This window comes from Leucopleurus acutus (assembly GCF_964270905.1).
Source record: "Leucopleurus acutus genome assembly, chromosome: 19".
Lineage (NCBI taxonomy): Eukaryota > Metazoa > Chordata > Mammalia > Artiodactyla > Delphinidae > Leucopleurus > Leucopleurus acutus.
In genome coordinates this window covers 59,164,761-59,287,830 of record NC_139161.1, presented here as the reverse complement: position 1 = coordinate 59,287,830, position 123,070 = coordinate 59,164,761, and the positions used below count along the sequence as shown (strand labels likewise).

Below are 123,070 nucleotides of genomic sequence, written 5' to 3'. Positions count from 1 at the left end.
AGTCTATGGAAAGCACTCAGGCCTGCACCAGGCACCCACTACATGTTGGCATAAGTTCATCTGGAGCTGCAAACTCTTTGAGGGCAGGGGCCATGATTTCAGGGAAAGTTCTGCTCTCCTGCAGACCCAGGAAGGTCTAGCAGAGAGCTGGGGCTCACAAGAAGGGTTGGACTGGTAGAGGGGCTTCTCCGGGATGGGGGTGGACCAAGTTCAAAATGGGGAGCTCAGGTTCCTGCCTCAAGGCAGGCACGTAGGGCTTAATTCACTGTCCTGGTGGAGAAGGAGCACAGAGCATTGGGATGGGGCAGCAGACTGCAGGAAGGGGTTTCTAGCCTTTAGAGCTACCAGCGTTGGACTTTTCAAAGGAATAATGGCCATGGGTTTGCACATGTGTTAGTGTCTCTCTCTCAATCTCCCCTCTCCTGTCCCCTTTCCTCTCTCCTTCCCCCCATCTTCTCTCCCTGTTACTTGTTGCCAGAGAAGGGAAGTCTAGATCCCAGCTTGGAGAACAGAGGATGCCTTCCTGCATCTGGCTCCCTCACAGGAAGCAGGAACACGAGGCTTAGAGAAGTGCAGTGACTTGCCTTAGGTGTCTTTGTAAGTGAGGGCAGAGCGGGACTTCTGGAAACAGCTTCCCTGAAACAGGCCCTCCTTGGAACACAGGCCACAGGGATGGTGCTGTCTACCAACCTAGCAAGCCCTGATCTGTCCCCAGACCCTGCTGTGAGGGGGTCTCTGCTGACCCCACCCTGACTGGAGCAGGTTGGGCAGCTGTGAGGTCCTGGGCACCTCTCCAGCGTCTGCCCCTCCTCCAGCATGGTGCTCGGGACACAGGAGGTGTCTTGTGGACACTGGTTGAACCAAAGGGAACAGGTGGATCCTGTGTGAGAGCCCAAGGCCCTGTGAAGGGGTGAGCCTGAATCAGGGGGTCTATAAGCCCCTAACGGGAGGATGGTGACCGTAGAGCCCCACCTTTTTAGTGCCACAACCCCTTTAGCAGTCTAGCAAAGCCTGTGCACCATCCTCAGAATAATTTTTGAGTGTGTTTTATTGAAGTAGAACACGTACATTAAAGTGACACATTTAAAGTGTACATCAGTGAATTTTCACAAAGGGAACACACTTATCCCAGCACCCAGCGCCCCGGCAGCCCCCGCTCGTCCAGCTCCACCTCCTGGACCTGGTGATGCTTACAAGTGCACACTGCAAGGGGAAGCGTGTTTTAGCTCAGGCTGGGGGCTCTGTGCGTGTGTGGGGGGTGGAGAGGGTGTGTGGAGCTGTGAGATGTGCCTGAGGCGTGGGGAGATTTGTGGGGTCTGAGTGAAGTTTGCCGTGTGCGAGGGTTCGGGTATGAATTTGCCAGGGTTTGTGTGGTGGTTTGGGGTCGTTGGGACGCGTGTGTGGGGTTTGGGGGTTGTAGAGTACTGGGGCGTAGGCTGTGGGGCGCGGTGGGAGGGCTGGGTAGTCTGCGTGGGGTCGTGGGGTGGAGGCCCTGGGGTCGGGGAACGACGGGTCTGGGCTGGCTGGGCCGGGGTGGGATGCCAGCAGGCGCGGGGCGGGGCCAGAGGGCACCTGGCGGGGCCTTGCGTGGCCTGGGCTGGACGGAGGGGCGGGGCCTCGGGGACACGGGGCGGGGCCTGGACTGGCGGAGGGGCGGGGCGGGCGGGCGCGCGCACGCAGTCGGCGCGCCCCCTCCCGGCCGCCATGTTGGCTGGTGTGTGGGTGTCAAACGGAGCTGGAAGCGCCGGCGTCTCCGGTGGCTCCCCTCGCTCCCGCCTCCCCAACGCTACTGGCGGCCGCAGCCGCGCATCCGGGTCGGCCCGGAGGAGCGCAGGTGAGCTGGGGCCACGGGGCTCGGGGGCCGGAGCGGGCCCAGGTCGCGGACCCTGCCCCTTCACGGGCGGACGCCCCCAGAGCGCTGCCCCCCCAGCCGTCCGCCAGAGCATGCACCCCCGCAGTCCCAGCCGGGTCTCCACCTCAGGCGGGACCCCTTCTTACCCGCCCCACGAGGTGGAGAACGGCCCCCTCCCCATCTGGGTCCCTCGTTCCGCTGCAGAGACCCCCCCATTTCCCCTCGGGGAGCTTTTCCTTTCGTATCCTCGGAGCCTGGGGCTCCCCCTCCTCCCACCCGAGATCCGGGAGCCCCTCCAGGCCTCACCGTTTACCTTTAAGCCTAGAACAACCCCGCGCCTCCTCCCCGGGGCACTTTGCTCCCCTCCCCGGGCCAGGCGGCCCTTCCCTCCGGGAGTCGGGGGAGGGATCCCCCGTCCAGGATGCCGGCCGTCCCTCTCTGGGCTGCCGCGGGTCCCCTCCCTTCCCCAGGGACCTGGTTCTCCCTCCCCGCCCCCGCCCCACAGCCCAGCGGGATCGGGGGCGGCAGAGCCAGGCTCCAGCTGCCTTTTGTTCCGCGTGGGATGGCAGAGACCCCGCCCGGCGATTCTGCCGGCCTGGTCGGGTGGGTGACTGGGTGCGCGGGGCCGCGTCTTCCAGGAGACCCTTCCTCTCTCTCCCCGTGGGGCGGCTCCCCAGGAGCCCAGCGCCTTGGGAGAGGCCGGCCCTTCCTAGAGGAGTCCGTGCCAACAGGTTTTTGTTTGCGATCGGAGTTGGTCCGGTGGCTTGGCGGGGGGGGGGGGGCGGGGGGCGGGGGAGGTGCAGCTTGCTCCCCCAGAAACCCCGGTAGGGGCCTGTGGAAACCCATTCCTCCGTCTGGGGCCCTTCACTGTTTTGCTGCCCTGCGGACGCATCTGAGTCTGTGCTGCAAGGAGGTTGGGGCTTAACCATCGTGAGGGTTCAGATGGGGGAAACTGAGGCCCAGAGAGATTGGCCCAAGGTCATGCAGCAATACAGTGTCAGTGCCAGAACTCGATGCTTGGGTTCCAGGGCACTCTCCAGGATGTTTCAGAATTTTTTTTAGAGAGATGTTTAGGGTTATCCCCTTCCACTTTTCAACGTTCACGTAAGAAAATGGACAGGAAAAGATGAGAAGTGTGAGTTCTTCCTTTCCACCTCAGGAAATGCCCTGTGAAAGAAGGGATTGGAACAGGAGGTTAAAATGATTGAAAAGGTGAATTTTAGTTTTTAATTGTCCATGCGCTCCCCCAGTTATGTAGGATAATGAAGATTTGGCAGAAAACTTGTGTCTCTTGTAGCTCTAGATATGGATGGTAGGTGCTGACCAATCATATACCCAGTCCCTCACAGCAGTGATTGAATTTGCACTGATAATTAAGTTTTCATCTGTATTTAAATGAACATCCAAAGGGCCTGCAAGTTTCTGAATGGTACTTGTTCCAGCAGTTATCTTTGGGACAGGTGATTGTGTCGGAGAAGTTGCCAAGATCTTCTCATATTTATCTGTGTATATTATTTAATATCTGTATTTTTATTTATTTATTTATTTATTTATTTATTTTGTGGTACGCGGGCCTCTCACTGTTGTGGCCTCTCCCGCTGCGCAGCACAGGCTCCGGACGGACGCGCAGGCTCAGCGGCCATGGCTCACAGGCCTAGCCACTCCGCTGGCTGTGGGATCTTCCCGGACCGGGGCACGAACCCGTGTCCCCTGCATCGGCAGGCGGACTCTCAACCACTGCGCCACCAGGGAAGCCCAATATCTGTATTTTTATTTTACATTTTTAAAGCTTATTTGCTTCTTGAGGTTTTTTTTAAAAATTAATTTATTTATTTTTGGCTGCATTGGGTGTTCGTTGCTGCGCATGGGCTTTCTGTAGTTGCGGCGAGCGGGGGCTACTCTTTGTTGTGGCGCGCGGGCTTCTCATGGCGGTGGCTTCTCTTGTTGCAGAGCACGGGCTCTGTGCACGCGGGCTTCGGTAGTTGTGGCTCGTGAGCCCTAGAGCGCAGGCTCAGTAGTTGTGGCACACGGGCTTATCCTCTCCGTGGCATGTGGGATCTTCCCAGACCAGGGCTCAAACCCGTGTCCCCTGCATTGGCAGGCGGATTCTTAACCACTGCGCCACCAGGGAAGCCCCCATTGCCATACTCTTGTGAAGTGTGTTAAAGTTTTCAAAGCTTTCTGAGAGCTGTTCTCACTGTTCCCCAGAATCTTCCTGTTGGATTGGTGGGGTGTGGATGAATGTGGTTGTTGGCATTTTATGGCATGAGGACCTGTTGACCCTGAGCCTTGGAGAAATCAAAGGGCTTGGATTTGGGGGAGTGAAGTCTGGGAGAATATGAGGAGTTATCTAGTCCTACTCCCCCATTTGTCTGCTGGGCTTTCCACTCAAGCATTCTGTTTAAACAGATCTTCTGTCCAGCCTTCGCCAGCCAGCTCCCCCAGCGTCTGGGCCCCTCCAGCTCTGCTCCCTGAGCCTCACCACCCCAGGCTTTCTTTTGGAGCGCTTAGCACGCTGTCTGTGTATCTGGGGCTCTTGTGACACTGTGACGTCTTTGAGGCCGGTGATCACCCTGCCTTTGCTTCCCCAGCACCAGCTCAGTCTCTGGTGTGTGGCAGGTACTTGCTGAAGATGTGAGGTGTGCAAGGAGTCCTGGGGATGGGCAGGGAACACACTTACCCATCCCTGCTGTAGGCGCCATTGTTCTGTCTTGCTCTTGCAAAAACTGCTGCTGGTGGTCCAGCAGTCCTATGTCAGTCACGTGGGTATTATCTCCTTTCTACAGGTGAGGAAACTGAGGCCCAGGAGCATCAGTCCTGTGCTCAAGGTCACACAGCCAGTAGGTGATGGGGCTGGGATTCACCTATTGGCTGTTGGATCCCCAAATATTATGATACCTGTTACCTCATCTGAGAAACTGAGTACTGGGGTGAAGAGACGCACTCTAAGCCCAGCTGTGAGCTGGAGGAGGACGGAGTCCTGTGGGGTGACCTGATTAAGATTGCTGAGGTGGGAGAGAGCAGGTTTTGCTTTTGTCAGATGCATTGTGAAATGACCATTTATCCCCATCTGTTGAGTTTTTGAAAATTGACAAGCTTTCTGATAAGTTTGTCAATGGAATTTTCTTTGGTCTTAGTTAGCTTGTTCAAGGTGTCTAAAAATAGAAACTTAGAAAAACAAACACAGTGAAGTAAGTGTCTGTGAAGCGGAGAGGGTGTGTTGAGTAGCATCTGTCCACGGGCTGTTTGACCACACCTATCTTCCAGGTTTTTGATGTCTTAAAATACAAAGCTGTTTGAGCAGACTTTGTTGCTGCTGTTGAACATAATTTCATTTTGTCTTTACATCCATGTGTAACACAGGGATTGTCACCCATCCATGAATGGAAAAACTGAGGCCCAGAGAGGTTCGGTAACCTTTGAGGAACTGACCCAGCCAGGAGTCAAACTCAGGCCTGTGTGATTACCAAACCTGGGTCCCTGCTACTCCACCAGCCACTGCAGAAAGCAGTGATGATGAGTACTCACTTAAGCTGAAGGATAAGCTTGTGATCTGAAAGTCATCAAGTTTATTTAGAAGGTTGGGAGTTGTGAACGAGGAGATGTCTGTCTTTTTCCTAACTTTAGGATCTGTGAAGGTGCTGAGGTTCGAATATCAAGAGTTTCGTGGACTGCTTGATCGAGGCGAAATTTAGGGTTTGGTTTTAAAAATTGGCCTGGCTCCTTTGAAGCAGATCTGTGGCACTGTTATAATACCCCTTGCATGTGCCGGATTCCTTCTGGTGACTCAGCCCCGGCCCACCCAGGTGCTGGGGCCGCTTTGTGCCTTCCTGTTAGTCCTGGTCTGGGCCGAATGCGCCAGCCCTCTAGAGACAGGGAGGGTAGCTTCTTACTCTTTCTGGTCAAAGCAGTGGTAGAAATTGGGGTGCAGAGGTCAGTGGAGGGACCCCTGTGTCCTCTTCATGGCACCCAGCTAACAAGTGGAGCAGGGAGAAGCAGGCTCGCCCTGCGGGGCAGCTGACCATCCAGGGCTGATGCATGATGTGGGTTTAAAAGCATCTATAATTCATCACTTCTGAGCGCAGGCTTCGTCCCACCTCTCACTCCCACCCTTCCCTCTTAAGGAAGTGTCATCGTCACACCTCGGTGGCTCTGTAGCTGAGGACACCAAATGGTACAGATAGTTTGGCTACTAAGGCCATGTGACAAGTAGCTTTGGAATCAGATGTGGGCACAAATTGGCCTCCTGGCTGGATGGCTTTGGGCACTTTAATCACTAAGCTTTGGTTTCCTTGCTTCTAAAGAGGGCCAATAATAACCACTTTGCAGATAGACTAGTGGTCTTTGTCAGACGCTGGTGCACATCGGCATTGCTCAGAGCGCTGGCCCCTCCCCCAGAGTTTCTGATTCAGTGGGTCTGGAGTGAGGCCTGAAAATGGGCATTTTCAGCCAGTTACTGGGTGTTACTGATGCTGCTGGTTCTGGGGCCAGATTTGGGAACCGTGGCCCAGAGGACAGAGTGGAAAGGCGTGTGGGGAGCCTGTGAGGGCCAGCTGTGCCGGAGGCTCACCAACAGCGGCTCCCTTCTGCCCCCCAGGTGCTTCTGTATGTCGCTCAGATGATGGCATGACCCTTGCGAAGGGAATTTGGTTTCTCAAAGCGATGTTTTCACTTGTTCTGCCCCCCAGGTGCTTCTGTATATCGCTCAGATGATGGCACGACCCTTGCGAAGGGAATTTGGTTTTCTCAAAGCGATGTTTTCACTTGTTCTTATGTGATTGTAATTGGGCTGTGGTCACAGGCGTCGTGACCCTGTGGGTTAGTTGGGATGTTTTCCTTCATGAAGGGAACGTAAGATGTCAGTGCCTTTCAAAGAGGCAGTAAATCCAGGATCCTGTTTGAGAAGCTGGTTCTTCATTCCCACACATCAAGCGAGATGTTCACTGTCAAGGCCCTTTAGAAATGCAGCTGGGAAAGGGCAGGGGGTGTGGCGTTGGGCACGGAGCAGACTCCCACGGGGCCACTGGGGCGGCCACTGGTGTTAATGGAAGTCACTCCTCCCTCCAACAATTCCGAGTGATTTCATATTCTTTGGTGTTTAGAGTTTGGAAAAAAAATTATTTTCCTCCAGTAGGTAATTATCAGCTTGTCCATCAAAACCAAACACGTGGGTGTGTGTGAGCCCTGATGGTCTTTGAGTGTCTCCTTTGTGCCAGGCCCTGTGTGACTCCTTTTATGCCCAGTAGTTAATTTTCATTGTGATCCTCCAAGACCTGTCACCACTGCTCTTTTTGCCTGTGCAAAAACTAGGTCTCAGAGAGGCTCAGCAGCCTGCCTCAGGCCACACAGCCAGCCAGCGCCCCAGCTGGCATTTGCTGCCGCCAGTGTCAGATTGAAAACCACACTATTTCCATGGCCTCGGCCCGCAGCCGTGTTAGGTGCTCCCACTACCTCACTGTACGCTTACGGCAAACCCGCAGGCATTTCGCAGGAGAGCAGAGCTGGGGCTCGGAGGGGTCGGACTTGTTCACATGCACCCACCCAGTGCCCGGCAGGACCTGAATTCAGTTCCATGCGTGCCTGAGCTTGGAGCGCAGGAAGCTGTTTCTATGGCAACACCTCCCCTCCCTGCCCAGGGCCGCCGAAGTCAGTTCTAAGACCCGAAGCTGCCTGGGTGTGTAGAGCACGGCCCTGGGGGAGCCCCAGCTGGGCTTGCGGGAGGAAGTCTTTGTGGCTGGTAAGGGTTTCTGTGTCTGCAGAGCCGTGTTAAAATCATTGCCCAAATCGCTCTTTGAGAGAAGGGGCTCTTGCTTTTTGCTCTGTAATCGTGAAGCTCTGCACATTTGTTCTGTAAACATGACACGTGGGAATTTAGGACTAAAGAATGGTCTGGTAATATGTGATCAGATTCATGCTGAAGAACTCGGTAGTTTTAAAACGTCACGTGTAAGTAAAAACGTGAAGCATCTCCTTCCTCAGCAGGCAGTTCATGTGTGACTTCTAGCAAATGGGTCATTTTTCTGGTCATACCAAGGGTGAGGAGGCTGGGGTGTGCTCACTTTCCCAAGGTTTGAAGATTGCCTGCAGCTCCCAAGCAAGGGGTGATAGACAGCTATGTGTCAGTACGTGCCCTGCCCTCTTGGGAGGCCCGGGAGGTTTGGACTCGAATTTGTTGTTCTGTAACCTTTTTAAGACTCTGAGGTGACTAAATCATGAGACTGAAAAGTTGCTATCCAGAGTCTGTCCGCTTCTCTGTGTCCCCCTCCCCCAAAGTCATGGCAATAAAGGAATACTGACGGGCTGAGAAGTCACATTTTTATTTGAAAGTACGTCCTCCCTGAGTACCCGGTTTTTTCGTTTTGTTTTGTTTTTTGCGGTACGCGGGCCTCTCACTATTGTGGCCTCTCCCATTGCGGAGCACAGGCTCCGGACGCGCAGGCTCAGAGGCCATGGCTCATGGGCCCAGCCGCTCTGCGGCACGCGGGATCCTCCCGGACCGGGGCACGAACCTGCGTCCCCTGCATCGGCAGGCAGACTCTCAACCACTGCACCACCTGGGAAGCCCTGAGTGCCCGTTTGATACCCAGAGCTGTCATGGGGTATAATGAGTGTACTTTGGATCCAAAAATTTGGGAAATGGATGGTCAGAGAAATAATTTTTGGGCCACTTTATGAGAGGCAGTTGGTTGATGTAGAAGTATGGGCCTCAAATCAAGGGCAGTTCCTTGACGGTAGGGCTGACATTTGAGATCAGCGTCAGCCTTGGGGTTATGCGGCACGTAGTCTCTAGGGTCAGAGTGCTGGGTGTTCGAGAGGCGCCATGGCTCTCGCCAGCAGGAGCTCAGTCTAACTGAGAAGACAGTTAACGTCAGTGACACAGAAGTTGGTGGTTTGTTGAGTTGTGGTTTTGATTCTTGGTCAGGAAGTCAGGAATGGAGAAAAGTCTGGAAGAGTCAGGGAGAAGGTAGGATTAAAGCTGGACCTGGCAGGACAGGGAGCTGCGTCCAGGAGAAGGCGGCAGAGGGCGCGGGCGTGGGTGGGTGCCTGGGGGGGGGGGCGGGGGGGGGCGGTGCAGGCTCCGGAAGCAGCTCTGCTGGGCCGATGCCTGCTGAGAGCAGCGAGCACCGAGGTGGCCAGGCGGCCACTGGCTGTGATGAGGCCGCGGCCTTGGGACTGGGGGCTGCGGCAGTAGGGACCCGAGTGAGGGGGCCTCTGGCGGGGCCTGCTGCGTGGCATAGCTCCCGTGGGTGAGGGCCTGGCCAGGCTGGCTTCCTGGGGCTGCATGGGCCCCAGCCGCGGAGCCAGCCCCAGGGTGTGTGTCAGAGCGAGTGGGGGAGGCAAGGACCTCGGGGCCTTCCTGCCGGCCGGGAAGGTGGCTGCGACGCCTCGCAAGCCTGCGGGGTCGTATCCTTGGCCGCACCTGCAGATCGCATGGCCTGGAAAGCTTTTTCAGAATGCCTGTGATGCGGCCCCACCCCAGACCGCGGAGTGGGAGCCAGTGGTTTGTTAGAAGCGCTTCAGCTGATTCAGATGCTTTGTGTGGGCTGAGAGGCTGAACTGTGTGCTCAGGGAGCTTCTGGGAGTGTCAGGGGTTAGGAGGTGGGAGGAGGCTGGAGCCAGAGAGAGCAGGAGGCCTTTGTAGTCGTGAGGTGTGTGTGGGGTGCTGGGGCCCTGAGCTACTGTTGCGCTGCCGCAGAGGGCAGGGGAGGGCAGGGGGCAGGTTAGGTGGAATGTGCCAGAGGAGGAGGGGCAGGATGACCAGGTTTGCCTTTGAGCCACCTTGGGAAGGCGGGGCTGGGTTAGCAGAGTGCCAGCAAGGTGAGGGCAGAAGAGACGGTGGCCCACCAGTCTGGTGGCCTCCATGAGCCTGGCTCTTAGCCACGTCTGTGGAGCAGGCGCCACCGGTCCTTAGCTGCCTGTCCAGCCTGGGGGCCAGGTTCCTTCCTGCACCCCTGATTGTAGTGACTGCAACAGACACTACTTGTGAAATGTAAAACTACATTTCTTTAAAGTAACTGCAGTAAAGATAGTTGTAATTTAAGGCTCCTAATTCAGGTAGATTCACTTTATTGATTAAAGATCAGAAGTGAGGTTTTACCTGGTGTATTTAACACATACCACAATATCATCATTTATGGTATTTCCAGAAAAGATTAGTTTACAGTCCAGTTCATTCAGTCTTTATTCAATGTTTATTGAACACATATATGTTATGCACTATACGTTGGGAATACATACAAGATGTAAGTACCTGGGAGGGATAAATTAGGAGTTTGGGATTAACATATACACACGACTATATATAAAATAAATAACTAACAAGGACCTACTCTGTAGCACAGGGAACTATACTCAATATATTGTAATAACCTATAAGGGAAAATAATCTGAAAAAGTACATACACACACACACACACACACACCTGAATCACTGTGCTGTCCACCTGAAACTAACATGATACTGTAAATCAACTATACTTCAATTTAAAAACAAAGTAAGTTCCTGCCTTCATGTAGCTGATGGTCCGCAGAGAGTGGCTCCTGACGTGGGACAAGTAGCGTCAGCCCCGAGAGAGACGCTTAGAAAGTGGTGCAGACACTGAGAATGCACCTGGGTGTCAGAGAGGAAATGGTACATAAGTAGAGTCCTGAAAGAAGAGCGGGCGTTCTGGGGGACAGGGGGCCCCCGGCGGCGGGAGTGGGCTGGGAGCCCGCCGTGCTTCTCACACAGTCTTGGCAGTGAGCGGCCGGGCCGTGGGTGCTCAGAGCAGCTCTGCTGTCCGCGCCTGGGGAGCTGAAAAGGCTCCTATGAGAGGAGGTCCTCTGTGGTTTGAGACAAGCGAAGATGATGTCATTGCTGTGGTGCCGGGGCGGGCCGGGTACCCGAAACATCCACACTCCTTTCTTTTGCCGCAGCAGGTGGGGTTGGAGAGGGTTCTCAGCCACCCCACCTGTACTGGAGGCTGGTTCCTCAGGTCCCAGGGCGGGGGGCGGGGGGACGGCCGAGGCAGCGCCCTCACGCGTGGTGAGCAGGTCCCCTGGGCAAAGGCCTCCTGACAGCCAAGCAGCTCTGTTTTCCAGAAACCCCTGGACACCTTTGTGACCAGATTGTCAAGGTGAGGGACCCCGGCCGTACCTTGGGGTGCATGTGAGAGGCTTGGTGCTGGGTACCCAGGGACGGCCCGGCCCTCAGCCCTCCCCGTGTGCCCTGGGCTCCATGCAGCCCACCGATGCTTTCCGTCTGGGTCGTACTGTGCCTCTTGGTAAAAATTAACTTGGTTGCTGTATTGGTTTCCTATGGCTGCTGTAACAAACTACCACACACGCAGTGGCTTAAGGCAACACGGTTGTATGCGTCAGAAGTCCACACGGCTCTTAGGGAGCTAAAGTCACGGTGTAGGCAGGGCTAGCTGCTTCTGGAGGCTCTAGGGGAGCCCTGTTCCCCCGCCTTTTCCAGCTCCCTAGGCCGTCTGTGCCTCGTGGTCCCTTCTCTCTTCAAAGCCAGCGGCAGCCAGTCCTGTCCCTCTCACACCACGTCCCTCTGACACGGGCTCTTCTGCCTCCCACTTGTACTTTAAGGTCCCTTGTGGTTACACTGTGCCCCCGGATCATCCAGGATCCTCCCCCTGTTTTAAGGTCAGCTGATTAGAAACCTTAATCGCATCTGCTCCTGTAACTCCCGTTTGCCATGTAACTGGGATCAAGATTGGGCATCTTGGGAGGCCATTATTCTGTCTACCCCGATGCTAACGTGAAAATCAGGAGATCTTACATAGCAGTCCAGACTTGCGGCTTCACTGACAAATCAGAACACTTGGCAGCCGAGGGCCTGCACTGTTGCCTGGCAACACTGGGTCAGTGCCAGGGTCGGCGCCATCTCTGGATGGGGTTGCGAGCGCCAGCTCTTTGCAGCCCCCACCCCTCCCGTCGTGCCCACTCGTCTCCCTTCATTGCCTGGGCCCTGCTCTGGGGACCCAAGGCCTCACACAGAGTCCCGTCATGGCAGGCCCGTGCTCAGGGTGGTGGAGCTTCCTACCTCCCTCTGCCGTGTCCTCTTCCTTGTCCCTGCGAGACTCCCCTCCCCCACCTCCATACCCTGTCCCGCACCCTCCTCTGCCCGGCACACCCCCCTCCGTCCTCTCCACCCCCACCCCCACCCCCACCCCCAGGCTCTACATTCCAGAGCATCTCTGGTGCTATTTTAGGTGGTATTGTTTGTACCATAACTCCTCATCTCCTGTACCCTGCTTTTCTGGCGCCCAACGCTGATACATCCTGGTGCCTTCCATCCTATCTCTTGCATCAGCATTTGTGAAAAGCAGGTCTTTCCAGTGCACCTTCAGAGCCGTATCCATCGAGTCAGGACGACACAGCAGCATTTAGTTGAACATCTGCCATGTGCCACGTGCTTTCCTAGACACTGGGAATATGATGCGGGATGAGGTGGAGGGAGATACCTGCCTTGCCTCTCCTGCAGACCTAGTTCTAGAAGAAGGAGAAAGAGAGACAAGTATCGACCTCCTCCTGCGTCTCGGGAGGGAGGTCTGGCAGCATCCTGCTACTCGGGCCCTGGCCTGGAGGCGAGCTCTGTCCGCAGTGCTGCGAGGTGCTGGGGCTCTGGCAAAGGCATTTCAGTGGAAGCTCCCCGTGTTTGCAGGCGTCGCCTGGACCCCAGCTGACAGCTGAATTGGGGCAGGCATTTCGGGGCCCAGATGGCATGTTGGGTGGCAGTGTGAAGGACCAGAACGGACGCCTCTGTGTGCTGCTGCTCGGTGGTCTGACCTGGGGCTCTGGTTGTTTTCGGGGAGCCCTTTGTGTGGCCTCTTGTGGCCAGGCCTGCCCCCAGGTGACCCCGTGCTGTGGGGCCCAGGTGGAGGGTGCTGGGTTGAGCCCCTGGGGTTTGACAGCTTAGGGGCATCTAGTTCTTTTGTCTACACAGAATATGATCCAGCAGGTCAGAGATCTTTGGAAATTTGCTTGAAAACAAAGCAAGCCTTATTGTTATGGAGGATTTCCAACTTACAAAAATAGAATAGTTCAGTGAACCCCCATCACTCAGCTTTGACTGTTGTAAGTAGGCTCTTCCCCCTCTCCGCCGCCCCCAGATTATTTCAAAGCAAATCCCAGACTTGACTTCATTGATAAGTGCCTCAATGTGTATCGCTCACAGATGTGGACTCTTTGGAAACTTATTTTTATGTGAGGACTGACCACCAGCAGTCCTAATTCTGATGTTCATACCCTGTGAGTTTGAAGCTGTTTTTTTTGGTTGTAGAATAACGATCATATTTATACAAAATCTGGATGTGGGTTGAATTTTTTTTTTTTTTTTGAGGTTTCCCTTTTCCTTTTTTTTAGATGTTGGGGGTAGGAGTTTATTAATTAATTAATTTATTTTTGCTGTGTTGGGTCTTGGTTTCTATGCGAGGGCTTTCTCTAGTTGTGTCGATCGGGGGCCACTCTGCATCGCTGTGCGCGGGCCTCTCACTATCGCGGCCTCTCTTGTTGCGGAGCACAGGCTCCAGACGCGCAGGCTCAGTAGTTGTGGCTTACGGGCCTAGTTGCTCCGCGGCATGTGGGATCTTCCCGGACCGGGGCACGAACCCGTGTCCCCTGCATCGGCAGGCGGACTCTCAACCACTGCGCCACCAGGGAAGCCCCTGATCTACTTTTTATGGCTGGATGATATTCCATCGTGTGGATAGACCACGATTTGTTTATCTGTTCATCTGTCGATGGACGCTTGGTTTGTTTCCACCTTTGGCAGTTGTGAATAGTTAGCTTGTCAGTACTTAATTTGAAATGTGGTGATGTGGTGTGTGGATCAAAAAGAAAATGGCATCTATGAGTGGGCAGGAGGGTGACTTACTCTTGACTTCATTGATTTTAACACACACATTTAAAGGAGCTCACTGCTGAGCGTGACACACGGATCGGGGAAGCGCACCGCACACAGCGTCGTGCTCGGGGCGCCCAGGCCCGCGTGGCCGACTTCTGCTTCCGGTGGCCTCGAGGCCCGCTCAGAAGGCTGCCGTCCGAGGACAGGCCCTGCCCCTCCCGACCTGAGTGGCCACAGCCGCGGGTCTGGGGGTGGACGGTGGCCTCTCTGAGCACGGCGGTGAGGGGAGTGCTGGGCAGGCGTGGGACTTGCCCCCCGAGTGACGGGGACAGACTGGGTGTTCTCACGAGAGCCACTGGCACGGGGGTCGGCGCCTTTCCTCATGTTCCTCAGTGAGATGGTCAGAGTCGGTGCCCTTGCGTCTTCGTGACCACGTGCTGAGCTCAGGATGGCTGGTTACGTACCTGGCAGTAGGCTGCACAATGCAGTGATTCGGTAGCATGGTGTATATGTGGGCGCTGATTCCTGGTAGGAGGTTATTTCCGGCGAGCAGTCAGTGGGCAGCCCAGCTGCTGAGTGTGGGTCAAGGGCTGCTGTGTTGGGGGCAGAGGGACCCTTGGCCGCTTCATAGGTGGTTCCAGTCCTGGTGTTGGGAGCACGCCTTCATCTCCTTCATGCTGTGTGTCTGCTTTTGGAGGACGTGAGGGAGGTGTTCATCTCAGGTCCCAGGACAAGGAGAAGCTTCTCCTGTGAATCTGGTTTCTTTCTGTCTTGTGGGCAGTGTGAATCACTTTTGCTCTGTCCACCAGGAAGCTCAGCGCAGAGCCAGTCATCTGTCCCAGCTCTGGTGTGGTCTCTGCACTTTGGGTTCTGACCTTGCCTTCCGGCCCAGCTTTCTTTTCCTCCCCTTCTATTTCCCTATTGCCTGGGTTTCTTCATTTACTCACTTTCACTATGTTCCCTGGCTTTCTCTCAGCCAGTAATTCTCAAATGCTGGATCCGCACCGCCTTCTGTTTTAACTGTGCTGGATGGGGCCTGAGCATGAGTGTGTTTCCAAAGCTCCCCAGAGATTCAAGCATGTGGCTGGGCTTGGGGGCCACCGCTGTTGTCCGTTTCACATCTTTTTAGCAACAAGGCAGGATAAATAGACAAAAAGGATGGAGTCGGGGAGGAGAGCCGACCCAGAGGTGGTGGTCTGAGCTCAGAGAAGCCGAGTCAAGTGGATTATGTCGTTCTCTTGCCCGTGGAACCAGGGGGAAGCTCTCCTCGGCCAGCGCTGCAGAAGCCTCAGCTCCTGGACAGGCTGGGGATGAGCGACTGGAGATCTTGCTTTGAGGACCTTGGGCCTGACTGGTGGGAGCACGGCTTTGTGACAACGTCTACGGGCCATTCAGGACACAAGCCCGTGCGTGGGACCCAGTCATGCTTAATACCATTTGCTATAGAATGTAGTTCTAGAAAAGACCCGGTGTATAAGGAGAGCATTTAGAACATGGTCTTCGCAACTAATCTGATCCCATCTGTGCGTTAGAGGGGCACTGTTCCTGCTTTAAAGAGAAACAAGAAATTATGAAAGAAAATACATTCGTTCTTGATTTAAAAAATATACTTTATTGGCAGAAGAAAAGAATAAAGTAAGTAGTACAAGAAATCACTATCTAACCTAACTGCAAGATGTTAGTAGGTTTTAACATTTGAAGGAAGAGAAACAAATGTTTCTTTAAACAAACCAAACCAAACCTTTTATTATTTCTTCCCCCTCCCTCCAGAAAATCCCAGGTTTTTTTCATTTAGTTCTTTTAACTTTGAACAAAAATCTTGGTAACTTTTTTTCCTCTTTACCATCTGATTATCAGTAGTTTCCAAAGACTAAAGTGAGCTCTACCGAAATAGATGATACAATATAGGATTTCCAATATAGGATTTCCAAGTGGGGTGTCTCTTCTGTACCAAGTCTCAGGGGGAATGTTTAGGACGCCTGTTTTAATGGTCATGGAATAAAATTTGGAAAGTTCGTATGAGTAGGAAGGACCAAACTAGAACTAGCCTTGTCACTGTGATCGCTATTAATATTTTGGTTTATTTTCTCTGAGTCGCTGTTTGTTTAGTGCCCAGGGGTCTCTGTGGCCTGTGTGACCGTCACGGGGTGGCACAGAGCTTACCCTCGAATGGCCATGCTGGGAAGAGGCCAGCTGCCCCCTGTGGTTTGTCCCCTCCTCCCTTGCTGTGGGTGGTGGGGTCTGGAGGGCGGGAGGAGAGGCTGTGGGGAACGAGGGGCTTATTCAGCAGTCGGATGTTGGGGCGAAGAGGGCACCCTGATGGGGAGGGAGGGAGGGATGGGGCGTGTAGGCCGGCGGCCCCCTGGGCAGTCACCTGCTGCTCTCTGGGCCCAGGTTCCCCTTTATGACGTAGACCAGAGAGTGGGACTGTGTGACCTCCAGGGCCTCCCAGGCCCGGAATGCCAGGGTGCTGTGTCTTTGAGAGCAACTTCCGGGCCGCCGTGGTTCTGGTGTTTCTGAATGAACCTGCTCATGCATCTCCTTTGGGGAGTCTCCAGGGGAGAAAACAGGCCAGTTCCTCAGGAATGTGTTTGCCCGAGGCTCATGGGCTCCCCCTGCTCCAGCCCAGGCTGTGTGTCCACGGGTCACTTCAGGGTGACCCAGGACAAGTCAGTGCCGAGTGAGCGCCCTCTGGGGCCCTTGGCATGGACGCAGCTGGTGCCCAGCCAGAGGCCCTGTGAGCAGCTCTGCCGCGCTGGGGAGAGGTCCCCGCTTCCCTGCCCGCCTGGCTGGTCACAGAGTCACCACAGGAAGGAGATGTCAGCCTGCCCCCGAGGCCGCCCGTCCTGGGAGGGCGGCGGGCCTGCCGCGTGAGGGCCAGCACAGCGCCGGGCGGGGGGAGGCCTGGTGCGCTTGTCACAGGGAGGTGTGCGTCGATTTGAGTGCTGCATTGCTCTGCCAGCCGGTGGATGGTGAAGAAATCTTTGCAGTAGAAATTTAAAGGCCTCTGCAAGGGAAGAAAAAGAAAATTGGTTTCAAACTAGGAAGAGGGAAGCAAATACTGTCTTCTTTTAAAAAAAACCCACTTCTTTAGCACACTGCTTCTGAATCAAGCTCTCAGAAATGAGATTTAAAAGAAGAAACTGCCCCGAGAGGCTCATAGAATGTAATCTGGCGTTGGGCACCCTGAGGTGTCTCTCCTCGCCGGAGGTGATGTGGAAGGAGCACGGCACCCCTTGATCTGGCGTCTTCTGAGCATCAGGTCGCTTCAGAGGGAAGTTCCCAGACCAGTGCTGTCATCCTCTGAGGGCCCTCCTTCTCCCCGCAGCTCTGTGTCTCTCTCAGTTTCACTGAGGCCGAGGGAGGGCCCCATGGGAGGGTGCAGTTCTGTCGCTGGCCTCCAGGGCCGACCCTGAGTGCCCCTCTCTGTGCTTGCGGGCTGTGGTCACAGCTGTCCTGCTGGGAGCGGGCTCCACCCGCACGCCGCCCCTGCCTGGCCCGGAGGCTCCTGCCCGGGGCGCCATCCACCTGTGTCCACGCGGGCACTCTGCAGCCAGGGGCTGCATCTGGTGGCGCGGAGGACACAGGTGCCGCACCTGGTGGTGGGTGAGGCCAGACTGGGCCACGCTGGGGAGGGTGGGGAGAAGGGCCACTCCAACCAGCCAGACGGGGCGGGGGGAGCGGGTCAGGTGGGCTTGTGGATGCTGAGGGTGCGAAGGGGGAGACGCGAGCCCGTGCGGCCTCCAGCTGCCCCGGCTGGCGGTGGAGCGCTGACAGCTCACGGGGGAGGATGCAGCCCTGGCGGATGCCTGCGCTGGTGCTGTCCCAGCACTGGCCAAGGGACCTGTTGGCCAAATGAGGATGGGGCTTATTTTTCTTAAATATATGAGCTTTTGAATAGGCGATACATCCACATAGTTCTGCACTGAGAAGGTGTTAAAGTACATTCTGAGCAATCCCACCCTTTACCTCTGACCTCCCCCGCCCCACCCCCTTCTCCCTAATAGCAACCCCTTTTAGTATCTGAATAGCCTTCCAGTGTTCTTTATGCAAATAAAGCAAAAGCAAATTTATATTCTTATTTCTCCCTTTTTGTTAAATCAAAGATAGCACCCTGCACACATTCTACCCCTTGCTTTTTTGCTTGCAGCGTAGCCTAGAGACTTTCCGTGTCACTACTTGGAGAGCCATGTCCTCTCTGTGAGCGTAGTGCTGTGATGCTCTCCTCCTGTACTGTTTTTTTGGGGTTTTTTTGCGTTACGTGGGCCTCTCACTGCTGTGGCCTCTCCCGTTGCGGAGCACAGGCTCCGGACGCGCGGGCTCAGCGGCCATGGCTCACGGGCCCAGCCGCTCCGCGGCATGTGGGATCTTCCCGGACCGGGGCACAAACCCGTGTCCCCTGCATTAGCAGGTGGACTCTCAACCACTGCGCCACCAGGGAAGCCCTCCTGTACTGTTTTAAATCCCATCCCCTGTACGGCAGCTTCCAGCTGTTCCTCACGTGCTGTTACATAACATTCCTGAGAGTATCGATCTTACCTACGTGTCCTTCCCCACGTAAGCAGGTGGATCTGCAGGTAGCATTCCCCAGGGACAGTGCTGGGTCCAAGGGTAATACACAGTTTGTCATTTTGATAGATTTTGCCAAAGCCGTCCACAGGGGTTATCACACCCTGCCCTCCCACCAGCCCGTTTCCCCCTCAGCCTCACCAGCAGAAGGTAGAATCAAACCTTTGGATTTTTGCCAACCTGACGGATGTAAAGAGTATCTCAATGTACTTTTCTTTTTTTTTCTTTGATTTATTTATTTTGATGTATTTATTTTTGGCTGCATTGGGTCTTTGTTGCTGTGCGCAGGCTTTCTCTAGTTGCAGCGAGCGGGGGCTACTCTTCGTTGTGGTGCGTGGGCTTCTCATTGCGGTGGTTTCTCTTGTTGCAGAGCACAGGCTCTAGGCACTCCGGTTTCAGTAGTTGTGGCCCGTGGACTCAGTAGTTGTGGCTCGCGGGCTCTAGAGCACAGGCTTAGTAGTTGTGGGACATGAGCTTAGTTGCTCTGCAGCATGTGGGATCTTCCCGGACCAGGGCTCGAACCTGTGTCCCCTGCATTGGCAGGTGGATTCTTAACCCCTGCGCCGCCAGGGAAGCCCTCGAGGTAGCTTTAATTTGCATTTTTCTGAAACGTGAGCTGATCATTTCATATGCTTAGGGACCACTTACATTTTTTTGTGGACAGTTCTTGTCCCATTTTTCTCTTGAGTTATTGGTTGCTTACTTCTCAATTTCTGTGAGTTCTTTATATTTTTGGAAGGTTGGTTCGTTGTGTAATGAGCTGTAAATATTTTTTTAAATTTTATTATTTATTTTTGGCTGCGTTGGGTCTTAGTTGCGGCATGCAGGGTCTTTCATTGCGGCGCGCAGCCTCTTTGTTGGGGCACTTGGGCTTCTCTCTAGCTGTGGCGTGCAGGTTTTTCTCTTCTCTGGTTGTGGCACACAGGCTCCAGGGCACGTGGGCTCTGTAGTTGTGGCGCGCGGGTTCTTTACCACTGGACCACCAGGGAAGTCCATGTAAATATTTTTTCAGGCTAGGAATTATTCTAATCTAGCCAGATTCTTTTAAGTACCCCTCCCCCCATCTCCTCTTAAAGATTCAGACTGTGGCTTTGGGATGGAGTCTGGTCCTATTGGGACAGAACCGTGACCTTGGCTTCCTTCCAGGACTTTAAGTTAATTGGCCACAGACAGGTTTTCAGCATGAGCATACAGTGGTGTGGATGTGTTTGCATCTGTGCAGAGGCTGCGTGTCCAGGGTGTGTGGTCACTGTCATCATTCGTGGAGCAGGCTGATGGAAGGCCATTGTTTTTTTTTTGGTTGTTATTCACAGCCTTATGGATAGGTGATTTAGTACCACACAATAAGGTTCACTCATTTGAAATATATAGTGCAAAAGCTTTTAGCGTTGTGCAGCCATCCGTGTAATCTTACTTTAGAATATTTCATCACCCCCAAAAGAAACCCCGCACCCGTTAAGCAGTCACCCCCTTCCCCCTCGTCCCCCAGCCTCTGGCCGCTGTCGGTCTGCTTTCTGTCTCTGGACTTGCCTGTTCTGGACGACTTGTAGAAATGGAGCAGTGTGTGGCCTTGTGTGTGTGCTTCCCTCGGCGTGTTTTCACAGTTCACTGTGTGGAAGCAGGTGCCTGCACCTCCTTACGTGTTCAGGCTGAATGCTGTTCTGCTGTATGGATATACCACGTTTTATTATTCTAGTTACCCATTCATCTGTTGAAGGGAAGCTTTTTCCACTTTCTGGCTGTTACGAGCGATGCTGCTGTGAGCTCTGTGGGCACCGTGTCCTTTCTCTTGGGTAGAGACACAGGCCTGCACCACCCCCACGCTGGGGAAGGAACGTGGAGAACTGCACACTGGCCTCTAAAGTGCTGGACACAAAGCGACACACGTCACTTCTGCCACATTTTACTGGCCAGGGCCCTGGCTGACCCAGAAGGGGGGTGGGGAATGCAGTTCTGCCCAGGCCCTGGAAGCCGTGGACTAGAAATGTTTGATGCACAGAACTAATGACTGCAGAGGGGCGGAGCGGGCATCCGGGGGCCCAGGGGAAGGATCCTGTCTGGAGGGGTCACTAGCAAGGCGGAGCTTCAGGGTGAGAGTTACCTGCCACTGATGGGTCCTCCTTGAAAGCTGGTTGGTGGAGAGACCTTGAGTCTTGCAAGGAGCAGCTTAGAAGTGTGTGGTGGTCTTGGAGAGGACAAGGGCAGCCTCATGGAAGGAACGTTAGGCTCCCGGGCTGAGGACCGGGCTCCCTGAGCTTTCCCGGCAGGCGCTGGGGCTCAGCAGGGGCAGCGCAGAGCTCACCCACCCTCTCTTCTCGCCTGTAAAATGCCTCCTTTGCGGGATGTGGCACACAGTGGGCTGTTATGAAAGGCAGCTGTCACCTTGGTGAGTTTGGCCAGCAGCAGTGGAGCCTGTGGTCACTGAGTGCATGGGCCCGGCCTCCCCGGGTCTTGGTCCATCCTCGCTGGGAAGCACGGATGTGCCGAAGGACCGCCCTGCCCTCCCCCTAGTGACCCCAGGCTGGCTGAGGGAGGAGGAGGCTGGTGGCCAGTGAGTATTCTGGGGCAAGTAGACAACTCTCCCCTAAAATGCAGTGTTTTCTGGACAGACCTGCGTATGCGCCGTCGTCAGTGCTGGAAGCGCACCCTTTATTATTATTTTTCTAAACAAAGTAGCACAAAGGCAATGTAAACATTGTTTGAACAAAAGCATTTGGCTAATGGAGATAAAACCGAAAGGAAAATAACAACTTTAGTTTCTTTTTGGCTTTTGTGTTTTGACATTTAGCAGTGTACTTCTCATCTTTTAAGAATTTGAAAAAATCATACGGTATGGAAACCGCGGTTTGTTTCTGCTTGTTCACTTAGTGTGAAACGGACTCGGTGCCGCCTTGCCTGACCTTGGCCTCTCCTGGAGGGTGTGACGGGGGACCGCGGGGCCAAGGAGGGTCCGGCAGAGGCGCGCTGCGGACCCGTAGGAGGGGCGGAGGGTTCCACCTCTGTCCGCGCAGCTTTTTCAGGTCGTCATCTGTGGGGCCTCGAAGGCCTCCACTGCGCTTCCCGGAGGAGGTGACCACCCGTGACGCTGGGGCCAGCCATCTTTCCGCTCCGACCAGCTGTTGTTTTTAAACTGCAGCAGTATCGTAGGACGTGTGTCCTGCTCCGCAAGACGTCTGTGGGTCCTGGACTTGGGCATCAGGTGAGGGTGGGGAGAGCTGCTGAGATCGGGGGCGGCGTGTGAGCAGGTGGGGTCGAGTCGTTCCTTCCCGCAGCAGATGTGTGCCCGGCTCCGCGCCAGGCCCTGTGAGGCAGCCAAGTGTGCAGACAGTCGGGGCCTCTGTCCCCCGAGAGCCCGCAGTCCAGAGGTCTGGGGGAGGAAGGAGGGAGAGGCGGGGGAGGGCCGGAAGCCGGCCGCGCGGGCGAGGGGCGCTCAGGGAGGGGAGGTGGTGGCGCCGGGCTCAGTGTCCTGCCACGGGGGCCTGGGCCTCCACGCAGCAGGCCTGGGCGGGCCGTGCGCTCCCACACAAGGGTGTCTGAGCTGTTGGTCGGCGTAACTAGGACGCGTGCAGCTCTCCCAGCCTGAGGCTGGCTTCTTGCCACATCCTCTGGACTCCCTGCGTCCCTGTCAGTTAGCACCGCTCCCTGAGACCCTCAGCTCTCGCCTCCCCTGCACTGGATGGTTCTCCTGTGTCTCTGCCCCGCTCCTGGCCCTTCTTGGACTTCACTGATGGCCACTCACCTCCTCTGACTTGCGCCCTCATCCCTGCTCTCCTGGGCTCCTCCAGCGCCCCGCCCAGCCCTCAGCACTAGCTGCTCCTTGGCCGTCTCCATCCTCTGTGCCTGTCCTGCCAGCACCTCCAGCTACGTTCCTCTGAAATGAAACTGCTTGCTCTGCCTCTTACCTTCTCCTGAAACCGGCTCACCCTCCGCACCTTGACATCCTGTTAAAGGTGCCTCTGTGTCCCTGCCATACCCGCCGGCCTCTGCTGTGGGCGTCCTGTGCTGCCGCCCCCGCCCCGCCGACCGCCTGCTGCGGCTCCATCAGTACTGCAGAAGCCCCGCCTCCGCGGCGCCACCTCTCTGCCCCCGGACACGCAAACCCACTCCAGTAGCTTTGACTGCAGCAGTGTATCTTAAAATAATTTTAAGTGGTAGCAGTTGAACATTACTCATCTTAATAGTTTTTTATCTATAAAATGCCATGGTGCCTTTGGCGGTTCCTCAGAAAGTTAAACAGAGAGCTACCACGTGACCCAGCAGCCCTGCTCCTTGGTATCTGCCCGGGAGAACTGAACACACGCGTCCACACAAAAACTTGTACGCAAAGTTCACAGCAGCGTTATACATAACGGCCAAGAAATGGAAACAACCCAGGTGTCCTCCAGCTGACAAGTGGGTAAATAAAATGTGGTCTATCCATACGATGGAAAATTACTCCTCCATAAAAAAGAATGAAGTACTGATGGATAGTGCAGTGTAAATGAACCTTGAAAATATGCTAAGTGATGGGGCTTCCCTGGTGGCGCAGTGGTTGAGAGTCCACCTGCCGATGCAGGGCACACGGGCTCGTGCCCCAGTCCGGGAAGATCCCACATGCCGCGGAGAGGCTGGGCCCGTGAGCCATGGCCGCTGAGCCTGCGCGTCCGGAGCCTGTGCTCCGCAACGGGAGAGGCCACAATAGTGAGAGGCCCGCATATCGGGAAAAAAAAAAAAAAATATATATATATATATATACGCTAAGTGAAAGGGCCACATACTGTGTGATTTCATGTATGTGAAATGTCCAGAATAGGTGAGTCCACAGAGACAGAAAGCAGGCTGCTGGTCGCCTGCCGGGGGCCGGGTGGAAGGAGTGGGTGGTGACTGCCGACATGCAGGGTCTCCTTGGAGGGATGAGAACGCCCACCACGGCCACGGTTATCCAACACAGTGAGGGTGCTAAATTGAGTGTGAATTGTACACTTTAAAATGGTGAATTTTATATCTATAAAAACAAATAGAAATATAAAACCAAAACAGTAGAAAAACAACCCCTCCCCCAAATGCCGTAACAGTGATACCTGATTTCATGTACGTTATTACTTAATGCAGGTATTTGAGTTTAAAAGGAAATTGATTTAGGGACTTCCCTGGCAGTCCAGTGGTTAGGACCCAGCACTTTCACTGCCGAGGGCCTGGGTTCGATCCCTGGTCCGGGAGCTAAGATCCCACAAGCTGTAAGGCATGACCAAAAAAAAGCAAATTGATTTGAAGAAAAATATTAAGCAAACAATGGTGCAGCTTGGAGAGAATTCCTAAGCAAGCACCTGGCACATTGGAGACGCCCTGTGAGTGTTAACCATTATTACTGTTACTTGGAGGGTTTGGCAGGAATCTGGAAGGTGAGTGACCGAGGTCGGCAGGTCCGGATTCCTTAGCGCGCCGAGCGAGGCCCGCAGACGTCCCCGCGCCTCATCACCGCCTCCCTCATGCCCTGTGGTCCCCCCATCCTCCCGCGCCTCTGCCTTGGTTGCGTGGGTGTCCCAACCCAGACGAGGAGCCGCGTCGTGTGTGTGTTTCCCTGTGAGCACCATTCTTTAAGCATCGAGTGTGTGAAAAGTGCTTGTTGAATCTAGTATCAGCTAAACTGTTCATCTCTCTTTGTGCTGTGATGATGAAATGATGTTATAAGAGCAAAAGCATTTTCAAAACACAGTTCAGAGGACACTCGTACACCCTGTGGAGTAGTTCTAATCCCAGGAACGTGGTCTAGAACACTGGGTGCACGAGTCCCAGGGGACACATGCGCACACCAGCACTGTTCACGATGGCGAAAAGGTGAGCTCGGTCTAGGTGTCCACGGACAGGAGCGTGAGTGGGGAGACTGTTACACGTGAGCACAGGCAGCTGCCATACAGCAGGGACGCGGATGAGCCGCCCCAGACCCGCAGCCACACGTGTGGACGAGTCTCAGACACGTAGTGTCGACGCCGGAGCAGGTTGTGGCAGTGGTACATGTGTGGTAAGATCATTTTCTTTTTTAAAAGCAAGGGACAGAGGAACTCAGCACCCGAGCTGTTTGCTGGGGTGGGGGAGGGGGAAGGGGCCTGGGTGACAGGAGTGCCTCGTCTGGGCCCCACATGCGGTTGGTGCTTCTGCTTTTGTATATGCCCAACAGCATGTCACAAACACTTAAGAGGACAGAGGAGCGGCAGGAAGAGCTTCGGGCGGGTGTGCCTTTTCTGGGCCGACCGTGACATTTGAGAGCCTGGTGAGTGTTGCAGAGTAACACCCTGGGCAGGTCTCCAGCAGAGGGGAAGGAGGGAAGTTGCACTTTTATTCTGAACCAAAAGAGGAAGCTTACCTTTCATCACCGAGACCCGGTTTTTCCTGGTGGTGTTTCAAATGGCGGCTGTTTTAAAGGAATAATCCGCGTTCTCGGGTTGTTACAGCCCGTGTGGCTGATTTAGCAGAAGACACGGTTGTAGCCAAAGAGGTACCATTTCTTAAGGGTGTGAGTTCTGAAGGGCTAATTTTTTTTTTAATAAATTTATTTATTTTTGGCTGTGTTGGGTCTTCATTGCTGCGCGTGGGGTTTCTCTAGTTGCGTTGAGCGGGGGCTGCTCTTTGTTGAGGTGTGCAGGCTTCTCATTGCAGAGCACAGGCTCTAGGCGTGCGGGCTTCAGTAGTTGTGGCACACGGGCTTCAGTAGTTGTGGCACGCAGGCTCAGTAGTTGTGGCGCATGGGCTTAGCTGCTCTGCGGCATGTGGGATCTTCCCACACTAGGACTCGAACCCATGACTCCTGCATTGGCAGGTGGATTCCTAACCACTGTGCCACCAGGGAATTCCTCCAGAAGGGCTAATTTTTAAATCGTTTTGGAGTCTCTGGTACCTGAGGCTCCTACCCTGCCGGATTTCGTCGTGTTGCCGTCTGTGGGACCTGACATGTCCCAGGGTGAAGCTTTCTTGGAGAGCGTTAAAGGCCCCCTTCTTTGTAGGCTGCACTGGAAGGAGCTGGGAACACCAGGGTCCGATCCCAGGACAGCACCACACCGCTCAGAACTAGCGTCCGCACGCGGGCAGGGGCTGGGCCCCTTCAAGTTCCAGCATCTTTGCTCTTGCCCTCTTCGTTTGGTGATCTGGACAGGATGTCCTGTGGCCAGCTGAACAGGGGGTAGGAAAACAGTTGCTTCTCTGCCATCTTTTGGCCTTTTCAGCACCTAGACAGGAGGGGCCCTTCTAGGCCTCCGGATTCAGTGAGTAAAAATTCATTGTTCTCATGACTTTGAGCGTTGGATTTGTCTGAAGCTAAACAGAATAAGAATAGAGATTAAGAGGGTGGGACCAGAAGCCAGAGGTCTGGGATCAGATCCTGGTCCTACCAGTTGCTGGCCTGTAGCTTAGGCCAGTTACTTAACCTCTCTGTGCCTCCACTTCCTCACCCATGGAATGAGGGTAAGAAGAATAATTACTCCCTGTAGAATTCTTACAAGGTTCAGGGAGTAGGTGCGCCTGGCATACAGCCAGGGCTCAGTCAGGATTCTCCAGTTTCTGTTTAGAGAGCCTCTTCTATTTTCGGTTTCTATTCTAAGCCTGTTCTCTTACGATGACTGCTAGTATCAGAGAGTTAGCACATCTGAGACCTTGCTTGGAAATGCCAGCCACACAGGAGAGGAGCTGGAGCCGGTGCCCGTGTTTAAAGGTTGTGCGTGTGGTCAGGCACCTCCTGCCCAGCGCGTTCTCCCTGGGCCCTTGTTGCTTCTGTAGGCTTATTCCCCCGCCGTGGACGCTGTCTCCTGGCTGTCCTCGGGGGGCTGCTGAGAAGCACCCTCAGAGCCACACCCAGCTTGGCACAGCCGGGAGCAAGCAGGTGTCTGGACCCCTGTCACGCAGCGCTGAGTAGCGGCCGTCCTCACTGCGTCCCCTGGCCTCCGGTCACCGCTGGAAAGGCAGGCTGTAGGTCCCTGTGGCCAGACAGGAGATGTCCGTCCTCGCCTCGCACGCCGCCCAGGCTGCTGCTCCTGAGCCCAGGCTGGCGGGGCTTCGGGGCCTCCACTCCCCTCGGGGTGTGCTCGGTGCACGCTTGTCTGTCCCTGTCCTCGGGCCTGGCATCGTGAACTTTTAACCACGTAGTTTGGTTTTGCGTGTTTGCTGAGCAGAGCAGCTGTTCTGCCCCAAGTGACAGAGACCCCGAGGGAGACTGAGCCCCGGTGTCCGCGTAGGGGAGGCGGGGGTGCTGTTCTCCTTTCTTTCCCTCTGTGTTCATTCACTCAGCGCACGTCAGCGCTCCCGGGGTCGGGCTGCGTCCTCGGCGCCAAGGACACAGCGGTGAAGAGGGGCAGGGCCCGGCGCTTGCGGGCGGAGCAGACAAACGGGGCATAAGCAGGAAGCTGTCCAACAGAGGGGGGGGCTCCGCCGCACGTGGAAGGTGGTGACTTGAGAGAGTGGCGCGCGGTCCCGAGGAGCGGGGTCTAAGCTGACAAGAAAGAGCCGGTGTAGCGGCAGTGCCGGGAGGCGGCAGGTGGAGGCAGGTCATTCCAGCGACCAGGGACCTGACGGGGAAGAGGGCGCAGCACGTGGGTGGCACGTGAAGAGCTCACCTTCCCAGTGCGCCCGTCTTCTGGTCTCTGGGGCTCTGGTTCACCCCCCGCACGGCCTGGGCTGGGCCTGTGAGGACGCGTGGACATCAGCCGTCACTCCCCGAAGCCGTGGGAGCCCCGTTCCTGCACGGCCGCGTGGGGAGAGTCGGACGTGACCTCCCGGCCCTGCTGGTTTAAGGGCCGAGGTGAGCAACTGCCCCTTCTTCTCACGGCCTTGGTTTGCACTTACACAGCGTGCAGGCACCTGTTCCTTACCCGCGCGGGCTTCCTCTGGGCGAGCATCTTGAGCTCCTTTTGAGAACAGTGTCAGGTCGCTGCTGAGCCTGAAACCAGGATTCTGGCTGCAGGGTCCACAGCCCCCCCTTTGGCTTCCGCTCTCCCGCGGGCTCCTCAGGACATGGCGACAGCCCAGCACTTAGCGCCGCCACAGAGACCGGCCAGGCCTAAATTAAGCATGAAATCATGGGAATTCTAAATTTTCCCATGTAGCTCTTCTTTTTTCCCAAATGGCTCAAGCTGGAAGATTCTACTGATCGGACTGTAATCCATCGCTGGGCCTGCCCCGTGGGGTGGGTCTGAAGCCGTCGGTTGCCCCCCCCAGTCTCTGGGTGGCATTGCCACCTACCATTAGTGGGTATTTCTGGTAGCAGAGTCACAGCATGTTAGAATGGAGACTCTGGCCCGGGGGTCACACGTGTGCAAGCTGCCTTCCTTGGAGGGGGGCCGTGTTGTGAGGGCTGCCCTTCATACTCCACGGTCCCCAGGAAGCCGCACAGGCCAAAGAAACGTCCACCGCTAGGCTTCTTGCCGGAACTCTAGCCTCTCTGTGGCTGACCTGGGGCAGGGGCCGCCCGTGACACCACGGAGATGGCAGGGAATTGAGCCACTTGTCAGAAAGAGGGCCTGGGGACGGGAGGGTGGGCAGCTCGGCTGGTCTGGTCTGCCCCGTCACTTCAGGGGCGGGAGGCTGGGCCTGGCCTGATCCCCGCTTTCCCGGCTCCTGGTTCTGTGTGCTCTACCGCTCCACGCTGTTCGCTTTCTGGCTGGATTTTTTTTTTTTTTCTCCTCAGCTCAAGTTTAATAAAACTACAAAAGACCAAAAGTGATACCCTACTACTATACACATCAGTTTGCCTGCCCCATAATACTGCTCGGGCCATTCCCTCCAGAGGAAGAAAGGCTGGCCTCCCCAACCCCTGCCGGAAAGGCCTGTCCTGTCCCACACCACATCAGGGCTGAGTGGAAGGTCTTGTGTTTTAAGCATGACAGTAGTACAAAAGAGGTTTTGTTCTCATGGCCACCTACTGCAGCCTGGCCCTAAAATGGCCCAGCGCTCACTTCTGCTTAGAGAAATATTCTTTGCTCTTCGGGACATCAGGCTCGATGGTATCGCTGCCAGGCTTCCAGCCAGCTGGGCACACTTCCCCATGTTTGTCAGTAAACTGGAAGGCCTGAACTAGTCTCAGTGTCTCCTCCAACAGGAAGGTCATTTATGGTGATCTGCCGAAGGATACCTTTATCATCAATAATAAAAAGGCCCCTGAATGAGATGCCTTCATCGGCCTTTAAGACCCCGTGGTCCTGAGCAGTGGTGCGCTTGGGGCCTGACACCAAGGGAGTGTTCATGGGTCCCAGTCCTCCTTGTTTCTTGGGCGTGTTGATCCATGCCAGGTGACAGAAGTGAGAATCCACAGAAGCACCAGTCACTTGGCAGTTGAGTTTCTCAAGTTCCTCTGGCCGTCACTGAAAGCAGTGATCTCCGTGGGGCACACAAAGGTGAAGTCAGGAGGGCAAAAGAAGAACACAACGTATTTTCCTTTGTAGTCAGATGGGCTGATATCTTCGAACTGGGGGGCACGGTGCCCGATTTCGGCATTTCCTGAAGACTTATTGCTATCAGCAGGTCTCACGGACAAGCCACAGAGGACAGTCAGGAAGGAGACGCGCTGGCCGGAGTTTTTAAGAATGTTGTCTGTGGTTGGTCATTTGCAAAGCTACTCTGAGGAGTGGCAGAGGTGGGACTCTGTCCTCTGTGGCACGTTTGTGCATCCACGTGGTCCAGCCGTCAGGGTGTTTGATCCTCGGCCCTGTGAGGGCAGTGCAGCTTGTCACATCCCCATTTCTAAGTGACTGCGTTGTCGGATGGCCAGAACCATGTCTCCCAACCCCGGTCCTTGCTTCACATCATCCTTTAAAATGACCACGTTTCAACACCTGTGTAATCTGCGCCCAGGGCTGCTCTTCCCAGAGACTGAATGATTGGCCATGTTGATAAAGAAAAACAAAATTCCTCATGTGTGTTTTCAGTACTGATTTCTACTTTTAGAAAAATCGAGAACAGGTGAAGTCCACAGGAGGATGTCTGACATTGAATTTTCCTCTGCTTGTTCCGCGACTGTCGTGTCTTGGGAGAAGCCCCAGGTGGCTCTTTAGGGGGGTGGTTAGAGGGGGCAGGGGTCATCCAGCATGGGGGCAGGGCCATCAGGCCCCACTACAGCCAGTTCACTGGCACCCCGGGGCTCTTCCTGTGTGGGCGGTTTCACTGTACCTGCTTTATCATCTGGAAGTTAAGTGTCATGTTCGTTTTTGCAATTCTTTCAGTACATGAATGCAAAGTTTTCTTTAAGCCCGCTTTTGGGATAGAGATATAAAATTTGATTTCTCTACCCAGCGACGTTTCCTTTTCTGGCTGGCCCTCTGCTCCGCCCCCCCCCCCCCCCGCCCCACCCCGTGGGTGTGAAGGCTGTCACCTGCCTTGAGGAAGTCGCAGGAGGCTGCCAGATGCAGATGGTGTGAGCTGCCGTCTGGGGGACATTCATTCAGCGGGATCTACTGCTCGTGACTGGCCTGGCCTGTGACTGTTAGGTTTGGGGAGGCGAGAGGCGTTTGCTGCCTTTCCCTCATAGCTGGTCCTGGTCCCTGATAATGATCCCTGATCCCTGAAAAGCCCCCGAAATCTCCGTGGGGGTTTGGTGGAAACCCCGACCGACTGCATCTTCTCCGCGCCTGGCCAGCCACGTCCCATCACAGAAGCACGATAGCCGAGGCACACGTGGGCTTTGAGCAGGGACCCACCTGGGCTGCGGGACCACGGAGAGCTTCTCCCTCCCACGGTTGGTCCGGGACTCCAGATTTGGAAGGAATTTCCCCACCCAGCTCTGCAGGCCCTTGGAGCGTGTTTTTATGGAATTCTTCCTGCCTCCAGGGGCATCACTCTAGCCTTGGAATTTTTTGTTTGTTGTTTTTAGTTTTGTTCTATTTGCTGTTTTATTCAGTCTATTTCTAGTCTCCACTGTCAGTCGAATTCTGGTCGTGTTTTCAGATATGCCAGAATTTTTCTGCCCTAGCCTGTCCTCGGCAAATGTGATCCAGTGGTTACTTTACGGTCACCATTATAAGCTGCTCTCGGAAAAGAGTGATGATCCCAGAGTTTGGCTGGGGTGCCTGCATGTCGAGGACTAAGGGATGCAGCTCTTCGGTCGGCCTGGGCTGTGGGTCAGCCGTGGCTGGGGACCTGGTTGGAGTCCCCGCACCTGTCCTGGAGGCTCCGAGTGTGCTCTTTGGCTGTTGCCCAGGACGGAGCGCACAGGCTGCCGGTTACACGTGGCCGCGAGGACTCCTGCAGCTGTGAAGTGCAGGGTACGGGGCTTCGGGCCCAGGTGGGCCCGCAGGTTCAGGCAGTGTCCTGTCCTGTCCGGCTCCATCCTTGGCTCCTGCCTGCTGCTCTGCAGGCTCAGCAAGCTGGGAGGGAAGGCAAATCGAGGGGGAAGGTTTGGAGAGTGGGGCCTGCAAGCTGTTCAGAAAAGAGCAAGGAGAGAACAGAGCTCAGGGCTGGGTGTGCACTTGGGGAGTGTCGGGGCTTTAAGGGCAGCCCCGGCGGGTGTCTGCTGGCAGGAAGATGTCTGGGCGTTTACAGGCAATCCTGGGGCGGAGGGGGGAGGTTTTAAAATGGGAAAACGAGGTCTGAGGTCTGCGGGGCGAGTGGGATGGACCCACAGTGCCCGCATCCTCCACTGAGGGCCCAGGAGGCCCCTCACAGCGTCAGAGACTCACCTGCAGTCTCAGGTGAGGCAGGCGCGGAGCAGGTGGGCCCTGAGGATGGTTCCTCGGAGGCGCCTTTGGGGCCCCTTCCCCTTCAGGAATTGCTTACCTCCATCTCGCCCTTTCTGTAGCTTTAGGAAAACAGCACGCAGCTGTGCACAGTACATTCCTGTGCTTTCTCTGACTGTAACAAGTATTTCATTAGCTTTTCCCCTCTCAAAGCCGAAGTATTTCAGAGAGACTGCTAACAGGTGTCCTTGCAAGCTGGGCCGTAGCCCCTCTTTCTCAGCTGTCCGGGTTCCTTTCCCAGCCTGGGTCCGGGAGGGCAGAGGCACCCAGCCCTCGCTCGCGGGAACGGCTGCCTTTCCTCTGCCACCAAAGGCCTGGGAGGCTCGGGGGGTGCCCTGGCTGGGCCTCGCAGCCTACCCTGGGAGGGCACCAGACTGGAGGATGGGCAGCAGAGCCTGGCGCAGCATCCCCCCAGGGCGTGGCTTCTTTTCATTACATCTTTAACCGTTTGAGGCCTGTTTGCCAGGGCCGTTGCTCTCGCGCCTCCTCGGAGTGCCTCCTGACCCGGAGGAAGGTGGCCGGCGTCTCTCCAGCCCCCCTGCTTCTCCGAGGAGCAGGGCGCTCGTGCCTGCCGAGCCCCCCGTGGGTGATAGATAAAGCGCCAGGTGGGCCCGGGCCCTGGGGACTTCGGGTGACTGGTGTGACGTTGGCAAGCGTTTGCTCTGGGACGTCAGAGCCCTTCCCCTTGGAGGCCCGTCCTCTCGCCGGCGTGGACGGCCAGCCTGGTCACATCACGCACGCGGGTCCCCATCAGAGCGCCTGGCCCTGGTCCTGGGACACACGGTAGAGGGCTTGTGAGAGCCGGTTGGTCAGTGAGGGGGCAGGCTGTGCCCACCCACGCGGAAGCCCGTACGCTCTGTGGCTTCAGAAGGAAGCAGGCTTCCTGGCCTGCTGAGGGACACGTGTGCGACTGTCACTAGGGTGGGCTTCTGTGCTCCCCCTGTCGGCTGGCTCCCTGTGCGGACTGGGCATTTCCCGCGGCTTCCCCTCCCGACACTTCTGTTCCCTCACTTCTGAGGCTGTGGATGGGGCCGGTGGGGGCCGTCCGTCGTCCCTCTGGCAGGAGCAGCCCAGCATAGGGGCCGCGGCGAAGCAGCGGATCCTCTCTGGGGGCCCAGGCTCCCCGTCTGCACCAGGGCTGGAACGATCCTTACCTGGAAGGCTTTTTGTGGACAGCCGGGCCTGAGGCCACCCGCCTCCTTCCCAGGCCAGAGGCCCAGAGGCGGCTGGGGTGGGGTGGAGTGTGGGGCAGCTGCTGGCTTTGTCCCCGCCCGGCTGCACTGCTCTGTCCTTGGCGGCCCCTGTGGGCTCTGGGCCTGGCTCCTCCTTCTGGAGGAGAGGAATCACCCAGCAGCCACTCCCCTGCCGCCTCCCGGAAGTCTCCCCCTTTGAAGACCTCCCTGCAGGTCACTTGTGCGGAAAGTGCTCTCCGTGCCCGCCTGTGCGGCCCCCAGCAGCCGGCTGAGCTGTTCTGGATTTGCATCCTCAGATGCCTTGTGCTCACCTCTGTCCCCTGCCAGACTGTGCCTTCCTGAGGGAAGGGACACTGTTTCTAATCTGTTTCACAAATCTATCAGCAGTGTTTATTACCCACGTCAGGCACAGTGCTGGGCGCTCACTGGTGACCAAGCCAGCTGGGATCCCCACACTCTGGACCAGAGCCCGTGGCCAGAGGCGTGGCCCTCACTCCAGCTCCGCAGAAGTTTCTTCCCTGGAGAGGTGTGTTTGTGGCAAAGGGCTGGGTGTCCTGTGAATGTGTAGCCGTCAGTTTTCTCCTCTGTGAAGTGAGGAAATTGGGGTAGAACCAGATTATTTGTAAGGTTGTACTGCACAGCTCGGGCCAGATGCCCGAGGCTTTTGAAAGCCCGGTGGAGGGCGCGAGCCCTGCCCTAGAAGGGGAGTTGGGAGCCTTTATAAGAAGTCAGAAGAGGTGGTCACGGAGAATCCCCCGCAGTTAGAAGCGTGGTGCCCAAGCCAGTGTAGACAGGCCATTAGATTGTTCTAGCTGGCTTTTGCCTGGCGGTGGAAGAAAAATACAATCAAAATACAATCGGGGACTTTCCTGAGAAGCCACCGCAATGAGAAGCCCACGCACTGCAACGAAGAGTAGCCCGCCCTCTCCACAACTAGAGAAAGCCCGCACGCAGCAACGAAGACCCAACGCAGCCAAAAATAAATCAAATCAATAAATAAATTTATAAGAAAAACACAATCGCAGCAGAGCCGATCCAGTGGAAGTGTTTTGAAAATAGAACAGTAGTTACGGTGTTACTGCTTTCCTTCCAGAGGCTTAAACTTGAGTTTAAACTTTATTCCTTTTTTTTTTTTAAAGTTAACCATTTTTTAAATTTATTTATTTTTGCTGTGTTGGGTCTTCGTTGCATGTGGGCTTTCTCTAGTTGCGGCGAGCAGGGGCTACTCTTCATTGAGGCGCGCGGGCTTCAGTAGTTGTGGCACAAAGGATCAGTAGTTGTGGCTCGCGGGCTCTAGAGCGCAGGCTCAGTGGTTGTGGTGCACGGGCTCAGTTGCTCCACAGCATGTGGATCTTCCCGGACCAGGGCTCGAACCCATGTCCCCTGCATTGGCAGGCGGGTTCTTAACCACTGCGCCACCAGGGAGGTCCCAAACTCTATTCATTTTTAACTTGTAATATCGATCTCATCTTAGTTTTGAAGGGAAGATGGCATCTCTTTTGTCCTTGGGGGCTGGAGGACGTCCACTCACCGCCCCAGCTGACCAGTGCCTGCTGTTTGCAAAATGCTTGCTGTCCCGGGGGTGGGGGGCTCGTGCACAGTAACGTTTGTCTTCTTTCTCTAGGTCATGGCTTCCAGCTTCTCGGACCTGAGGCTCCAACAGAGGAAATGACCATCAGGGACCCTGCTCCAGACCCATTACGGAGACTGAACCTTCACGGGGTGCGAACCTGCCTGGGACAGGGAAGCTTCTCTCTTTGAAGGGCTTTACATTTGTCACAGAGAAAGTAAAGATGACGACTTCGTCTATCAGACGGCAGATGAAAAACATCGTGAACAATTACTCAGAAGCCGAAATAAAAGTCCGGGAAGCCACCTCCAACGACCCGTGGGGCCCGTCCAGCTCCCTGATGACGGAGATCGCGGACCTGACCTACAACGTGGTGGCCTTCTCGGAGATCATGAGCATGGTGTGGAAGCGGCTCAACGACCACGGCAAGAACTGGCGGCACGTGTACAAGGCGCTGACGCTGCTCGACTACCTCATCAAGACGGGCTCGGAGCGCGTGGCCCAGCAGTGCCGTGAGAACATCTTCGCCATCCAGACCCTGAAGGACTTCCAGTACGTCGACCGCGACGGCAAGGACCAGGGCGTCAACGTGCGCGAGAAGGCCAAGCAGCTGGTGGCCCTGCTGAAGGACGAGGAGCGGCTGAAGGCCGAGCGGGCCCAGGCGCTCAAGACCAAGGAACGCATGGCCCAGGTGGCCACCGGCATGGGCAGCAGCCAGCTCACCTTCGGCCGGGGCTCCAGCCAGCCCAACCTGTCCACCAGCTACTCGGAGCAGGAGTACGGCAAGGCCGGGGGGTCGCCGGCCTCCTACCACGGCTGTGAGTAGTGGCCGAGAGCTGGGCACCGGGGCTGAGCCAGAGCTCGCGGCCCCTCCGTTCTCGCTGCTGGCAGCCGACGGCAGCGCCCTCAGTCCGCCTGGAGTTGCGGTCCCAGAGGCGCTTTGGGCCCCTGGGCTGCTCTGGCTCGGGGGTCCTGAGAGCCTCTGCTGCTCTGAGCTCTGACTCTGTTTGCGTGGGCAGGGCTGGCCCGGGGTGGTGGGGGGCAGGCGGGCGTGGAGGCCGAGTCGCCTGCTTCCTCCTGGGGCAGGTCTGCAGCGAAGAGCCTGGCCTGCTCCTGCTGCCTAGCAACGGGGGTTGGCTGTCCTGGATCACCTGCTTGCCTTAACCTCACGTTCAGTGTCTTCCTAATGACTGGGCTGTGGGGCTCCCGACTGGCTCAGTGTCTGTTCTGCTTGAGCATCTTGGGGTGAGGTGGCGTGTGTCTGCCTCACTTGGAGAGGGAGAGGGCGGAAGCCTCTGCAGTAGCCGGCGTGGGCGAGGCCTTCCCTGCCTGTGATCGAGAGTCGTTCGGTCGCACGGCTGGGTCCATGCTGGCAGGGGCTGCTCTGTTTTCTCGCTTTGCATGTCGATGACTCTGGGTCTTTGCCCAGCGTTTGGAGGAGACCTCAAAAAATAGAAGTGGGGTTCAGGACCTGACGGAAGCTGGTCCGGGAGCCACGTTGGCATCCTTGTCATTCGCCGACGTGGTCCCTGGAATGGCACCTCTCTGCTTTCGCAGTGTGGTGGCGAGGCGGGGGTCCGGGCGGCCTGCGGGCTGGGGGATGCAGAAACTGTCTCTTCCTGCTGTGAAAACAAAAGTGCAGGTCACCACACCCTTTGTTTTTGGAATAAGTAACACTGTCAGCGTAAAACTTTTTTTTTTAAGGCAGTTGTTTGCAGTTTGACAAACCGCTGTGGACCTTGCTTAGTTCAGCAGGTTTCAGTAGCGTCTTGAGAAGTGTCAAATAGGAGATTTGCATAGTAAGGTCAGACTCCCTGCCTCTAAGAATTCTCAGTGATTGTCAAGCTCAGAGAGGTCAGCGTTTCTTGTCCCACTTCTGGTTCCTGTCGTTTTCCCACTTAGTTTGAACGGCTCTGCTTAGGCAAAGTCTGTGACCTTCGTGAAACCCCTTGAAAGAAATGGAGCCTGCACCCCAGGGGCTCTAGGGGCTGCCCTTGCGCTAGGTTGCACCATAAAAGGAAGATTGCCCTTAAGAAGCGAAGTTGTGTGTTACCCTCAGGGAACCCCTCTCCACCCGAGAAAGGCCCCTGCAGGTGGGCTGAGTCCCGGGCCCCAGGCCTCCTCTTGGGGCAGTGGCCGCGCTTGGGCTGTATGGGCGCTGGGGGCTGCTCCTCTGGCCTGCCTTTTGCGGTCATTGTCGTCTAGGTGAGGCGGCGGCCCGTCCATCGGTCCGAGGGTGTTCCGGGGCAGGGAGGAGTGGGTGGGGCCTCAGGTCCGGTCCTACCGGCCTTGGCCTCCCCGGCCCATCCCGGCGCTGCTGTGGTCCTGGCTCATCCCCTGAGACCCTGAGCTCGAGCTGCATGTTCAGGGTCCATTCGCTGGGCCCGGCCTCTGCCGCTGCCTGTCCCTCTAACGGCCTGTCACTGTGTGTGTGTGTGTCTGTGACCCACAGCACTGGAGGCCTTGCTGTGTCCCCAGCACCGCACAGAGGCCCCGCAGGGTCAGAGCAAGGAGCCGCTGCTACTGAGCCAGCGCCCGCCCTTCCTGCCCTGCCCGCCGTCCCGGGGCTGCCCTCCCGCTGCGCTGGAGTCCTGGCCCAGCCCTGCCTCACTTGGGCCCATGGCCTGGCTTGCGGCTGTGTGCGCTCAGGGCCTTGGGGTGGGGGGTGCTGTTCACCTAAGGCCTGGGGACCGCTGGGCTCTCCCTGCGTCCCGCTCCCTGAGGAATTGGAGGGGGTCATGCTGGCCGCAGACCCGGGCGTGGGAAAGACCGGACCGCCTAGCCGCAGTGCGTGGTTCCAGCCTCGCCCCGCCAGGCACTCCCGGGCCTCGGCGCCGGTGGCCGGGAGCCATCTCTGCAGTGCAGGGACACGTGCCGGGTGGAGGACAAAATGGGATGGTTTTTGCTTCTCGGCGAACTGCCGTCCTTCCTGAGATCCCCGTGACCGTGGGGAACAGAGTTCGCTCTGCTGCGATTCTAGGTCATGGTGTTTGAAGGTCCCTAACTCAATGGGTAACGAAAATGAGGCTTCTCTTTGGATTGATTACTGGTGTATCCCGGACAGCCTACAGCTGGTGCAGGTTAAACTGAAAACAGTTCTCAGCGTTGCCCACAAGGAAATGCTCTCGGTCTGATCTGCCTTCAGTCCCCAGGGGCCCCACCTCAGAGAAGAAAGTCTTCCCTTCTCTTCTGCTCTTACCGGAAGGGGCGCCAGCGAGGCGCCTCTGTGCCGCTTCCCGACGACCTGGAAACGGTTTCCGCTCATCGTGCCTCACACACATCGCCCCCCACCCCTGCCCCCAGGTGCCCGTGTGATCGCCTTGTTGAGCTCTGGGATGTTTCCTTCGCGCCTGTGCTCCCCTCACGGCCTGGACTGGACTCCCCTCACGGCCTGGACTGGACTCCGCAGGGAGAACCGGCTTTGCACTGTTGGGAGACGGGCAGGCGTGTTTCAAAGGCTCCCCAGAAGGCTCGCTGATGCGCCTGCAGGTTCCCAGTGCCCCCAGGGCCTACCCGTTGAGTAACTGGGGGGGGGTCTGTTTGTGTCCCCCTGGCCCCCAGCTCTCCTGGGACGCTTGCACGTGAAGCCCAGGCCCGGGCCGCCCCGCGCCTGGGCCCGTGGGTCCCCCACTCGGCACCCGCACATACGCACATCGGCAAGTTGCTCGGCCCGCAGCCCACACGGAGTTCTCTTTTCCTTCAGCTCTTGAGAAATTGAGGGTAAAATGGGTGAGCGACTTTGTTTTTAGGCAGTTTCTCAAACCCTGAATGAGTTTTAGGCCAACGCGTGCTACGTGGTGTCACCCTTTTGAGTGCTTTCCTCTCCGTATCTCACACCCTCCCCGTTGCGGGGCTGCCGGGGGCTGTCCCGTGACTCCTTGCTGAGCCCTCACCTGAGTGCCACGCATAAGGTGGGGGCTTGACGTGGGCACACGGAGCCTCTGCTTTGAACACACTGGCTTGGAATCCAGCACGGAGAGTCCCACTGACCCGGCTGTCGGAAACTGGTCTCATGAAATGTGGGCTGTGATTCAGGGCAGACTTTCGTGAGGGGCCCAGGTCGGACCCCAGGCCCCACAGGGGAGGCCTGCTGGGCGTGGTGCCGACTCCTGGCCTCAGCTGCTGCTCTGCCCACCGTGATCGTGTTTGAGGAGGGCCTTCTGTCCTGAGCTGTGCCCGTCGGATCCTCTCCGGGTCTCCCGCACACAGCTGTAGAGTTCTTTCCTTCCCCTGCAGCGCATGGCTGCAGTTCAGTGCCCGCTTTCAGATTGCTTTCCTTGCTCTTAGCCTCCCCCTGCTTACCCACCCCCCTCTTAGAAACGATGCCCTGATCCCGGCTCACGGAGAGCGCCCTTCCGTCCCAGGGGTCCCTGTAGGGTCCAGCCCAGAGCCCTGGACGCACAGACAGCTCCCCCTGCCGGCTTAACCATGCTGCTGCCGGCCTTGGGGCACCCACAGCCCCTCATTCCCTCAGCAAAGGGCGTTTTGAGCTCCCACCGTGTGCCTCTGTCGTGTGCCCCCATCCCACTAACGGGGAGAGAGATGGTGAATGGTCAGCGCTATACTGCACGCTGCACATGAATGCTCTGGAAACCCCAAACCCAGCACAGCCCAGCGTGTGAGGAGTGGGGAGGGTGGTCCGAGTGCTGGGAAGGCCCAGAACAAGCCTGGACTGGAGGAGGGCTGGGCTGTGCAAGGTCTGGAAGGGCATCCTAGGCAGGTGGAGGGCGGAGGGCTGGAGCAGTGGCAAGGCTGGGCCTGAGGGACGGGGAGCGGCCACACGTTGGTAGATGGGTGGAGGGCCTCCGGGTCATCGAAAGCCCTTTGCCTTTTACTCAGTTAGCTGGGAGCAGGGGAGGGTTTGGAACCGAGGAGGGACTGGACCCTGCTGAAGGGTGAGAAGGTTCATGAGGACCCTCTGGCTGTGTGGGGGGCCAGGCGGGCCCAGGGAGGCTGGTGGGAGACCCCTGCCTCTCCCCAAGTGGGGCTGGACCTGATGGGGCTGAGGATGCCCGGGCACACTTTAAAGGAACGGGGTGGGTGCGCCCAGGGCTGAGAGGTGGTGGCTGCCCGCCAGTGGTCCCCGGTATCGGGAAGGCAGGGCCAGCCAGCTGGCGGGGAGTGTGCCCAGACCTCCGGGGCCTTCCACCTGGCTTTGGGCCCCATGTCAGCTGATTGCTCCCAAAGGGGTTGGGCGAGGAATTTGGCGGGAGATGGGACTCACTCAGGAGCCCGTCTCGCCGGAGCCGGTGTGTTCTGCACGTCGCGGGAGCCCGGATCTTCGGTGGCAGCGTGTGTCCGGCAGAGGCCGGCGCTGGCTGTCACGTCTTCAGGTGGGAAATCGAATCAAGAGGGGGCTGCTTGGTAGCGCCAGCAGACCCTCGGAGGTGGCAGTTGTAGTGACACGTCTGTCCAGGCGGCAGAGGTCAAAGGTGTTCGTTCTTGCCTCTTGGGCTTGGGCCCCCAGCAGGGTCTGAATGTGCCGTGGAGAGGCCTCCGCATGTCTGGGCTGCTCCGGGCTGCAGTGCCTGCAACAGCCGGAGGCTGACGGTCCCCGTTCACTTCCTGTAGGAGGCGGCGGGGCGGGGGTCATTGGCAAGGACACTGAGATGGACTCGCCCCCCCAGATCCACTCAGTCGTAGCAGTGAGGCCAGGATCTGAACCCAGAGCCCTGGCAATTTTACGGTTGTGTGGTCCACCTCGTGTAATGCTGGTTACCCCACGGGGCCCTCTGATTGTCAGAGGGTGAGGTTGAAACACCTGTCAGAGCTGCGGATGGGGGTCGGTTGTCAGTTAGGCTATTGATGTTGCCGTGTGCCAGGGAAGATGGAAGGTGTGGCTGCAATAGCTACACCTGTCCCTTTGTCTTTAAAGCATCCTTCATAAAAGTGTAGGTACACAAAGTGTCGTTTCATAGACTGTCAGTAGTGGATGTGAAAAAAACAAAGCGGGGGTTGAGTCAGGCCCAGTAAGAGTTACACAGCAGGGCCATGTCTGATTCATGGCTGCGTGGTGGCCAGATTGCAATGGCCAGCTTGAAGGAAGGGGGCATTTAAAATTATAGTATAAATAAAAATAAGAGGGAAGGTCTAAGGTTAATTTTTCTTTGTGTTGGAAAGTAGATCCCATAATTTATGGATAATCTCTGTATATCGCGTATTCTGTGTTTGTCTTCAGAGTATGTTTCTCTTTTATCTTTTGTCTCCTCGCACTGACAGAGCAGGAGCCTGTGCTCAGGGCCGAGTGCCTGACCCACGAGGTGCTCGGTAAGCAGTGAACGAACGAATGCTAAATCGACCTGAATTCTCTTTTTCTTGGTGGTGTTTTGATGTGACGTGCTCATCTCCATTGGCGTCTGCCTCTGTTAGCCTTTTGCAAATACACTTTGTGGGCTTTTCCAGAAATGTGGAAATGTTGTACCGTATCTTGAGACTTTGAGTTTAGAACAGTGTGATTCCTAGCTGTTAGATTTTGTTTGGTGATAAAATGTGGTTCCCGATTTTGCCAACTGCCCTTTCACTGTTCCCTAAGCCACTGGCTCCGGCTGACTGCCTGGGAGCTTTTAAATCTCCCGAGGTGTCCCAGAGCCCCGGCACACATCTGACAGGTCGGAGCCTCGGGCGGGCGCGGGCAGCATGGCGCTGAAGCTCCCAGGAGGCTCCGGGCCTGGTCAGTGCGGGCCCTTCCTCCTGTCGCTTCCTCTGACCACTGGCGGCCACGCTGTTTCAGAGAGTCACGGTCAGCAGGTGACTCACCGACTTTCAGCAGCTCAGAATGGGTGTTGCAGCGGGATGAGCCTCCTCCCGCGGCCTGCTGGTGGGGAGCATGGTGCAGCTGGCGGTGTGGTGACCAGCCCATCGGGCCAGTGCCCCTGTGGCCCACGTCTCCAGGTCTAACTGGTAAGCGTGGCTTGGGCGGCAAATAAGAACTCTGCTGGATCTTTCATGATAAAGATAATGCCTGTCCATTCCCGATGGTGTAGAAAATGCAAAAAGAAGACGGACACACTCTGTAATCTTGTCACACAGGCAGCTGTTGTTCCCATGTGGGTGTATGTCCTTCTGGACATTTTTTCTAAGCATTTTCTTTTCTAGGGTTGCAGATGTGTTGTAAATGCAACTCTGCGTCCCTGCTTTCTGTATCATGATGTCGTCACCCCCCAGCTGCCTGGCCTGTGGGAATGGGTGGTGGTTCGGCTTTGTCACGGCCGTCTGTCTGTGAGCAAAGCCAGTGGGTTCTTACTTTGAAGGGAAGCGAAGGCCAGATCAGACCCGCATCCCCGGAGGTGGCTGTATGGACAGATCCGGATCGCAGGTGTGAAGTGTGTTCCACGAGAGCAGAAGGAATCTCATGTTTCATGCCGCGCAGAGAGTAGAAAAGTGTTTACACATGTGTTGTTCATAACCACGTGACCTTTTCAAAGCACATTTCTCAGAAGGTGAGTGCATTCGTTCGCTCACTTCATAAGCCCGAGGGTGCCGGGGCCGGCACTGGGCAGTGAGGGCTCACGGTCGGCAGCTGAGGCCCCGCGCTCCGTGGGCTTCCAGTTCAGGAGAGGCGGACACCTTCATGGTGCGACACGTGTAGCGCTCCGAGGGGGCCGGGCAGGCAGGTCCGAGGCTGTTCTAACCCTGCGTGCAGTGGGACGGGGTGCAGTGGCCCAGAGGTCACCCCTTAGCTGACTCCTTACCACCAGATTCCCAGGACAAAGACTACACAGCTACACTTGGCTTCATAGGTTAAAGTTTGGATAGGTTAGACGTCCATACGGTGGGGACGGGGCAGTGCTCTCTGGGTTCCTGTGTGTCCCCTGTGCTAATGTGGGCGCTGCACACACTGCCGTGCCTGAGGGACCCGCCCCTCACAGGGGTCGCTCACCATTCCCACCCCAGTCACAGTTGTTTCCAGATTCTCACAGTGTAAATAGCCACGTGGTCAGCGTCTTTGGGCAGAAAGCCTGCTTTTCTGAGATTCTTCATAGTCTTCAATGTAGAATTCCCAGAAGTGAAAGTAGTGGGGAAAATGTATGAACATCATTCTGTCTCTTGAAATTGGCAAATGTTTCCCCAACGGACCAGGCCCAGGTGCAGTGCTGCCAGCCGGGGGGCCGACTGTGCTCAGTTGATAGCCCCTGAGCCCAAAATGGGTACTGAAATTTTTTGAAAGATCATTTCTAGTTTAATAGATGGAAATTTCCATCAAAACACTCATTTTATCTTATTTTTATTTTACATCTTTATTGGAGTATAATTGCTTTACAGTGGTATGTTAGTTTCTGATTTATAACAAAGTGAATCAGTTATACATATACACATGTTCCCATATCTCTTGCATCTCCCTCCCTCCCACCCTCCCTATCCCACCCCTCTAGGTGGTCACAAAACCCCTCTAGGTGGTTACAAAGCACCGAGCTGATCTCCCTGTGCTATGCGGCTGCTTCCCACTAGCTATCTATTTTACGTTTGGTAGTGTATATATGTCCATGCCTCTCTCTCACTTTGTCACAGCTTACCCTTCCCCCTCCCCGTGTCCTCAAGTCCATTCTCTAGTAGGTCTGTGTCTTTATTCCTATCTTGCCCCTAGGTTCTTCATGACATTTCTTTTTTCTTAAATTCCATATAAATGTGTTAGCATATGGTATTTGTCTTTCTCTTTCTGACTTACTTCACTCTGTATGACAGACTCTAGGTCTATCCACCTCATTACAAATAGCTCAATTTCGTTTCTTTTTATGGCTGAGTAATAGTCCATTGTATATATGTGCCACATCTTCTTTATCCATTCCTCCAATGATGGACACTTAGGTCGTTTCCATCTCCGGGCTGTTGTAAGTAGAGCTGCAATGAACGTTTTGGTATATGACTATTTTTGAATTATGGTTTTCTCAGGGTATATGCCCAGTAGTGGGATTGCTGGGTCGTATGGTATTTCTATTTGTAGTTTTTTTAAGGAACCTCCATACTGTTCTCCATAGTGGCTGTATCAATTTACATTCCCGCCAGCAGTGCAAGAGTAAAACACTCATTTAAAAGTGAGTTTCCGGGCTTCCCTGGTGGCACAGTGGTTAAGAGTCCGCCTACCGATGCAGGGGACACGGGTTCGTGCCCCGGTCTGGGAAGATCCCACATGCCGCGGAGCGGCTGGGCCCGTGAGCCGTGGCCGCTGAGCCTGCACGTCCGGAGCCTGTGCTCCGCAACGGGAGAGGCCACCACAGTGAGAGGCCCGCGTACCGCAAAAAAAAAAAAAAAAAAAAAAGTGAGTTTCCTGTCTGTAAGTATTACCCTAAGAAACTGATGTAGGCATTTAACCTAAGTTTATGATTGAATTAAGAAGGAGAGAAATTACGTCTTTGTTGAAGTTGCGGTGTTCCAAGCCCTCTCCTCCCTCCCGAGCTCCTGCCTGGGGAGTTGTGGGTACGACCCTCGCCCCAGTGCTCCCCGTGAAGGTCGACTTTCCCATGGGTGTAGACAGAGCACCAGGAACCATGGGGACCCCCGGGAAACGAGTGAGGAGAAACAACCCCTTCCTGTTTTGGACAAGCCCTCCCTTCCCCACTTCGCCAGCTGGTGATCTCGTAATGGGGAGGGTCTCACCGCAGCCCGGAGAGAGCAGCACAGACTCCCTCTTTTCTCCCAGGCAGAGGATGGGCCTTAAGTCCTGCCAGCAGATGACAGGGCAGCCTTTTGTCTCTGCTGCGCCCGCCCCATCCGTCCCCACTGCCTGTCTCCCGCGCTGGCTCCTTCCTCCCTGGGCTTTGGCCCCCACGTCCGTGGGCTGCGGCAGCCGCACCCGTGTCTCAGGGTGGTGGTGGCGTGTGTGTGAGCTGTGCCCTTGGGGGCCACAGCTTTGTGCTCGCTGGAAGCTAACCTAGAAAATGAACACACAGGGGCCTGGGCCTGGGACAAGCCAGGGTGGGGAGGTTCCTGGCCACAGGCGGGTCTGGGGTGTAGAAGGCCTAGGTCCCCATTCTGCGGGCCGCAGAGCACCTGCCCTGCTCTAGGGGTCCAAGAGGAACCCCTGCCCACAGGGCGTCCTGCTGGGGAGGGCGAGCGGGAGACCCAGGCTCTCTTTCCTCCCTGAGGGAGGGGCGGGGGGGCGGGAGTGGGAGTGTGGTCTGAAAGCAGGAAGGAACTGGAGGACTCTAGGGCCCTCTGCGGCCGGCGGAGCAGGTGCCAGGTGCGGGGGAGGGGCTGGTGAGCCTCCCTGGGGAGTGGAGCCCTGTGTGCAGGGAGGCGGGGCCTGAGACGACGCTGGGAGAGGAGCCGCCCACCGGGGCTTCAGCGCCAGAGGTGGGTCGGAAACCCCAAATCAGGGTGTCCGCAGGGCTGTATCCTCTGAAACCCGCAGGGGAGCGTCCTGCCTGCAGCTTCCCTGCTTCTGCTGGTGGTGGCCGTCCTTGGTGTCCCGTGGCCTATGCTGCTGCCCTCCCCTTGTGTCCACCCCTGCGTCTCTTCTCTGCTTGTAAGGACACGTGTCATGTTGGATGTCGGGGCCCACCGGCTCCAGTGTGACCTCAGCTTAACCGTTAACAAATGAATCTGCAGCAGCTCTGTTTCCAAATAAGCTCTCATTCCGAACCCAGGGGTCAGGACTTCACAGCCTTGGGGCTCAGCTGTGCCCCAGCCCCCGGTCAGGGGAAGGCTCTCTGTGGGCTGAGTCTCCGCTTGGGCGGCAGCACAGGCCACTTGCGGTGGGAGGGTGAGTTTGGGCTGCCGGGGGTCGGCACCATCCAGGCCAGGCCGGGCCCCAGATGTTCTCTCGTGACCTCGGGCCGGATGGTCCAGGAACGTTGCCAGGTGTAACAGAATCTCAGTGAAAGCCATCCAGAAACCAGCGCGTCTCACCTCCTTCACAGCCGCCACCCTGGCCCAAGCTCCCACCATCCTCCCTGGACCGGCCAGGTGGCATCGCTGCTCGGCTTGCACCCGCCTGAAGGCCCTCCGAGAGCCCCCGGCACCACCAGGGCCCTTCCGTCATGGCCCTCTGGGAGCTCTGCCCATGCCAGCCCCTCCCCCTGCACCCAGGCGAAGCCCCCACCTGCTCTCTGCTTGGTGTCCTTGCTGCCGCCCAGGCCCCTCTGCAGTGTCTCTGTCAGACCTGAGCACAGGACAGGCTCTCCCCACCCTGACCCACCTCCCCTCTGTGTGTGTGTGTCTTGTCCCCCCTCACTGGGACACAAGCTCCAGGAGAGCAGGAACTGGCCTCAGGCCTGGAGAAGCGCCAGGCGTGGCGTGTGCGAGTGTCAAGGACTGAGTGCACAGAGCACCTTGGGGCTCTGGGAGGGCGTGGCATGGGCTCTGAGTCTGGCTCTGAGTTCTCCTCCTGCTGTGAGTGGCCCTGTGACCTCTCTGGGCCCCGGTTCCCTCCTCTGTGGGAGGGAGCGATGATGCAGAGCAAGGCCTCAGATCAGCCTCAACCCTCGTGGCTGGGGCACCTTGGCGAGCCACCTCACTTCCGGGCCTCAGCCCTGGCCTTCGGGGGCTGGGGGGCAGGACCCCGCCTGGACTGAGGGTCCAGCGAGGCACCAGGTGTGGTACACCTGTCACGTGCCAGGCACTCCCACAGGAGCTGGTCTGATCCTCAGGACAGCCCGAGGCGGTGGGGACTCTGTTTCCGTCCTGCGGGTGAGGAAGCCGCGGTGTGGAGGATTGAGCAGCCGCAGGGCCTGGATCTGGGCCCATGCTCGCAGACGCCCCCTCTCCCGGGGCCGAAACAGCACCTTGGGTGGGGCCCATGCACGGCAGTGAGTAGACGCCCGTGGGTGAGTGCCAGGGAAGAGCACGTGTTTGTGTGTTCTGGGTGGAATCGCAAGAAAATGTCAACAGCTGTTTCCTCTGGGGAGAGGAGTGGGGGCAGGAAAAGAGGGGTGGCCCTCGCTTCCTTTTATGCTGAAGTCTTTGAAACAGGCTCTGGCATCTCCCCTCCCCCCTCAACGTGGCGGTGAGGACAGGCTGTCTGTCATCCTACCTGGCAGAGCACACAGCAGCAGTCAGGACCGTCTCACCCCCGCCCGCGTGCCTGTCTGCCCACTGTCTACACCGAGACCACCAGCAGCACGGTCGCTCGGAGGTCCTGTCCCTGCAGTCGTACTGTGCTCACGACCCTGATGTGCTGAGACGCAGGGCTGGCCATCTTGCAGAGTGGCCCGAGGTCTGGGTTTGTCCACCTGCTGCCTCGGTCCTCGCCCTGTTCTTCTGTGAACTGGAATCAGATGTGGAGTCTGCATTGAAATCCAGTTGGGGGGGGGGTTTGCCAGGGCCGTCAGGTGGTGGGCGACGGGCAGGGCTTGGCCACGTTCCCCCTCCGCTATGAAGTCTCACGTCCCCACCCCGTCCTGAAGGTCACCCGGCTGTGGTGGTCCTTCAGGCGCTTCACATCTTGCAGCTCTTTGGCTTTTCCACAACGTATTTATGGTTTTTTTCTCTTTCAATGTTAACCTGGGGTGATTTGAGCTTATTTTCTCCTAATTTGCCTCGCTTGACTAAAAGCAGTCTTTCCTCTTCTGCCTGTGAGCTGGGAGAGGGAGGGCCCTGGAGCGTCTCCCTGGGGAATGGGCTCAAAAGCCTCCACTCTGTGTGGGAGTGTCCTTGGTGGCCGAGGGTCATCGGTGACTCGGGAAACGGCTGGTGGAACACAGGAGGTTGTCGCCACATTGAGGAAGACCCAGTAAGCACTTCGCTGCAGTTCAGTAACAAGGAAGGAACCTAGCTGGACCGGGGAGCTAGTCACTGGGGGGCAGAAGCTGCCCCTGGGCTCAGTGCCGGCTCCCCAGCCCCTCCTTCAGAGACCGGCAGAAAGAGGAGGGCGGAGGCCCCGGCCGCCAGAGCCACGGTCCTCTGCCCATGGAGGTCCGGGGCCAGAGCGCGTACCAGTCCCTGGTTTCTGCCGTGCAAGATGGAGGGGGCCGTCTGGTGGCTGTGGACAGAGTGGAGAGCAGTGACCTGGGCAAGACCTGGCCCCCAGGTTGGGGGGCTGCTGTGTCTTGGGTCCTCCTGACCCTCCCTCCCTCCCCCCCACTTCATAGACGTGGAAGCAGAAGCCTAGAGAGGTGGCCATTCGTGTGCGGTCCCCCTGCTGCTATAGTGTGGGGACGGGACGGGAGCCCCGGCATCCCCGTCAGCTGTCGGGCACGGGGTTGTTAGGGTGGTGGCAGTGCTTGGATCCAGATGGGGTCTTCTTGGAGCCCCGCTGCCTGGCGACCTTGCGTTCTTGCTAGGTTGTCAGACGTGCCTCGTGTACCCCGGCGACAGCCTGCGTGCTAGGGCTTTACGAGAAGTCCCCGTGCAGAGCCGCCTCTGGGCCAGCTGGTCTGCAGAGTCTGTGCCCTGCACTCGGCGTCCGTGACTGCAGACACCGCTTACGTGCTTTCTAGGAACACTGCAAAACGTAGCCAGCGAGAAGCAGCAATTTCCTGTTTTTCTATTACCTTGTCTGCTTTGCTTTCTTCTTTCGAAATTCCCCGACCTTGCCCATCTGAAGTGCCTTTGTTTCAGGGGCGCGTTTGGGGACCTGTGTGGGTCGGCCGGTCCCTGGAGCAGGCGAGCAAGGTGAGGTCGGGAGGCCCTGCAGGAGACGCCAGCGGTGTTTCTGGTTCTCGTCTTAGCCTGTATTTTGTGGGAGCTGTTGGACTTGTGTAGGCTCCCTGTTCAACCTCCCCTGCCGAGCTTTCTCAGCCAGGGTAGCAGACTGGACAGGGTGAACGGGGGGCCCACTGAGCAGGTGAAGGCTTCGTGCTTCTCCCCACGGGCCCGTCGCAGCTGCAGGAGAAGGGTGGTGACACGCTCGTGGAGTGATTTGCTTGTGCGCATGGTGCCGGTCTTCCCTCGAGAGGGTGCTGGGTCAGAAAGCAGCCTGAGACCCGAGAGCGGCCAGCCCCTTGAACCCCTGCTTCTTCCACTGTCCCCATGAGTTGTGGACCCTCAGACCCTCAGATCGTCAGAGTGGGGCGAGGGCCAGGTTCCGGGGGTCAGAAGGGCCCATTCAGGCCCCTCTCACCACCACCTCTGTGTCCACTGTCCTGTCCTCGGGCACAAGAGGCCCTTTGTGGAGACGAGATGCTGTCACTAAGGCAGGAACGTCTCCGCCGGATGCCTCCCTCGCAGCTGAGACCGCCGTGTGCAGCTCAGCTGACGCTGTGGGCTGGTGGCTGTGAATTCTTCCAACTGCGTGACTGAGAGCCGTGCCTCCTCTTATGAAAACCACAGCGTTTAGGGGAATACCCTTTGTCTAATTTCCATACTGATGTGGTGAGCTATTTCCGAGTGTGCCGGCCACACGTTATTCCAGCAGCGTCAGCTGTGTGGGGTGCAGACGTGCACGTTTGCATTTGAAGCTGGGCTGGCCTCGCAGCTGTGCTGAGAGGCTCGGGGGACAGGGGGGCCTCACGTCTCTGGCAGGCCCTGCGCAGAGCCCGGCCCATTCATCCGGGTCCCACCGTTAGGCCAGGTTCGACTTTCCCCGCCAAGACGGGGCTCTCTGTTCAGGGGGCTTTTCGGGGTGTGGAATGGGGTCTGAGGTCTTCTCCTGTCTTCACTCCTGGTTTCCATCTGGGAGTAAATGAAGGGCGTCGGATGCGCCATGCTTGCTGTAAGCTGAGGCTTTTGGGAAGCAGCCTCAGAGACTCTTACCAGGAAGGAGGCTGGGAACGGGCGGCCGAGTGGCTGTGACCTGGACGGGAGAGCCACGTGCGCCACAGGAGTCCCCCCACACTGTCCCCCACGACTGGCCAGCTTCCTTTGTTCCTACCAGTCTGGGTGGTGATGTTGCTTCTAGAGCACGAGGAAGCCAGAGCTGCCGCCTGTGACGGGCAGAGGTGAAGTTTGGAAACAAACCAACCAAAAATGTGCTTTTGTTTTGGTATATTGTTAAGAAATAAAATTATTAAGGTAGATTTGAGGACATTCTGTGACCATCTAGCTTTATTTCTTAAGAAATGCTTTGGAAAATCTAATTGGGGCGATGCGCTAGGCTGGGGTTTGGCTTGATTTTATTTAGAAAAATGTGCTGGTGTTTTTGGATAACTGCAGCATTTTGCTGTTTGACCTGCTCACTAGCTTAGGGTAGACATGAGGCAATTGGTTGCTGGCTTTTTTTTAATGTTTCTCTTGGTTGACAGTAAATCACAGTGGACACACTGTGCTTCAGGCCATGTGATTATCCCAGATGAAGTCTCACTGCCGTGTGTTGTACGTGTCTTTCCTAAATTGTAGGACAGAGTGGTGCCGATTACAGCCCCCGCCCTGCACTGCCCCTGCAGCCTCGCCTGTTCTCCTGTGGGTTTTTCCAGGACCCTAACTGCATCTCGCCTCTTCTCCCGTTTTGCTCACTGTAGCCAGAGCCCAGCCGTCTAGAAACCTCAGTCTCAGGCATCATTCCCCACCGTTTACTGTCTCCCAGAGGCAGATCCTAAGAGGCAAGCGTAGGTTGGAGATTTGGGCAGAGGCAGCATTTGCGTGAGTGCTGGGGGCTGGGTCTGCTGGAAGGGATGTAATGGAAGAAGGGGGCAGACGAATATACAGCCAGAGCATCTTTAACAACTGCCCCTCGGCCATGCAGTGGGATCCTCCATCTGCCTGTCCCTCCATCTGCCCATTTATCCACGCAGTGGGTGTTTGCCAGCTGCTTTGTCAGACTTTGCGGATGGACGTGATGGTGGGAAGACGAGCCTGGGCCCTTCCCTAGGAGCACCTTCTGACATGACCCACCAAACTGCAGAATAGGGGTGCTGGGAGAGAGGGGGTGCTGACCCAGCCCTGGTGGGAGGCCGGCCCCGGAGGACCAGAGGGAGGACAGGGCAGGGGCACCCGAGGCGGTGGCTCCACAGCTCTGCGGGTGGCAGGGCTTGCGCTGAGATTTCCTGTCCTGGGGGGCGGCGGGCAGGGGTGGCGCACTGTTGGGCTGCCGCTCCCGAAGCTTCTCGTCTGGTTTCTGCGGGCACCCAGGCTCCCTGGCGCAGGAAGCGTGATGGTGCGTAAGCCCAGCGTTCTCCGCGTGTGGGGCCTAGCCTGGCCACAGTGGGGTTGTGCGAAGACCCCTTTCTTTGGGAACCAGCTGGGAATTCACATCTCATCCCTTCATCAGAACTGCTTCATCAAAGCGGCTGCTGCTTCAGATGTTTAAACTAGATGGGCACTTAAGCAAACAGTGGCTGTGTATGTTTTTTTTTTAAGTCAACATGCAGTTTTACTTAAAAAACAAAAATTTTCAGGGTTACTGCAGAAATGTTTGGTCTTCATTTTCCATGTCCTTAGGACTGGGAGATACGGTGACATTCTTACACGTACGAGGGGGGTTCTTGAGAGGAGCGAGTCCACAGAGGCCATGTCCTTCTTTGAATGATCTTTGACCCAGCTTTTCAAGAACTGTGCTCTCGACGTTGTAAAAACTCAGCCCCTCTCCTTGAAGCCGTGCAGTGGAGATAGGCTCTGACCCCTGAGAGGCCTGAACTGGCCGCCCAGGGCGTTTGTCCTGGCGAGCACTGCGTGGCTGGCGTAGTTGTGACGTTCCTTGGCTGTGTGCGCAGCGTATTCGCAGAGCCCCGTCTCCCAGCCAGGGTGGCCCTGTGGGTGTGAGATGGGAGCGGGCGGCTGGCCAGGGAGCGCTGGTCCTTCACGCTGACTTTGCCTCCCCCGCAGCCACCTCCCCACGGGTGTCCTCAGAGCTGGAGCAGGCACGGCCGCAAACGAGCGGGGAAGAGGAGCTGCAGCTGCAGCTGGCGCTGGCCATGAGCAGAGAGGTGGCCGAGCAGGTGGGTGCCAGCAGGGATGCGCGCCCCCGTGGGGCGGGGCCCGGGCGCACTCACAGGGACGAGGGGCTCTCGCTAGTTGGTCCTGGGGACGCATCGGTCAGAGGTGCTTCCTGGAAGCGCTCCCGCGCGCTTGGCTGGGCTCCAAGCCAAGTGTCTACAGCCCTCATCACCGAGTGCGGACCACAATCTGCAAGGTGGGTCGAGAGCATCTGGACCCAGAAAAGGATGAGACAGAGGCTGGGAGGAAATGCCCAGGAGATGAGAGTCTGACGTTCAGACGTGGGCATGTGTGCAGTTTTTCTTTTATAAGCACACGTTATGTTAAGATGGAGAAGGAGAGGGTCTTCCCTGATGGTCCAGTGGTTAGGACTCCGTGCTCCCAGTGCAGGGGGCCCGGGTTTGATCCCTGGTCAGGGAAGTAGATCCCACATGCATGCTGCACGGAGCGGCCAAATAAATGAATGAATGAATAAATAAATAAACAATAAATTTTTTAAAAAAACAGGTTTTTACAAAAAAGATGGAGAATAAGGGAAAGGAGCAGCCTTCAAAGGGGTCGGCCCTTGGCTGCCGCTTTCAGGCCGGACTTGCTGCCCTTTGGTTAAAAAAGGCGAAGGAGTGCAGCGAGGCCCGCGGCCCCTCTCACTTGGCAGTGCTGTTGAGAGACAGCGGGGGGTCGGATGGAGGAGGCAGGTGTGGGTCCCGCGGTGACTGGAATATCCCAGAGGTCCATGTAGCGGCCAGCTCCCGGCAGGGCCCTTCTGTCCACTCAGGACGTGCGGCCTGCCGTCGACGGGAGGTGCAGAACTCTCATGGGGAAAATGGGGCAGACGGACGGGCCAGCCCGTTGTAGTTCCTTGCTCCTGTCTTATGGTGAAGACGCAGTGAGTGTGTTTACTTATATTTAATCATTGTATTGTATAAAAAAGCTAGGTCGGCCCAGTCTTTTTATATATGCTGACTGTGCCTTGAATAAATATAAATTAAATATAACGAATCATTTCTGTTAGAAATCATAAAATATAAACACACACTCATTCTCTGGAAGCACACACAATGGGGGCAGGGTGGAATGACCTGTGATTTCTGTCTTCTTTCTAATTCCTTTCTGGGTTGTGTTTTATAAGGAGACATATTGCTTCTACAATTAGAAAGAATTTTGAAGTCATTTTCATTTTGAGAAAAAGTATTTTACAAGTATTTCCCTTCCCCCATCTGGGTGGGCACCTCCCCCCCACCGGGCACACCTTGGGGTGGGAGAAGCTCATGTCCACGTCGTCCCCAGACCCTCCTTTGAAGTGACCTGCGATATGGCTTTGGTTTCCGGCTCTGGCCAGGAGGGCCTGGCTCTTGGGGATGTTGTTGCCGGGAACACCAGCTTCAGGGTCCATTGTCCTCTACAGGAAGAGCGCCTCAGGCGGGGAGATGACCTCAGGTTGCAGATGGCCTTGGAAGAAAGCCGCAGAGACACAGTTAAATTTCCAAAAAAGAAAGAGGTGAGTGCTTCACGGGCTGGGCGTGGGGGGCAGGTCAGTGTGTGAGACCCTCCTGAGCCCAACCCCCAGCGGCTGTCAAGCCAGCGGCAGTGAGGAGAGGGCAGGTGACACGCACATCCGCCCGAGGGGCTGGGCCCTCCCCTGACCCCACCTCAGTTCCGTGCCCCCCGACCCCACCCCGCGCAGCTCCGGCCGCTGCTCCACAAGCCGCTAAGCGGCAAGTGCTTTGGGACAGTTTCCTGGCCCAGGGCAAGCCGGCGTCCTCCTTACTCTGTGCCGGGCTTCCTACCTGGGACCTAAAGGTGAACTGGACGTGGCTCTGCCCCTGACAACCTCGTCATCCTGTCGGGAGACAGACCCTCCCGCAGGGCCGGGGCTCCTGTGGCCTCCCTGTTCCAGTGCTGCGGGGTCCCTGAGGGCAGCCAGGCTGGCTGTGGGAGCAGGAGGGTGTGGCGGCCCCCGGGAGAGCCCTGGATGGCGCTGGCAGCTGGGGGGCCGTGTCTCGGAGGGGGGCAAAACCCCTGTTCTCCTGGAAGCCCCAAGGACCTGTCGGCAGACGGCGGGCGCTTGACACACAACAAATAGCCGGTGTGGGTGGAGCCTGGTCCTTACTGAGAAGCGGTGATGTGGGGCGCCGCAGTCCCGGGTCCTCTGGGCCCCCCAGAAGGCCTCTGCACTGGGAGGGGCACAGGCGGACATTGGCCGCAAGGGCAGCAGGGCAAACCGTCCTCTTTCTTCGGTCCTCGTCTCAACAGCATGGCTCCCACCCGCAGCAGACCACGCTGTTGGACCTGCTGGACGCTCTGCCCGGCGCGGGCCCTGCTGCCCCGAAGGCGGAGCCCTGGGGCCCTTCCGCTTCAGCCAGCCACACCAACCCCTGGGGTGCTCCGGCAGCCCCCGGCAGCACTTCGGACCCCTGGCCGTCATTCGGTAAAGACCTCCCTCGTACGTCTCCCCTGCCCGCCTGCTGGACGGGGGAGTGGCCGCAGGGCGCGCAGCTCCCTCTCACCTGGCAGCGGTCTGAGTGGGTCTGGGTGGTGGGGGTGGGTGTCCAGACCTCCACAGGACCCGGAGCGCCCCCCTGAGGACTGCGGTTCAGGGCTGTGCTTCGTCCTGTTGTGAGTGGTTTTCTGCTTTGGGAGATTTCTTCTCCGCTGCCCACACGCCTTGGAGAGGGCTTGTCCCTCCTCCGGGACATGCGTCAACTCTCTCAGCCTCAGAATTGCACCCCAGGTTAAGAAACCATAATACACAGCGTGAAATGTCTAAATCATCGTGCTGTAATTAGCCAGAAATTACGGCGTGCTTAAGTGATCGCTAATGAAAAGGGGACACGTTTACTGTAATTCTTCTTACCTGTCATTTAAGCAACAGCAAGTCAGTTTACGAGGCTAAATGGATACTTTAAAGTTCTGCTTAATGCCAAACATAAGGTGAACTTGTGATAGGAGGTTCAGACAGGAGTGTGGCGCCCTCTGTTTAATTGGGGCCGAGATCTTGGGCACGTGGGCTTCCGGATCGCGGGGCACGGGGCTTGGCCTCCAGGCTTCGGGCTGGTTTCCCACCCAGCCTGCTGCTCTGGGAGGCCCCCCGGGTGCTCCATCAACCCTGCTGCCCATGGCTGATCCGTGGGCTTCCTGTCTTGCAACCTCGAATGTATATTTTGCGCCAGTTTGCTCGTGTCTCTTGGGGCCTCTGTTTCCCCAAACCAGAACCATCTTTTGTATCCGGCTCGGTTCCCTGGAAGTTTGCCGAAGTCCACCGAATACCAGGCTCTGTCCTGCTGTGTGGGGACCCAGACAGGAGCAGGTAATGGCCCTGCCCTCCAGGCCCTGGCAGGTGTGGGCGAGTCAGGCCGCCAGCCTAGTAGCAGTGCTATGTGGGCAGGGCCCCGGGGGCCGTCTTTGCGTCCATCCTGGGGCAGCAGTCCGGCGGGCGTGAGGTGTGCGTCTTGGAGGAGTCTTCAGGGAGGAGCAGGCGTGGCCGGGCCCCCGAGGAGGCGTGGGTGTTCCCGCAGAAGGCTCGGCTTATGACGGGTGTGAGGCCATGCGGTGCTGTAGTGGGCCCAGGGCTCGGGCCCTGCTGGTGTGAAATGGGCGGCAGGGGTGGGGGTGGGGAAGGGGAGGGCCAGGCGGGCGTCCCTGCACTTGTCCTTGGGGGATGCGTTGGCCTCAGGGCTGGGCAGAGCCCCACACCCGCTTTGGTGGGAGCCCTCTCTGCCTTGGGGCAGACCCAGGCCAGTGTCCTAGAACTGTCGCTCACCGGAGGCCACAGCAGCCCCGCCTGTGTGCTGTGCCCCCTGCACCCCTCTGGGGGCACGCGTGGCCACACGAGACAGGTCTGCTGGAAACACCCCTCGGCTCTGCCCATGGGGACACGGGCCCTTCCAGGCAGCGGCTCGGACTTTTCTTTAAATCTGAAAACAGTTCTTGTGTCAAGTTACGGGTGGGGTGTTCTTCAGGAGAGACTCTCAATCCCTTTCAAAGTCGTATGGGGTCAGTAAGCAGACGGGCGGTCTCCTCGGTGCCGGGGAGAGAGTATGGTCCCTCCAGGAGCTGGTGAAGCCAGCGGGCTTGAGGAGCGCTGAGTCCAGTCAGCGGCTGCTTTTGGGAGGGGTTTGGGGGTCGCAGTGGTGGGAGAGAGACAGACTTTTCCCTCTCTACCTTTTTTTTTGCTTAACTGTTTGACTTATTTACCAGGGGTAAGTATTACCTGGTCAGGAAAGAGGGAATACATATTTTTTCAACCAGCAAGTTTGCCCAGCCCTCCCATTGGCTGGTGGACAGGGCTGGGCTCTGGAGCTGGGTGTCCTGACTGACCAGGCACCTGATCCTCGTGGGGAGCTGGGGGGGTCTCCTGCGGGTGGGGCAGGACCACCTCCAGTGGTTGGGGTTCTCACACCTGCAGGCAGCGGAAGCCAGCAGCCGGGGAGAGGCAGCTGGTGTCCAGAGGCAGCTGAACATCACATGGGAATCCTGCCCACGTGGTTCTGCTCTTCTAAATTTTTTTTAATCAACATAAAACTTACACGACATAAAATTCACCATCTTACCCATTTTCAAGTAGACAGTTCAGTGGTTCTTAGCCCTTCATGATAGCGTGCGGTTATCAGTACTGATCCCAGGACTTTCCATTGCCCCAGAAGGAAACCCCTTCCCATTAGGCAGTCATTCCCTGTTGCCCCTCCCGCACCACCAGTCTGCTTCCTGTCTCTGGAGTTGCCTGTCCGGGCGTTTCGTCTGTCATGGGATCACACAACACGTGGCCCTTGTGACTCCCAGTTAGCATGTTTTCAGAGTTCGCCCACATGATAGCACACATCCCGCCTTCATTCCTTTTTTTTTTTTTTTTTTTTTTTTCCTGCGGTACGCGGGCCTCTCACTGTTGTGGCCTCTCCCGTTGCGGAGCACAGGCTCTGGACGCGCAGGCTCAGCGGCCATGGCTCACGGGCCCAGCCGCTCCGCGGCATGTGGGATCTTCCCAGACCGGGGCACGAACCCGTGTTCCCTGCATCGGCAGGCGGACTCTCAACCACTGCGCCACCAGGGAAGCCCCCCCGCCTTCATTCCTTTTTAATGGCTGAATAATATTCCATTTTATAGACATACCACATTTTGTATAACCATTGAGTAGTAAGAGAAGGTTGAAACCTGAGATTGTGAAATCAAATTTTTAAATGTTGACAATGAATTTTAAAAATTAAGAACATGGTTGGAGCTAATCAAAATGCACCTGCAGTGGCCGTGTGTGGTTGGCTCATGGACTGCCACTTTGCCGTCTTTTGCTACTTGCCCAACCCAGGGCCGTCTCCTCGGTTCTGATGCACTTGGCATTTTTACCAGTGACTTGGGGAAAACAGAGCATCAAAGCCCAGAGAGGCTGTTCGTTCCTCTGAGGTCACACAGCAAGCGAGGGGCAGGCTCAGGGCTCATGGCCCCCAGTCCTGGAGTCATCACGCCATCCTGGACTGCTGCTAAGGCCTTCTGTGGTTGCTCACGTCTGGGAAAGGTCCCCTCAGACTGCAACAGGGAGCGAGAACCGGTGTTAAAATGTTAGCTTGTCTGCTTCCTGCGTCCCCTGGGCCTGTATGTTTTCACGTGGTTGGGGTCACATCGTGGGTACGTGTAGACATTTTCTTCCGTACACAGGGAGCCTTTCCAGGCATCAGTCGAAGCTCTAGACGTCGGCTCCCGTGGGCAGTGCTAGCGCTCTGCCCTCAGCAGCGCTGCAGGACGCGGCCTCAGCCCCGCTCCCAAGCTCACTGGACCGTGGTGACCGTGAACTTGCTTCCTTCTTCTGAGACGCCGCTCTGGAGCGAGACACAGTGTCGGGCTTACTGCTTAGTCTGTGGTAGAATCTGCCAGTGTGTGTTTGGGGAACACCCCACCACCCCGAAACAGCTAGAAAGATCAGAGTCTCTTCCCCAGCACTGTGGGATGCGCCCTCTGGATGAAAGAAGCGCTGTTGTGAAAGCCGCCCTCGGTAGCGAGCCCTGCCTTTACCAGCTTGTGCCAAGGGGCCCCGGGAGGAAATGCTGGGGGCCGGGAGGAGGGAGAGCGGCGCCTGCCAGGTCAGCAGGGCACTTCCTGCACCTGGCAGACACAAAGCAGCCGCCTGGGACAGCAGGGCTCAGGCCTGTGATTCCGACGGCCTTGGCTGGCTCACCCCCGCCCCCGCTCACTCCATGACCCGCCATGTGACTGCTTCCCTGTCCCATGGAGGCTCGTCGTGGGGCTCAGGGGGAGCCGGGCACGCTCCCTGTGAATGGGCCCTCGGTCCTAGCCTCCCCTCCTCTCAGTCACTCAACAAGCGCCCATTTGTCGGGTGTGTGGCCCTGCCGGGGCTGTGGTGGGCGGAGCACAGCGGGGTCCATCGTGTCCCACGCGCGGTCAAGAGGGCAGTACCCGAGGCCCGGGGCGGTGGGAGGCCAAGGAGTTCCAAGACGGCCTCTGCCTGGCAGGGCAGCCTGGCCCTCCTTACATGCCGGCTCCTCACGTGATGCTGTGCCCTGCTGTTTGGCTAGTGGGCGCCTGGCTGTGCTTGAAAACATGGCTCGGGTGTCCTGCTCGGGGAGGCGGGGTCACCCTGTCCTCAGGACCCCTCCTTCCCCATGGTCGCCAGCTGCCCGTGACCCGCATGCTAGGTACAGTCGCCGGGGCCGTGTTCCTCTTGCAGGGCAGGGCCTGGGCCTGGGCCGTGAGGGCCAAACGATGCTCAGAGGCGCAAGGTGGTGCTGAGGGCCGCCTGTCTATGGCAGGGTCCGGCCCCACCAGATGTCCGTCTGTCCATCCAGCCTGCGATCCGAGCGGCCCAGGAGCTGGGTGGTTCTCCCGCACCAGCTGCCCATCCTAGCTGCTCGGGGAGCCTCTAAAAAAAATGCACACGCCCAGGCCCTCCTTGGCATCTGTGTGTGCGGGGGTCAGTATTCTACTCACACCCCCAGGGGATTCCCAAGGGCCACAGCTGAGAACCGCTGGCCTGGTGCCCCCTGAGCTGCGTGGTGAGTGAATCCGTCTGAATCAAAGGCGTTTGTGGACTCTCTGCGTGGGCTGTGCAGAGTCGGGGCAGCTCTAGCTATGTGTGTCTACACCCGAGTCAGACATTTACCCGGAACCTTCCAGAAGTGCTCTCCAGCGTCGACGGTGCCCATGGTGGAGTCGGGGTGACCACAGGGTCCCCGCAGCCCTGAGACTCTGTGGGTCCCTCAGGCCCCACCAGTTGCCAGCACCTTGGTGTGTCAGGTCCTCTCTGAGGCCCGGGAGAGCGGCGTGAGCTCGGCCCCCGTGAGCGGGTGCCCGTGAGGGGGCTGCAGGGTGGGGACCGTGCCCCCAAGCGGGCCGGCGAGGCCGTCTGATGGGCAGGACGCCATGTTGTACCCAGTGGGGATGGGTAGCTCTGCCCTCAGGCCAGCTCGACCCAGTGGCTGAGCCGGTGTCACCAAGACCCAGGCCCCCTGCTCTGCCCCCACCCACTGGGCCCCTCCCCTCTCCCTGTGGCCTCAGAAGCTCAAGGCCTGGGTGACGGCTCTGGGTGCTCACAGCCCGGGGATGGAGAGGATCTCCCTGGACCTCATGGACCTCTCTGGGATGCAAGAGTGGGGAGCTGGGACTGGGGGTGGGCTGGTGAAGACCCTCCCCTGTTGCAGCGCAGGGTCCGCCCACTCAGACCGGGACTAGGGAGTGGTGAGGGGACAGTTCTCCCGAGGAAGATCAGGGGATCCCTCCAGAAAAGAGGAGGTGGGTGCTGGAAGGTGACCAGGGGGCGTCTCCCGATGGGGGTGCGTCTGCCCAGCGGTCAGGCGCAGGGGAGGAGTGCAGGGCTCCCAGTCCGGGTCCTTGGGCACAGACGCGCTGGGACGTGAACTGTGAGCCCGCAGTTCTCGCGGGTGCTGCTGAGCGGGGGAGGTCGAGGCCCCACGGGAGCCAGAAGCAGCCTGGCACCAGGTCCGGGTCCTCTGCGACCTCCCCATCCTGCGTCCTCTCCGTTGCGTCTCGGCAGCTCTGAAGACACGTCCCAGCTCTTCTAACCTGCAGTCCAGCTCCCTCCCTGACGCAGTTTCCACCCTGGCAACTTCCTCCAGTTGAGACAGGAAACCAAGGCCCCCGAGGTGCTGTGTTGGGGGCAGAGCGAGGGCGCACCCCGGCTGTGTGACTCCAGCCGGGACCAGGTGTCCCGCTGGCCGAAGTGGGCCCGGGAGAGTGGGGTCCGTCCCAGGGGAGGTTGTTCTGCGTGAGACACTGGGCGGACGGGAGTGAAAGGTCGGAGGAGCTTCTGGAAGCCTCAGGAGGGTTGTGGGCTTGGGGGCAGCGGCTGGAGAAGCCCCAAGTCCACACCAGAGCTGGCCGGCCGCCAGTGGGTGACAGGCGTGAGGCTGCCCTGGCTCGTCCGTCCTGGTCGCCGTGGCAAGCCTGGGGGAGGCCGGCCGGCGGCGGTGCATCTTCTTCAAAGCCAAGGAGCCCCTTTCACGGCCGGGCCCCATGCAATGCCCTGCCTGGGGACGGGCCCCGGGCGCTGAGTCCACGGGCGTCAGGGAGCAGTGCCCAGTCTTTTCACCCCGCCTGGTGCCCCCAGGAGCTCGCTGTCCAGGGAGACTCCTGGTAACCGAGTAGCCACGGAGCTTTCTGGAGAGTGCTCCGGAGGAGTTGGGGGCGCGTGCAGGCAGAATGGGGACGTGGCTTTTTGGAGTTCCAGGAAAGTAATGTTTGAAAAGATAGCGACGGAGGGCTTTCAAGAATTGTGGCGAGGGGCTTCCTCTGAGAGCTGGGGAGCCTAGTGAGCCCTACACAGGGTAGTCAGAGAAACCCACACCCAGACGTGCAGTCAGGAGACTGGAGGACAGCAAAGGGAGAGGACATCAGAGATGACCCCCCGGGAGCAGAGAAGAACGGCAGTCAGGCCGGCGGCCGAGTCCCAGCAGTGACGAGAACGTCGGGGCGGTGGGATGACGTCCTCAGGGCCCACCGGGAGAACATCCTTCTCCTGAAAGCAACGGTGAGACAGAGAAACCACCGAAAACCTCACCCACCAGAATCCTGCGTCCGGTAAAGGTATCCTTCAGGAATGAGGGTGAAAGGGTACCATTTCCAGCCCCACAAAAACTGCCAAGGGAGGTTGTTCCAGCTGACATGGAAGACAACCGGACGGAAACTCAGATCTCGGGAAGGAATGGAGACTATCAGGAACACAGAACTAGGCAGGAGAAGATGTTTAAATAAGAATATGAGGAAGTTGGAGCAGCGTGATTCATAAGCCTGTGACGGTGTCGTCTCAGCAACTGGAGAGCACGCGTTCTTTCCAGTCACACGCGAGATGCAAAGCATCAATTGCGTGCTAGGCAAAAAGCCTCTGCCAGGTCAGAAGAGTGGATCACATAGAATGCACCTGCTGACCGCAGTGCGCTCAAGTGTAGAGTCGGTAGCAAAAAGACAAGTAGAAGACTCCATACGCCTGACATTTTAAAAGCACTTCTACATTCTTGAGTCACATGAGAAATTATAGTGACAGAAATATTTAGAACCAAATAATAACGTAAATATTTTCATATCGGAATACATAGGACAATGGAAGTGATAGTAAGAGGAAAATTTAGAGCTTTTAGTGTTTGCATTAGTCCAGAAGAAAGGCACAAGATTGATGAGGTGTTGAGGCTTGGATGGTGTCACGCCCAAGTCAAGTGGAAGGAACGAAACAGTGAGGAGAACAGAAGCTAACAAGTTAGAACACAGACAGAATAATATCCAGAAACCCAGAAGTTGGTCATTGGAAAGAGTAATAAAATAGAGAAATCTCTGGCAAGAGTAGTTCTGAAAAGTAAAGAGGAAAGGCCAGACAGTGTAGGTGCAGGTCCTGCCGAGATTCCACACAGAGTAAGAGGTGTTTGATCAACTCTGTGCTGACAGACCTGAGGACTTAGATAAAATGGGCAAATTAACAAAGGAGACTCGGCAAAGCTGGCGGAAGAACAGTAGGACACCTGTAAATAGGGAAGGCCCTGTAATCATTAAAGGAGCCGAGTAAGCCACCCACCTCCCTCTCGTTCCCTAAATCACCCAGAGGGCTTTGCTGGAAGTTCTCAAGCCATTCAAGAAGCAACTCCAGGGACTTCCCAGGTGGTCCAAGCGGTTAAGACTCCACACTCCCAGTGCAGGGGGCCCGGCTTTGATCCCTGGTCAGGGAACTAGATCCGGCGTGCCGCAACGAAGATCCCACGTGCCGTAACTAAGACCCGGCGCAGCCAAAATAAATAAATAAATATTAAAAACAAAAAAGAAAGAAACAACTCCACTTGATACCAACTCCTTCAGGGGCTGGGAAAAGCGAGTATTCCTACTCATTTTATGGGCTAGCATAACCTTAACACCAAAACCAGACAGAAGATGCACAGTGTGAGAGCAAACAGGTCAGGCCAGGCCCATTTAGGAATACAGGTGCAAAAACCCTAAGCAAAGAAGCAACTGTAAAACCGGAACGAGAAAAATATAAAAATGATACAGTACATCGTGAAGAACATTGTTTGCAAGGACCAAATCACTAGGAAATGTATTAATGTACCATATGAACAGGCCCAAAGAGAAAAATCACGTGATCATCCTATTAGAGGCAGAAACAGGCTGACAAAATTCACCAGCTCTTTATCGCAGAAGTCTTAGCAAACTTGGAATAAGGGGGAACTTCCGTAACCTGATAAAGAGCTTCTGAAAGGAAAAACGCCTATTATGGTGAATGGTGCTGTTTAACGGTATACGTTTAAGAGCAAAACGTGGACACAGTCCGTTCCCCTGCTCTGCGTTGGGACGGGTGGTCCTGGCCAACAAAGCGAGGCGGGAAAATGAGGGACTTGGAAGAACTAAGCTATCATCGCTTTCAAGGGATGTGACCGTGTACATAGACTCCCAAAGAGTTTCTGCAAATGAGGTGATTGGAATTCAGAGTTATTAGAATTACTGCAAGAATAAATAGGATGCAACTAACACAACAAGGTAAAGCAATTATGCATTGCTGCTTTAACATCCAGTAAAGATTTTAAAGAAGAAAAAAAGAATAAATAGATGTATTTCAATGATTAGAATTAAGAGTTTAGCAAGATTGCTGAATACAAAAATTAGTGTACGAAATTAAATTGTTTCTCTGCATAGTAATAAGTAACTAGAAAATGAAGTTTTAAAAATACGCCAGTCCCTAAAGTTGTATAAGTCCCTCATGGAAATAAAGGATAAAGTAAAAAGTATGATCCAGTCCATGTGCGAGGGCGTGTGGAGGTGGAGTTCCTGCGTGTCCCGAAAAGCACAAATCAGAGGAAACTCCTGCTGCGTTCTACTCCATCCAAGTGAGAACTTCTCTGTTCATCAAAAGATTCCATGAGGAGAGTGAAGGGAAAGGCCACAAGTTAGGAGAAGGTGTTTGGAACTCAAGGAAGAGAATCAGCACCCAGACGTGGAAGGAACCCGTCAAATCAATGAAAACAAAAAACCCAAGGGAGGCGGGTAGAGACGGGACCAGGCCCCTGGTGGGAGAGGAGGCGTGAGGGGCCTGGGAAGGAGCGAGCTGATGCCCGTGTCTGCGGTGAAGGGCCGCGTGTGCAGCACAGCGACAGCTACACCAGCCGTGCCTTCTGTCACAGGATGAAGTATTAGACAGCAGTAAACAACACGTTTCAGCTGCACACCAACGCAGCTCAGTCTCCCGGATAAACCTCTGCGTGAACACAGCCGCCCCCGAGAGCACCCCGACGGTGTGTCTGGTAGCACACGGCTCAGGGGCCCGGCACCGCTCGCCCCCTCGGCCCCCTCCGTGGCGAAACCGGAGCTCGTGGAGGGAGGTGTGGACGACTGGGGCGGGGCGCGGGGGCCACGCAGTGGTCGTCTGAGATGCTCCGCGGGGAGAGCAGGTGCATGGGTGCTCTGTGCAGGTGGACGGGTGCGCGCGTGCATGCGCGGCCCACCCCCCACCCTGCACAGGCCCTGTTGGAGTCTGTCCCATCCTTCAGGGAGTGGGTGTGTCAGCGCACAGCTGTTTGTTTGGTGCCTCTCCACGCCGCACCGCGTGTCTGCTGCGTGCAGGCAGGGAGGACGCTGCCGGGCAGGCTCTGCTGTGGCGGAGGCCGTGGGGGCTCCGTGCTCCCTTCCCCGGGCGCTCCCCCCGGGGTGCTCCTGTGACCCCAGGTCCTCTCCCTCTCACCCCGGCTGCCCAGCCCTTTCTGGGAGCATCTCTGAACCGACCCCGCCTTCCCACAGGTGCCAAGCCAGCCACCTCCGTCGACCCATGGGGGGTGCCCACCGGAGCCGGCGCACGCTCCGTCCCCAAGGGCTCCGACCCCTGGGCCGCCCCGCAGCAGCCAGCCCCCAGTGCCGGGAAAGCCGCTGACCCCTGGGCCGCAGCGTCAGCCGCCAAGCCCGCGTCCCCCTCTGGTGAGCCCCCCGCCCCCGGCCCCTCGGCTTCAGTTTGGGGAGGGGGAGGTGGGGCAGGGGCAGCCGAGAGCCCTGCCCTGCGTGGGGAGGCCCCTCCCGGTGCCCACCCTGCCCACCCAGGGACCCCACACCCCCGCTGCCCCCCGACTCTCCGGGTTCTCCCCCGTGAGGGCTACAGACGCCGGCCTACCTCTGGTCCCCCACGATGGGGAAGCACGTGGCAGAGAAGTGGAGACACCGCACAGCCACTGCCGCTCTCTCCTCAGGGGCTTTTGATCTCTTCAGTAATTTGAATGGTACAATTAAAGATGACTTTTCTGAATTTGACAACCTCCGAACTTCAAAAAAAGCAGGTACGTAACGGCGGTGGTGGTGGTGGTTTCTGTGCCATCCTGTGCCCCTGACCAGCCCCGTTGCTGCAGGCATCACAGTCAGGAACCTGGCGACTCCACGCGTGTGCACGTGTCTGACCTCAGGGTCTGACTCAGGGATTCACATTCACGGGGCAGCGGCGGCAGGAATGCCCTTGAGCTTTCTGTCACCCTCTCCTCTCCTCCAGCCACCTCTGTTCCTCGGCCTCGCGCCCTGGGCCCTGTGGCCGCTGGCGGAAGCCCACTGCCCTGGCTCCCCGGCTGGCCCAGCGCAGCCCTGCCGTCTCCACCAGCCTTCCTCTTCCCAGCTCCCCAAAGGCGCCCCCTTTTCCAGACCACCCTGCTCTCTGTGTCGGCAGGCATCTGTGATGCACACACATGCACGCACGCACGCATGCACGTGCACGCTCTGCAGAAGACCCTGCTCCTCCCCGAGCGCCCCTGGGCTGAGAGGGGTCAGGGTCGGAGCGGGGAGAGAGACTGGGCCCCGAGGGGCAGAGGGAGGGGGCTGGATGCCCTTCACACAGCCCTGTGGGGCTGGGGACAGAGCCAGGTGGCGCCTGCCTTCCTCAGGGCCACCCCTCCCAGCTGCACCGAGCAACTTTCCTCCTTTCTCTCTCCTCTCCTGGCTTCCCCGCTCCCGTTTCCCACTGCCCCTCCCCCGCCTCCCCCAGCAGGCAGGGCTGGGCTGGGCTGGCCTAAGGTAGGAGCAGCCTGGCACCCCTCACCGCCCCCCCCCCCCCGGGCCCTCTCAGCTCCAGGGGCCCAGAAGCAACTTAGAGCTGCTGCTTCCCCCGGTTTCTTTTGCCTCATTAAAAAAGCAACAAGATTCCGTGCGTCTCTTCCACAGGCCCAAGTACAACCTAACTGTCCTTGCTCGCTCCCCACCCCTCAGGGAGACGCCTAAGCACCCTTCCCTGGGCCTGTGAAGTATTTACCCCAATTCTGGAGGTGTTCCCATTGTAGAAAGTGTGGGAAAGTTTATGGAAGACAATGAAAATCATCTGTAATTCTTCCATCTACACGTGGCCACTGTGCTCCCTCCCAGCACTTTTTCTGAGCTCTTACGGATGGAGGGAGTCGAATCCTGCCCCCACCACTTTTTTTTTTTTTTCCACCACTTTTATGGAAAAGCGGATTGAGAACATTTTCTTTCAACATTACGAATTCTTTAGAAATAGCTTTGTAGTATCTCTGTAGGGCTCAGCGACAAGTTACTGGGTTCCGTAAGATATTACGGAAAAACCCGAACTTTTTGGCCAACCCAATATTTAATCGTTAATTTTGGGGAGGGCATTTTAAGTTGATTTCAAGTTGTGCTAAAGTAAATAATGCTGTAGTGAACATCTCTGTGCTTAACCCCCTGCTCACACTTTGTATTATCTCCTGAGTCTGGGTTCCTGGACGTGGGGCTGCTGAGTGCAGAATCGATGGTTCTTCGGGACCCGTGTCCCCATCACCATCTCACAGAGCAGAGCAGCCTAGCAGAGCACCCACGTTCCTGCCGGCCTGCCTCAGCACACCCTCTGTTGGCTGAATTTTTAAAAGTCATTTGCTTTCTTCTTACTGTCAAGCAATTCATGTTCACTGTAGAAAATTTAGAAAATGAAAACATTTAAAAAAATGTGAACTACTCACGTGTGGCCACCAACCCAAAATGCCATCTTAATATTTGTGGAGATTGTGCTGCACTGTTCTGTCCCTGCTCCTTCCTCATCGCGCCTTCCGTCCCTGGACTCAGGTCTGGTTGTACTTGCCCTGCCCTGTGGCTGACCGTGGCTCCAGGTTGGGGCTGCTGGAAATAGCACTGCAGCGAACGCCCCATTCCTTGGGCAGCCGCACGCATCCCCGGCGAGTCAGCATCCGGGGACATCGGGGTTTGCTCTGGACGCTTCGGGGTTGGATGAGCCCTCCAGGCTCACCAGCCCGTGTGTGTCCTTGTCTTGCAGCCAAGGCAGCGTCTCCGCCGGCCCAGAACAGTGGAACTACCAGCCCCGACCCCTTTGAGTCCCAGCCCCCGACCGTGGCCTCAAGCAAGCCCAGCGGCACCCGGAAAACCCCCGAGTCCTTCCTGGGCCCCAACGCAGCCTTGGTGAACCTGGACTCGCTGGTGGCCAGGCCAGCCCCGCCGGCGCAGTCCCTCAACCCCTTCCTGGCCCCAGGTATGCTTGCTTCCCGGCCTTCCTCTGGCCGTCTGCCCTTCCTGGGAGCGGCTCTGGGGCAGGCTGTGGGCGCTGACCTCCCCTCCACCTCTGCGGGCGACTCTTCCCTCAGGGACCGCAGCCGGGGACCAGGCTCAGGGGCGTGCTGGCCCCGGCTGAGCAGTAGCGGAGCGCCGGGCGTCCTGGACCAGCCCTTGCGCCTCTCTGTCCTCAGTTGAGACCGCTGAGCAGAAGCTGCCCCTGACTTGGTGCCCCAGCCAGGGAGACCCTTTAGCGAGCGCCAGTTTTAGGTCAGCTGGGGGCGCGTAGTGCTGGGGCTGAGGGAGGAGCCTGGGTTTGCTGCCCAGCAGCCCCGTTTTCGCGTTGAGGGTAACTGGGCTCTCTGCTGGGCCATGCTCCAGGGACCCCAAGAGCCCTCACTTCGCCCCTGCTGCTGGATTCTGCCTTATCTGGGGCTGGAACTCACTCTTGCCCCCAAGCCCGTCCTCCCTGCCGGTGGGCTCTCCACCCTCAGGAGCTCCGGTGGGCTGCAGGACAAGCCCCAGCCCTCGAGTGAGTGGCCAGGGCCTCCGTGCCTCTGCCCACGCCAGCCCCCTGTGCGCTCAGCCCCTCAGCTGCGTGGGCCGCTCTCTGCCCCCTGCTACACGTCCTGTTCCCTCTGCCGGGACGTCTCCCTCCTCTTCTCCGGGGCTGGGGATTCGGATCCCCCCTTCGCTTCTCAGTCCGGGCAACCCTCTTCCTTGAGGAAGCTCCCGCCCTTCCCCAGAGTTTTCCCAGAAAGGCCTTGGGCTCCCCAAGGGCAGGAACAGGTCACCTTCAAGGTGTTTGGCCTCAGACCTGAGGACTTGGCAGGCTGAGGTCGGGGACCCTCTGGCAGAAGCGGTGTGTGTGTGGTGCCTGGGTCCTGCCCAGCCGTGCGCTCCTGAGGTGGGTAGGGAACGTGGTTGCCACCAGCGGGGGTGGCTCCAGGGCAGAGCTGGCCGACAGCCAGGGGTCTGCCCCGAGGGCCCCTGCAGGAGCTCCACTGCCAGGCTGTGGGGGGCCGGTCAGGGCCTGGGGGCTACAGCCAAGATGCAGGAGGCTCTGGCAGCCCCCTGGCCCTCCAGGGCCATCCTCCTGGCTCTGCCCCTTTCTGGTCCTACTCTGTAGTCTAGTCTGCTCATCTCTAGCCGGGGTGATCTGATCTGCACAGCCCTCTTCCCAGGGCTCCGAGGAGCGACTGATGCAAGAGCGTTGGGGTGCCCTCGTGAAGAGCAGGCGGCATCTCCTCTGGTGACCTGGGGTTGCCTTCCTGGCAGCTTTTGTGAGCAGGGGCTGGGCCGAGTTGGAGACTCAGTGCCAGCAGCGCGCGTGGTGTTTGGCCAGGGTATCAGTAGATGTTTCTGCTGAACGAGGGGAAGGTTTTCTGGTATGAGAGGAATTCGGGAAACACTGGGCAGGACAGAGCTGCATCTGCTTCTAGACTGCAGGACTTCTCAGAGCCTTTATTATGCCAGAGTCCCCAAGTGCAGGCCGCCCTGCGCTTCCCGCCTCCCCCGTGGCTCCCCTCTCTCCCCGCACCTCTCTCCTCTCCCCTCTCCCTCTGGTCGCAGAGCTAGGCTGGCTGGCTGGCTGGCTGGCTGAGAGAACGAGGGAGGGCGCCCGGAGGGCGCCCGGGGTGCCAGCCCGGAGGAGGAGCTGGGCCCCGCGAGCCTGACCCCTCGCTGGGCTCCTCACGGCCTGAGTCTCCCAGTCCCAACACCAGGCCCAGAGGGGCGGGCGGGCTGCCCCGGTGGCCGCTGTGCCGGGGTCGTCCAGGCCCGGGCACGCTGCAGCTCTGACCGTGGCCGCCCTGCCCGCTCTCTCTCCAGGTGCCGCCGCGGCCTCAGCCCCGGTCAACCCCTTCCAGGTGAACCAGCCGCAGCCGCTGACGCTGAACCAGCTGCGGGGGAGCCCGGTGCTGGGGAGCAGCACGTCCTTCGGGCCCGGCCCGGCTGTGGAGCCCGTGGCTGTGCCCTCCGTGACGTCCGCAGCCTCCCACCCAGCCCTGGGGGCTGGCGGCTCCTCCCTGCCACCGCTGGGCCCCGCTGCGGTGAACATGGTGGGCAGCCTGGGCGTCCCCCCGTCAGCAGCTCAGGCCACCGGCACAACCAACCCGTTCCTCCTCTAGTGTCCCCCCCGCCGGGACCCGCCGCAGAGCATCCGTGCCGAGGACGCCAGGCAGGGGCTCTCGCCTGTGGAATGGGGTCTGAGAGTGGGGTGGGTGTGCAGAGGGTGTCTTTGCGGCCCTGGCCCTCAGCCTGAGGGTCGAGAGGTGGCGGGCTTATTGAGGCGTCATCACGCGGCACGTGGGTCCCCGAGCCTGTGTCGGGCGGGAGGACCCCTGACCCAGCCTGGCCGCAGGCCCGGCCCCCGTGGAGATCCGCTGGCCCTCGGGGGCCTTGGATGAGGAGGCGGCAGTGCTCGGTGCTGGCCCAGCCTCAGCCCCAGGCTTCTGGGAGCCCCCCTGCCCAGGACCTGGCCCCCACCCCCAGCCCTGGTGCCCCCCCCGGGCGTGGACGGGGTGGAGTGCGGGCTCCCTCAGACACTGACCTTTGGGGGACACGGTTCTGCGTATTTTACTTTTCTTTGACTCGTGTGTGAGTTCAAAGTAAACGCCACCACCGTGGAACAACTCTTGACTTAAACCCACTAGAGCAAGCTTTAAACTAACCTGAGCGTAACCCTGCCACGTGCTCCATGCTTGTACACGTTTGCACAGATTTTGTTTAGTACAGTTTCATATTTGTTTGCAGAATTATCGAATAGTCTTTTTGGCTAATATTTTTATAACGTCGTTCTTATTTAACTGTCTAGTTTTGATAGAATTTGCCAGGTCTGGCTGGGTTAAGATATTGGCCGCGTCACGTTAGTGGTGTAAATCCTCTTATTTATGGTTTTAACTCTGTAAGAAAATTTAAATAGGAAGAGACAAAAAAATGCCTTATGGAAAAACTAAAGCAAATTCTTTATAGGAAAACATATGGGAATTTGATTATGCATAAGAGATGTTTATTTAAAAGGAAAAGAAAACTACAACAGTAACAAAATCGTAGCCTCCAGTTGCCTTTCCCTTTAACTCCTTTTCCTGGTGGATTACCAAACCGTTGACTTTCAGCCTTTTTGGCTAGATCCTAAGAGAGAGGCTATTTTTCTTACTGATGAAGCAACGTGAAGAAAGTTAAAGACAAAAAAAATCTAACATATGAATGTGACTCACCAGGTTTTATCAGCTAACTCCTTTCTGTGACTGAAGGCATGCAGTTAACAAGACTTCGTTTACAGTGGGAACGTGGGAAGGAGAGGCTTCTGGAACCCTGTGTCTGTGACCCCCTCTATCTTACTCCACACTCAGGGTAGAGGTGGGGACAGCGGCGGGGGCGGCATGTCGGGGGCAGCCCAGGCTGACAGGGGGAGGGCCCAGGGCTGGCCCCGACCTACGCACCCGCCCTCCAGACACCCGTTGCAACGTAGAAGTAATCATCTCTTACTTGGCAGAGGAAGAAAAATCATTCTCACCCAGAAGAGATTTTTAGCGAATGTGCACTAATCTTACCTCCCTCTCCCCTGCTTTCCTCACCCCGCCCACCACTATAAAAAAGTATTAGGTAAGTCACAAATGAAAGACCAGAAGAGACTTGCTTGTCCCCAGAGCAGGGCCATTTCCCCCGAGTCCTGTCTGTTTGGTCAGCTGGCCTGGCGGGCACCTCAGTCTCACTCTACGTGGCGGACGTCTCACCTCTAGCAGCAAGGGCAGCTGACAGCTGAGGGTCTCTCCTGGGGGGATGGGGCCCCTCCCCCCTCTCTGGTTCCAGGAGCTCTGACCCTTGGCGCTGGGCACGGGAGGCTGACTCAGAACTGCCTGCTCAGGCCACTCCTGTTGCCATGTAGAAGAGCTCACCCATGCTCCTCCCTGGGGCTACCCCCGGCCCAGAGCTCCTGCCCAGCCCGAAACCTGGGGCGGGACCATGGGCTCCAGAGTCATCCACGAAGGCCCTTCCAGCCTCTCCCAGCAGCCTGGGGGAGGGTGGGGCAGGGCGGGGCTCGGGGCAAGGTGCTCCCCCGGGAGGTAGGGGCTGACCCCCTCACGGGGCACAGGACCACGCTACTGGGGTCATGATTCCTCGTGAGAGTGAGGGGCCCTTCCCGATGGGACTTTAAGGCCCCGATGTCACAGCCAGTGGCCCACCCAGGCCCAGGCAGACTCCCGCCCAGCTCCCGGCTCAGGCCCACCCCCAGGCGCCTCGTCCGTGTTGCCCGTTGCACTGATCATGAAGCCACTGGTGCTGCCACGCGTGTGGGACACATGCCATCAAGCTCCCTCCTGCCGGGCACCGTGGTAGGGGTGTTGCCCAGCCGTTTTCTCAGTCCCAGGGGCGGGTGGCCGGTTTGGAACTTGTGTTGACTGTTGATACTTATTTACTGTATAAATATAATTTATCATTTGTATCACGACGTGGTTTCTGGCTGTGTCCTTCCCCCGCCCCCACCCTTATCAATCTGGAGGCATCGGGAGAGGCGCGCTTGGGAGCTGGTTCCTGCCTGGAGTCCAGCTTGGCCTGCGGTTCACAAGGCCACCGACCCGGTCTTGGTGCCTGTGTGAGCCTGAGCGTAGGGGAAGGAGGGGGCTGGGGGCTGCCGGGGGCACAGGCCAAGATCATTACAAGGGAGAGGGAGGGGGCTGAGGAAGAGGCCACGTCTCGGGAAGGGCTGTCCGTGTGGTTGGTGACGTGCCGGGGCCACTGGACGAGCAGACAGGTGGTGGAGTCTGTGGTGGACACGGTGTGGTCTGACGGCTGGGGCGTCGAGGGAGCTGGGACAGGGACGCAGGAGATGCTTCTGCGGAGCAGCGGGGCCAGAGCGGGGAGGGAAGGTTCCACGTAAAGAGGGTCAGGATGCTGGGGATTGGCAGACGGTTCCAGAGCGCGCAGTGAGCTGGGGGCCCTGAGTTTATGAGGGAACTGGGACAAAGGCAGGTCCCCGTGACAGCCGGGCAGTGGGTGGTGGCTAAGGTGGGCTCTTCAGGCTGCGGGGCTCCCCTCAAATCTTGCTGAGGGGAGAACCCTGAGCAAGCCCGGTGTTCTGGCCAGAGGGCTCCCCGGAAGCAGCCCGTGGGGGGTCAGGTGACCCGGGGGGGGCCGAGGGCAGGCGGGGCTCTCCCGCTGTGGCGCTGCCCACCTTGGGGAAGCTTGCAGCCCATCCTCTGGGTTGCCACGGGCCTCTCCATCCAAGGGAGGTGCTGCCCGGCTCGCCTGCCTGGTGGACAACACGCTGGTTTTAGGGACGAGCGTGTCGAAGTGTGGGGGCCGCCCAGCCGTGGGCCCGGGATCAGGCTGAGCCCAGGCTCGGCTGCTGGCTTCCGTCCTGGTGCAGCCTCCACCCCGGGCTGTGCCCACCAAGGCCCGCGCCAGCCCCGGGGCCCTGCTCCCAGGGCAGTTGCTGCGGGGAGAGGAGCTGCCCCAGCCTGGGCTCTGTGAAAAGGTAACACTTTATTACACAAACACCGGCCACCCCCGACGCACGTCAGGCAGGTGGGTCGCTGGGCCGTCCCAGGGGGCCGATGCCTTCACCGGGAGAGGCCCTGGGGCGTGCTGGGCCCTGAGACCCCCTGTGTGTCCGGAGGCCCGGTGTCATAGCCCAGCTTCCTCATGTCCTTGGTCACCACGTTGAAGAGGAGAGTGACGAAGCCCTGGGAGCGGACGCGGGTCACTGAGGACAGAAGGGCAGCGTTAGCTGGGCCCATGCCCCTCACCGGGAGAAGGGGCTGCGGTGGGGACGGGGGACGGACGGACGTGGCAACCCCTCCGGGCTGGGCTCTGCCCCCGCATCTGTGTGCTGGCAGGTCCCTGGCATCCAGCCATCTGACTGCGGGGGGCCCACCTGGTCCCACCTGCCCCGGGGGATGGGGGGTCAAGTTTTACCTTCCCGGCCTTCCCCCTGAGCCACCACCTTGGGGTCTGTGTACTCGGGCCGCCGTCCCATGAACCAGCTGGGAAGATAGGAGACAGCCTGAACCCAGACAGAAATCCCAGAAAGGTGACAGCAGCCGAGGCGGGGAAGGCGGGGCCCTGGGACAGTGTGACTCCCCACCCTCCTGCGGAAGGAGGGCCCCAACCCGGAGCCCACAACCAGCCCTGGGGTGGGCAGAGGGGCCAGACCCGGGCTCTCCACTGTCCTCTGAACAGAGCAGGACCCAGGATGTCACTTCCATTTCTGAGCACCGGTGTTCTCACCTTAATGGGGACGTGATAATGGTCCCCTACCCCATGGGGCTCCAGCCGTAAAGCATTAGCCTCTTGACATCTGAGCCTCCCACCCAGGCAGAAGGTTCTCCGCACCTCAGAGCAGGCCGAGGACACGCAGTGAGCCAGTGAGGGGCTGGTGGGGGGGGGCAGGGAGGGGGGCGGGAGGGGGCACAGGGGGGTGGGGAGGGCAGGGGGCGGGAGGGGAGCAGGGAGGGGGCGGGGGGGCACAGGGGGTCATGGAGGGGAGCCTCGCCCCCTCCCTGCACCTCGGTTTCCCCATCGGAGGAGCAGGGCTACGCGGCACCTGCCCTCAGGCTGCGCTGAGGACCAGCCCGGGGAAGCAGCCCCCAAGGGCCCCGCCAGCCTGGACGCTGCTGCAGGGGCCCTGCGGGCGCCTTGAGGCGGAGATGTGCCTGAGTAGCTCGTGCAGCGGTGTCTCAGGGAACCCTTTCTGCCGTGTGAAGAGCAGATTGGAGGCTCTGCGTGATGGCCCCAAAGAGACTAGGTCCCGCTGTGAGAAAGTTAATTTCTGTGGTTTTAAGCCACCAAGTCCGTGGTAACTGGTTGCGGCGGCCACAGGAAATGGCCGCAGGGAAGCAGGCAGCCAGCAGGCCGAGGAAGGACGCCAGAGGCGGAGGCCCAGCAGAGGGGACGAGAGAAGGGGCTGCTGGAACACGGACCCCTCATCTGGGACGACTGTCCATCCAGCTGCTTTCCCCCATTTCCGTAACCCAAGCACACACGGCCCAGCCCAGGCAAGAGCCCCTCCGAAGGGCGGGAGACGACCCCCTGCTGCCGCCCGGCCGGCGGTGAGGGCTTTCCCAGCAAGGACCCCCCCCTCCCCAGGGACACCCCACACGGGGGCCCGCAGCCCTCCCTCGGAGCTGTGGGGCGTGGAGCAGTGTGGACACCAGGGTGGTGCTGTCACCTCCAGCCGACGCTGGCCCTTCCCATCACGGTGGCTTCTGGAGGGCTCCCAAGGGCAGCAGGCGCCTCAGAGCCCAGGAAGCGTCCTCCCCCGAGCAGGGTGCCGGCCAGGGGGCCCAGGTGGTGCTACACGTTCCCCTGGGCCTGGCCCACCACCGGGGAGCTGAGCTGACCCAACCCGAGTCGGTCAGCCAGGCCCAGCCAGCCCTCCAGCTCCTACTCGGATGAGGGAAGGGGCCAGACGCCTCGGGCTTGGTCTCCCTGCAGGCCCGTGTGCGGGCCCCACCGGCTGCCCCACCAAGGTCACTACCTCCTCGAGACCGAGCTGCTCCCTGCGCCCCGAGCCCTGCCGGCCCCGCCCTCTGCTCTAGTCCCTGCTCAGCTGTCACCTCCTGGCAGAGGGCCCTTGTGTGAAGCCGTCCAGCACGACATGGCAGCGGGGGACGTGACAGCCCTCCACCCGACCGCTGAGGCCAGGAGTGGCTGGGGGGATGGGTGTGCAGGAGACTCACCTGGTAAACTTCTGCAGTTTAGACACAGATTCTGGGACAAACATGGGGATGGTCTTTTTGTGCCTGAAACAAACGTTTTCACAGACAGCTGTGCTGAGCCACGGAAAAGTGGCGGAGCCTTCTGAGCCTCCAGCGAGGGGTGGCCAAGTCGGAGCCAGAGCCCCGCCCCAGGGCTGCGTCCTCTGAGAGCCTTGTTTCTTTTGAAGGGTCGGGAGGATGCTGAGGGCTACAGACCAACCCTGGCTCAACTGTGCCCCTCGCAGGGCCCTTGTCCTTCTCCAAATATCCCAGCGCGCTGCCATCCTCCAGGAAGCCCCTGACAGGCCCCTGGACCGCACCCGGCTGTGGTCACCCATCCCCCGTCCCCCTCCCCCTCGCACCCTGCACTTCCCATCTCAACACCCCTCAGGTTCGCCTGCTGGGCCTCCTCCCTCCACCTGCTCTGATGGAGTCCTCACCCCTTAGGGTCGGCTGACCCTGGCCACCCACCCCGCGCCTGGAACACGGTGCCTGTACCCTGTCACCATGCTGGACAAGAGAGAGCTGCATCTCTCCATCTGTGCCCACTACTCCGGGGGGCCTGCCGAGGGCAGGTCCCGTGGTCACACGTGTCTGACACGTGTGTCCTCAGGCCAGCAGCGAGGGAATGAGTGTCTGAACTCCGACCCCAGCTGCCCCGAACTCTGGCTGGACCCGCCCCTCTCGATGCCCCGGGACACCCCTCCCAGGTGTGGGCCACGCCCCCACGCCAGGGACCCTCGCACTCCCCGCCTCAAGGTGAAGCATGCCCCGGGGTGAGCCTCGCGTGGCCCGGCGAGGGACCAGGTCGGAAGGAGGACCTACCGTCCGGGTGAGAAGGGCACGTGCACCGCCCCGTAGCCTCGGACCACGTCGTTCCCGAACATGTCCGGCCCATACACGCTAAGCACGATCTGCGGCCCTTGCGAACGACAAGGCAGGGGTCAGCCTGCGGGCAAGCCCAGGGGAGGTGCAGGGTGGAGAGCAGGGCGGTGGGCCCGGGAGCCCCCAGGTGTGGGCCTGCAGGGAGGTGGGAGAGCAGAGCCTGCTGGCTGGGCCCCATGCTGCCCTGGTCCTGCCACTGGACAGGCCCAGGGAGTGCACAGGGACCCGGGGGTGTCTGCGTGTGGCTCAGGGAGGCCCCGCACCCCCTTCCTCTCGAGCACTGCCAGTTCCCACTGCTCCCTGTTGGCAGCTCCATTGGGGTACATCCTCGGGAGGTGGGGAGGCCCAGAGCCGGCCGGCCTGCCCAGCTCGGACCCGCGGCCACCGGACAGCCTGTTTCCTCGTCCTCCAGACGCCCGGGCTCGGGCCTGACGCAGAGGAAGTGCTCCCCGGTGCTGGGGGACGTCTGTTCCCTCCCCGTCACCGCCTCAAAGGTCATCACTCCTTTTCCGTAAGGTTTCACCGCCAAAGAATGCATCCCACACGTGGTCCTTTGGTTCTGCCCAGGTTGTGAACTTTGTATGAGTGGAATCGTATGGTACGTAGATTCCTGCATCCAGCTTCTTGGATTCGGTGTTTATGAGACGCATGCAAACCGAGTCACGTCTCCAGGGCAGAACTCGGTCCTGTCTGGCGGCCATGGACACCCGGGCTGTGTCTCCTTCTTGGGACAGCGCGGCCTCTCGTCACACACGCACCCGTGTCTGCCCAGGCCGCGCGTTCACTCGAGCTGCTTCCCTGGGGGCACCGCACCAGAGCTTGGCGTCCTCAAGCTTCCTAACTGGGCTGTTCTGGTCCTGAATCATGGCCGCTCACTTTGGCTTTAATTTGCATTTTCCTAATTGTAACTGTTCTTCCTAAAATGAAGTTGAGACCTCGTCCTGTTTCTTGGTCACTCGGACGTCCTCTTTCGGGCAGTGCCTTGCTCGAGCTCTTGCCCAGTTTACAACTGGATGGTCTCTTTTCACCCGTAATGATGTCTTTGGGTCACTATAAGCCCTAAATTTAACAGTGGAACCCGCAGATCTGCTCCTGTGAGGAGTCCTCATTCTGGTGCCACGGTTCCCGCCTGCGTGGAATCCTCCTTAAGCCGTATCATCGTGCTCTTCACGTTTCCGTGCGTGTATCCATCTGGGATGGACTTTGTGTGCCTGATACAAAGCAGGGATCAGGCTGCACTTTTCTTCCTGCTTGTATCCAGCTGCCCCAGGACCACTTCTCAAGACCCCCTTCCCCTCCTGCTCTGCCCCTTTGTCATGAATCAGCTGCACATGTTCAGTTCTGCCCTGGGCTCCCTACAGATCTGTCTGTCCTGGTGCCAAAACTGCTCTCGTGACTGTGCTTTAGAATCACAGCTTGATAGCTGGTAGAACAGGTTATGTTTGATATTACTGGAAAGAATTTATTTTTAAAATATCAATTTCTACTTTTTATACAGAATAGAAAACACATTCTATTTTTATACAGAAAGCAACTGATTTTTTTTTTTTTTTTTATGGCTGTGTTGGGTCTTCGTTTCTGTGCGAGGGCTTTCTCTAGTTGTGGCAAGCGGGGGCCACTCTTCATCACATGCGCGGGCCTCTCACTATCGCTGCCTCTCTTGTTCTCTGTGGAGCACAGGCTCAGTAATTGTGGCTCACGGGCCCAGTTGCTCCGTGGCATGTGGGATCTTCCCAGACCAGGGCTCAAACCCATGTCCCCTGCATTGGCAGGCAGATTCTCAACCACTGCGCCACCAGGGAAGCCCAGCAACTGATTTTTTAAATAAATTTATTTACTTATTTATTTTTGGCTGCGTTGGGTCTTTGTTGTTGCATGCGGGCTTCTCTTGTTGCGGAGCACGGGCTCTAGGCGCGTGGGCTTCAGTAGTTGCGGCACGTGGGCTCAGTCGTTGTGGCTCGCCGGCTCTAGAGCGCACGCTCAGTAGTAGTGGTGCATGGGCTTAGCTGCTTCGCGGCATGTGGGATCTTCTCGGACCGGGGATTGAACCTGTGTCCCCCGCGTTGGCAGGCGGATTCTTAACCACTGCGCCACCAGGGAAGCCTGCAACTGATTTTTGTATACTGATCTTATATTTGGCAGTCATGCCCCCTTATTAATAATTTACTGTAGGTTATTTTGGAAATGCTACATAATCATGTCACCTGTGAATAATGACAGGTGACATGATTCTAATTCTTATAGCTTTGAATTGTACAATGTTGGTGGTCATGACAAGCATCCTGATCTGACAGAGAGATCTTTCAACATCTCACTAAGATAAGTGACGTCTGCTCTGAGTTTTGTGGATAGCCTTTATCAGATTAAGGAAGCTTCCCTCTACTCCTGGCTGGCTACAGGTCTGTCATGGATGCGTGTTGAATTTTATCACATCTTCTCCATCGCTGGGGGTGATGGCGACTTTCTCTTTAACGTAGTGAGTCTCACTGGTTGACTTTAGATGTTGCACGAACTTCTTATTTCTGGATTAAGCCCTCCTTGCTCACGACAGATCACCCTTCTGGGGTCCTGTGAGGCGCAGTCTGTGGATGTTTGGCACCACGTCCAGGGCGGGGATGAGGGCAGCCGGGCCGCAGGCCAGGGCGGGCTGTTCTCTCAGAGCTCTGAGGTGGCAGGATCTTCCTGGCTCCTGGGTCCCCAGCCCAGAGCGGCCGACAAAAGTCTCGGTCAGCATCTCGATCACCTCTGCTGGAATCAGCAGATACTCCCAGGGGAGCTGTGGCTGGGGGCGTCTCTGGAGCTCTGCTTTTTTCCTGGGTCTTGGCCTTCTAAAGCGCCACGACTTTGCTACCTGTCTGGTGCCTTCAAGTAGTCTGTTTTCTGGTTTTGCTTTTAATATTTTATTCACCTTTCCTAGCCGTCGTCAGCAGGAGGAGATTGGTCCTTTATCTAGTGCCCTGTTCCAGGAAGCCTGTGGAAGTTTCTCATGGATGATGACAACAGGATGGCAGTCCCCGCCCAGGACAGCCAGGCAGCCTCTGCTCCAGACCCTCTGTGCCCGGTAAGCCTGAGCCCCCGCCACACGCAGCATAAGGCCTGGACCGTGAAATCAGATGGACCTGAAATCAAATCCATGCTCAGCTACTCAAGGTAAAGCTGAAAGCAAATGATGTCACTTTTTGAGTCTCAGTTTCCTAGACGTGGAGAAGAATCTACCTACCAGATAGGGTTACAAAGCCTGGCCAAGCCCACATAGAGTATTCACGGCCCCTGTGGAGGGAACCCCAGGCTTTGCACACAGTTGGCGCTTATTAAGTGACAGTGACTGGTAACTGCCAGGTAAGGTAGAAAGCAAACACTGCAAACACTGCAGGTGAGGAGGGCTTTGGGAAGGTCAGAGGTAGGATGAGGGCCAGGGCCCCCGGGCAGAGAGAAGGGCAGGGACTTGCAGGAGGAGCAGGGCGCTCGGGTCTGCAGAAGCACAGCTGTGACGGACAGGGGAGAGCTGTCAGGGCAGGCCTCCTGGCCAGACTGCTGAGCCAGGCTCTGCCCTTTGCAGGCAGGCGCCACCCAAGGCTTCAGGCCGGGCCTCACCGGCTCTGTCAGAAGCTCAGGAAGGTCAAGTGCACACAGATGAGCAGGAAGGGGGCGGGGAGGAGGAGGAAACTGCCAGGTGGCTGAGAGCACGTGACAAGGCTGGTCGAGGGCCCAGGGGATGGGCAGGGAAGGTCCATGTGTGGACACGGGGGCAGGACGAGGCCCGTGGACTCACAGCCGTAGGGGTTGGTGCTCTTAAAGGTGACGTCGATGGGGAAGTTCCACACCAGCGCGCGCCGCGCATCCTGGCTCTTGGATGTGATCTGTGAGATGCCCTCCTCCAGCCCCTGCGAGGACGACAGTGACGGCCAATGTCCCAGTTCCACGCCCCTCCCCTCCCTGGGCAGCAGCTGGGAGAGCTGTTTCCTTCACCACCTTCTGCCAAACGAAGGGACCCGAGACGTAATGGAGGGGCTCCCAGGTCTTTGAGGGTTTTCATCCATGAGGGCCGGGAACCTCGAGGCCTCAGCCCTCCCCCGGTGCCCGAGCTCCACCTGCGCCTCAGCCTCACTGAGGGGACGGTGTCGCCCTCTCCCCTGTCACCATCGGCACGTGTGTGCGTGTCACTTTCTTGGTTACAAAGCAACGTCCCTTGGCCCTACGCCCCCCCACCCCTTTGTTCCCAGCCAAGCTTCTTAAAAGACATGTCGACACTCACCAGCTCCAATTCCTTCTCACTTTGCATCCCTGAACCCACCCCAATCTGACCTCTGGCCCCCACTCTACCAAAGTGTTTCTGTCAAGTCACCAGTGGCTCGGCTGGCTGTGGTGGTCCCTTCTCTGTCCCCATTTCACTGGCCCCCCACCTCCCGGGTCAAACATGCCAGGCACACCCCCGCCTCAGGGCCTTTGCACACTCCGCACCTTCTGCCTGCCTAGTTCTTTCCACAGCCTTCCACGCGGCTTGTCCCCTCGCCTCCTTCAGCTCTGTGCTCGGCTGCTGTCTCCATGAGGCCTTTTCTGGCCTCTCATCCCTCCCTTTCTTGCCTCTGCTTTCCCCCAGCGTGTCACCAGCCAACAGCCTGGAGTGTTTACTGCCCCGTGTCTGTCTCCCCCTCAAGACGTGCACGCAGCAAGACCGGGGCTTCCCTGGCTCTGTTCACCACTGCGTCCCCATCACCAAGAGACTCGGCACCTATCGCCTAGCGGGCGCCTGGAGGACAAGCGCTATGGTCTCAGCTGCACAGGGGAGGGACCAGGCTCCGAGCGGCTGTGAGGGTCGCCCCAGTGCCGCGCAGGCAGTAACGTGGTGCGGGCTGAAGAGGCACCATCGTCCCTCTCCTGGTGGAGACAGACCATTCCTCGGGGACTCTTGGAAGGAGGGTTCCAGAGTCTCCCCACAGGCTGAGGAGACCGGCAGTGCAGTGAAAGGACCTGCCCACCCGCGCTGCCCAAACATCCCTACTTGCTGCCACGCGCCGGCTCCCAGGACAGGGCGCGCGAGCGAGCACGGCCTCGGGGGTGGGTCAGGGAGCACCGCGGCGCTGCGTTCTCTGCCCCGGCTTCACCAGGAACAGACTCGCATGCGGGTCCCCCCTGAACTCAGCGTCCACCTCTCAACTGGTTCTGAACTGGGAGGGTAACGGGTGTGATGGAGCCTTCAGAGACACCCCCCCCAGTCACGAAGGCCGTGAGTCTGGGAGGCCAAAGGGCCCAGCTTACCGCCGTGGGGGCCCAGTCCTGGCCATACACGAAACAGTACTTGCAGTAGAGATCGTCATACTCAGGAAACTGTGGAGATAAGCATACACAGCTTCTGCTCACAGGGACTCACGCTGAGACCGACTGCTGGCCAGGCAGGTGCGGCCACCAGTAACTCCGAACGTGAGGCACCTGGTGAGGGGGGGCGGGGGCCGAGAGACAGCAGGGGGTGTGGCCGTGGCGTTCAGCGGAGGGTCTGGGGCCCAAGATGTGGGCGAGTCCAGGGCCGCTACTGCCCCTGGGCCTTTGCTCAGGCTCTGCCTTCTGTATGACATACCCTTCCCATTCCTTCACCTGGAGTTTTCCTGCTCACCCTTCAAAACTGATCCTTCAGGGAGCCTGCCCTAACTTCCGGGCCGTCCTGAGGGGCCACTTCCTAGCTCCCGCAGCCCCTGGTGCTTCCCTCCATCACAGCACTGACTATTTATTTCTCTCAACCCCATTAGACTGTGAACAAGGGACAGGTGTGCGAGCTTTCTGTGTCCCCAGCACCTGGCACAGGGGCAGGCACAGGAGCAGCTCTAAGGAAATGGTGCTGAAGTGAAAGGTCTGAGAAGGCAGGGTGCTGTTAGGACACACAGAGCAACATATGTTGGCCTGCTAGAGGAGGGGCCCCGAGCAGAGGGGGAGGAAAAGTGGGGATGAGGGGGCTGCTGAGAGCACAGACACATGTGACCCAGCCCAGCTGAGGCCCCTGATGGGACAGAGCAGAAGAGGGGAAGCGGGTCTTGGGCACTGGGTCAAGGGGGAGGTGGACAGAGTGGGAGACTGGGGCAGCGTCCCTGATGAAACAGGAAGGCGGGAGATGCCCACTAAGAGGCCCCAGCAGAGCTTTACCTAAACCATCTCAGTTAGTCCTCACAATATACTCATAATATTTTAAAAACAGCCTGGAAGGGCAAGTCCAGCAAAGCTCTGACATCAGACCAGGTTTCAAATTCCAGTTCTGCCACTGCTTTTGGGCAAGTTTTCCCATCTGTAAAATGAGGGTGCCAGTAATACCTACTTCACAGGTGGTTGTGAGGATTGACTGAGCGGGGCTGGGCATGGAGGCTGGCATATACTATGTCTTATACACAGAAATAACAAACGGTTCGTAGGACGTGCTGGGGACTGGAGGGTAGCATCCCCTTCCGTCCAACAGACACCGCCCCCGCGCCCCCCCCCCCCCCGACCGGGGCAGCCGCCACCATCGCTGCATCAGATCAAGCAGATCACCTCCCTTCCAACCCGCGCCCGAGGGCCTGAGAGTCGAGGGCGCGGGGCCTCGCTGCGCACGGACCCGCGCGGGTCGCGTGGGGTGGAGGCCCCTGCCCGTGACTCCACGCGGGCTCGGCCGACTGTGGCCTCGGCCTCGCTCAACACCCCCAGGCCTGTTTCCACACCGCACATGGGGCGGAGGGATCGCGCGACCTCGCACAAAGCCTCTCACACGCTGGCTCTCTCCGGCGAGGCTCGGCCCTGGGGGTACGCGTGCGGCCCCGCGGGGTCCACGGCCGCTCACCTGGGCGCTCTCCACCTGCCCGTTGACCATGAGCAGGAAGACGCTGGGACCCGCGGCCGCCATAGCAGGGCTGCGCGGTTGCTAGGAGGAGCCGGGTTGCCCTGGAGACGGACGGCGTGGCGCGCGGGACAAGTTTCTGGGAAGCGGGATCTTCGGAAAAGCGAGCGCATGCGTGCGGCGGCGCGGCGGGAGGCGGGGCTTCGCGGGGACCGTCGGCGCGAACTCCGCGGCTATATTGTGTCTGTTGGTGCGGGACTCAGCACATCCCTGGTTCAGGTTACCCCACGGGAAGTGTGTGTCCACTCAGACCCGGCCCCACCAGGCCCGTGGGAGGTCTTGAGCCGGAGGCGACGACCACCGCGCGTGGGGCTCAAGAGCGAGGCCTCCGACAGTCGGGGTCCGGCCCCGGTTCCGAGAGTCCGCGTGGGACCAGCAGCTGCCTGCGTGGGGTCAACGGATGCTCCCTCGGGCCTTCTGAGACCCTCGCCTCCCAAAAGTTTATTAGACAAACCTGGGAGGGACCTGGAGAATCCTTAAACCCGCGCCGGCGCTCCTCCGCGTGGGGCGGGAAACAGGCTGCGGAGGGGCCGCCCCCGGCCGCCCGAGCACCCCCAGTCGCTGAGGGGCGAGCCCGAGCGCGGCCCCGCCAGGACACTGGCCTCAGGACGTCACTGCCTGGCCGCCGGAGCGGGTCGTCCGCCTGCTCTTAGCTCTGAGCACGGTTCGCATTTGCACATTTATTACTGTCACAGCTCCGGCCAATGCTCGTCTCTCCCGACCCACAGACGCCGTGAGGACAGGGGCCGCGCCCACCCCGTGTCCCGGTTGCTTGGCACAAGTGAGCACTGGTGGCAGCCTGTGGAGTGGATGAATAATTGAGTAAGTCTCTGTTGCACAAAAAAGGAAGCAGATTCAGAGGCGAGGTGACTGGGACACAGTCACAGCAGCTGGTAAGGAGCTGAGCCGGGATTCAAACCCAGGACTCCGCGGGCTCGCGACCCTCACTGCTTCATTGCCTGGTCCTGGCCCAGCTCCAAGGGTGCCTCTTGGCTGGGGTGTCAAAGGTGGCGTTGGAGACCTTACCCCGGATCCAGAAAATGAAGGGGTGGACAGGTGTGAAGACTTCAAGGAGGCTGCGCACCCAGCAGGGCCCCCGGGTCATCACACCCTGCAGCAGCCAGCTGCCAGCTTGGGAGCAGACCAGGGGCATCCCACAAGACACCTGTGCGGGAGAGGGAAGGAGGAGTCACAGCCAGCCTGGGCCCACCGACCGTCCCCCCACCCGCCTCAGGTGAGCAAAGGTACTTGACAGGGGAGGGGGCTTGGGCAGCCAGTGTTCACACCTCTGACAAGAGAGGCTGAGGCCGGGTGGGTGGGCCGGGGGCTCAGGTGGGGGTTGGCCTCCCCCAGGCCTTGGCCGTATCCCGTCCCCCACCCCTCACACCCTCCCAGGTACAATGCGTCTTCACGGATGCTACCACTCTCGCCCAGCTCTTTCCTCCTTGTGGTTCAGTATTACACAAAGGACAGTTTTCAACAAAACGCTTGCTATTATCAAATAACCAGGGGCTCCCTGTAACCGCAGACCTGGCCACGTCCAAGGCTGCCCCACGTCCGCACAGAACCTAAAGGGGGAGTCTCCCCAGGGGGCAGGGTCTCTGGGATGGCCATCAGGGTGCGGATCAGTGGCCCCCCGGGAGTGTGAGAGGTGACCAGGCCTAGTGGCCTTAGGAGGGACCGTGGGGACGGGTGGGGCACCTCTCGGGGCCTGTGCAGGGCCAGGCTGGAACCCGCACCACCAGGTGGGGTGGGCTGGCGTGGGGTCTGGCTCACTGGGCGCCCTTGGGCAGGCTGGCCTTCGGGTCAGGACAGTCAGCCTGGAGGCGGGAGGCGTCTCGGCTGGTGCTGGCGTGCGGCAGCCTCAGCGCGATGCTGCACAGCTCTGGGGGTGGGATATAGAGGTCTGCGAGGTGGGGCGGGAGGGGACCCTCAGCAGGTTGGCACCAGTCCAGCCGCAAAACTTCCTGCCCTCCTGGGCATCCAGTTCTCCCCGTCCTCTCTTAGTGGACCCCCAAGTCCCTCTCAGCGCAGCTCCGTCGTGTCATCCGTTGGACTCTCACAGTCTCCCCAGGGCCACACCCAGTGAAACTGGGAACACACTGCGGCCCAAGGGAGGGGGCGGGGAGAGGTCCCAGGGCTGCCCTCCAGGCTGGGTGGGTCTGGAAGCTGACCCGGGCGGGCGTAGCAGGCGCCAGTGCCACCCTCTGCCCCGAGACCCGTGTCCCCGTGCCAGCCAGCAGCAGGCCAGAGCTGGGCTGTGCTCGGGGCTCAGGGACTCCGGGCATTTCCGGCTGTGCAGGGCCCCAGCTCCATCCCAGCTGTCTGCCCGGCCCACCCTCAGCTATCTCAGGCGTCCGCTCCCGTCCTTAGCGAAGACAGGATCAAACCCCTGCGCCCAACAGGGCTGCCCCTGGAAAAAACGCCAGGACTGGGTAGCCAGAGGGACAGGCTGAACAGCACTGCTGAGAGGTGGTGGCCTTGCCGGCCGGGCCAGGACCAGGCCCCCAGGCCCTCCTGGGGCAGGAGCAGCTCCTCCACGCTGGACTTGCTCTCACAAGCGTCCAGCGCCAGTCAGTGTGGGCCCAGGGTCACGCTGAAGTGGGACTGGGGCAGCTGTGGAAAGCGGGGGGGGGGGGGGGGGGTAAAGAGGTTGGGCGCCCCCTCCTGGGGCCCTTCTCCATCACCCTTCCTGGCCGCTGCACCCACCTGCCAAAGCAGTTGGCACCTGTGAGTACCCACTCTTGGGAGATGAGGGCCCCCTCGCAGAGGTACCAGCTGTCCAGAGAGATGCCGGCCTGCCAAGGCCGCGTGGCTGGGCCCTCCCTGTGGTGGGCGTTTGCCGGCCTGGGCCCTGCACCCTGGGGAATGAGGCGTCACAGCTGAGCTCTGGCCCCAGAGTGCTGACGTCTGCTCTCTGTCCCCCACTGATCGTGATCTCCTCTCCCCATCCCTCGATCCCTTGATCCCAATCTGCCCCGGGGGAGGTTTCCTCCCTTTTCCTGCCCAGACACTCATTATAGGTGTGTGCCCAGCTCTGTTTGCCTTTCTCTTGAGACAGGGTTGGCTGGCTACTGACTAAGGCAGCTGGGCTCCTAGCACGCTGCCGTTAGCTTGGTTCCACCCTTGCGCAGGCCCCCTGCCACCTGCCACCATCTCTGCCCTGCACAGCTGCCCGTTACTTGAACCCAAGTCTGGACTGCCAGTCTTAGGAGAGCCTGGACTCCCGGCCCTCGAGGGGTGGGTGTCCCCCCTGCCCGCAGCTCCCTGTCAGCCCAGGACATTTAACCTCTGCAGCAGCCCCTCCCCACCACCGCCCTGAGGCCCAGGTTGGGGCAAAGGGGAGCTGGCCTGGGCAAGAGGAAGCGGCGCCCCTGCGGCGCGGGGGATCCCCTAGCTCCGCCCTGCCCCCCATCTCGGGTGAGAAGCAGAGGCCAGCGGCGCCACCAGCACCCACGGTCATCCTCCCCTCCGCCACCGCACACCCCAGGGAGCTCTGCGGCACCCACGTCATAGCGACCCTGCGACAGCAGTGCTGCTCGTCCTGCAGGCGGGAGGCCGGGCTTCCCGGGGCCGCGGGGAGTAGCGGCAGGGCTGTGCGATCTAACCGGGGTCCCTTCCTCTCACAGCCCTCTTAGGTCTTCCTTCCCAACCCACCTCACAGCTCTCAGTGGAGCTCGGTGCAGTAGGGGGCACAGGCCAGGCCCACAGCTGAATGTCACCGGGGACAAAGTCCAGGTCCTCTGTGGCCTGTCGGGTCCCTCTGGCCCCCCCGCCGCTGCCTGCATCCCCCACCCCTCAGCCTTGCGGTACTGGATGCCCGCACACATACACCACCTTCTTTCTTTATTTCTTTTTCTATAAATTTATTTATTTTTGGCTGTGTTGGGTCTGCGTTGCTGCACGTGGGCTTTCTCTAGTTGCAGCAAACGGGGGCTACTCTTGGTTGCGGTGCACGGGCTTCCCATTGCGGTGGCTTCTCTTGTTTGTGGAGCATGGGCTCTAGGCGCATAGGCTTCAGTAGTTGCGGCACATGGGCTCAGTAGTTGTGGCGCACGGGCTTAGTTGCTCCGCGGCATGTGGGATCTTCCCAGACCAGGGCTCGAACCCGTGTGCCCTGCATTAGCAGGCAGATTCTTAACCACTGCGCCACAAGGCAAGTCCCCAACTTCTTTAAAGTTACAAGTGCCTCCTTTGTATTGAGGTAGAATTCACAGAACTTCAAACCAACCCCTTTTAAGGGCATAATTCAGTGTATCACGGTGTCTTTGCACGTGCTATTCCTTCCACCCTTTCCGCCTGACCTTCCTGTTGAACTTAGAACTCCAGATGACCATCCTGTCCTCCAGACAAGCCCTCGTTGGGCAGGGGCGTTCTCCACCATGGAGGGGCTGTGGCCTGACCGGGTCTCCTGGACCACACTCAAACTCCCCGAGCGCCATTCAGTAAGCACTTGTTGAATGACTGTGTGAGTGAGTGAACAAGTGAGCAGAGGACTTTGGGGGGTGCTGGCACTGGAACCTTGTGGGCCAGGGCTGAGGCTCTAGATTCGGGCAGGAGGGGACCCCAGCTTCTAGCAGCACAACAGAATCACCCAGTCTGGGTCGGGGCAGCTGCCCAACCAGGGTGCCTCTGTCTCCAGCCTGTCCCCAACTTGCAGTGTGGTCCCGGGCAGGTCATTGCCTCTCTCCGGTCCCCAGTGTCTCACTAGGAAGATGAGGGCATGGCCTGGACTGTCCTTTTCCCACTGAGTCACTTGAAGGACTGGGGGAATCCCTGACGTCTCCAGATCAGCCCCAGGAGCGGGCTTGCTCCCTTTACCCTGAAGTTCAAGGCGGAAGTGCCAGGGGCAGCTTCTTCCAAGGGTTAACCAGCAGGGGGAGCTGGGTTCCAATCTAAGCTCTGCCCCTCGCTAGCTGTGTGACCTTGGGCTGATGGCTCAACTTCTCTGCGTCTCAGCTTACAGGAAACTGGGGATCATAAGACCTCGACCTCACAGGGCTCAGCGAATGGGAGCAATGGTCTCCACGGCAAAGGCAGTAATACAGTTGGAGTCCAGCTTGCTTGGAGACAGGCAAGTTGAATCGTTGGCCAAATTCTGGAAAGTACTGTAGGTCTTTCAAAACCGTTCATTTTCAGGGCTTCCCTGGTGGCGCAGTGGTTGAGAGTCCGCCTGCTGATGCAGGGGACACGGGTTTGTGCCCCGGTCCCAGAGGATCCCACATGCCGTGGAGCGGCTGGGCCCGTGAGCCATGGCCACTGAGCCTGTGCGTCTGGAGCCTGTGCTCCGCAACGGGAGAGGCCACAACAGTGAGAGGCCCACATACGGCAAAAAAAAAAAACACAAAACAAACAAACAAAAAAAACCGTTCATTTTCAATCCATTGGATATAAACTCAATGTCAGCCAAAGCCAGGCGGATAAGTGAAGCTTGCCAGGAGTTTACATGTTGGGCACGTGGCATGACAGGCTGTGTGTGACGGAAAAGCCAATTAGGGCTCAAATACATAAGGCTCGTTTTTCTCAAACATCAAGACAGCCCGGAACTGACGCTGGCTTGGCCACACCACCAGGGACCCGGGTTCTTCCCATCTTCCCGCCCCACGTGCTTAGCATGTGGATTTTGTCCTCACAACAAGACTGCTGATTCAGCTCCAGGTACAGGGCTATGTTCTAGGTGGAGCAGGGGGAGAAGCCGTGCATCCCCAGCAAGACCTGGCGTAGGACGGGACCTCCCACACAACCCAGTAGCGAGAACTGGGTCTCAGGGCCTCTTCTAGCCGCAAGGGAGTCTGGGAACTTGAGCTCGGGTAAGGTAGGAAGGGGAGACCCAGTTAGAATAGGCGTTGAGCTGTCCGTTCTTCACTCCCACGAAGAACCGTGCCTGCTTCTGTTGATCTCCACAGGCGCATCTCCACATCTAGCTTCTGTTTTCCTCCTGTGCCGAAAGAGTTCAGGCATGGGGATAATCCAGGGGATAATGAGGCGCACTTAGTCCCAGGCAGCTGGTGAGGGTGAGGTGGCGTTCACAATACTGAACAACTCACATGGCACAGGCCTCCACCGATCTGATCAGATGCCCAGCCCTGCTCACGGATGCCTGCTGGTGGGCCGGAAGCCACACCCACCAGCAGGTCCCAGCCCTTGTTGTAGGCGTTGGCGCCCACAGCTGGGAAATCTCTGTTTTCTCGAGATCTCCTAATTTTGTCATGTTGGGTGAATTTTTAGATGACGTCATGTAGAGCAAAGAAAGCCCATTTGTGGCCTTGGTATCTGATCCCTCATCTTTGGGTCTCGCGGGGGCAGAGGCATGGCCTGACAGGCTCGAGGGACAGGGCAGCATGTGCTGGCCACTCTCTGTGGTCCTGGACAGATGGTTCTTTCCTCTGGAACATCACTCCTTCCCAGGTGCCCAGGAGAGAGACAGGTGGTTGAGGGAAGGGAGAAGGGGGTCCAGGGGATGGTAAAGGGAGCCCCCTAGGAAGAGTAACAGCTGAGAGCGAGGAGCATTTAGCATGGCATCATTTTTAAATGGATTGAAGTCCCCAAGGGTGAGAAAGGGACCACGGAAGGATGATTTTTCTAAAAAGCGTCCCAGATGAGACAGAGCCACGTAAGTGTCTCCACGTGGCGGTCGAGAAGTGGAGATGGCATTGTTAAGGTCACTTCCTCAGTTTTCTACTTGATGAAAATGGGTGATTTTTTTAAATGCTGTTGCTGAGTGAGTTATGCTTTTGCATCATGTGTAGCTGATTGTAAGGACTTGTGATAGTTCTGGGATGTTTCTAATAACTACAAAATGTCTTCCGTGCTGAGACATAGTGGGGTGGATGGGGGTTCCTGAATTTTAGGGGCTGTAGGTTGCAAAGTGCTTTCCCATCCATTCAGCCACTATGGTCCCCACAGTAGTTCAGGAGGTGGAACTTAAATGCTCCCTCACGGGGGACAAAACCACGAGGCTCAGAGATGGAGAGAGCCTCACCGAGGCTGAGGGAGGCTCAAGAGCGGGAGTGGACCTGGGCTGGGATCTGTCTGCGTCCAGCCGGCTCCTGTGGGGGGTGTGTGGCCAGGAGGGGGTCGGGGCAGAAAGAAGGAACAGCTCTGATGGGACGCTGGGGGTGGATTGAATTGCTCCAACCAAGCATCAGAATGAGCACCAAGGTCATGGGAACCAAGCTCGCTGAGCCAAGAGTTACCGCTCGCTCAGCAGGTATTTATTGAGCACGTACTGTGTACCAGGCCCTGGGCTAGGTGCTTGGAGTAAAGTGGAAGACAAGACAGGCACAGCTCTTTGCCCTAATGCACTTGACTTTCTGGTGGGGACACAAGGAAGCGTGTTTGTGATAATTTGGGACAGTGGTAAGTGCTATGAAGAAAAAAATAAAGCAGAGAAAAGGGCTGGAGAGTGATGGGGGCGGGTTACGGTAGATGGTAGATGCACAAGGAAGCATCTCTGAAAGTCCCGAAAGAAGCCTGCACGGATGTGGGGCGGGCACCTCCACAGCACAGTGAGAGCACAGTACGTGCACAGGCCCTGGGCAGAACGTGCTTGAGGAACAGAGAGGCGGACTGGCGCCTGCTTGCACGGCCTCGTGCCGACACACCAGAGACACCTGTGCAACTCTGCCCCCAGCGACGTGCTGGGGGCTTGAAATCAGCCACAGAAATTGGCAAATGCTAAAATCAGGGCTTTCAGTGCTTTACATTTTATTGACTTTTTTTTTTTTTCAGAGAGCACTTTCCCAGCACAGCGCTGGGGTAGGAGATGGGTTGAGAGTGCCCCGGGCCCAGATCACTCAGGGCCTTAGAGTCCTGGAGGGTTTCGAGGCGAGGGGGGATGTGAAGCGACTGGGGTTTTAACTGGGCTCTCTGGCCACCACGTGGGGCTGAGGCTGGGGACCAGGGAAGCTGGGAGGCCGGTGCTGCCAGATTTAGCAAATGAAAATACTGGGCATCCACAGCTAAAGAACCGTTCGTTGTGTATCTGAAATTCAAGCACAGCTGGGCATCCTGTGTTTCATCTGCAGCCCACCCGTAGGTGCCAGGCCAGAGGAGGTGGAGGGCCACAGCTGCTTCTGAGAGGTTCGCCGAGGGCCATCCCTTCCTACTGCGGTGATCCTGACCACTCCCTCCCCACCAGCCCACACTCCAGCCGTCCCTGGGCCTGCACACACCTGCCAGCTGTTTCCGCGGGGCTTTTCCAGCAGATCTGAGAGAGGAAATCAGGCAGATGAATGCAGGGGATGACCTCATAGGAACCAGGCAGCTGGGGCTGCCGCCACGCCCTGCACTCGGCCTCAGGGCAGCTGGTCCCTTCGAGTCGGCCACCTCCTCCATCTGCCCCCCACTCTCCGTGAGCAGGGCCTTATCCCACGAGATGGGGACGGTTGGACGCAACCTATCTGTGTTTTTCAAAAGATCACCCTGGCCGCTGTGCAGGGAATTGGTTACAGGAGCGAGAGGAGACCAAGAGGACGGTGACTCGGAGATGACAGCAAGGGTCCCGGTGAGAAATGATGGCGGCTGGGACCAGGCAGTTAGCAGTGAAAACGGTGCTTCTCCTACCCTGTCGCCTCTACTCAGGCTGCTCCAGCTGCAGCTTCCCCGCTGATTCTCAAACAGGCCAGGCACACCCTGCCTCAGGGCCTTTGCACTTGCTGTTCCCGCTGCCCGATCTGCACAGGGCTCGTTCCCTCTCTCCCTTCAAGTCCTTGCTCCGATGTCACCATCTCCACTGGCCTTCCCTGACCATCCGTGTAAAACCACCTCCTCCCACCGTCAGCACTTCTCGAGTCCACACCTGGGGCTGCCACCTGAGGTGCCGTGTAATTGAGTGGCTTTCAGCACTTCGCAAGTCCACACCTGGGGCTGCCACCTGAGGTGCTGTGTAATCGAGTGGCTTTGTTGCTCTCTCCCAGCCCAAATCCACATTCCTCAGGTGGGGAGATTAGCACCTGTCGTGTTCACTGCCAACTCCCCAGCACCCAGGATACTGTCTGGCACAGAGTAGGTGCTCAGTGAGGTGGGGTGAGTGACTAAGGTTTTGGACTCGGGGCTGCTGTGCAAGTGGTCAATCAGCGTGAGGGTGAGATGAGGGGCCTGGGTGGGGCGTTGGTGAGCGTGGTAGTGGTCACAGGTCCTGGGGGCTTGTGGGGCGTCCCCTGGAGACGTTTGGGGAGCACCAGGTGTTGGATAGGCGCTCAGGGGAGGGAGGGAGGGCGGGCCAGGCTGGAGCAGGGTTGACAGTGCTCGGTGCAGAGCTTGGGGAGGAGTTCTGGTTGAGGAGAGGGCCCCGGGCCAAGCCACCAGGAGGAGGGGCCAGGAGAGGCGTGAGCGGTGAGGGTGGCGTCCTGGTGACAGTCATCCCTGCTCACGGAGGACAGAGAACAGACCTGGCTCCACCCTCACACCCAGGCAGGCCCAGCGCAGGCCTCGGAAGTGCTCGGGGAGGGGCAAGGTCGTCCATCGTTTGCCCAGCCGCTGGGCCCTCGGGACCACAAGGACGGCACCCTGACGGTGCAGCCACAGGTGCTGGGACAGAGCGTGGACCCGCCCCCAGGGTCCTGGTTGGCCTGGGTGTGCAGGTGGTGGAAGCAGGGCTGAGGAGAGGGTGCTGAGAAGCCACGAGCGGCCCAAGGCAGAGCCACCAGACCCTGAGGTCAGCCCACCCACGCAGGCCTCCTGCTGTCCCCTCCACGCACCCACAGGCTGGCCTTGGGGGGTATCCCCCGCCTCGGGGGACTGAGCCGCAGCACCGACCGCTGCCCGGCTCCGCGTCCCGTGGGCAGGTCCCCGCAGCAGCCCCCTCCCTGCCCGTCCTGGTTCCCCTCACGGCAGCCCCTGAGGCTCAGCTCTCCCAAGGGGCAGGCACGTTCAGGCAGAAACGTCCCCTCCTCTTTCCCCTACAACCTGTGGGGACGGAGCTGGCCTTGCTGCTCCGGGCGCTGAGGCAGAACAGGCCCAGCATGCGCCCGGAGGGAGCATACGTCCCAGTAGTTCGTGTATCTGTGTGTGCCCCTGTGTGCCCGCGTGTGCAAATCTGTGCGTACGTGGACGCTGTTGCGTGTGCGTCCCTGTGTGTGAATGTGTGTGCACGGTGATGCCCCGTATTCTGTGCGTCCTGGGGGGGCATGAGCGTGTCTGTGATCCGGCAACCTAAGTGGACCGCGTGTACACGTGAGCACTGTGCCGTGACTGTGCCAGCGTGTGTGTGTCACAGCGTGACGGTGCGGCCCGGAGGGCTCAGCAGCACTGGAGGAGACGGCAGGGGCAGCTGAAGCTGCCGCCCAGCACCTGCCTCACACCCACCCCTGCCGCACTGCTCATCACCTGCGATATGGGCTCTGGGCCAAGGGGGGCCTTGGCACCCGCCACCTTTGGGAAGGAACGTGGAGCCCCCAGGGCCGGGAGAGATGAGGGTGGTCTGTCCTGGGAGGCCATGGACCCCGAGTGAGGGAATCCAGCCCCCCAGCCTCCAGTGTCTCCGAGAAGAGTCCTGTCTTGGTCTTGGGCACTAGGGCACCTCCCACCTGCCCTCTTGATGAGTAGATGTGGCTTGCCCCTTCCACCTGTGAGCTACCTACTCAATATCTGTTCTCCACTTCTAACCAATCCTGATTTGGGGGGCAGCAAGGTGCCTATCTAAGCACCTGATTTCTGAGCCTCCCTTGCAGGTAGGGCTGGCCATGTGACGCAGCTCTGTCTAAGGAGATGGAAGTGCACATCTGCTGAGGGCTACCAGGAAGGTGTTTGCTCTTGTGATGACAGGGGACAGAGGTAGTGCCATGTCCCTCTCCCTTCATCCTTTGTCCTGCCTGGAGCATGAATGTGATGGCTGGAGGGCAGCAGCCATTTTGCAGCCATGAGCTAAGAGAGGCAAAATGTCACGAGGATGACAGCCAATCGGAAGGGTGGAGCCTCAGTCCCTGACAAGCGTTACTGAGCTGCTAAACTGAGGCCAACAAAGTCCTCTGGATTTCTGTGATGAAAGAAAAACAAATCTTCATGTGTTTAGGCCATGGTTGGTGGTTTCCTTTTATTTGCAGCCTGATCGTCTCAGATTGAAGGCTGGGAGAACCAGCTGCCCTGGCTTGCCCTGTCCCCCGACTGGGGGCCCTCCCTCCAGCCTGCCCAGAGTCCTGCCTGCCCCCAGCCTCTGCCGCTTACGTGGTTAATAGCAGGCCGGGAACCAGCTGTAGTTTAGACCAGCTCTTCATGTTCTTTTAATCACGACCCTCACTACGCAGAAGGGGAGACTGAGGCTTTCTGAAGTCACCGGCCGAGGGGCTCTTAACTCAGTCATTACCTCTGTGGTGGGTCCTGCGGGCTCACGGAAGGGGTTCTGGCCCCCAGACTCCCCTCACCACCCTGTCCCACTGGTGCTGAGGGCCCCACTGAGAGCAGGCAGCGTCCTTTGCAGGTTCATCCATTAAGCTGGCCCCCTTCTCAGGGAGTGCGTTCTGTCCACAGGGCCCGCAGGCCACCCTCTCTGCTAGGAGCAGGGGCAGGAGGGCCAGCTAAGGAAAGTGGGGAAGGAGAAGGGGGGAGGGGCTGCAGGCTGACCAGTGGGTCCTGGTGCAGCTGCCTTGGCCTCTGCAGACGGGGCGTGAGCTTCGCGGGCTTCCCCCCGGGGGCCCCAGCCACCCACTGGGTGACTCAAGGCTGGCGGCCTTAGCCATAGAGGCGTGTCTGCGCGGGGAGAGTGCAGCTGGGTACCGGGAACCCCGGGGGTGGAGGCAGTCCCCTCCCTGCACACCCCCACCCTGCACGTGGCCCTAGGTCACTCACCCCCTCCCCTGCTGAACCCATTTCTCAGCTGTTGACAGGGCCAGTGACTCCCTCTGGAAGAGGGTGAGGGTAGAACTGTTTACACACCCAAGACACGGCTCGAATGCCCCTGGGCCTGGGGGTGTCCGCCTGAGTGACCACGGCTGGTCCAGCACCTCCAGAGGGCCAGGCCCATGCCTGGGACTCTCCTGGCTGGGCTGTCATTTCTCAAACCCAGAAAACAGCCCAACCAGGGAGGTCCGAACATCCCCACTTTGCAGACAGGGACACTGAGGTCAGGGCCCCGGGGGTCCTGCACGGTGGTCGTCTGCCCACCTCGCCAGCCCGTCTCTGTGTGCCCCTCCCCCTGCCACCTCCACGCGGGTCTCTGTGTCCCTAGACGTGTGCCGAGCTCACTCACACCTGCCCTTTGCACCTGCTGCTCCCTCTGCTTAACCCTCCCCTCCCCCTCCTCCTGGTCCTCTCACCTGGCTGGTCCCGACCTGGATGTCCCTCTGTGACTTCCCCGCCTGAGCAGGCATCCTCTCCTCACCCCCGGGGCCTGAGCCTCCCCTCCTCAGCGCCGGCCACAGGGGCAGACACTGCCGGCCGAGGGTTGGTCTCCCTGGTGAGAGAGGGGCGGGGACCACGTGTCCCTGGTTACGACACAGAAATACACAGTAAAGAATGCCCTGGCTGCGACGTGGCAGAGCAGGATTCAAACTCAGCTGTTCCTGATCCCAAAGTGTGTCTTCTGGAAACTAAGGGCCTTTGGGGTTGGAGGGGAGGCAGTCATGTCGGAATAGCAGCTTCCCGGACAGAGACCCTGCTCTCTGCTCCTCAGACTTCCCCTGCACTTCCTCTGGCGGCAGAGGGGTGCAGATGTGTGGGGCACATCTCATTCCTACTGGCAGCCATCCGTCCTTCCTTAAAGCCCAGGTTTCCTTTGGGAAAATGGCTCTCGGCCGCTCGCCCTTCCAGAGGTGGACAGGTGACTCAGGTCTGGCCAATCAGCATGCTTCCTCCCACGCCCCCCACTAGCCTGTCCAATGAGAGGCCACCCCGAACATTTGGTGAGACTATCGACAAAGGGGGGGGTCCCTGGAGGTTGTTGGAAGGAGTCCGCCATCCGGGGCTCCCCGATACCCCCAACATGACGAGGGTTAAGGCTCTGCAGCCCAGGAGGGCCTCCGGGGCTGGGATCAGAGACGGGGCTCACCAGGTGCTTGGATGTAGCTGAATGGCCTCACCCGCATCCACCACGCAGCTCAGGTGTCCGGATCTTGGTGACACCCCCATTGTCTCCACAGAAGCTCTGACACAACCCACGCTTCCTGCTCTCACCTCCCTCCACATCCGTCTTCAGGGATCCACTGCCACTGCTTGGTCCAGAGGCCCGTCAGGGCTGTCACCTGGACGGCATAATAATCTCCTTTTCTCCAGCCTTTTCTCCAGCATGCCTTCCACACCATTTGCCAGAAATATTTCTCAGGAAGGCAATTCTGAAGGGCGTTCTACTCAAACCTCTTCGGAGGCTCCCAGTGGCCTAAATCGTGAACTTGGACGTGCATGTGGCCAGGCAGGAGGCACGGCCAGGAGGGCTGAGCAGTGGTCTGTGTCAGGAGACCCTCTTCATTCCCACAGCTTAGTTGCTGCTTCTCCCCCTCCTCCCCCTGGCCTCCCCTCCCCCTCCTCCCCCTGCCCTGCCCTCCCGTCCCCCTCCTCCCCCTCCCCTCCCCCTCCCCCTTCTTTTGGAGACATGTCCCCTGGGCCTCTTTCATTTCCCTGCTTTTACTAAGGTGTTTCTACGCTGGTACAAGCATGTGGTGAATGGCATGTGACAGTCGGCCTGTGCTGGGGACGCAGTCGGGGAGTGGTGGGGACCGGTGAGCAGGAGAGCCCCCATTTCAATGGCGAGGCTACCGCTCTTTTACAGTCCACTAACGCTTTGTGGGAATGCAGCTTTGACGCTGACAGATCTTCCAGTTTTCCAAAAGAAACCAGAAACCGGGATTTTTAGGGGACGTCCCCCATTGTCAACGTAGGCAAACAACTCCAAACTTTTAAAAAGCACCGTGTGACTCCTCCTCTCACACTGCTGGTGGGAGCCTAAAGTGATATAGTCTGTAAGGACAGGGATTTGACACCGTTAAAGTCACGAGTGCAGCGCTCTTCAACTTGGCACACGCCCGCTTCTGGGTGGCTTGGACTCACAGCGCACGAAACAATGTGTTCAAGATACTTTAGCACTACATCGTTTGCAATAGCAAAAAGTGTCCACCTATAGGTCTTGGTTAAATAGATTATATCTGAAAAGTGGTACTATGCAGCTGTAAAAAAGAATGAGATGGGAATTTCCTAGCGGTCCAGTGGTTAGGTCTCCGCGCTTTCACTGCTGAGGGCCCGGGTTTGGTCCGGGGTCCAAGAACTAAGATACCGCAAGCTGCACGATGTGACCACCAAAAAAATAAATAAGTAAAAATAAAAAACTTTAAAAATAAAAAAGAATGAGATGGTTTCTTAGGCATGACATCAAAAGCACAAGTGACAAAAGGCAAAATAGATATATCAGAGTTAGTTGCAATTAAAAACTTTTGTGCTTCAAATGATACCACCAAGAAACTGATAAGACAACCCACAGAATGGGAATAAATATGTAAATCATACGTCTAATAAGGAACTTATATCCAAACTATGTAAAGAACTCTGCAACTCAACAATAGAAAGGCAAATCACACAATTCAAAACAGAAAAGGAACTGAACAGACATTTCCCCAAAGAAGAAACATGGTCGATAAGCACATGAAAAGATGCTCAACATCATTAGTCATGAGAGTAATGCAGATCAAAGCCACAATGACAGACCACTTCACACCCACCAGGATGACTACAATTTAAAACAGAAAAAAAAAAAAAAGGAAAATAACAAGTGTTGGTGAGGATGTGGAGAAATTGGAACCCTCAGATATACTGGTGAGATTGTAAAGTGGTGCAGCCACTGAAGTAAACAGTCTGGCAGCTCCTCAAAAAGTTTTTAAAAGTTGGGCTTCTCTGATGGCGCAGTGGTTGAGAGTCCACCTGCCGATGCAGGGGACACGGGTTCGTGCCCTGGTCCGGGAAGATCCCACATGCCACGGAGCGGCTGGGCCTGTGAGCCCTGGCCGCTGAGCCTGCGCGTCCGGAGCCTGTGCTCCGCAACTAGAAACAACCCAAATGTCCATCAATTGATGATGGGATAAACAAAATATGGTCTATCTATACAGTGTAATATATTCAGCCTTAAGAAAGAATGAAGTTCTGACACATGCCACAAGGATGAACCTGGAAAACATTATGCTGAGTGAAGGAAGTCGGGCACAAAAGGTCACACGGTGTATAATTCCATTGATCTGAAACGTCCACAATAGGCAATACAGATTAGTGGTTGCCAGGGGCTGGTGAGGGGAAATGAGGAGGGACTAATGGCTTTCTTCTTGGGGTGATGAAAATGTTCCAACATTAGGCAGTGGTGATGGTTGCACAACTCTGTGAACGAACTAAATTCATGTACTGAATTGTACACTGTAAATGTTTTATGGTATGTAAATTATATCTCAAAAACGCTGTTATAACAAAAAAAGAATGAGAGATCCGTCTGGTTTTTGATACTGCATGATCTGCAGGAAAATTGTAAAGAATTTTTTACCTTTTTGTAGAGTAAAGGGGAGGTGGGTAAGAGTGTGTATTAGTATTTGCTTGTGTTGAATTTATATTGTTTCTTCTTACTTCCAGTAGAAAACTGTAAAATCGGCCACCTGGCGTGAGACCAAGATTTTTCACTTGAACTTTTTAATTAAGATTTGAGTTTTGAGCCATATGAAACAACTTTTTCTTGAAGTAGTCAGTTGTGTCAAATGCAGCAAGGTCTTAAGGCAAGGCTGAGAATGTTAGATAATTGATGACTATTCCAGGACGGAGTCAGGGCCTAGTAGGGGCAGGAGTAAAGCAGCTCACTGTGTACTCAAAAGTCAGTGAGAATCAGGGAGTTTTTGCCAAGGAAGTTGAAATGTCTGTAACTTGTATACCGATCCTAGCTGGAATATTTATAGAGAAGTATTTAAAGGATTCGCAATTTATGGGTCTCTTCTGCTACTGTATGCTTTATTCCCACAGCAGATGGCACCATCACAGAGCTGGCCACCAGGTTCCCTGAGAAGACGCATTTATGGGTCCTGCTGCTTTACGCCCTCTCTTTTCACTGACGGGCACCGCAGAACTTATCCCGCACATATTTCAGAGTTAGGGAAGGCTGTCTACTGTCACCTAAGGAAAGGCCATCACGGAAATATTTTCAGAACTCAGGGCAGAAAAGGTCCACTTCCCACGAATGTGGTTTATTAGTGTTCAAGGCTAATCATGTAAGAGAGAATTTGGCTTTTTGCTGTGCTGTCAGGAAAATCAGAAACAAATGTATAGTTCAGCTAACTCAGGAGGCCCATGTGATTTTTCCATGTCGAAATACGAGGTATCTATTTGTTCTGGGGCTGACCTTGTACTCCTAGACGTGTTTCCTTATGTCGTGTTTTTAAGAACGCAGTCTCTACTTTTCCATCCTAATGTATGGGTCCTAGTGAACCTCTTAAATTTCAGTGCAAAACCCCCCACAAAGTATGGAAGAGTTAACAGAAAGAAACTGTCACCACAAGAAAAGAGAAGGGGCTTCTGAAGGGCTGGCAACGTTCTGTATTTTTGGTTTTCTCCATTTGAATTCTATACGCTGAGGTGTTAGGTTTGTGAAAACCGATTGATACACTTATGTGGAACTTTATGTATGTTTTAGTAAAAAATAAACAACCACAACAGTGGGGAATGTAAACAAAATTCCTTTCTGGTCCGGATCTACTCTTCAGCCACCAGTTGGGACGGAAGGGATGGACCCTCGCCGAGGCGCTCAGGCCTAACTTCTGGGCTCCCGACCCCGGACGCTTCCTCCCGAGACACTGGTGGACACGCTGCCTCCAGCGAGCGGGCGTAGTTGACCCCGCGGCCCCGCCCGCTGCCCCGCAGGCAAGGCGCGGGAGTCGCTAGACGGAGCCGCCCCACGGAGGCGTCACGCCCGAGACCGGGAAACCGCGAGCCGAGGCCCGGCGACGCCGGAAGCTAAGAGGAGACCAGCCACCGGAAGTCAGTGGAGGCTTCGGGCCGACGCTCTATAACCCGGAGAACCGGGATCTCCGTGGTTGGATGTGACGGATCACCTTCTACCTGGGACGACGCTTTCCCAGCGCCGGGCTCCCGGGGCCCATCGGGAAAATGGGGGGCGCAATCCCCGGGGCGATAGGGGCTGATAAGGGAAGAGGGGGCTGAAGGAGGGGGACTGAGTGATGCGGCCGCCAAGGTAACATCTAGTCACCTCAACCCTCCAAGCTCCCAGGACCAGCAGCAACTGACCAGAGGCCACCTGGCGGATCGGAGTGGATGCGCGTGCCCGCGCACGCGGGGGCGGTGCTTTCCAGTCTCGCGGCGCCCGGGGCTGCCAGCGCGCATGCGTCCGAGGAGGGCACCAGGCCGCAGAGCCGCTGCGAAAGCCGAGCGCGGGTTGGGCGGCTCCCGCCGGGGGACTGGACAGCGGCGCGGGCGCGGGTGGAGGCGCGGCTTCCTTGGCCGGTGGGCGCTGATTGGACGCAGCAAGTGGAAGGGGTGGGCACCTCCGCGGAGACCGTCCACGGATTGGCCAGAGCCTGCGGAGGCGTGGTCTTGGGGGGCGGGACGGGAGACCGCGCGCTGCTGAGGTGGTGGTGGTGGCGGCGGCCCGACCCAGTGAGCGAGTGGGTCTTCGGGTCCCACCCATCACCCCGACCCAGGGACTGAAAGCCGGCGACGCCGGGGAGCCGGGGAGCCGGGACCTCCGAGGGCCTGGGCGGCATCGGGGTAAAGCGCCATCCGCCGAGTGCCGACCGAGGAGAGCGGGCGCCCCGCCCCTCGCTTTCTTCCTGGACCGCGCCTCGCTGCGCCTCCCCCACCGCCGACCCCGCGTCCCGCGCGGGCCTGAGCTCCGGGCTCCCGCGGGTGCGGGACACAGGGTGCGTGCGCCGCTCGGCCTGCGGGCCTGGAGGCTCCGGGGGGCCCCCTGAGTCCGGGGCCGGGCCCCTGCTCGCCCGCGTCCCCACGCAGACGCCATGGCTGAGCCCCTGAAGGAGGACGACGGCGAGGATGGCTCCGGAGAGCCCCCCGGGCCGGGGAAGGCGGAACCCACCGGCCCCGCCGCCTCCGTGGCGGCCAAGAACCTGGCCCTGCTGAAGGCGCGCTCCTTCGACGTGACCTTCGACGTGGGGGACGAGTACGAGATCATCGAGACCATCGGCAACGGGGCCTATGGGGTGGTGTCCTCCGCGCGCCGCCGCCTCACCGGTGAGCGACCCGCCCGGCCTTGCTCGCACGTGTGGAAACCGGTTCCCGGGGGCTGAGACCCGCCCCGTCCCAAGCAGCCATAGGGGACGCTGGGATGTGAATTCTGGGTCAAGTCAGCAAGCATGGGTTGGGTGCCTCTGGGGGCTGGCCTCTGTATTGGGCTCGGGTCTCTGAAACTCTGGTGGCTTTGCCAGCGCCTCAGCCTACTTCCTCCTTAGGTGACAGTCCGCGTTAGACCCGAATGGAGGTTCTCCAGAGTGTGTTCTGGAGCCAGAGACTGGCGCTCGGGGTTGGTGGTGGGATGGATGAGGTCTGAGATGCAGAGTGTAGGGAGGTAGAGTGAGCACAGGTGTGAGAGTCTAGAGTCTACCACTAACTAGCTGTGCAATGCCCAGCAAGCTACTGAGCCCAGGTCTCCATATCTCTAACTTTCAGCTATGAGTACCCGCCTCAGGAAGGAGGTGAAGGGAAAATCTGATAACGTATGTACTATGCTTAGCACAGAGCCTGGCACAAAGTAGCTACCCTGTAAGTGGTAGCTGTTGTCACTTGCGTCCGCAAAGGGAGGTATTGAAAGAGGCCTTGTGCTACTCTGCAGCTAACCAGGGTACCTTGTGGCATCTGCTTTTCCCCTGTTCCCCAGGTCAGCAGGTGGCCATTAAGAAGATCCCTAACGCTTTTGACGTGGTGACCAATGCCAAGCGGACCCTCAGGGAGCTGAAGATCCTCAAACACTTCAAGCACGACAACATCATTGCCATCAAGGACATCCTGAGGCCCACTGTGCCCTATGGCGAGTTCAAATCTGTGTAAGGAGCGGGGATGGAAGAGGGAGACCGAGCAGGGACCTTTTCTGAACGCTGGGGCCATATTGCTGAAGTTCTAGAAGGGTAGCTGAACCTAATGTAGGGCAGGCTGGGAAAATTCCTGCGATTCTAGGATCAGTGCTCCCTTAGGGCTTTGCCAGGGATACATGTGATTCCTCAAGAAGAATGCAGAAGTAACAGTTTTATAGGACCTCGGTATGTAGCTTGGCAAACGTAGGACGTTCATTCTATATCTGTACCTTTTTATTCCCGTAGCAGACATCACTAGTCAATCACAGAACACTGTCCTACAGAAAATGGAGACGACTTTACAGTTTTCATCATAGTCTTTCAAGCAGCCACTACCAAAGAATGGAGAGGGCTCCCGAACAAAACATGTTGGCCAGCCTGGTTTAGTCCAACCCGACTTTTGCTCTGATGGTGAAACTAGATCTGGAGAGAAAAGCGATTTCACTTCACTTAAGTTAATGGAAGAGTTGTAGAGACTCTAGAATTTTCATACCCAGTGGGTGGCCCCTGCAGAGTCTGAGAGTAAGGCCATGAGCTGTCTGGAGCGGGAGGGCGTGGTGAGGCTGGGGCTGGAGGGTGGGCAAGACAGCCCCTGCCTGTCTCCCCTGCCCCTCAGCTATGTGGTTCTGGACCTGATGGAGAGTGACCTGCACCAGATCATCCACTCCTCGCAGCCGTTGACGCTGGAGCATGTGCGCTACTTCCTGTACCAGCTGCTGCGGGGCCTCAAGTACATGCACTCGGCTCAGGTCATCCATCGCGACCTCAAGCCCTCCAACCTGCTGGTGAACGAGAACTGCGAGCTCAAGATCGGGGACTTTGGCATGGCCCGAGGCTTGTGCACCTCGCCCGCCGAGCACCAGTACTTCATGACCGAGTATGTGGCCACGCGCTGGTACCGTGCCCCCGAACTCATGCTCTCGCTGCACGAGTACACGCAGGCTATCGACCTGTGGTCCGTGGGCTGCATCTTTGGGGAGATGCTGGCCCGCCGCCAGCTCTTCCCAGGCAAAAACTATGTGCACCAGCTGCAGCTGATCATGATGGTGCTGGGTACCCCGTCGCCGGCCGTGATTCAGGCCGTTGGGGCTGAGAGGGTGCGGGCCTACATCCAGAGCCTGCCACCGCGCCAGCCTGTGCCCTGGGAGACGGTGTACCCGGGTGCCGACCGCCAGGCCCTCTCCCTGCTGGGGCGCATGCTGCGTTTTGAGCCCAGTGCCCGCATCTCAGCAGCTGCCGCCCTTCGCCACCCCTTCCTGGCCAAGTACCACGACCCCGATGATGAGCCTGACTGCGCCCCGCCCTTTGACTTTGCCTTTGACCGCGAAGCCCTCACACGGGAACGCATCAAGGAGGCTATCGTGGCCGAGATCGAAGACTTCCACGCACGGCGCGAGGGCATCCGCCAGCAGATCCGCTTCCAGCCTTCCCTACAGCCTGTGGCCAGTGAGCCCGGCTGCCCCGATGTTGAGATGCCCAGTCCCTGGGCTCCCAGTGGGGACTGTGCCATGGAGTCCCCTCCGCCGGCCCCACTGCCATGCCCTGGCCCTGCGCCCGACACCATCGATCTGACCCTGCAGCCGCCCCCGCCGGCCAGTGAACCAGCCCCTCCAAAGAGGGAGGGAGCCATCTCAGACAACACCAAGGCTGCCCTCAAGGCCGCCCTGCTCAAGTCCTTGCGGAGCCGGCTCCGAGGTGCCTGGCAGAGGCCGCGGCTGGCTGGGGAGCGAGAGGCAGAGGGGCCCCAGGCCTGGACAGGCTCTTATCGTCACCCTCCCGTCTTCTCCGCAGATGGCCCCAGCGCCCCCCTGGAAGCTCCCGAGCCTCGGAAGCCGGTGACAGCCCAGGAGCGCCAGCGGGAGCGGGAGGAGAAGCGGCGGCGACGGCAGGAGCGGGCCAAGGAGCGGGAGAAGCGGCGGCAGGAGCGGGAGCGCAAGGAGCGGGGCGCCGGGGCCTCCGGGGGCCCCTCCGCCGACCCCCTGGCCGGCCTGGTGCTCAGCGACAACGACCGCAGCCTGCTGGAGCGCTGGACTCGCATGGCCCGGCCCCCGGCCCCTGCGCCCACGCCGCCCCCCGCCCGGCCCCGCAGCCCGCCTGCGGCCCCCCCGCCACAGCCTGCCTGCCCGCCTGCTGGGCCTGCGGCCGCTCCACCCCAAACCACCGCCTCCTCCGGCCTCCTGGCCCCCCGGCCGCTGGGGGCCCCCCCTGGGCTGCCTGGCGCCAGCGCCCCGAGCGTTCTGCCTTACTTCCCCTCTGGCCCACCCCCTCCAGACCCTGGGGGGGCCCCTCAGCCCTCCACCTCCGAATCACCCGACGTCACCCTGGTGACCCAGCAGCTGTCCAAGTCGCAGGTGAGGGGAGAGGCCTGGCCGTGGGGATGCCTGGATCTGAATCCAGGGGAGGTGGGCTTGGGAGGTCGCTGGGTGCAGGAGAGGCTGTTGTGTGTCCTGGTCCCGTGGAGCGGAGCGGCAGACCGGGCTCGAGCTCTCCTAGCCTGCCTGCTCGCTCGCAGAAGGAGCGTAGCGCTGATGAGCCGGTCATTGGAGACCCCAGCCCGCACTCAGTGTTTGTTGAGGCTGGGGCTGTCACCACAGGTGTCCAGGCCCACTTGAGGGCAGTGTCAGGGTGGGGCGCCCTGCAGACCTCAGTTGGCGCTGGGTGGTTCCCGCGTTGTAAGCTGCCATCATCCCCTGCAGGTGGAGGACCCCTTGCCCCCCGTGTTCTCCGGCACCCCAAAGGGCAGTGGAGCGGGCTATGGCGTTGGCTTTGACCTGGAGGAATTCCTAAACCAGTCTTTCGACATGGGCGTGCCTGACGGGCCACAGGACGGGTAAGAGCTGGGCCGGGACTCCAGAATGGGCTATGGCTAGGGGCTCCCAGCACAGGAGGAGCCCCTCACCCCACTCTCCCCCTTGCCGCCCTCAGCCAGGCCGACTCAGCCTCGCTCTCAGCCTCCCTGCTCGCCGACTGGCTCGAGGGCCACGGCATAAACCCTGCTGACATCGAGTCCCTGCAGCGTGAGATCCAGATGGACTCCCCCATGCTGCTGGCTGACCTGCCTGACCTCCAGGAGCCCTGAGGCCCGCAGTCTGTGCCTTGCTGCCAGGGGCAGACCCAGCTCCAAGATCCGCAGGACCGTTCCCGAGGGCTGGAGCCCCGCGCCTGATAGGGGAAGCTCAGCTCGGATTATTCTGCAGGTTCATCTCAGACCCACCCTGCGGCCTTAAGCGGCCACCTGAGCCAGCACGAGCCACGGCAGGAGGGGCAACCCCTACCCCCCGCCCCGAGCGATACTTTTCAGTATTGTATTTTTTTTATTATTATTATTACATTATTATTATTACACAATTTTTTTTGCCATCGAAACGAAGCCTGTGAAATATAAGGTTCCCTTTAGTGCCTGTCTCCAGGGCGTGTTTCTGGAGTTAAGGGCAGGGTGCCGTCAGTGGGGGAACCAGAGCTTGGGGGCCAAGCAAACGCATCTGCGTGCACAACAGCCAAGGCCAGTTCATTCAGGTCCTGAGGTTTATTAAGACCTCCACTCCCCACTTGCTCCCAGCCCCACAGAGGTTGCCCTCTGCCACCTCGCATGCTCAGACTCCCCCCCGGGGCGGGTGGGGGGACCTCACAATCTGTGCCTACCTCGGCTGTGGCTGTTCTAGTGTGGCTTGCGGTAGCTGGGGTGAGATACGGTTTGGGTGTCGAGCTTTGGGTGCCTGGGACGGGCAGGCGGGGGAAGCTGAGCGTGAGAGTGAGACGGGGCTGGGGGCCCGTGGTGCTCGCCGCTGGGAGGGAGGTGAAGGGTGGGAGGTTCTCTGCTGGCTGGCGGGACTGCTGGGGCGTGGCGGTGGCGGCCACACGCAGGTGGCCTGGCGTGTGCCGGGAGTGGGTCGGACTGCGCCTCCGGTCTCCCGGCGCGGGGCCCTGGTGGAGGCCGCAGTCGGGACGCCGGCTAAGGTGGGACACCGGCCCGCAGCCTTCCGGACGGTGTCCGAGTCCAGGCCGGGTGGCGGTGCCTTCCGGAGGTCTGGGAGGCCGCCGACGTGTAGCCGGGTGGAGGGGAGCGGAGGCCCGGGCGAGGGCTGGGCGTCGTGGGTGTGAGGGGAGCGGTTGGGCTGGAGCCACAGGGCCCCCGGGAGACGCGGGCGCTGAGGGCAGCGGGGCGGGGCTGGGGCGGGGGGCGGGGCCGCGAGGCGGGGCCGGCGCCTCAGGCCCGGCGGATCTTCATCTCGGTGCGCTTGAGGGAGTAGTAGAAGCCCTTCCACTGGGCCCAGTTGATGCCGTTGGCGTAGGAGAGGTGGGAGCCGCCGAGGTAGAAGCCGTTGAGGTTGGCGAAGTGGCAGCTGCGGAACCAGAAGGCGCCCGACGAGAGGGCCGCGCAGTTCTGCACGAAGAGGTCCTGGTCCCGGTCGAAGGTGGAGAACTTCTGGCCGCTGTGGTAGGACAGGGAGTCGCCTGGCGGAGGGGAGGGGCAGCCTGGGGACGGGGCCTCTCCCGAGCCAGACGCTGGGTAGCTGTGCGTCCGCAGCCCGCGGGGCCGCCTGGGCGCGGGGCAGCCCGGCCTCCCCCCAGCCCCTCCGCGGCTGGCGGGAGTGGGTACCTGCCCCGCCGTCCTCGAAGCCCGCCACGTGGAGGCTGTAGCCGTCCTCCTCGGCGCTGACTGCGTTGGGCGAGATGGAGAATTCGGCGTACTTGGCGAAGGCCGTGTTGTTCTCGAAGTCCTCCAGGTCCACCCGCAGCTCATACTTCTGCTTCAGTGTCAGGAGGTGCAGGTTCTGCAGCCCTGGGAGGGGGCGGGGGGCGTGCCGGTCAGCGGGGACCTGGCTCTGGGGGCCCCCAGCCTGCCGGGCCCCGCCTTACCCAGCCAGTACTCCCCATCGGCGCGGCCAAAGCCCAGCTTGTAGTCGTTCCAGCCCCGGAAGAAGCTCACTGAGCCGTTGAATCTCTTCTGGAAAACCTGGAGCAGAGAGGATGGGCCTGGACGCTCGAGGGGCCGGGGGGCTGGGGCCTCACCGGGGCGAGGACCACGCTGGGGGCCGAGGTGAGGCGCGTGCCGGCACCAGGCCCCTCGGGGAGCGGCTGCCGAGAGCAGGAAGCGGTGAAGGGGGCGTTCTAGAATTGAGGCGCCTGGGGGTGAGTCCGGCGCCAGCTGTGTGCCCTTGGGCAAGTTACTGCACCTCTCTGGGTTTTGGTTCCTCATTTGTAACCTTGCTCCCGGGATTATTGTGAGGATTACAGGCACTAACCTACCTTAAGCATCTAGGAGTCTGTGGTGGCAGAGGCGCACAAACTGTGCTGTATCGTCCCTGCTTTAGAGACGAAGTCACAGGCTCACAGCTGTGCGGCTTGGCCTCCGTGCCCACCCCCTCCACTCACCGTCCACTTTCCACCCTCGGTGGTCATGTCACAGAAGACGGGCACAGGCACGCTGGGGCCCGAGGGGTAGATGAGGTACACGCCGTCCGCCTGGTAGCCCTGGGCGTAGATGTCGTCGCAGTCCAGGGGCTGCTGTAGGCATGACCTCTCCAGAGCTGGGGGCGGGGTGAGGAGAAGGGGCCTGAGGCACACCAGCCACCTCCGCCCCCCCGGCCCCCCCTTCACCTCCCTCCCCGAGCTGGGGGCGCGTACCGTCTGGCCCACCTGCCCCCTCTTACAGGCTCAGCCCTGGGGCCCGACTCCCAGCTGCGATGCTCAGGACAGCCCCCTCGCCCAGCCTGTGGGCTGTGCGAGTGTGGCAGCTTACCATCTCCCCGGATCCCCAAGAGTTGGGGGACGCAGGGGCCAGTGCAGAGAAGCAGCAGCAGCGGCAGAGCCAGAAGGGCCTGACGACAGGAGAACAGGGTCACCCGCCCAGCCCCAGAGCCCCCGCCCCCTCTGCATTTGCCCCTCAGACGAACCAGCCCTGCCAGGAGCCCCTGGTCTGCGCTTCTGCCTCCACACCTCCCCTGGACTGAGCCCCGTCCCTTCACAGCCCCCTGCCTGGCAAGGGTCCTCTCTGCAGGGTGGGTTCAGTCCCCTGTGGCCCTGAGGCCCCCGCCCCAGCCCGGTACCTTCATGCTGCCAGCTGGGCTCCAAGCGGCTGGGTGTCTGCTGCCCCAGACTGCGCCCCAGACTGAGCCGGCCCAGAGTTATGTGCTGGGCCCCCGGCCAGCCGCTCCAGCCCCGCCCCTGTGGCTGCAGAGCCCCCTCTCCCCCTCCCCCGGCACGGAACCGGCATCCACTTACACTGTCAGTGGCGCCGGGAAGTGGGCCCCAGCCAAGGGACCACCTGGGCCTCATTAGCCCTGCGGGGCAAAGTGGGCGGAAGTCCACGCCCCAGGGCTCAGACCGGCCCGGACTCCCCCCGACTGGCACCCCCAGCCCCTGCCCCGCCTCCTGATGGCCCCCCTGCCCACGTCTGTTTGTTTTCTCCCTCTCTTTCCCTGGCCTGGGTTTCATTAGCCATCGTCGCTGGGGAAAGGCTGAGGTTGGGGGGGTATGTCTGGGTTCTGGGGAGCGGAAGGTGGGGTCGGGGGCAGCTCCAGAGCTCCTGATGTGGGACCGGGGGCTGGGGCTGGGGGGCAGGGGCAGCGGCCAGGCGTATCCTGGCAGGCCCGGGACATTGCTGAGCCGTGAGCACAGCCTGTAGGCATCCAAGTGCTCTCGGCCAGCTTGAGCCGGGGCCCCTTCCAGCCCCTTCCAGCACCCCTCAGGCCCCCTCCTTCCCCCTCCCCCAGAGGCCTCCTGTGCTTTTCTTCCCCTAGCCACAGCCCCTTCTTCCAAATGCCTTCACTCGGCTCCCGTCCCACCTCAGACTCCCCTCGGCCCCTCTCGGCCAGTTTCCTCAGCCCTGAAAGGCCGCCTCCTCCTGTCCGGCCCCTTCAGCCTCCAGCCACCCTTTCCCTGCCCCAGTCCGGCAGAGTCCTCGGCACAGGCTGCCAGGATGGTCTCCCCTGGGGGCCGCCCTGCCACCCCCTGCTTCGAGCCTCCCTGTGGCCTCAGGGCTGAGCCTACACTTCTCACCTTGGATTTGAGAGGAATGCGAAGTGTGGCTGAGGCCTGCCTCGAGGGCCTTACAACCTGACCGCTTGTGACTCACAAAGTACAGCTCGGCCTCACCAGGCTTGTCGCATGGAGGCCCCGCCTGAGCCGGCTCTGTTTCCCCGCGGCCGCCCATCTCCTTACTTGGCCTTGAGCGCTGGAGGGCAGGGGCTGCGTCTCGACCCCGCGTGGAGCCTGCGTCCACTCAGGTCAGGTGTCCTCGGAGCACCTGCCGTGTACTGGCTGCCCACGGAGCCGCAAACACAGGCACCAGGCAGTTCATCGCACACGTCACGCGTGTCGGGGACGAGCATTTGTAGAGTGGATGAGATGTGCAGAGGCTCAGGGTAAGAGAGCAGCTCTGGCCCCGGGCCCCCTCCTCACTCATGAGTCTGTGGCCCCTTGGGTGCACCCAGCTGGCCCCGGTTCTGTAAGCGCTGGTGAGAGTTGTCCTGGGGGACCTGGAGCCAGCTGCCTGCATTCAGATCCACGCTGTGCCACCTGTTAGCTGGGTGACCTTGGACAAGTCACCTAGCCTCTCTGTGCCTCGGTCTGCTCCTCTGTAGAGCAAGTGTGGTCATGGTCTGTCCTTCAGAGGCCTGTGTGAGGATTGGGTAACAGATATGAGGTGCCTAGCACAGGGCCCACAGTTGGTAACTATTCAGTAAATATGTGCTGTCGTCATCATAAATGTAGTAATTGTTCTTCCGTGAACGGATTGCCTTAAATGTGATTTTTATCCTTGTCTGTGGAGGAGATGGTAGCCTTCCTCTCGATAGCCATTCTTCCCTTAGTCCTGAGTAGTGAGGTCCTGATTCTTAGCTGGCCTGATTGTCCAGCTTCCCTTGGTGAAGCCATATGTCTGAATTTTGGCCAAGAAAATGCAAACAGATGTGGTGCAAAGGCAGCAGCTATTCCCTCTTCTTCCGGTCCTCTGTCCTGTTCCTGGGCATGATGGCTGGCACTCTGGCTGCCACCTTGGACAGTGAGGAGGAGGCCCCTTCAGGGGGTGGTGGGAGGTGATCAGGGGGGGATCGTGGAGCAGGTCCAAAGCCAGCTCTGGACTGCCCTTCTCCAGCCCTCTTTTACATGGCAGAGAAAGAAACTTCTATCTAGTTTAAGCCTCTTTGGTTGTTTCCTGTTACACACAGCTGAATCTAATTCCAAAACATCTCTCTTTTCAGCAAATGCCAGCTAATTTTAGCACAGGCTACAGAAAGGAAAATAATGAAAAATCAGTCATCAAAACAAATAATAAAACATGTCCTAAGTCAAGTATCAAAGACTTCTGCTGAGTACAACTAATAAACATAGGAACCCCTCCCCCGCCAAAACCAAAAGAACACAAACCAAAAACAAAAAAGGCAAGAGAAAGAATTAAGCAATGATGTCGTATCAGCCATAGTTTGCCTATTAGTTTTTTCTTAAAAACTTAATATATGTGGGTGTGCAAAGCAGGCACTGTGCTTGCTGGGTGTGGTTGAGGCTTGGTTTAACTCTTCAGGGAAAGAAATTTGGCCACAGGTACCGTGAGTCAGTCCTCCCTCTGAAGACAGTGTCTGAGGGAAACCCTTGGACGCACTGAAAGGGGCCCGTATCAGTGGGCACGTTTATTGGCTGCCCAGCATGGAAATTTCTTCCCGTGTCTGGGGGTCCCCCTGCCTGGAATGAGGGTGCAGTTGGTTGGTTTAGCTAACGTAATGCACGGCCCTGGGCTCCACTTTGGGAGGGGCTAACTCGAGCAGGGGCAGGGGCATTCCGTTCTTGGGGTGCTGGTCACCCGGAGGAGTCTGGTCCCGGGTCCCAGGCTGGTTGGCGGTGGTGACCTTGCAGGTGAGGTGCTGAGTCACGTTGGCTCCGCTTGGGCCGCAAGCCCTGAGCTTGGGTCTCGGCCCTCCTGGCACCTGGTTCGCTCTGCCCATTGTTAGGGGTCTGAGGAAGACGCCCCTGCGGTAGGTGAGGGGCTTCTCTGACCGGCGTTGTCGGGGCAGGCGGCTGCCTGAGCGGGGGTGGGTGGTAGTGAGGGGCTCTGAGGCTGCGGAGTGGTGGGCATGGAAGGGACGGTCTGTCAGGACGCTGCTGCCCGCTGGGCAGGCCTGTCTGCTGCAGAGCTGGTTCCAGGAGGTGAGGGCTCCCATCCCATGGGCCTTGCATGGGTCTCTTGCCCACCTCCTTGGCGTTCGCCTCTCCACCTTTCTCTGTCCTGCTCTGTCCCCAGGGCACCACTGTTCCTGTGGCCCTAGCTTCCAGCAGGATTCGGCCAGTGGGAGGCACTGGTAGGACAAGGGTGGAGAGAGGTTCGGGTGTTCCCCCCAGGCCCTGTCCCGCCCAGGACCGCAGTCTGCTCATGGCTGTGCTCCCGCCGCACCCCCAGGGACGGCTCCCCCCGTAACCCCTTCACTGGCCCTGACAACCCATCTCCTCCCCTTATCCCTGCAGCCCAGGAGGGCCCCGGGTGCCTCGACGCCCCCCATGCTGGTTTCCTTAAGGCCCACATCCAGGTGACCATCCCTTCATGGAATGCTCTATAAAACAGCTGAGTTTGCCTTAGTTTCCAGCCAGGACTCTGGTTGACAAAGGTCTTTGGTTTTGTCCTGAAAGCCCAGCAGCCTGTGGAGTGTCTCAGACCACAGCTAAGGACGAGACCCCCACGTCTCCCGCAGCAGAGGGTACGTCCTCCAACCCAGGCGGAATGAGCAGCTCCGAGGGAGACTGGGCTGCCTGTCGGAAGGAAGGAGGGGTCTGGCTGAGCTGCTGGCCCCGGGCCCCTCCCGAGAGGCCGTGGGAAGGGGCAGGGCCCTGGTGGTTTACCGCAGGACGAAGGTGTGGTGTCCCTTGGGGTGTGAGGTCAGACCGCGTCAGGCCCGCCCTGGGGTCGGCTTCAGCAGGTGGCTTTCGGGGGACACAGGCCAGCCCATAACCCCCGTGCAGGCAGCGGTGAACAGACACACAACCTCAGCCGTCCTGGAGCCAGAGGGGAGAACTTGAGAAGGTGCCGTGATGACAGGTGTGTGGTGGGCAGGGGGGCGGGGAGGGGGCCACGCGGGAGAGGTGTCACCAGCATGGGTCCCGACTGATGGGGGCCGTCCGGGGTGTGGGCTCCTTCCTTCCCGTGTTTTCCTTCTTGAAAGGGAGGAAATTAGGAAGGATTTGGTGTCGTCCCTCCCCCACCTTGTTCTGGTTTGGGGCAAGTTCAGTGGCGGAGCTCAGAATGTGGCCGAGAGAAGACGCATGGGGGACGGGGGGGGGGGGGTGGATTGGTGCTGGGCTCAGACCTTCGAGGTGGACCCGGAGGCCTTTGGGGTTGGGGTGTCTGGGGCTCATGTAACTTAGGAGCGTGGCTTCATTTCGATGTGTGAATTGTGTGGACGCTGTGTGCTGGGAAGGAAACACAGATGGAGGTTTGGGGATTTGGTTTTAATGTAATCAGATGAATGGGTGCACATCTTCGGGGTAAAAAGGTGCTTGAAGGCCTTTTTTGGAGAGCAGCAGCGTCCACCCTGGTGTCGGAGGAGTCCGGTGGCTCCTCCTGTTTCGCCGTGTGGCCACTTGGTGGCCCTTCCACACGGGGAGGCTTGTGTCCTCCTCCTGGGTAAGTTTTTCTCTGTCACCTTTTCATTCCTGTTTCCTTCCCCTCCGTTTTCTCTGTTCTCTTCCCAATTACTTTATTAGTTGATACTGGGCCTCCCGAATGGATCCTTACTTGTTCTTATCTTTTCTCTGGCATTTTCCATCTCCGTTTTTAATTCTAAAAATGATTTATGGGGGTGGTACTGAACCAAACTCAGGTGTGCTCGCCCACGAGTGTTAAAGCCGACCTGCTGACACCAGGTTGCGGTGAAGGAAAGTGCAGCGTTAACTTCAGGGCCACAAGGAGAACCCGAACTCCCTCAGGGCTTTCGGGGGGGTTTATAAAGACAGAGTGAAGGAGGGGGTCCAGGGGTGTGTGACCAGCTCTTGGACATTATTCTGATTGGTTGGTGGTGAGATAAAAGGGTGATGTTTCCGGAATCTCAGTCAACCTTCTGGTTCCAACCTGTCTGGGGTCTACGTGCTGGTGGTCAGCATGCAGTTAACTTCTTCCACCTGGTGGGGGGGTTTCGGTATCTGCAAAACAGCTCAAGGATACGGCTCAGGATGTTATCTACAGCCCTTGAGGAGGAACTAAAGGTCCTTGACTTGTTTTATGGCTAAACTATTATTATTTCGTCTTACTTGACTTTTTTCCTTTGTTTCTGCATTTTGTCATTTCTCTGATTAAATTTATTCTTTGGAATTCAGGGAAAGCCCAGGAGGCTAAAGTTTTTCCGCCAACAAGAGGCAGGCAGAGGTCATGGTCTCGGACGGCCTTTCCTGGGAAGGCCCCATAGGGTCCTTGCTGCTCGGTTGCAGGAGTATAACTTACAGGTCGTAAAATCCATGCGCTGTAAGCACACAGTTCAACAGTTGCTCCTTTAAAAATACCAGACTTTGTTTTTTAGAGTACTTTTAGGGTCACAGCAAAACCAAGAGGAAGGCACAGGGGTTTCCCGTGTACCCCCTGCCCCGACGCGCACACGGCCCCCCAGCAACGATCCCACCAGACGGGACCTGCACCCACACCTCGTCATCCTCACCCAGAGTCCATAGTTGACGTGAGGGTTCACTCCTGGTGCTGTACACTCTGTGGGCTTAGATGAACGTATAATGACACGTATCCACCATCGAAGCATCGTCTAGAATAGTTTTCCTGCCCTAGAGGTCCTCCACGCTCCACTGATTCGTCCCCCGCCCCCACCTTGAGGTGCTGTTGCTGGGGCGGGAGCAGCTGTCTGCCCAGATGCCGGCCCCCGCTGGAGAGAAGCAGCCTGGGTTCTGGGGCCCAGCACCCCGGAGAGGGTGCCGCTGGGGGGCGATGGCGAGGGGAGAGGCAGGGCAGGTGCAGGGGGTCTGCACACAGTACGGGGAGGCAGGCAGGCTGGAACAAGGGTGGTGTTGCTTTCTGGAAGCACCCTGCACTTCACACTCCTTCCTGGAGATGATTTAGTAAAAACCGCAGAGTGGAGGAGCGTGGGGTTGGAATCCCGGACTCTCGTCCCATGTGTCACTCCTCCCGATGGGAAGGACCGACGGGCACAGAATTCTGTCTAGCAGGGGTCCTCGTCACCACTGTCGGTTCTGACCAAGCACAGACACACACGCATGTCCTCACGCATGTGCACCCCTGCATCCCTCAGTGTTCATGGGGCGCCTGCTCCACGCCAGTCACCACGTGGAACAGTGTGCCCCTTCCCGGCGCTCACGATGTGGGAAGTTTAGGGGGACGGAAATGGACACCCGCACTCTCAGCATCCGTCTCCAGGGCCTGGCGCGCTTCTGCCCCGGGGTGACCGGGATGCACCCAGGAGTAGACCCGGTGGACCACCTGCCCACGTCGGGGAGGGGACGCACAAGACAACAAGCTGGCAGCCTGCTGGGTGGGGACAAACGTAATGAGGGAAAACGAGACACACTTGAGCTGGTGATTGAAGGTGATTGAAGTTAGGGAAGTCGGGGCCGGGAAGGCTCAGTGAGAGGCCAGGAGGAACTAAGGCTGGGTCGGCAGCTTTGTTCTGTAAACGACCAGACACGAGACATTTCAGGCTTTGGGAACCATGTGGGCTCAGACGGGAGTCTTCACCTCTGCCCCCGAGGCTGTCTATAGACACGAGATGGGTGGGCCCTGATAGAGACTCACTGACAGATGCTGGGGAGAGGGGCCAATTGGAGCGCCGACCCCTGGAATGAAGACCCGCGGGGTGGGGGCGGGGGGGGGGCAGAGGGAGGGAACTGTGAGGATATTCGAGTGAAGAGCAGTCTGAGTGAAAGAGGCAGCACGTGCAAAGGCCCTGGGGTGGGAGTGTGCAGCTGCATTTGAGGGACGGGCGCCAGCTGGCTGGCCGGGCAGAGAGGACAAGTGGGGACGCAGGAGAGGGTCAGAGGAGTGTTGATGCAGGACAGACTTTGGCTTGTGTAATAGTAAACATTGGGAAGGGAGGGCCGTGGAGAATTCCAAGGCCCAGTTCCTAATTGTCTTTCTGTGGTTACACCAAGTCTGCTTCTTGCCTGAGGCAGAAATAAGAGCCCGTTCTTCTCTTTTCCTACAAAGAGAGCTGGTCTTGAGTCAAAAGACAGACTCACTGGGGGAAGAAAATCCCCAGCTGGTTGTCACGCCCCTGCCTGATGCAGACCCGGTGAGAGCGCAGGGCAGGTGCCCTGCCCAGCACCCAGCAGAGCGGGGCCAGGAGGGGTGGGGAAGGGCCCCCCGTCTCCCTGGTCCAGCGGTGGCCTTGCCAGTGGGTGTCCCGTGACCTCCCAGGTCTGCCCTGGCTGCACCAGGGTGATCTTGGCTCTAATGGGGAGTGGGCATGCCCTTGGGGGCTGGGACCCCCACATGGCCTCTAATCCTTACAAACTGAAGGGTGGGCACGTCCTGGCGTTTCTGACGAAGCTGAAGCCGAGTCCAAGGCGTATCAGCCTGCTGTCACAGTTTTCCTTTTCATTGAGGTTAGTGACCACGTGGGCAGGGGTGCAGCTCCACCAAGTCTTACCTGGGTGAACTGCTGTGTCACCGCCCCTAGGTCGGGAGACAGAAGGTTTCCAGCCCCCAGAAGGTCCCGTTTGTGCGTCCCCCTCCCCAGCCCGAGGGAGACACTCTTCTGACTGCTCTCATCTTGCAGTGGTTGTGCTTGTTCCCAAACCTCCTATGAATGGCATAATTCAGCACATATTCTTCGGGCGTCTGGTTTTTCGCTCAACACAATAGCTTGTTGTTGTTTTCTAGTTCTATGTCGTGGTTCTCAAGAGTGTCATCTGGGGTCCCTGAGGGTCTCCCAGGCCCCTTCAGGGTGTCTGAGAGATCGGAAGGAGTTTTGCAGTAAAAATGCTAGTGTGTTGTCTGCACTCTCTGCCCTGGTTTTCCGGGGAGTGGGATAGCGTTTGCAGAGCCTGCGACATGAGGCTTCTCGAGACTGAACGAAGAACAAGACGCGAGAGCCCGGCTGCTCCGATGCAGCCAGGGCGCAGAGACTCACAGGCGAGCTGGCACCGTCCTTCTCACTGTTTTTCTGTGTCGGGAAATATGGTTATTTTTATGGAAATATGTTATTTATGTAAGCACATGATGATTTATTATTGTTATTTTAAGCGAATTGATGAATACACGTTTTTGTGTGTGTTTTAAAAATTTTGTCTTGTAGTAGGGATACTATTTTATTTTATTTATTTATTTTATTTATTTATTTGGTTGTGTCGAATCTTAGTTGCGGCAGGCGGGCTCCTTAGTTGTGGCACGCATGTGGGATCTAGTTCTCGGGCCAGGGATCAAACCCGGGCCCCTTGTGTTGGGAGTGCGGAGTCTTAACCACTACGCCACCAGGGAAGTCCCAAATACACTTTTTTTTTTTTTTGCGGTACACGGGCCTCTCACTGCCGTGGCCTCTCCCGCCGCGGAGCACAGGCTCCAGACGCACAGGCCCAGCGGCCATGGCCCACGGGCCCAGACGCTCCGTGGCACGCGGGACCCTCCTGGACCGGGGCACAAACCCGCGTCCCCTGCATCAGCAGGCGGACTCCCAACCACTGCGCCACCAGGAAAGCCCCCAGATACACATTTTTGGATGTCAGTTTTCCTTTCTCACTTGGTCAGGGTCAGTGGATGTGACTGCAGAGCTGAAGCTCCATGTGCTCCTTGGAGACCACGGGGACCCTCACGTCTGAGCTGTGCTCCCTGGGGCCTCACTGCATGCAGGCCTCCCCCCACGCCCCCCCGCCTTTGCTTAACACTGTGCCGTGGTGGGCATTTGCGTCATTTCCAGCCTGGCTCATTGTGGACGCTCATGGACAAAGCCCCACTCCCCCTAGCTTTGTGCTTCTGCCCGGGGGCTGGGCTGGTGGCCCTCTGGGCTTGGTGACCGCACTGAGTCAGGGCACCTCAGCAGACAGGGGCTCTTTCGCGGGATCGTCCTGGGGTCCCACCAACACATGCAGCGGCAGCCTTCCATGCAGGCCCAGTGTGTGGCCCCTGAGGGGCTGTGTGCTGGGCAAGCAAGGGGACCGCTCCCCCGGGAGGGCCACGCAGGGGGCCGGGAGTCTCAGCAGAGTCCTGAGGATGAGAAGGAGTGGCTGGACGGCGGAGGCAGCGTGGTCAGCTGAGGGGCCTCTCTGGGCCGCTCGCGGTGGTTGAGATTCGGGCAAGGTGGCTCCAAGCTTGGGAGGAGTGAGCGAGGGGCTGGAGGAGGGGAGGGCTGTGGGGGGGGGGGGGACTCGAGGTGGTGAGCAGGCCACGTGGGGAGGGAGCATTAGACTACCCTACCGGCCACAGAAAGGCGGTGTCCAATTTTAAGCAGGAAGGGACACCCTTCCTTTAGATTGTTATTTACTTTTATTTTTAACTTAGACTTTTAATCCTGAGATAATGGTAGATTTGCATACAGTTGTACAAACTGATACAGAGAGAGCCCAGGTATCTTGTACCCAGTTTCCTCCAATGGGAACATCTTGTAAAACTGTCCTTCAGTATCACAACCCGGATAACGACGTGGATTCAGTCAGATGCAGGACGTTTCCAGGACAGCAGGGTCCGTCCTGCGGCCCCATGATGCGCACACTCACTTCCCTGCACCCCGACCCGCTCCTTAACCCTCCCAGCAACCACTAATTGGTCTCCATTTCTGTAATTTGTCACTTCAAGAATGTCACATAAATGGAATCATACAACATCTAACCTGTCGGGCTTGGCTTTTTTCATCCAACATAATTCTCTGGAGATGCGTCCAGGTCACTGTGTGTGTCACTAGTTCCTTCCCCTTTATTGCCGAGCTGTGCTCTCCATTTGGACCTGCTGCTTTGTTTAATCATTTACCTGTTGAAGGATAGCTGGGTGGTTTCCAGTGTTTTGCCATAAGCTTTGTTTATAAAGCTGTTATAAACATTCATGTACAGGTTTTTGTGTGAACATTCTGTGGGAACATTTCTCTGGGGAAAAGGCCCAGGAGTGCAATGGCTGGGTCGTAAGGTAGTTCTGACCACTCTGCCGGAGTTCTCCAGAGTGGCTACACCATTATATGTTCCCCCAGCTAAAGCCCACGTGCAGCAACGAAGACCCAACGCAGCCAAAAATAAATAAATAGGTAGACAGATAGATAGATTAAAAAAACCCCAAAACCGGCCTGGCTGGGGGTGGAGGGTAGGTGTGTGAGAGGTGGGGGAGGGAGGGGTGGCTGAGGCTCTCAGGCCCTGGTCTGTCCCTGGTGGCCACTGTGAATGGGCAGGGCTGGCCCGAGCCCCGTGGGCAGCTCCCAAGCCTGCTCAGGCCTCTCAGCTGCCCACCTCCGCGCCTCTGGCAGCAGGAGGGCCACTGGGACCGAGCAGTCTGGACCAGCTGCTCCGATCTGGGTGGGGACTCCTGCTCTTTCTGCTGCCAGACTCATTGTCGGAAAGCAGAAGCAAACTCCAGCCTTTGGACACCCTCCTTCCTGACCTCAGGGTCAGCTGGTCATTTCCTGTTAACCTAATCTCACTCCACACTCATTTTGTCAGCAGACAGGCTACGTGGTGGCTAGCTGAGCTCCTGGCTGCAGCTTCTGCCCAGGGAGGGGTTGAGAGAGGAAGGAGGAACGTTGTGTGTGTGAGAGAGAAAGAGAGTCAGGGAGGGAGGCCAGCAGAAGGCGAGCGTGGCTATGAGCACCTGGGTAGCCTCAGTTTCCTCATCTGTAAAGTGGAGCAATGTCTCCACCTTTAGAGGAAATCAGGGAGAACCGGAGAGCCTGTTGTGTAAAGGACTCAGCGTATTTTAGGAGCCCAGTGAATATGTGCGACCATTCTTAGCAGCAGTAAACTGCTGAAGCAGTACTTTATCTGTGGGGCCTCGTCCTCATGACCTAAGTACCCCGGAAGGTTCTGCCTCTGTAGGAATTTCACAGAGGAGGGGTCAGGCCCCAGGAGGGAGGCCTGAGAGCCCAGGCAGGGGGCAGCGCCTGGGGAGACGCGGGCACAGTGAGGTGAGCCCAGGCTCGCCGCCACGGCTCATCAGCAGCTGACGTTTATTAAGCAGCAGCTGCACGCCAGGCTCTCCGCAATAACCCCGCGCGGCAGTGATTATCTTTAGTTTTACTGCTGGGACACTGAGCTTGAGTGAGGGGAGTGACTGACCGGGCCCGGTGAGCTGGGCAGGGTTGGTGTTTGAGCCGAGGCCTGGGTGCTGTCCAGGGCCCTCCAGCTGGTCCGGCCCATCTGGGGGGTGGCCTTCGTCTAGGCCCCCTGGCCAGTAGAGGTCTGGACATAGAGGCCTGGACCGCAGGGGCCCCCGGCCCCATTCAGTCTGGCTGGCAGTCTGGCTGGCAGTCCAGCTGCGAGGCGCTGCCTCTCACCTTGGAGGGGTCTGGGGGCCCGGGTCCAGCTGGGCGGAGTCTGGTGGGGAGTCTGCTCCTCAGGGGCCAGGCGGCCTTGTCCCTCAGCGTCCTGGCCCACTGCCTGGATGTTCCAGACCTGGTGGGCGGCTGGGAGTCTGAATGGGGTGGCGCGGGGGGAGGGGCCGGGAGCCAGGTCTGGGCTCGGGTTTGGGGGGAGATGGTGTGTGAGGGCTGGTTGGCCGCCAGCGCCAAGGACCGCCCGCCCAATGGTGCGAACCTCAGAAAGGCGCTGGGGGGCTTCCAGCTTCACTGCTGTCACTTGCTGTCACCACATCAATGAGTGCCCCCGTCTTGTGTGTCCTGCCCCTGCAGCCCACCTTCCTGTCCCCCGTGTTGGAATCGTGGCTTCTCTACTCCTTTCCTGACATTCAGCACATGTCATTGGGCCGCCCCAGGCCGTGGAAGCTTCTGTGTGACTCTGACTGCTGTCTGTTACAGCAAAACTTAGCGATGCTCTGGACGGCTGTCCCTAGGGGATGGGTTTCAGGCCCAGTTAGATGCCGCCCAGAGCAGCCAGGTCTCCTCCAGCGTGTCTGTGTGGGCAAAGCGATGGTTCCAGAACACACCTCCTGCTTAGAATCGTTTACGGTTCCCATTGTCCTGCAAGGAAAGTCTGAAATCTGCCCCATGTCCCTCCGATGTCTGCTCTGCTGACCGCCACCTCGGTCCCCGGACCCTGCCCTACTCCCCAGCACTGACCCCAGCCCGGCCTCTGCACAGGCTGCTCCCCATGCCTGGAACACCCATCCTCACCCAGCACCTTTCACGAAGGGGGTTAACTCCCCCCCATCCTGCAAGACTGAGCCTCAGCGGCCCCAAGTCTGAGTGAAGCCCAGACTCGGGGCCTCACCCAGTTGGACGGTCGCCCCGCGCCCAAGCCTGTTTCCCAGCTCGAGACGCCGGGCTGTCTCTGTGCTGTGGGAATCAGTGAAGGCAGCTCTTGGCAAGACATCGTGACCCTAAATTGCTAAGCAGGTGTCCGATGGTGGTTCTATCCTGAAAATTATTTCAGGAAGCCGGGGATGAGCTGGTGCGGGGGGCTCTGAACGGGAGGCTAGGGACTCGGGACTTTCCTGCTGCGATGGGAAGTCCCTGGCAGCTGGCAGGAGAGGGAGCGGAGCCAGGGTCAGGGTCAGGGTCCTGGGCAGCCACAGTGGGCCTGGCCTTGCCAGCGCCTGGACGGTGTCCTACCCAGCATAGGGTTCAGGGCTGGCCTGGGTGCCCCTCTGCTGACTGCCCCCCACCAGCTCCGAACACAGAGGTGGAAACTACATACCACGTGTAACGATGGCCAGCGGTGATGGTGGGGGGGCGTGGAGGGGGCCTTTCAATACCAGCGGCTGTCTCAGGGCAGGGCGGGGGCCACCTTGATGGGAGGGGACTGGTGGCCCTGGGAGGGACCATCCAGGAAGTAGAAACCTTGTTTTCTCTCCACAAAAGCAGGAATTCCACACCATGCTTGGCTTCACCTTGGTCTTTATTCGAAGCTAGAAGGTGGCAGCCGAACAGGGCACCTCCCTCCAGCTCTGTCATCCCACGGCTCCAGGACCCTGTCCTCCTCCCCCGACAGTGGCCCGACCGGGTCTCCGGTGCTCACACGAGGCGGCCTGGCACGGACGCGCCTGGGTGAGGCCTGGGTGAGGGCAGGGGCGGAGAGTCCTGGGCGTGAAGGCAGCCAAGTCCGGGGCTCAGCACACCTGACAGCACCCAGAGGCCTGTGGCTCCACAGGGTGGGGCCCGTGTGCCCCGCCCCCAGGCCTCCCCTCCTTCCCCTCTCGGTCTCCGTGCCAGAGCGTTGCCCTCCCACCCGCCGCACTTTGCCTGCCACTGCTGTTCCTCCTTCAGGCCCGACCTCCCCACGTGTCCAGACCCCAGTGCCCTGCCTTCGCTCCGTGCTCACAGCCGCCTCTCCCCACAGCCCTCGGCAGAGAGCGTATCCCTCAGGACTCATCTAGGGACCCTTCTTCCTCCCCTGCTCGACTGAAGGCACCCCAAGTGTCCACCAGCCTGTACTCAGGGCCTGCGTCCTGCCGGGTGTGATGTGCTCAGTAAATACCTGTCCTCTGGACGGAGAAGTGTAAGGACGGATGACTGGATGGGCAGACACGCTGGAGGCTGATGGATGAGAAGATGGACGGATACAGGGGTGGCTGGGTGGCTAGGTGGGCGGACTGACGGCCTGGGTCGGGATTCCAGCACCGTCACTCACAGCTGTGTGACCTTGGAAAGAGACTTAACCTCTCTGGCCTCAGTTTTGTCATCTGTGAAATGAGAGTGAAACAGTACCTCCTCATAGGTTGTGAGGTTGAGGGTGAGCTCGTGTGCCTGTGGGTACGAGTGTGTGTGTGTCCCTGTGGGACGGTGAGCTCGAGTGTAAGTGTGCAGGAGCGTGAAGGCCTTGGTGCACACGTGAATGTGTTTGCGTGAGCATTCATGAGTGAGCATATGCACGTGTGCGGAGGTTCGTGTGCAGTTGTGAGTCTAAGTGTTGTGTGTTCACGTGTGTGCATGATTGTTTGGGGTCCACAGGCGAGGGAGGGCAGTGAAGGCACGTGTGCACAGTGCGGGTGGGGAGGAGTGTGCCGATCGTGTGCGTGTGTGTGAATTGACGTGAAGGGCACATGTGACGGTGTGTGTGCACGTGTGTGTGTGTGCACGTATATGTGTGCGTGCGTGTGCACCGGGGTTGGTGAAGCAGCTCCTGCCTGCATCCGGGGAACCAGAGTCACCCCAAACAGGGTCCCCGTCTGGAGACTGGATTTTTGGCCCCACCCCAGCCCCCTCCTCCCAGCCCAGAAGCTGGAACAGAGGTCAGGAGGTCAGGGGCTGGAGCCAGGCCACCAGGGGCCTGTCCCACAGTGGAACACGTGCCCTGAAGGCCGGGTGCCCAGGGAGTGTTGCTGGGGGAAGGCTGGGTGCCCGTCTGCTTTACCACATCTCTGCCTGGCGATGAGAAAACGGAGGCTCCCAGAGGTCAGTCCCTTCCCGGGTCTCACGCTGGGACAGGGCAGGGGTTTGAGTGCACGTGAGTCAGGCGCCCAGGCTCTCTCCCCGCATCTGTCTGCCAGGGATGTGAGGCCGCGTGACCGAGAAAACCTACTTGGCCTCGAAGGAGAGCAGTGGACACGGCCCTGAACCCCGCCCCCCGCCCCCGCCCAGTGAGGCTTTGCTCTCAACCCCTTGAGGGCTCGAGTCTCTGCTTTGATTAAGAGGCCCTCCGTCCCCGGGAAGCAAGACCCAGCCCGGGCTGCAGGGGCATCCCTGCCTGCTGACGGTGGTCTCGCCTGACCGCCTGCAGGGTAGGAGTCCCATCCCACCCCCCTGCATCCTGGTTTAAGAATAACTCTTAGCCCCGGGCAAGTGGCTTTCCATATGTAATCGTGACCCCTCAGAGCTCAGAGAAGTGAAAGGCAGCACCTGGGGCCCGGCTCGCAGGGGTCAGCTGGGAGTTGAGCCGGATCAGCCCGGCTCCAGAGCCCATCACGGGTCAGGTCCACAAGCCACAGGCCACCTGAGGGCAAGGTCACGTCCAGGCGGGAGGGGCGGCCCCTGAGCTGGGCCTGCGAGGGTCTCAGGAGGGATGGGGGCCCCACCGCAGGCACAGGGACCACTGGGCAAAGGTGTGGAGGCGGGGGAGGGAGGGCTACCGAGGAAGGCTCAGGCAGACCAGGAACTTTGGCTTTCGATCCGATGGGACTAGGGAGCCGTGGCAGGTGTTTGCGCAGCGAGGGGTCGGCTGTGCTCAGGGCTCTGGGCTGGCCGCGAACTGGGGGGTGGATGGGAGGAGCCCAGGTGAGAGGCAGTTAGAAGGGCCAGGGGTAACTGTCACAAGCTTGAATGAGGGTGAAAGTCACTGGAGGAGGAAGACACCAGGGGACACGCAGCCGACGTCAGAACAGCCCAGGGCGCTGAGGAGAGCCGCAGCTGGGACAACCTGGAGGGAGGGGCGCGCAGGCAGCGGGGTGGCATCACGCACAGGCCGTGGGGTGGCATCACAGGCCCCGCACCTGGCAGGCGCCCAGTACAGAGACCATCCATGGGAGGAAGGAGGCCATCGTGGCTCTAGGTCAGCACAGGTCATGCTTTCTCCCCGTTCCCACAGCTCTGCCTTCTACACCCCCTGCCCGGTGGCCCCGGAAGAACCCCGCTGGGCCAGCAGGGGCAGTGCCAGCCTAGTCCCGTGTCTACCGCGCACCCATATGGCTTCCTCTCCATCCACCCTCCCCCTCCCTGTCCTTATCTTTCCCTCCCGTCTCCATGGCGACTCACCACCCCGGCTTGCCTGCATCCCAGCCTCTGCCAGGGATTCTGGGCCCGGCTCTGTCCCTCCCTCCGGAGCCCTGGTTCCTGCAGTCCTGTCTCCTCCCCCTGGGGTGAGTCCAGAGGCAGCCTCCTCTTTCCCGACTGTCACATCCATTTTCCAGCCCTGCCGACTTGTGTCCTCTGGGGAGACCCCCCCAGCCTCCACTGGCCACAGCTCCGCCAGCCCTTCCGGGAGGGAAGCCAGCCTCAGCGCCGCCAAAGGTCTCCTGGGTGTCCTGCCTGCTCCCGGACCCTCTCCCGGACCCTCTCCTGGACCCTCTCCCCACGCCAGCCTCCCATGCCGAGGTCTGCCTTGTCAGTCATTTCCTTTTGTCACCGGCTTGGCAAACAGGCGAGTCTTTGGTCCTGAGACCTGGGGGTGGGGACTGGGTCTGCAGAGGGAGGATGGGGGCACCTGGAATCCAGGATGAAGATAGAAGTCTGGATTCCCTTCTAAATAACATTTTTGGGATTGTTTTTCTCCCCAATTTTCTCTCCAAGGAGAGAAAACAGAGCTTCATGGGCAACAGCAGCAACAGTTGGTAAGTGGCAGGGCCTGGCGGCAGGACTGGGGCCTGGATACCTGTCCCAGGGGAGGGAGCACGAGGCTGGGTCCGCCAGGCTGTGGAGGGAGGGATGGGAAAACCAGGTGGGTGCCGCAGCGAGGCAGATGCCAGCTCAGAGCCGGAATCTTCCAAGAGCCGCCTGCTGCCCCCCGGGAGGCCTCTCCTTATGGTCCCCGCTGCCCGAGGGAGGTAGTAGAAGGGATCCTCTTGGGGTATGGAGAGGTCATTGACCCCTGGAGGGACCCTCCCCTCCCCTCGCAGCAGGAGGCCATGGGGGAGGATTTCCGTGGGCGTCTGTGCCAGGCTCCGGGCAGGGTGCACCATCTTGTCTCTTCACCCCATCCTTCCCTCCTGGACCGTTAGAAACGGGGCAGACCTGGGCGGGAACTTGCCCAAGACGGCTCCCCCAGGCTTCCCCATCTCAGGCTCCCTCTGACTGCTGCCCTGGGGTCCCTGCGCCCTGCATACCACCCCCAGGTCCCACGCACCATTCCCCAAGTTGGACCTGGGGCTGGGGTCCCGACCTGTGGCGCCCCGGGAGCCGCCCGCCTGCTCCATCTGCCTGGAGAGGCCGCGCGAGCCCATCTCTCTGGACTGTGGCCACGACTTCTGCCCGCGGTGCTTCAGCACCCACCGTGTCCCCGGCTGCGGGCCGCCCTGCTGCCCCGAGTGCCGCAAGACCTGCAAGCAGAAGGGCCTCCGGGGCCTGGGGGAGAGGATGAGGCTCCTGCCGCGGAGGCCGCTGCCCACCGCGCTGCAGGTGCGCAGGCCTCCTCCCGGCCGGGGGCTTTGACCTCACACTGGGATGTCACGGAGGGAGGTGGAGTTCGGGGGGACGCTCCCCAGCCTGGGAGCTCAGGGAGCCCTGTCTCCGGGCCCAGGAGACCTGCGCGGTGA

The 123,070-nt window shown here is 58.6% G+C and overlaps 5 protein-coding genes and 1 pseudogene across 7 annotated transcripts in view; 3 read left to right on the top strand and 3 right to left on the bottom strand.

Moving 5' to 3' along the window:
* Positions 1-1,726: 1,726 nt before the first annotated feature.
* EPN2 (epsin 2) lies at positions 1,727-67,548 on the top strand (the record flags this gene model as incomplete). The annotated part of the gene is made up of 9 exons (XM_082860074.1): positions 1,727-1,834; positions 33,770-34,533; positions 50,351-50,463; positions 51,867-51,959; positions 52,715-52,889; positions 62,693-62,866; positions 63,133-63,219; positions 65,187-65,399; positions 67,250-67,548. Exons 2-9 carry the CDS (start codon positions 33,939-33,941, stop codon positions 67,546-67,548), a joined length of 1,749 nt encoding a protein of 582 aa, XP_082716200.1. The 5' UTR covers positions 1,727-1,834; positions 33,770-33,938.
* On the bottom strand, positions 27,734-30,546 carry LOC309976162 (peroxiredoxin-1-like; annotated as a pseudogene). Its single transcript has 2 exons — positions 30,376-30,546; positions 27,734-28,689 (listed from the first exon to the last, which is right to left on the bottom strand). The product of its transcript is annotated as a peroxiredoxin-1-like (transcript).
* Positions 67,549-70,896: 3,348 nt separating the features above from the next.
* On the bottom strand, positions 70,897-80,877 carry B9D1 (B9 domain containing 1). The gene is made up of 7 exons (XM_082861279.1): positions 80,807-80,877; positions 79,264-79,332; positions 77,777-77,888; positions 73,945-74,041; positions 73,102-73,164; positions 71,339-71,406; positions 70,897-71,126 (listed from the first exon to the last, which is right to left on the bottom strand). The coding sequence occupies exons 1-7, from the start codon at positions 80,867-80,869 to the stop codon at positions 70,984-70,986; spliced, it is 615 nt and encodes a 204-aa protein (XP_082717405.1). The 5' UTR covers positions 80,870-80,877; the 3' UTR covers positions 70,897-70,983.
* Positions 80,878-98,514: 17,637 nt separating this feature from the next.
* On the top strand, positions 98,515-103,691 carry MAPK7 (mitogen-activated protein kinase 7). Its single transcript, XM_082860262.1, has 6 exons — positions 98,515-99,019; positions 99,663-99,828; positions 100,472-101,550; positions 101,647-102,206; positions 102,552-102,685; positions 102,781-103,691. Exons 1-6 carry the CDS (start codon positions 98,788-98,790, stop codon positions 102,932-102,934), a joined length of 2,325 nt encoding a protein of 774 aa, XP_082716388.1. The 5' UTR covers positions 98,515-98,787; the 3' UTR covers positions 102,935-103,691.
* A 329-nt stretch (positions 103,692-104,020) lies between these two features.
* Positions 104,021-105,911, bottom strand: MFAP4 (microfibril associated protein 4; the record flags this gene model as incomplete). The annotated part of the gene is made up of 6 exons (XM_082860756.1): positions 104,021-104,310; positions 104,456-104,638; positions 104,716-104,812; positions 105,232-105,386; positions 105,599-105,677; positions 105,906-105,911. The coding sequence occupies 6 exons, from the start codon at positions 105,909-105,911 to the stop codon at positions 104,063-104,065; spliced, it is 768 nt and encodes a 255-aa protein (XP_082716882.1). The 3' UTR covers positions 104,021-104,062.
* Positions 105,912-121,905: 15,994 nt separating this feature from the next.
* Positions 121,906-123,070, top strand: part of RNF112 (ring finger protein 112) — a gene marked incomplete at both ends in the record, with an annotated part of 4,505 nt that continues 3,340 nt past the window's right edge. For both annotated transcript variants that reach the window (XM_082860009.1, XM_082860008.1), the window contains 4 exons: positions 121,906-121,959; positions 122,109-122,149; positions 122,651-122,933; positions 123,055-123,070. The exon at positions 123,055-123,070 is cut by the window's right edge and continues 191 nt beyond it. In XM_082860009.1, coding sequence (XP_082716135.1) covers positions 121,906-121,959; positions 122,109-122,149; positions 122,651-122,933; positions 123,055-123,070 — 394 coding nt within the window. The remainder of the gene's footprint in view (positions 121,960-122,108; positions 122,150-122,650; positions 122,934-123,054) is intronic.

Bases quoted from the DNA above. Each gene is read 5' to 3' on its own strand.
- B9D1 (XM_082861279.1), bottom strand. From the start codon at position 80,869: ATGGCGGCCGCGGGTCCCAGCGTCTTCCTGCTCATGGTCAACGGGCAG. The intron at 74,042-77,776 runs GTGAGTCCACGG...GTCGTTCGCAAG, and splicing joins GAGCACCAACCCCTACGGCT to GGCCGCAGATCGTGCTTAGC. The intron at 71,407-73,101 runs GTGAGTCTCCTG...CTATCTTCCCAG, and splicing joins AAACTGCAGAAGTTTACCAG to CTGGTTCATGGGACGGCGGC.
- MAPK7 (XM_082860262.1), top strand. From the start codon at position 98,788: ATGGCTGAGCCCCTGAAGGAGGACGACGGCGAGGATGGCTCCGGAGAG. The intron at 99,020-99,662 runs GTGAGCGACCCG...CCTGTTCCCCAG, and splicing joins CGCGCGCCGCCGCCTCACCG to GTCAGCAGGTGGCCATTAAG. The intron at 99,829-100,471 runs GTAAGGAGCGGG...CCTGCCCCTCAG, and splicing joins TATGGCGAGTTCAAATCTGT to CTATGTGGTTCTGGACCTGA.